The sequence below is a fragment of the Vombatus ursinus genome, unplaced genomic scaffold (assembly GCF_900497805.2).
Source record: "Vombatus ursinus unplaced genomic scaffold, bare-nosed wombat genome assembly UNPS02014813.1, whole genome shotgun sequence".
In the NCBI taxonomy this organism is placed as follows: Eukaryota; Metazoa; Chordata; class Mammalia; order Diprotodontia; family Vombatidae; genus Vombatus; species Vombatus ursinus.
Window position 1 is genome coordinate 34,959,730 of NW_020954591.1, and position 132,779 is coordinate 35,092,508.

General features: G+C 39.1%; 3 protein-coding genes across 6 annotated transcripts; all 3 read right to left on the minus strand.

Moving 5' to 3' along the window:
- Window positions 1-3,995: 3,995 nt before the first annotated feature.
- CHEK1 (checkpoint kinase 1) lies at window positions 3,996-23,075 on the minus strand. Of its 2 annotated transcripts, XM_027835127.1 has the most exons (14): window positions 22,986-23,070; window positions 22,179-22,336; window positions 21,930-22,016; window positions 19,847-20,070; window positions 17,294-17,358; window positions 17,129-17,198; window positions 9,597-9,785; window positions 8,874-8,978; window positions 8,297-8,392; window positions 6,786-6,894; window positions 6,419-6,596; window positions 6,011-6,142; window positions 5,693-5,794; window positions 3,996-5,182 (listed from the first exon to the last, which is right to left on the minus strand). In XM_027835127.1, exons 2-14 carry the CDS (start codon window positions 22,181-22,183, stop codon window positions 5,087-5,089), a joined length of 1,458 nt encoding a protein of 485 aa, XP_027690928.1. In that variant the 5' UTR covers window positions 22,184-22,336; window positions 22,986-23,070; the 3' UTR covers window positions 3,996-5,086. The 2 variants fall into 2 exon arrangements, with proteins under 2 accessions (XP_027690928.1, XP_027690929.1); XM_027835128.1 differs by lacking the exon at window positions 22,179-22,336 and having other exon boundaries at window positions 22,986-23,075.
- Window positions 23,076-41,846: 18,771 nt separating this feature from the next.
- On the minus strand, window positions 41,847-72,193 carry STT3A (STT3A, catalytic subunit of the oligosaccharyltransferase complex). The gene is made up of 18 exons (XM_027877682.1): window positions 72,089-72,193; window positions 69,285-69,410; window positions 67,758-67,818; window positions 65,562-65,683; window positions 65,068-65,213; window positions 63,749-63,839; window positions 63,130-63,236; window positions 62,159-62,323; window positions 61,317-61,497; window positions 60,105-60,260; window positions 59,458-59,549; window positions 52,828-52,983; window positions 51,301-51,489; window positions 49,745-49,861; window positions 49,527-49,629; window positions 44,721-44,909; window positions 44,060-44,175; window positions 41,847-42,127 (listed from the first exon to the last, which is right to left on the minus strand). Exons 2-18 carry the CDS (start codon window positions 69,370-69,372, stop codon window positions 42,089-42,091), a joined length of 2,118 nt encoding a protein of 705 aa, XP_027733483.1. The 5' UTR covers window positions 69,373-69,410; window positions 72,089-72,193; the 3' UTR covers window positions 41,847-42,088.
- Window positions 72,194-77,705: 5,512 nt separating this feature from the next.
- Window positions 77,706-97,437, minus strand: EI24 (EI24 autophagy associated transmembrane protein). Of its 3 annotated transcripts, none has more exons than XM_027835117.1 (11): window positions 97,301-97,437; window positions 92,246-92,391; window positions 91,330-91,475; window positions 86,421-86,481; window positions 85,515-85,581; window positions 85,035-85,159; window positions 84,066-84,185; window positions 83,714-83,825; window positions 80,544-80,655; window positions 80,209-80,283; window positions 77,706-79,806 (listed from the first exon to the last, which is right to left on the minus strand). In XM_027835117.1, the coding sequence occupies exons 2-11, from the start codon at window positions 92,285-92,287 to the stop codon at window positions 79,644-79,646; spliced, it is 1,023 nt and encodes a 340-aa protein (XP_027690918.1). In that variant the 5' UTR covers window positions 92,288-92,391; window positions 97,301-97,437; the 3' UTR covers window positions 77,706-79,643. The 3 variants fall into 3 exon arrangements, with proteins under 3 accessions (XP_027690918.1, XP_027690919.1, XP_027690917.1); XM_027835118.1 differs by lacking the exon at window positions 97,301-97,437 and adding an exon at window positions 95,970-96,067 and having other exon boundaries at window positions 85,035-85,156; XM_027835116.1 differs by lacking the exon at window positions 97,301-97,437 and adding an exon at window positions 95,970-96,066.
- Between the last annotated feature and the right edge of the window lie 35,342 nt (window positions 97,438-132,779).

The window sequence follows — 132,779 nt, forward strand, 5'->3', positions numbered from 1 at the left end:
CTCCTCCCCTCCTCTTATCCCCTTCCCCTCCTACTTTCCTGTAGGGTAAGACAGGTTTCTATACCTAAATGAGCATGTATGTTATTTCCTCTTTGAGTCAATTCCAATGAGAGTAAGGTTCATCAACTTCTTCTCACCTCCTCCATCTCCCCATCTACAGTAATTTTGTGTTTTTAGATATCATCCCTTCACATTCAACTCACACCTGTGCCTTCTGTCTACATACACTCCTAACAGCCCTAATAATGAGAAAATTCTTATGAGTTACAAGTATCATCTTCCCATGTAGGAATGAATATAAACAGTTTAACCTTACTGAGTCCCTTATGGTTTCTCTTTCCTGTTTCCCTTTTTATATTTCTCGAGTCTTGCGTTTGAAAGTCAAAATTTCTATTCAGTTCTTTTCATCAAGAATGCTTGAAAAACCTCTATTTTCATTGAATGTCAATTTTTTTCCCTGCAAGGGCTATACTGTTTTGCTGGGTAGGTGATTTTTGGTTGTAATTCTAGATCTTTTGCCCTCCAGAATATCATATTCAAAGCTCTCCAATCCTTTCATGTAAATGCTGCAAATCTTGTGTAATCCTGACTGTGGCTCCATGATACTTATGCTTGCAATATTTTCTCCTTGACCTGGGAGCTCTGGGATTTGGCTATAATATTCCTGGGAGTTTTCATTTTGGGATCTCCTTCAGGAGGTGATAGGTGGATTCTTTCAATTTCTATTTTACCCACTGGTTCTAGAATATCAAAAGTTTTCCTTGATAATTTCTTGAAAGATGATGTCTAGGCTCTTTTTTTGATCATGGCTTTCAGGCAGTTCAATAATTTTTAAATTATCTCTTCTTGATCTAGATCTATTTTCCAGGTCAGTTATTTTTCCAATGAGATATTTCACATTTTCTTTTATTTTTTCATTCTTTTGGTTTTTATTGTTTCTTGATTTCTCATAAAATCATTAGCTTCCATTTGCTCACTTCTAGTTTTTAAGGAATTGTTTTCTTTAATCAACTTTTGTAACTCCTTTTCCATTTGACCAATTCTATGTTTAAGGAGTTTTTTTCCTTCAGTGAATTTTCATGCCTCTTTTTCTGTTTGGCCAGTTCTGCTTTTCAATGCATTCTTCTCCTCATTGGTTTTTTGTACCTCTTTTACCATTTGGCCTAGTCTGTTTACCAAGCTGTTGACTTGTTTTCCATGATTTTGCATTACTCTTATTTCCTAATTTTTCCTCTGCTTCTTTTACTTGATTTTCAAAATCCTTTTTGAGCCCTTCCATGGCCTGAGACCAATTCTTGGTTTGTTTGTTTGTTTGTTTATTTTTAGGCTTTGGAAGTAGGAGTTTTAACTTTGACTTCTTCTGAGTGTGTTTTGATCTTCCTTGTCACCACAATAACTTTCTACGGTCAGAATTTTTTTCCAGTTTCCTCTCATTTTTCCAATCTATTTCTTGACTTTTAACTCTTTGCTAAAGTGAGGCTCTGCCTCCAGGGCAGAGGGCACACTGTCTCAAACTTCAGGGGTTTTGTGCAGCTATTTTCAAAGATACTTCTAGGGACCTATAAGTTTTCAGTTCTTCAAGGTAGTATGATCTAAGTAAAGGTGTTTACTACTCTCCTGGTCTATGCTCTGGTCTGTGAGCAACCACAAGCACTCTTTTTCTTTCCTAGAACTGTGATGAGGGTCCCTTGCTCCACTGCAGCACACAATCTATGGTGTGCTAGTGCTCCTCCTTGCCCTGGGACTGCTACCTGGGAGTGCAACCGAGATCTGAGTATGGACAAAGCAACAGAGTACTGCCCCCCGCCCAGCAGAGACCCCTGTAATCTCCTTTTGATCAGTTGTTCAACCCTCTTACCATCTGTGGGCTGAGAGTTCCAGAAGCAGCTGCTGCCACTGCAGATTCAATGGCTCCCAAAGTCCTGTTCTTGGCTTGCTAGGGCCTGATCTGCACTGGACTGTGCTCCACTTTCGCCCCAGTATGACAGACCTTTTCTGCTGACCTTCTAAGCTGTCTTTGGCTGGAAAATTATTTCACCCTGTCCTTTTGTGGGTTCTGCAGCTCCAGGAATTGTTCTATGGCATTATTTAAAGGTGTTCAGAGGGGTTTTAGGGAGAGGTCAGGAGAGTCATTGCTTTTTCCCTACCACCTTGGCTCCACTTTGATAATTTTTTGAAAGATGATGTCTAGGCCCTTTTTTGATCATAGCTTTCTGGCAGTCCAATAATTCTTAAATCATCTCTTCTTGATCTAGTCTCCAAATCATTTATTTTTCAAATGAAACAGTTCACACTTTTTACATTTTTTTCAATCTTTCCACATTGTTTTATTGTTTCTTGATGTCTCATGGAGTCATTGGCTTCAACATGCCTAATTCTCATTTGTAAGGAATTCTTTTCTTTTTTTAAATTTTATTAATTTATTTTTAGTTTTCAATAATCACTTCCATAAGCTTTTGAGTTTTAAATTTTTCTCCCCCTCCCTCCCTCCCAAGATGGTGTGCAATCTGATATAGGCTCTACATATACAAGGAATTATTTTCTTCAGTTAGCTTTTGTATTTCCTTTTCTATTTGGCCAATTCTACTTTTTAAGGAGTTCTTTTCTTCACTGAATTTTTGTACATCTTTTCCATTTGGCCAATTCTACTTTTTTTTTTTTTTTTTTGGCGTAGGCCATCGGGGTTAAGTGATTTGCCCAAGGTCACACAGCTAGTAAGTGTCAAGTGTCTGAGGCCAGATTTGAACTCAGGTCCTCCTGACTCCAAGGCTGGAGGCTCTATTCACTGCACCACCTAGCTGCCCTCCAATTCTACTTTTTAAGGAATTCTTTTCTTCAGTGAATTTTTGTACCTGTTTTCCCATTTGGCCTATTCTGCTTTTTAAGGTGTTATTTTCTCTAGTATTTTTTGTGCCTCCTTTACCAAGCTGTTTGACTCATGATTATCTTGCATCACCCTCATTTATCTTCCCAATTTTTCCTCTATGTCCCTTATTTGATTTTTTTAGAATCCTTTTTGAATTCTTCCAAGAATTCTTTTTGGGCCTGAGACCAATTCACATTTTCTTTGGGGCTTTGGATATAGCAATTTGACTTTGTTGTGTTCTTCTGAGTTTGTTTTTATCTTCCCTGTTACCAAAGGAATTTTCTATGTTCAGGTTCTTTTTTTTTTTGGTGTTCGTTCATTATTTCAGCCTATTTCTTGACTTTTAACTTCATGTTAAAGTTGGGCTCTGCTCCCAAGGCAGAGGGGGCACTGTCCCAAGTATCAGGTTTTTTGTGCAACTGTTTATAGAACTAGTTTTGGGGGTGTGATTTTAAAGTGGTTAGTAAAGGAATTTGAGAGGGCTCAGGCAAGGCCCTGCCTTTTCTCTGCCATTTTGGCTCCACCCCACCTACCTTTCTATTCTAATTTTCTATCACAGCCCCTTACATGTTCTGTTTCAAATTGGCCTGTCAACCATCCCCCTATACATGATATTCTATTTCCTGCTTCCCTGCTTTTGCATAGGCAATCTTCCAGGTATGGAATACACAATTTCCTCACCTTGAACCATAGAATCTGTAGCTTTCTTCAAGAATAATTCAGATGTCACATCTTACAGAAACTTTTTTGGATCCTGAGTTGTTAGTTTTTTCTATTTCTTGAAAGTACTTCATATAATTCTTTGTATTTATTTATCTATGTATATGCTGTGCTTCCCTATTTAGAATGGTTACTTCAAGGAATCATTTAATTTTTCATCTTTGTATCCCCAGCACTTAGCAGTGTCTTGTACATATAGGCAACTAATAAATGTTTGGAAATAAATAGCAATCAAAATATCTAAAAGCAAATATCTGCATAACAAAGAACGAATGAATCAAAATTGACTTAAAATGAAGGGCATCAGTATATGGATGACATTACCCAGATCATCACAGGGAAAGAATTCAATAAATAGGTCAAAGAACTTATATGAATTAAGTTTACTTTATTAAATTTACAAAGCAGTACAAGTTACTTCTAGTATTTTATTCACAATTGGCTGATTGGTCAGAAATAAACAATAATAACTGCATATAGACTTTTTTTTCCAAATAGAGAGAGAGCAAATTCAAAAAAATTGTGTTATGGTAAAAAATCCATAAAAGTCAGAGTTGTAATAAAAGTTCATTTTTATCAAAGTTCCATCCCTAGCTCTCCTAGTTTTAATCCTTCCCACCTACAAGGCTTGGTCAACACTGTGTTCTTTGGAGTACCAGAAAATTTGGCTTTCTGAAGATATTTTATAATTATAGTGATAGATAAAAATATGTTATAAACTAACCCAGAATATTTAGGATGTGCAAGAGCAAAATGAAGGTGAAAACTGCACTAGACTAGAGGCTTATGCTCAACCTTTACCTGAAAACATCAACCAATAGCTCCAAAATTATAATTTATATTGCTGAAAAACACAAGTCCTATGTTATTAAACTTTACCAGATAGTCCCAACCAGAACATTTTAATTGGCAGCATAATGAGGTTAAAACAGACAAACAGATTTATATATTCAGAGAGGCACTTTTGAAAATTTAAGTGTAAAAATGTGAATACATTTCACAAAACAAGATTTGCTTTACTTTACATACTGGTGAATTTATTGCCCCAACCACAGGAATAGAGTTCTTATTAATACATTCAGGAATTGCAGCATCCAGAAAAATCTCAAATTTTCTGACTAAACCAAATACCAAGCACATACTAGTATGACAAATGAACTTATTTATACTCAAAACTTGGTTTGTATATAGTGAATCTCAAATTCAACAAACTGTTTTCCTGAACAACTTCTGCCCAATCCCTTCCCAAAATTTTCCATACAAATTAAATATACATGCTCACTCTCTGATATTTTGAAAAAATGTGTTTTGATATGCTTCTATGCAAAAAAAATTTTTAAACAAAGTATTAGAAAAACTTGGTTGGGAAAAGGAATAGACAACTCCTCAGGAACTGTTGCGGTCTGTATTTGAGGTCTGTAAAGCAATGTCAGCTTCTCTAGGAAGAATAGTGTCAACATAGCAGCACTGTATTCACTGGGCCTACCCAGGATGTATGGATCATGTGGCAGGAAGCCATACCTTCTGGCTGCTCACCACATCACTAAGCTTCCCTTTAATCTTCAGAAAGTGCCTCTTGAACTCCAGCCCATCACCCTATATAAAGGATATTAAAAAAAAAAATGAATGTCAAAATAATAGCAGTAAGTTAAATCAGACTCTAACCTCCTTTGGAAGTAACAAGAAGCAAACATACTCAAGACAGGATATATCTGTTACACTTTTTCAGCTTCCATTAGGAAGACAAAAAGTACTGATAGATGATGCAGGAGGCAGCTATATTGTTAAACCTGTTATGGTCTCCAACTTCGTTACTTAGAAATATGTGAGTATATTGTCAGTTAATAAACACTGGCCAGATGTAGCACCAGTAGGGTATAAGTCTATTTTTCTTAGATTTACTCCAAAGAGATTTAGTTATTAGATATATCAGAAAGGTACAATGTTTGGTTTTATGGGTGATTTTGTCCCCCAACATAGATTTAAAGTATAGAATTATAGTGAGACTCTAAACTCCATAGTGCGACCAATCTGTTTCTTCCACCTTCTTTGAAACTGAATATACACATCTAGTAGATCAAAAACTGCAGCTGTTGTTCTACGTACCTTAGATAGCCGGAAGTCCACTAAGATCTTCTCATCCATTTCTACCAAGTTCACTTTGAAAATCAGTTTATTGTTTCTTCTATCTGTGGTTGATACTGTGACCTAAAATAATAAAGATGTCAACTCAGCTGTAAGTAGAATAATTGAAACCAAAAAAAATGTGTTTTCAGGTACATTTTGATCAAAGTCTTTAGGGTAAGGCCAAATTAATAAAGGAAGAAGTAATATCAAGAATAGTCTAACTGAGAAAAGAAAACTCTTAATTTAACCACTTAATATTTCCTTCAGGATAAAATGCAAGAGGAATCAAGATCATACCTGATTCATACAACTCTTCTTCCAATGATAGCCTAATTTCTCACAAGTTTCCTTCAGACAATGATAGGACTTGTCAGCATCCAATTTGGTAAAGAACCGTGTCATCCTCTTAACTAAACGCTGCCAAGGATTCTACATATGAGACAAAAAACATCTGAGCAAATCATGCTGAAACAAAATTCCTATCTCACAATTATTAAATCTCTAAGCTTACAATCACTACTTTTCTTTAATGATGGTTATACAATCTCTCTAAACTCCCCTAAACCTGCTGCAAAATCCAGAGATGTCAAAGCTGATACTTAAAATAGCTCAACACAAACTATGAGTTAGAAAACACAATTACTTTTCAAGGCAATGAAAAGTAGAGAGCTGTGACAAAATAATTGAAAAAATACATCTCTTTACCTGTGAAGAACCTGGGGTGCCAAGTAACTGACTGTTCAAAAGCATGTGGTCAGGACATGCAGGTTGGGAGAAACTGATCCCTTGTACCAGTTTGTCGATATAAGAAGGACTAGTGTCCCACAAAGAAAGACCAGTTCGAGGCTCTGGTTGAGAGCTGGAGTACTTCACTTTTTCTTCACTGAGGTGTTAAGGGAGAAAAAATTATATTCATAAGCAAAAGGCATTAATTCTTTCTTACACAACACCACTACTCTCCTGACTATTCATTAATGATATAACCATATGGTACAAAAACAGAAAAACTCTTTTCTGGACCAGAGACATTTTCACATGGAATATCACATTCAACAAAGCCTGTAATTCTTACCTGTGAGCACTATTAACTGGTGAGAAGTCTAAATTTGATTGTATGTGCTTAGAAAATCCACCTGGGGAGTCTGATACTCCTCCTGAAGAAGCTCGAGGCCTCTTTGCACCTATGAAAGAATAGTCAAGAAAAATAAAAAATTTCACAGGACTCCAAGGAATCACCAGTGCAGAAAAAATTTCAAATAACTTTTTATCTCTTGATTTTTTTTTCATCTATTGCTTAAGTGAGTTTAAGATAGCAATAATAAAAATCTGAAGACCTGAAGCAACAAATTGATGCTTAAACTACTTTATTTAAAACTGCACACACAGGAAATAAAAATTTGGTAGTGGTTCTTTCTATATAATTTTACTAATATGCTGAAGTCTTCAACTTACTTAAACTTTTTAGACCAGGCATCTCTGCTTCAAATATACACACACACACACACACACACATACACACACACACACACGTATATGTATTATATTGACATATGTCTATAAAATACTGTATAATGTTATATTAATATATAATACATATTAACATTATGTAATATATTGTGTTTATATAAGTCATATATCATGTGATAATAATATACATGTAACATATACACACAAGAGTCAATGGGTTACATATAAATACTAAGGATTTTAACTTCAAAATACAGACATCTCTGGTGACAGCAAAATAATATTTTGTGAAGCTAGCAACATATCTCAGGACTCCGAACTTAACAATGAAAAATTAGTTTATGCTACAAATATTTTGCAATGAAAGTAAAAATCTGCCTCATCCAACTTTCTTTGGCAGATATGACAACAGCCCTGGGAATGCTCAAGCAAGAATAACTGTTTCATTTCTAATACAATATTGAACAATAGTGGTGATAACAGACATCCTTACTTCTCCCCTGGTCTTATTCGAAAGGCTTATCTTTATTACAAATAAGGGTTGCTCTTGTTTTAGATAGATATTGCTTATAATTTTAAGGAAAGCTCTGTTTACTTCCATGTGTTCTAGTGTTTTTAACAGGAATGAGTATAGTATCTTGTCAAAAGCTTTTTCTGCAGCTAGTGATATAATCATAATTTTTGTTGTCATTAATATGGTTAATAACAATTTCCCCAGTATTGAATTAGCCTTGCATTCCTAGTCTTTATAATATGCTACTGTATTCTCCTTGCTAATATTTTATTTAAATTTTTTTGCATCAATATTTATTGGGGGAAAAAAGAATAACTGCTTCATAGAGAAAATGGAAAATCCAATTACCTACACGAAGGAATTTATTATTCATAAAAATAAGGCGAGTAATAGCCAGAGGTAGATATTGTAAATGCCGGTTAAGTCAATAAGCATTCTATTTCTACCCATCTAATTATCCAAAACATAGTAGATGTTAATTTAAGAAATGTATCAGTATTTACATTCTCTCCTAAAATTAAATACATTTCAAAACAACCAATTTACCACATAATAAAAATAAAAAAGGTTATATTGTTTTATGACTCTTTCAAGGACTTTACCTTTCTTAAGTACCTTAGTGTACCATCTGTCTTTTTTAATATCTGCTATTGTAATTCTTGATCCTGGATTCTCGATTAGAATTTTATGCAGCAAGGCTGAAAAAAAAAAAAAGAAGTCAAGACATAAATCATGCAGATCAAAGAAATCCATTTATTTGTAGCAATAACCACCTTCCCTATTTAGCTTCCTTCTTTTTGGAAGATCAGTTCTGGAAAAGGGACAGAGCTACTATATTACTGCAACTTTTTTTTGTGCTACCTTGTACCTTTGGGTTACTGACTCCTGGTTCTCAACTTTCAGCAGATAAGAAGAGTAAAAGCCAAACAGAAATTTTTTAAAAATTATCCATGTGACATTAACAACACTATAAAACTCACAAATCTATTTCCTATTCAAAATTTGTCCAGTATTTCTTAATTTTAACTTTATTTGGTTATAAAAGCAAAACAAGTCTTCAAATGATTTTACAGGATAATAATAAGGCCTATATTTTAATTAAAAGTTATCTTGGTAAGAATTCGCAAAGCAAAAGACTTTGTCTAGAATTCAGTCATTTAAACATGATAACTCAGTTACCTAATGGGGCAGAATCAATTTTCTTCCAAGGTGTGAGGTATGTTTTTTTTTCTTTCCAGTCACAATACTCCTGGCAACTGTCACTGGGTTGGTCCCATGGCAATTCTAAAACCAAAAGAAGTTACAGTTTTTAAAGTGGCCATGTTAAGTAAATATTACAGATATTAAGGGAGGAGTCAACAATTCTTAAAGTATCGAAGATTTCCTCACTAGTTTTTTTGACTAGTAAAAGAAAATTTCAAATTAAAGAAATAATAACAAAGTGTCACTTTCAGGGATCTACGTAACAGAAAATCCTGTCCTTTTTAATTATGTTACCATGATTCATCTAGATGTGGTTGCTGTGAATTTCAAAAGAAAAAAGAATTAAGTATAACATTGTTATCAATTCCTTAGCATTACAGTTTCCAAATACAGCTGTATGAGAAAGAGTAGCAGAGTAGGAACCAGGAGAGACCTAGTTTTTAAGTTAGCCACTAACTAAATGTCTGAGGTTGTAGAAGTTACATATATTTCTCCAGGATTCATTTGTAAAACAAAAGGGATAGACAAAAACATCTTGTTTTCTCTTTGGTCCCTTTTGGGGCTACTATTCTTTGTGTAAATAATTATTACTATCAGAATAATCAATAGCTCAATATAAATACACTGGCTTAACATCGTTTCTTCTAATTGACCTGATTTAGTATAAGGGAGCTTAATCACAAAATGAGCAGCACTTACCTCCAGCCAGCATTGCTGTAAGTACTATTCCACATGACCAAACATCAACTGGTTCTGCATGGAATTCTTTTCTCTTAAGCAGTTCTGGGGCAACATAGGGCAGAGTGCCACACATCTTATTCAATAAACGCTCACGATTATTATGCCGAAATACTGTTGCTAACCCAAAGTCTGAGATTTTGAGGTTATCTAAAATAGAAGGCAGGAAGGTCAGTTCTGAGTAAGGTCTTGTCATATGAAAAGACTAACATTTTTTATTATAAACTTGATGACTAACAACTAAATCAAATAGGCATCAAAAAAAGTGCAAAAAAATCTTACCTGAAACCTAACAAAGCAAAATCAAAATTAATAGGCTGACAAAGAAAATACTTTGACCCTATGTCTCCTAATTCTAGGCCTGCCAAAAGTTTCACTAAATTGGCTACTTTGTTTTTTAAAATATAATGGTAGTTAGCACCTTTTGGCTTTGCTGATTATACTTTGTATCATTTCTTATAGATCTTTTCACATTTTCTCATGTCAAAAGAATGTTCCCTTAAAGAGAGAGGTTATTTCATTTCTGTCTTTGTATTCACCAGCATCTAGCACACAGTCTGGTAAAAAGTAGATACTTAACAAATGCTTGTTGATGAATTCATTGCATATTTTTTTATAATGCTACATAATATTCCATTACACTAATATATCAAAATTTACTTGGCCATTTCCCAGTTTTTGTATCTAATTTTTTGCTATCACAAAGAGTAGCTATTAATATTTCTATACAGCTAGGTCCTTTTTTAATAATACTTCAGTAACCTCAGAAAATTAATTAAAACTCTCCCTTATTTTCTCTATGTTGTAAAACATTCTATGTATGAATTATTTTTTCTTTAAGTTTGATAGAATTGAGAGAGCAGAGCCAAGATGGTGGAGAAAAGGCAAGAAGCTCCCTGAGCTGTCCTTAGTTTCCCTCAAAACAACTTGAAATCAAGCCTCAAAATGATTCTGGAGCAGCAGAACCCACAAGGGAAAGGGTGAAACAATTTTGTAGTCCAAGACAACTTAGAAGCATTGCAAGAAATGACCATCTCACTTGGGTGAAAGGGGAATGCAGCAAAGTGCAGACAGTATCCTGACAAGCTAGCAGGAGGCTCCTAGTCCCAGGATATGTCAGCAACTGAGGCCCTTCAATCCTGGCTCAGCAAGCCAGCTTTGAGGGCTCTGGTCCCAGTACAGCAGGTGAACTGCCAGCTCCCAAACCCCCAGAAAAACAGGCATAACTAGGCCAGGCAAGCCCAGCTCAGTGGGCAAACCTGCCAGCCCTGCCTGTACAACAGGTGAGCCAGCAGCACTGGAGGCCCCATTGCAGAAAGCCAGTGACCAGGCCCCTGGCCCCAGCTCAAGAAGCTTGGGACAGTGCCTCCCGTACCCCAGGAGCAGAGCTTCACTTTAAAAGTCAGAAAATAGATTGGGAAGTGAGCAAAAAACAAAAAATAAGTCCTGACCATAGAAAGTTACTATAGCAACAGGGATGATCACAACACAAACTTGGAAGAGGACTACAATGTTAAAAGGCCTATATGCAAATCCTCAAAGAGAAATCTGAATTGGTCTCATGTGCAAAAAGTCCTCCTAGAAGAGCTCAAAAAGGATTTTAAAAATCCAATGAGAGAAGTAGAAGAAAATTAAGAAAAGAAATGAGAAAGAGACAAGAGAATCATGAAAAAAGAGGTTGGAAGAAGAAAACAACTCTTTAAAAAGTAGAATTGGCCAAACGGAAAAGGGGGTACAAAAGCTCACTGAAGAAAATAATGCTGTAAAAATCAAAATAGGGCAAGTGGAAGCTAATGACTTTATAAGATATCAAGAATCAATCAAACAAAATTAAAAAAAATGAAAAAAAAATAGAAGAAAACGTGAAATACCTCATTGGAAAAACAACTGACCTGGAAAATAGATCCAAGAGAGAAATTTAAGATTGGACTACCTGAAAGCCATGACCAAAAAAAAAAAGAGCCTAGAAAGCATCTTTCAAGAAATTATCAAGAAAAACTGCCCTGATAGACTAGAACCAGAGGGTAAAATAGTAATTGAAAGAATCCATTGATCACCTCCTGAAAGAGATCGCAAAATGAAAACTCCCAGGAATATTACAGCCAAATTCTAGAACTCCCAAGTCAAGGAGAAAATATTTTAAGCAGCCAGAAAGAAACAATTTAATGTCATGGATCTACAGTGAGGATTACATAAAATTTAGCAGTTTCTACATTAAAGGATCAGAGTGCTTAGAATATGATATCCCAGAAGGCAAAGGAACTTGGATTACAGCCAGAATCAACTACCCTGCAAAACTGAGCATAAACTTTCAGGGGAAAAAATGGACATTCAATGAAATAGGGGACTTTCTGACTTCCCTGATGAAAGGACCAGAACTGAAGAGAAAATTCCATTTTCAAATACAAGATTCAAGAGAAGAATAAAAAGGTAAACAGAAAAGAAAAAAACATGTTTTTCAATAAGTTAAACTGCCTACACCCCCACATGGGAAGATGATACTTGTAATTAAGAGCTGTATCTCTATTAGGGCAGTTAGAAGGAGTATACATAGACAAAGAGTGAAGGTATAAGTTGACTTTGATGGGATAATATAAAAAAATTAAAGGGTGAAAAAGAGGATTACACTGGGAAAAGAGGGAAAGGAGAAGTAGAATGGGATAAATTTCATCACGTGAAGTCTCAAAAGACCTATTACAGTAGAGGTAAAGAAGCTGGGGTGGGGCAGGGAAGGGAAAGGACAGGGACTGAGCATTATTTGAACCTTACTCTCTTCAGATTTGGCTCAAAGAGGCAATAACATATACACTCAGTTGTGTATAGAAATCCATCTTACCCTATAGGGAAGTAGGAGGAGAGAAAAATAAGAAAAGGGGGTAAAGGGGTTGAATAGATGGGAGGGCAGATTGAGGGAGATGGTGATCAGAAGCAAAACACTGGTGAGGAGGAACAGGGTGAAAGGATAGAGAAAGTATAAACAGGGGGGGAAAAAGGATAGAGGGAAGTATACAATCATAACTGTGAATGTGCATGCGATGAACTCTCCCCTAAAACGGAAGCAGGTAGCAGAGTGGATTAAAAACCAGAATACTACAATATGTTGTTTACAAGAAACACATCTGACACAGAGAGGCACACATAGAGTAGACAGATAAAGCTGGAGAAAAATATATTATACTTCAGCTGAAGTAAAAGAAAGGAGGTGCAGCAATCATGATCTCAGACAAAGCAAAAATAGATCTAATTAAAAGAGACAAGGAAGAAAACTACATCTTGCTAAAAGGTATCATAGACAATGAAGTGATATCAATACTAAAAATATATGCACCAAATGGTATTGCATCCAGATTTCTAAAGGAGAAGTTAAATGAGTTACAGGAGAATCTAGAGAGTAAAACTATGTTAGTGGGGGACCTCAACTTTCACCTCTCAGAACTAGATAAATCTAACCACAAAATGAATAAGAAAGAAGTTAGGGAGGTGAATAGAACTTTAGAAAAGTTAGATATGATACATCTCTGGAGAGATGAATAGGGATAGAAAGGAACATACTTTTTTCTTTTTTTCCTTTTTCTTTTTGCTAGGCAATGGGGTTATGTGACTTGCCCAGGGTCACACAGCTAGTAAATGTTACGTGTCTGAGGCCAGATTTGAACTCAGGTCTTCCTGAATCCAGGGCTGGTGTTCTATCCACTGTGCCACCTAGCTGCCCCTGGAATATACTTTTTTCTCATGGCACCTACACAGAAAGTGACCAGGTATCAGGGCATAAAAACCTCACAATCAAATTCAGAAAAGCAGAAATATTAAATGCATCCTTTTCATATCAGGATATGATAAAAATTACATTTAATAAAGGGCCATGGAAAGACAGATTAAAAATTAATTAGAAACTAAATAACCTAAACCTAAAGAATGAGTGGGTCAAAGAAAAAAATCATAGAAACAATCAATAATTTCATTAAAGAGAATGACAATAGTGATATAACATACCAAAATTTATGGGATGTAGCCAAAGTAGTACTTAGGGGAAAATTTATATCCCTAAACACTTACATCAATAAAATAGAGCAAGAGCAAATAAGTGAATTGAGCATAAAAATGCTAGAAAAAGAACAAATTAAAAATCCCCAATTAGGAGCAGCTAGGTGGCACAGAGGATAGAGCTCCGGCCTTGGAGTCAGGAAAATCTGAGTTCAAATCCGGCCTCAGACGCTTTGACACTTACTAGCTGTGTGACCCTGGGCAAGTCACTTAACCCAAATTGCCTCACCAAAAAGTAATTAAAAAAAGAGAAGAAAAAGAAATTGAAGGAACTAGAATAGACAAAGAGGAAACAAAGCTATCACTCTTTGCATATGATATGATGGTATACTAGAGGAATCCTAGACAATCAACTGAAAAACTACTTGAAATAATTAATAACTTTAGCAAAGTTGCAGGATATGATACAATAAACCCACACAAATCATCAGCATTTCTGTTTATTACCAACAAAGCCCAGCAGCAAGATACAGAAAAAGAAATCCCATTTAAAATAACTGTAGACAATATAAAAAACTTGGGAATCTACCTGCCAAGACAAATCTAGGAACTATATGAACACAATTAAAAAATACTTTTCACACAAATTAAGTCAGATCTAAACAACTGAAAAACTATCAATTGCTCATGAGTAGGCCAAGCCAATATAATAAAAATGACAATTCTATCTAAATTAATTTACTTATTCAGTGCCATACCAATCAAACTACTAAAAAATTATTTTATAGAGATAGAAAAGATAAGAAAATCCATCTTGAAGAACAAAGAGTCAAGAATATCAAAATTGTGAAAGGTGGCCTAGCAGTACTAGAACTCAAACTATATTATAAAGCAGTAATTATCAAAACTAGCTGGTACTGTCTAAGAAATAGAGTGGTAGATTAGTGAAAAAGATTAGGTACACAATCCATGGCAGTAAATGACCATAGTAATCTACTGTTTGATAAACCCAAAGAACCCAGCTTCTAGAATAAGAACTCACTATCTCAGAAAAACTGCTGGGAAAACAGGAAAACAGTATAGCAGAAACTTGTTGCTGTTTGTCCTTTGTTCTCAAAGAGGACCAATGACAACAGGAAGGTGATGTCTTGACTTAAGAGTGAACTGGACTTAAGTGAGACAGCTATGCAAAGTCATCAGCCTCACTCTGTCCTCCAGGATCATCTAAGCCCAGTGGCAAGACATAGTTCAGGATGACTGGAGATGACCTTAGACGCAGTGGGAGACCTTGACCTTTTAAAGCTAAGGTCTTTCCCAAGTCTCAGTTTGTCTGAGGCAACACCCATGCAGTGATTTAAGGCTAGGTAAGAAAGATGGCCAAGTTTCCCTGCTCAAAAAAAAAAAAAAAAAAAAAATCAAACTGGGAGGGGAAGATCCTGCGGGTTTCTGGCCAGAACAGAAACAATTGCTTTTCACACTCATTCTGAGCCATCAAAACCCAAGTAATGACCAAGTGAGGTTTGGGCTGGGGCCTATTATTGACCCAGCAGTGAGAACCAAAGTGATTTTAAGGCATGGTTAGGTAACTCCACTTGAATCTCAATGTGCTTTATCAAAGCTTGGTTTCCCAGTGCTCTATTTCAAAAAACTATAAATGAAACTACATGTGACAAAAAAGTTAACTGTTCCAGTTAAAAAAAATTATAAAATAAATAAGTAGGGAAGAGAAAAAAAAATCTAGCCCATAAACCCCAAGATATCTTGCGAGGTTTCAGCAATCAAAATTTATATTCCTTTGGGCAGAGCACCCACACATAATAGAGCAACATTATACACCGTATACCAAGGTAAGGTCAAAAAGGGTACATGATTTACACGATACCACAATCAAATTAGGAGAGAAAGGAAGATCTATGGGGAAGGGAAGAATTTATGACCAAACAAGAGATAGAGAGTATTACAAGATATAAAATGGAAAATTTTTATTACATTAAGTTAAAAAGTTTTTGCATAAAGAGAAGCAATACAGCTAAGATTAGAAGGGAAACTGGGAAACAATTTTCACAGCAAGTTTCTCTGATAAAGGCCTCACTTCTCAAATATATAGAGAACTGAGTCAAATTTAATACAATACAAGTCATTCCCCAATTGATAAATGGTCAAATGATATGAACAGGCAGTTTTCAGACAAAGAAATCAAAGTTACCTATAGTCATATGAAAAAATGTTCTAAATCACTACTGATTAGAGAAATGCAAATTAAAATGACTCCAAGGTACCACCTTACTATCAAATTGGCTATTATGACAGAAAATCAAAATGACAAATGTTAGAGATGTGGGAAAATTAGAACACTATTGCATTGTTGGTAGAGTTGTGAATTGATCCAACCATTCTGAAGAACAATTTGGAACTATGCCCAAAGGGCTATAAAACTGTGCGTATCTTGTGATCCAGCAATAGCACTCCTAAGTCTGTATCCCAAAGACACACAAAAAAGGAAAAAGGACCTATTTGTACGAAAATATTTATAGCACCTCTTTTTGTGGTGGCAAAGAATTGGAAATTGAAGGGATGCCCATCAGAAAATCTAGTAAGACTTACATGAATTCATACAAAATGAAATCAGGAGAACATTGTACATAATAACAAGAACACTGTGCGATGATCAACTCAGGATGATCAGCTCTTCTCAGGAATTCAATGATCCAAGACAATTCTAAAAGACTCATGATGGAAAATGCTACCTACATCCAGAGAAAGAACTAATGGAGTCTGAATGCAGACTGAAGCACACTATTTTCACTTTATTTTTTTCATATTTTTTGCCTTTTATTGTGTTTCTTCTTTCATAACATGACTAATATGATTGCATATATGTAACCTGTTTCAAATTGCTCACTGTCGTAGGAAAGAAGGGAAAAAATTTGGAACTCAACATTTTATAAAAAATGAATGTTAACAATTGTCTTTAAGGGGCAGCTAGGTGGCACAGTGGATAGAGCTCTGGCCTTACAGCAGGAGGACCTGAGTTCCAATCCAGCCTCAGACATATAACACTAACTAGCTGTGTGACTCTGGGCAAGTCACTTAACCCCAATTACCTCACCAAAAAAAAAAATTGTCTTTACATGTAATTGGAAAAAATAAAATACTATTTAAAAGAAAAAAAGTTTGATAGAATACTTATGAATCTGTCTCAGCTCAGCATCCTTTTTGACAAGATAAGTTTTTAAAAAATTACATTATTGCAGATGATAGTGTCTTCACCATTATTAAATACGGGATTTTCCTAATTCACCTTCAGGGTGGACTAAGAGTTCTTAACTGTAAAACAAGTATAGAGTTAAGAGAGAGGTTGGAATAAGGTTACTAAAGACATAGATTGCCATTTGTTAAATGAAAATAACAAATAATTATTCCAAAGATTCTCTTATTTAGTCATATTGTTTTCATGGTTGATAAGGAATATCAAAATGAAGAGACAAATTTTGTTGTAATGAGCTTACCTCTTTCATCAAGTAAAAGATTTTCTGGTTTAATATCCCTGTGGGTTATTCCAATACCATGAAGATACACCTGGGAGGAAAAAATAAGACTTATTTATTCGCTATTCTTTATTTGTACTATAAAGAATGAATTCAAATAAAAGAAATAAAGTTAAGTCTACCTACCACCCCTGCCATAAGCTGATGGAAGAACTTCTGAGCATCTTGTTCAGGCATACCTACATCAGGCTCTGAAAGAGTTAAATTTGAAGGTTTATTTATTAATCATCAATTGCAAGAACAACTCTCACGTTTAAGATTGAATGTTACCTACTTTCTAACTCATGGCAAAAAAGTGGGGAAATGCTAGGAAGGAACATGGTATATACATTTTCAGACATGGTCTTTGTGCCATGTTTTTATGTCTTCACAAGAAAAAGTTCAATCTGAGGGGTAGGAGAATGGAAACAACTGATATTAAGACAAAGGTTGCTACAAAGGTAGCAACAAAACACGCACATTCATGTGTACACACACACACACACACACACACACACACACACACACACACACATACACACACACATTCTTTAAAGATGAAGGGCTAACCAGTATCTTAATGGCTGGTATCCTACTAGAGGAACAAAAGACTCATGCTCCAGGACTGACTGACTGACTGACTTACTGACATTAACATGTTATGAGAAGCTGAGTAAGTTTTCTTTTCTAGTTTCACCATCTGTAAAATGAGGAGAAGGGGTTCAAAGACATCACAGAGAGGCTATGTAGAATAAGTAATTAAAAAAGTAATTGTCCAAGACAGAAATTCAGGCCACCAGACTAACTTTTCTTCTTGGTATTTGAAAAAGCCCTCTTAGTCCTATGTATCATAATAATCTGTGAGCCCTTTGTTCCTTGTTAACTTTAAATCCTTCCTCCTCTCGTAACTCTTCTACTCAAACATCTCACAATATTCATTTAACTCATAGATACCTTTCTTAGTCCTCCATTCCTGAGATATTCACATCAAGAAAGGGTTAAGGCAAATTTCAATTAAAATTTAACAAAGGACTTTAAATTTCACAGACATCCTCAAACTACATAGCCATGGATGTCTGAAAGAATAATGCAACTCTTGGGGGCAGCTAGGTGGCGCAGTGGATAGAGTACCGGCCCTGAAGTTAGGAGGACCTGAGTTCAAATCTGGCCTCAAACCAAACACTTCACACTTACTAGTTGTGTGACCCTGGGCAAGTCACTTAACCCCAATTGCCTCACTAAAAAAAAAAAAAAGCAACCTATAGGGAATCAGATTCTGAGAGGAAAAAAAATTGACCTCTGCCAACTTTCTGCATTTTGTCCATTTGTAAATTATTAAATCCTGATTTGATCTGGAAATTAGTAAAGTAGAAGTTCCTAATTTTTAATGCAGTAGGTTTAGATTTTAAATTTATATCCACAGTACAGATTTTGTTAAGCAATACTTGATCACAGAATTAGAGAATTTTAAGAGTTAAAAAGGGATTGTTCTGTTCTAACCTCTGACATAAAGCAGGAATCTCCTCTGTCATTGTTTTCAAGGACAGTCATCCAGACTGAATATTTCTAGAAACAGAAAGATCACTTCTCCTAAAGGTAGATTATTTCATTTTTTAGGTAGCTCTAATTAACTTAATTCCACTTTCCCTCAGCAGCTGTTTGGTTTAACTTAAGAGAACACTGGTGCCCCACCCAGGATGAGCTGATCACCTGAAATCTCATCATCATGCTGACTGACTCAGTTTTTGACACTAGATACCTTCTCAACTCCATCAGATGTTTCTCCTCTCTGACTGGAGAGCTGGAGCGTGGAACAGTAAACTCCTCCCAAAGCTTTCCTTTATGGAGAGCTGGTACCTGAATTTTCCAGGCAACACTACACTTTCTATCAGAGCTCTGCTTGCTTTTAACTCCACAAAGCATCATTCCCCTTGCCTGGTATCCTATGGTTCTCACCCCTTTTCTACTTTTTGTGTGTTGTCTTCCCCTATTAGATTGTAAGCTCCTTGAAGGCAGGAACTGTCTTCTTTTTTCTTATTTGTAACCCCAGTGCTTAGCACAGTGCCTGGTGCTTAATAAATCTTTATTGAACTGAACAGTTCTTTGTCATACTGAACAAAAATATTTCTCCTTTACTGAGTTTCAACTGCTGTTAGTCCTATCCTTTAGAGCTAAGAAGGATATTTAAGCCTAAAACACAAAGCTGATTAAAGTCCCCCCAAAAAATCTCTTTGAGAATTATAAACATTTTACATAAAAAGAAAAAGAGAGAGAACTACAAAATCAACTTAGGAATAATTATATATAGTTAATGTATCTTTACAATACAAACAACCATCCATTTAGGCAATAAGGATATCTGACTGGTTACTAAAGTGATATTTATAGTGATTTCCCATAACAACTACTTGTCATAAACTTTACAAACAATAGTGACATTATCCTCAATTAAGATGACATGCAATTTGTAATAGTATATTTTGGGGTACAACATTCTAGTAAACATAAATTTTTAAGATAACATAAAGCAAATATTAATGCTTATTTCCATATTTCATGACTGGAGGCCATATTCAATAGATAAAGAATGATCAAAAAATAAATCAAATATAAGCTCAAAGAGCAAGAAAATAAACACCTCTTATTAATTTAGTAGCTCCACTAATCTTTAGAATAAAAATTTGTCACCATTTTCCATACCTATTCGGTCAAAGAGCTCTCCCCCACTGCAGTACTCCAGAAACAGATACTGAATATTTCCTTCTCGCCGATGACCATAGAATTTCACTATGTTCTCGTGGTTTAACATTTTATTGATGCATATCTCTTTCTTAATGTTTTCTGGACAATCTATGGCGCGCTTCATGTCCACAATCTTCACTGCAACTGCTTCTTCTGTTCGTCTATTCACAGCAAGCTGAACTCTATAAATTAAGTGGAAAATCATTAACTTATTTTTTCATACATTTTAAACATTTAAATAATTTATTGATTTCACTGCTTTGGCACAGTGCCTGGCACATGGTAGGCATTTGACAAGGGCTAGCTGACTGAGTAATTTGGGATACTAATTCTTTAATTATCAGTAAATAAATGTACTCTGATAGGCATTTCTTCTGCAATTTCAAAATTAAACAGAAATCTAGGACAGTGACTAGCATATTGTAGGCACTTGGTAAATGGTTGCTGACTGTTTGAAAAAAATTAGTTCAAAAATTGCTTTACCCAGTCTAATTTCTTCCCCCCCCAAAAAAGTAAAAAGGGTTTTCTTATCAGCAGCAGATCTTTCTCACTTCTGATTACGTGGCACAGGATACCTAAATGGTCCACAAAGATAGCTGTGTTGGGCACACAATAGGTACCAAAAGCTTGTTGAATCTGAGTAGCAAGATTCCTATACCTTATTACCAATAGTCATACACTCTACAAGTTTAAAAGAAAAGAAACTAAACAAAAGAAAAATCATGATGGCTGAATTCCTTTCCAATCTTTTATAAGTAGAATGCTAAAAGAAGAAGGGGTAAGAAAAAGACTATGATACATAAAAGAAGCCACCATTTTGGCTTGCTTTTAGTTGAGAAAATAATTCACTTTTTTTTTTTTTGCCCATAATCCCCAAATCCTTGACTTTGACAAAGTACCTGGCACAAGGTAGATACTTGATAGTGGGTATTGATTGACTGATTGACCTGGAACTCCTAATTGCAGATGGTTAGTCAGTAATGACTGCCACAATAATGGCTTTGCCTCCCCTAAGCTAACAAAATAGTACCAACCTAATGGTGGTGCTGTAATAAGAAAAATGTTTCATTACTATTATACTTCACAATCTATACTGGATGGTATAACATATTTAAAATAAGAGATACAATGTCCCTTCCAACCTTAGGATTCTACAACAGAACCCAGAGACAAAATGGAATAGTGCAAGACAACGGCTTTATTGCTAAATAAAATACCACAATACTATACGTAGGGAAACCTCTACATAGGAAATATTTTTGTGATAATTGGAGAGGGGAGGAAGTAATAATTAAATTTATTCCAAATTAGTATTATATACCTTGACTTCCCCCAAACCTTAAAATCTGTCATCTAAATCAGTGGTGTCAAACAGAAATGGATCCTTGCAGACAACACATTTACTTAGAAACCATAAATGATCATCTATGTTGTATTGTATTTTTATTTATTTTGTTAAACATTTCCCAATTATATTTTAACCTGGTATAGGACACATTCAGGAGTTGCCTAGATGAGTTTGACACCCGCAATCTAAACTACTAATCTAAAATTCACTGATAGGTAGGCAAGCACCTATAAAAGTCAAACAGGTGACGTAAAGACACTAGTCTTGGGGGCACCTAGGTAGTAAAGTGGATAGAGCTTCAGCCTTGGAGTTGGGAGGGACCTGAGTTCAAGTCTGGCCTCAGACACTTGACACTTACTAGCTGAGTGACCCTAGGCAAGTCACTTAACCTCCATTGCCTCACCCTGCCCCCCACAAGAGCCAGAAGACTGTGAGGTTCTGTTATTTCTACAAAAATCACTTAACCTGTTTAGTCTCAATTTCCACTACCTACCACATCAAGTAGTTGTGAGGATCAAATACGATTAATTACATTGAGCACTTTGTAAACAGGCATGAAATTTAGGTGGGCTCTCTCAATGGAAATCCTATACAAGTCTAAGTCTGTATTATCTACAGTAACCATTGAGTACACAGAAAATTTATATCTTGTGCCTGTTCAAAGACAGAAGAACAAGAACAGCTCATACTTACTCTCCATAAGCACCTTCTCCCAAAGTTTGCACCAAATCCCAGTCTTCCACAAAAGGCACAGCCATGGCTCTACCAGTAAGACCCCTCCTGAAGCAGAGATATTGGACACAGACATGAAATAATTACAAACCTTCATTATGTTAAGTGTCACTAATCCACCTACTAGCTTCTCTACCTCCTGTCACATACCACCTTTAACCTCTCTCCCTCCCTCCCTTAATGTAAACTCTGACCCCAGCAGTAATTTACCCCATTAAATATATCCATCCTATGACTCGTATTTATTCATCAAGGAATGCTGATACAGTGCCAGCCTCCAGGGACAGAAAGACCTGGGTTCAAGTCCTGCCTCTGACACATTCTGACTGTCTGACTTTGGGCAAGACACTTAAACCTCTCGGACGACTCTGGAAAAAAAAAAGAGTGTAAATTGCAGAAGTGCAATTTCCTGATAGGATGAAATCACAGGTCACAAAAACAAATCCCTGGTTACAAAAGCTAACCCCGCCCCTCCCAAAGCCCTTAAAGGGCAAAACTGGGGCGAGGTGGGGAAGCAGAGGAGTGGGACCGGATTAAGAGTCAAAGGGATTCGGGTTCTAATCCCGAGATCCCGTCTCTTTGGGTTACCAGCTGTGTGACCTCAGGCGAGACCCTCCCCTCTCTGCGCCTCGGTTTCCTCACCCGTAAAAACAGGAAGGGGCTTAGATGAGCCCTAAAGTGCCTTCCAGCTCGGTCACGCCGGGAGAGGCCCGAGGCAGCGCCCCCCCGCCCCCCTCGCCAGGGGCGGGGCGGGGGGGAGGGGAGGACTGGGAAGAAGGGTTGCCCCTCCTCCTCCTCCCTGTGCGGCGCTCCCTCAGCTCGCCCTCGGTCCGCTCCCGCCCGCTCCCCGGCCTGGGGGCCTCCGGTCCGGCCCTGACGAGTGAGCGGAGACCCCGGCCGTGGGCCGGCTCCGGGCGGTCCTCTGCAGGCCCCTCTCACTCCCTGCCAGCCTCTGCCCGCGCCTCGCTGCTCCCCCTCCTCACGAACCCGGCCCGGCCCGGGCCAAGGGACGCTTACCGAGCCGCCGCCGCCTCCGGAGGAATCCGAACGCAGTGCCTTTCCCGCCAAAATTCTCCAGTCGCCTCACGACCGCAAGCGTGCGCTCCCCATGGCCGTAAAGCGAGGAGGCCGTGCGCGCTCCCGCGGCCGGGGAGGGCGCTGTGCGGTGACGGGCGGGGGCGGGAGTAGGGGGCGTTGGGTGGAGCCCTAGGAAATGTAGAGTTGAAAAGAATAGAAAGGAGAGGCTGCGGAAGGGGACTTTCGCCTTGACTAGACGTTCCGGATTATAAGGATTCACAAAGCATGTTGGAAGAGCGTGCGAGCTGCAGGGGAGCGAGGAGGTTTGCTTTCTTGTTCCAGTTGCTGGGCTGATAGAAGCGCGAGCGCTGAAGCCGTGGGCGTGGCGGCCGTGGAGGGGGCTGGCTAAGCAGAGGCTCAGTCAGCGTGGCCTGGGCGTCGTGAAGCCGGCGTGCTGATTGCTGGTGCCTTGAAAGCCTCGAGCCTAGGCTGTGCTTACAAAGGCAACGGAGCAAAGATGTTACCATTTTTCAATAAATGCGGTCAGCGCAGACAGCAGAGCTGTAAAAGTAAGCAGCTTAGTGCCTCCCATTCCTCACCAGAAGTTTTGTCCAAAAGGACCTCATCTCAGTCAGGAGTTAGAATCAGTGACACTGAGTTGGAAGAGACCTTAAAAATCCTCTCATTCAGCCACTCAACCTAAGAAGGATTATCCTCCACAAAATAATTTTAAAATCTTTATGATCTAGGGGCAGCTAGGGGGCGCAGTGGATAGAGCACTGGCCCTGAAGTCAGGAGGACCTGGGTTCAAATCCGTCCTCAGACCAAACACTTGACACTAGCTGTGTGACCCTGGGCAAGTCACTTAACCCCAATTGCCGAAAAAAAAAAAAAAGAAAAAACTTTATGATCCCATTTTACTAGTCTCGTTTCACTTAGAACTCTCACTTTACAACTCTCACTAGTCTCTGTCTTACTTTACAACTCTGTCTCACTTAAATCCAATTCACAAGCAAGATATCACCCTCCTGATGTCATTGGTCTCCTTCAAGAATGGAGAACCAACACCAACAGCCACAGTGGAGCCCAGGGGAGGCAGCCTGAGCCCCAGGGGACATGGGCAGAGGGCAGAGGGAGGCTCCTAGGCCAGCGAGCCCCAGCAACCTGAACACCCCACTATAGGCAGGTGTTGTGTTAGTCCCCTCCAGTGACCTTCCTCCCTCTGGGTGGACCCTGCCTCTTCTCCATAGCTGATTGTATTTGCTGACATCAAACCCAAATGTGACTGCAATTTCCACCCCTTGCCCAATGAGGAAGCAAGGGAGAGAGGAAAGAAAGAAGAAAAAAGGAAGCAGGGAGGGGGGAAAGGAAAGAAGGAAGCAGGGAGAGAAAGGAAGAAGGAAGGACTGGAAGGAAAAGAATGAAGGAAGAAAGCAGAAAGGAAAGAAAAGGGAGAAAAGCAGAAAGGAAAAGAAGGAAAGGTGAGCATTTATTGATCACTTATAATGTGCAAAGCAGTGTATAACACTTGGGATACAAATAGAAAAGGAAGGCAGTCCCTGCTGTGAAGGAGCTTATACTCTAATTGGGAGAGACAACACATAATAGGAGGTTCCAGCTGCAAGTCAGATGGAAAGGTCCACTGGTCCCAGGAGGAACATAGGCAAAGCAGATGGCAAGTCCTCATCTCTTAATTAATTTCCACAAATAAATCATATCATTTTCTTTTGTTGAACCACTTGACAATGTCAAAGACTTTGGTGGCAAGAACTTACTTTTCTGAGTCTTCAGGAGTTATAGCTGCAGCACCCATAGAAACAGTTGCCAGGCTGCATCTCCAAGAGAAATCCAGCTTTCCAAGATCATGGCTATCCCCATTCTTTAACCAACCTTTTTTTCCCAACTTAGATGCCCCTTTCTACTGAAAGGGTCTCCTTTGTCAGGCATGGAATGGTAACCACCTTCTTCCTTAGATATCTTAATAGCATTTTACTTTGTCATTTTCATGTAATACTGTGTAGAGTAGTTGTTCTTGTTTGTTTTGTTGTTTGGTCATGTTTAACTCTTCATGACCCCATTTGGCATTTTCTTGGCAAAGATACTGGAGTGGTTTACCATTTCCTTCTCCAGCTTATTTTACAGATAAGGAAACTGAGGCAAATAGGGCTAAGTGATTTGCCCAGGGTCACACAGCTAGTATTAAGTGTCTAAGGCCATATTTGAACTATCCACTTTGCCCCCTAGCTGCCCCTAGTTATGTATTCTTGTACTAAAACTAGACTGTAAATTCTATGAGGACAAGGACTTTATATATTTCCCAGGGCCTAGCAGAATGCTCTGCATATAGTCATTTATTCTAGTTCAATAAACATGCCTGCCATTAAACAGTAGGTGATATTGTAGTGGTAAAAATGAAGATTTGAAATATGAGGAATAGTTGTATTTCATCCTTATGTGACAGGGGGAACTCTTCACTCTTACTGGTCTCAAATTTCCCCAATCCTAAAATGAAGGGGTTGAACTAGATCCCTTCCAATTTTAAATCCTGTCTCTGTCACCATCAGTAAGCACTATTCCTAGTTCTGCTATCTAACAGCCCTGGACTGCCTTGCCTGCAAGTTGGTGACTAGAAATCAGAATCCAACCTATGAAAAAACACATTGGTTAAACTTCTTTGTTACCAACCCCTGAATAAATATAGTTTCTTGACTAATAGATGTCCAAAGGATAGATTGCTAGAGATGTACAGGACCATAACAATTAATTGGCCCAACTGTCTCATTTTATAGAGAAGGAAACTGAAGCAGAGCAATGAAATGTCTTTTGCAAAGTCACACAAGGAGTAAGTGGCAAGATTGAGTGAAATAAAAAGCATTTATTAAGCATTTACTGTGTGAACTATGCTAAGCACTGAGAGTACAAAAGTAAGATAATACCTGCCCCCTACAGAACTGACATTTTAGTCAGGGTGACTATACACATAAAGGAGTGGTAGCCAGGGAAAGACTTTTCCTCTGGGTAGTTTCAGAATTAATAACTAGTTAATTGCATTGAGTTACTGTTCCCAAGAGCAAAAAGTAGAAAGTGTATGTGTTTGGGAGTTGGGTGAAGAGGTGACATGTCCTCTTTGGCAGCAGGGCAGATGACAAGATGGTCTGCATGAGATGTGGAATATGGTCTGGTCTAGGGGGTAGCTACATATAGTGGGCTAGCTGAATCTGTCCTCATACATCAATCATTTCAACTCAGGTCCAGGATGGGAGTTACAAAGCCCAGTAGATTAAAACCTAAGTCTTTTGAACTCCAAAAGCAAGTACTTTTCCTACTGCATCACACTGTTTTCCCAACACAAGTTCTCTGAGCCCATTTTCTCACCTATATAGTGCAGACAAATAATATTTTCTTTATCCTCCTAAAGCACAGGTCTGATAATGACATCTCCCTATTCAAAAAACTCCATTGGCTCCCTATTAGCTCCAGAATAAAATATAAAGTTTTCTGGCTATTAAAGCCCTTTATAACCTGGCTTCTTCCTCATTTTCCAGTCTTCTTACACTTTACTCCCCTCCACATACTCTGTGATCCAGTGACAAAAAAACAAACAAACAAAAAAAAAAACCCACTTCATCCCCAACTCCATGTATTTTCACTGGCTGTTCCCCATGCCTGGATTTTTCTCCCTTGTCTCTTACTCCTGGCTTCCCTGGCTTCATTTATGTCTCAGCTAAAATCTTATCTTGTGTAAGAAGCCTTTCCCAGCCCTCTTTAATATTAGTGCCTTTCCTCTTTGATTATTTCCAACCTAATCCTGTGTAGATTTTGTTTGTGCATAATTGTTTGAATGTCTCCCCAATTAGATCATGAGCTCCTTAAAGATATTTTCTTTTGCTTTTCTTTGTATCCCCAGCATTTCACATACTACCATGCATACAGTAGATGCTTACTAATGCTTGTTGATTAAATTGCTGTCAGTCAATAAACATTTATTAGGAGAATAAAAGGGAAAAAGCATTTATGTAGCACCTACTATGTGCTGATCACTGTACTAAATGCTTCACAAATATTATCTCATGTGATCCTTACAACCCTGCAAAACTGAGGTAGAGATTAAGTGACTTGCACAGAGTTACATAGCTAATAAGTGTCTGAGGTCAGATATGAACTCCAGGCCCAACAATCTATCCATTGTGTCACCTAGCTGCCTATAAGCACTAGTGTGTGCCAGGTACTATGCTAATCACTGGGAATATGAAGAAAAGCAAAAGATAGTCCCTGTCCTCCCGGAGTTTAAAGGGGGAGAAAACATATAAACAACTAGGTACAAACAAGACATGTACATAATAAATTGGAGATAATCAACAGAGGAAAGGTCCTGGAATTCAGGGGAATCAGGAGAGTCTTCCAGTGAAAGACGGGATTTTGGATGAGATTTGAAGGAAGCTAGAGAAGCTAGGAGGTAAAAAGGAGGAGGGAGAGAATTCCAGGCATGGGAGACAGTTAATGGAAATTCATGATGGCAGGAAATTGAATTGTCTTTTTTGAGGAACAATAAGGAGGCCAGGGTCACTGGATTGCAAAGTACCTGGCAGATGTGAGATATAAGAAGACTGTAAAGTTGAGGTGGGGGAATCAGGTGGCCAAAGAGGTGTTATATTTGATCTTGGAAGTGATATGAAGCCACTTGAGTCACTGGAGGGGAAGGAGGAGGGATGGTATCACATGGTCAACCTGCACTTTAGAAAGATCATTTTGGCAGCTGAATGGTAGATGACCTGGAGTGTGGAGCGATTTGTGGCAAGGAAAACAATATGGGCTATTACAACAGGCAAGACTTGAGCTGATGAGGACTAACACCAAGATGGTGGCAGTGACATAGAGAAGGGGGTGAATATGAGAGATTTTGTGAAAGTAAAGTTGATAGGACTTGGCGACTGATTGGATAAGGGGCATTAGAGTGAGGTCATCAAAGATGACACCAAGATTACAAGCCTTGGTAACTGGAAGAATGATGTTACTCTTGACAAAAATAAGGAAGTAGGAAGAGAGAAGGGTTTGGGGGGCAGGGAAGATGATGAGTTCAGTTTTGGACATCTTGAAATGAAAATAGCTATGGGACACCCATTTAGAGATGCCAGTTTGGGGTAAGCAAAATTCTAATTTGAGAATCATTGGCATAGAGATAATTGAATTCACAGAAGCTGATGAGATCACCAAATGAAATCATATAAAGGGAGAAAAGAAGAGGGCCAAGGACAGAGCCCTGTGGGACACCTACGGATAGTAGCCGAGATCTGCACAAATATCTAGCAAAGGAGACTGAGAATGGTTAGTCAAATAAGAAGGAAGAGAACCAAGAGAGTCAGGAAAACCTAGAGAGAAAGAAGTATCAAGGAGAAGAGAAGAGGGTAATCAACAGTGTCAAAGGCTGCAGAGAAGTCAAGAAGAATAATAATTGAGAAAAGGTTATTAAATATGGCAGTTAAGAGTTCATGGGTAACTTTGGAGAGGACATAATGAGGTCAGAAACCAGACCATAGAGAATTAAGAAGATAGTAAATGGAAAGGAAGAGGAAGCACCTATTTTACATGGCTTTCTCAAGGAGTTTAGCCACAAAAGGGAGGAGATATTTGGTACAGTAACTATGAAAGATGGATGGATCAAGTATTTTTTGAGAATGGGAGAGAAATGGGTATGTTTGTAGGCATTAGGGAAGTAGGGAGAGAAATTAAAGATGTGAGAAAAGGGGAATGATAAAGGGAAAAAGGTACTGGAGAAGATGGGTTAGAATAGAATCATGTGTATGTGTAAAGGGGTTGCCTTGACAAGGAGAAGGTCCATCTCATTATAGGAGATAAGTAGAGGAGATAGCGACAGAAAGCATCTGAGAGATGTGAGTTGAGGAGGGGGAAAAAAACAAGCCTTCAGTAAATGGCCACAATTTTTTCAGTGAAATATGAGGCAAGGTTTTCAGCTCAGAGGATAAGACAAAGGGTAGTTATGGGAGGTTTGAGAAGGGATAAAAAGGTTTGGAAAAGTCACTGTGTTGAGTGGGAGAATGAGCTAATTAGGGAGGCACAAAAAGAGCCACCTTGAAGCATTTAGGAGTACATGATCCATTTCCTTTCTATTTTCACTGTGTTCAACAAATGTAAAAAAGTAGGAAAAGTACTGACTCTATAGTCAGAGGTTCTAGTTTAAATCTCTCCTCTGGTGACTTACTACCTGTATGACCTTGAACAAGTCATTTGACCATTCTAGGTCTAAAACGAGGCAGTTAAACTAGATGGTCTCTGAGGTCCCTTCTAATTCTAGGTCCTATGGGATCACAGTATGTTGGGTATCTAAATCCTATGGATGTGGGGGGTGGGGCAGGGAGTGTGGGGAGAGTCAATGCTCAAAGAAAAGAGAGTATAGAACTCGGATGAGGGCTCTAGAGTTATATACAGACCATAAACTCTGTAATTTTATGATTTAAGTAATATTTTGTTTCATCCCCTAGCTGAATTCCATACCTAGTCTTTTGAAGTCCTGGGTTTAGTAATGGGGGGGGAAGGGAGCGGTGCAGCATGGAAGAGGGAGAGTGGGCAATCTAGACATTGACAAGCTACGTTCCTTCTGGTGGCCAATGAAGGATGCTATAGCTTTTTGAGAAGGTTCTACCGTGCGTGCACCAGAGATTCAACTAAGACTACTATGTGGTGACTCAAGTAGAGCTCTACCTGGTGGGCAATTCATATATTGCACTCCTTCACTGGATAATTAGTTGCATTGCTATAGCCTTAAAGAAGGCAGCACTCAACCACGAGTTTAAATTGCCACAAGTATCACAAGTGTTAACAATAGATTTAAAAACATTCTTGTTTCCCCCTCACCAAACTGCATCTGTTATGACCATAGAGTTCTTAACAAAGAATAGAGCAAGAATTACTCTCTGAAGCCAGAATCCAACAATAAGTAGTTTTCTCGAAATACATTTGAAACAGAAAGACACACAGATTAACACACACACAGATAAAGGTAAAAGGCTGGAGCAGAATCTAGCAATCATGATCTGAACAAAGCAAAAGCAAAAATAAGCCTCATTCAAAGAGATAAGAAGGAATACTACATCTTGCTAAAAGTTACCATATGAAGTAATATCAATACAAAATATATATGCACCAAATGGTATAGCACTTTTTTTTTTTTTGCTTTTTGGTGAAGCAATCAGGGTTAAGTGATTTTCCCAGGTCATACAGCTGTCAAGTATCTGAGTCCAGATTTGAACTCAGGTCTTCCTGACTCCAAAGCCAGAGTTCTATCTACTGTGCCACCTAGCTGCCCCTTAGCATCCAAATTCTTAAAGCAAAAGTTAAATGAGTTACAGGAGGAAAACTATACTAGTGAGAGAGAGCTCAACTTTCCCCTCTAAGAATTAGATAAATCTAACCACAAAATAAATAAGAAATTAGGGAAGTAAATAGAATTTTTAAAAAGTTAGATATGAAAGACCTCTGGAAAAAATTGAATGGAAATAGAAAGGAGTATACATCTTTCTCATCATTACATGGAACCTTCACAAAAATTGACCATGTATTAGGGCATAAAACCCTCACAAACAAATGCAGAAAAGCAGAAATATTAAATGTATCCTTTTCAAACCATAATGCAATAAAAATTATATTCAATAAAGGGCTGCAGAAAAATAGATTAAAATTAACTGGAAACTAAATAATCTAATCATAAAGAACAAATAGAACAAAGAACAAATCATAGAAACAATAAATAACTTCATTAAAGAAAATGACAGTGGGACAACATAATAGAATTTATGGTATGCAGCCAAAGGAGTACTTAGGAGAAAATTTCTATCTCTAAACCCTTATGTCAATAAAAGAGAGAAAGAGCAGATCAATGAATCGGGCAGGCAACTTAAAAAAAAATAGAAAAAGAACTAATTAAAAATCCCTAATTAAACACCAAGTTGGAAATCCTGAAAATCAAAGAAGAGATTAGTAAAACTGAAACAAAATCTTTGAACTAATAAAACTACAAGCTGGTTTATGAGGGAAAAAGAACAGCGAAAGAAGTGTGAATTCACTGCCAATGAAGAGGATGTTAAAGCAGTTATTAGGTTGGCTACATCTTCCCCTTAGAGCTCTAGGTATGCCCCTGAAATATTTGGATAAATCTTCTCTAATATTATCAGCTCTAGCCCCCAAATTAGACATGTTTTCTGCACAAACAGTTAACAACTAGCCCTCCAGTTCCACTTAAGCAATTAACATTAAGCAAAAAACAATTAGTTTTCTCAAAGGGATATTTACTTCAAAGATAAGCAATAGCAAAAGTACAAACATTTCCCAGGATGGACACAATTCCTAGACTCTTGGATCTCCAATGGCTTACTCAATTGCCCTTTTGAAAGTTCACGATCCTTTTGAAACAAAAGGAGAAATGCTAAGGCAAGCAGAGGATCAAAATCAGTGTTCTGGAGGCTACATGTCAGCCTTGAGAGGAGAGTGACCCTTACAGCACTGTTGCTTAGATGATGCCAGTGAAGGAGTGAAACCAAGAACAGATATTCTGCTGAGAGACAGACAGACAGACAGACAGAGAGAAGGTGGGTGGGAGAGAGGAGAGGGAGAAAAGTTGGGGCAAAAGATCTTCAAAGGCGAAATCCAGTTTCACAGCTACAACTGAAAAGGCTGCTATCCAATACGTGGTTAACAGAGCAGAACCAGATACCAGACATAGAATAAAGAAAGTAGGCTCCCCAGCTTCTTCCACTTGGGCAATTGTATCAGAGGCACTTTGTGCATGCTCATAAGGACTGGGGTCATTGACTAGTATTCCACTAGATAAAAGGGCTATGGCTGCAAAGTAGGGGCCATATGTGAAATATAGAAGGGAAGTTGTAAAAGGCAGAATCAGTAGCTTGGTGACTGACTTGATGTGAGGGCATAGGAAAATCGAGTTGACTTGTGGGCAAGCATACTAAGGTCTTCCCCAGCCCACCCCTGCGCCTTATTTTCTCAGTGATATTTGAAGTCCTTGGGCTAATCTGAATGAGAAACTTCATTAACTTTTCCTTCACTGTCAAGTCCAAAGTACTATTATGCACTGAAATTTTTTTGTATCATTCTTAACAAAGACCTAATCAGTTTCTAAAGGTTGAGGCCTGAAGAGCTCAAGAAAAACTTCTCCCTGAAATTAGAGTAATGAGCATATTCAGTTAATAGCAATATCTCTTGTATTCACCTTTGACCAGATTATATCCTTAAAGTGGTTAGAGAGGGATTAAATAGTTTTAGGGAAATGATTATTTGGAGTGCACTGGAAGTTGTTCTTTTGGATGAATCAGAAACTAATTTTTCCTCCCATTTCATCTTGATTATGTAATTCTGTCTCCATTTTTTATCTCTATGAATTTCATGTGGAGAATAGCTTGGGCAGAAAGAGTTCCAAAAACTGTATGAATCTTTGTAGGATTTCTAAGATGCTTAGGGTAATTTAACCAATAAACCTGTCTCAGGCAGATTTGTCAAAAATGTGGAACGTTGAATTTTTAATCTATACCTGCAAATTTATAGATTGGGAGAATGATAGTGTTTTTAATAGATACAAATAGAGGTTAAAAGGGAGTAGAAAGGGAAGGAATGATTCAGTTGTAAGATGTTAGAATTTTGTTAGAATTAATTATTACATACTATTCAACACTACATAGTGCATAATAGACTTGTTTCTTACTACTCCCACCTCCACCCATTATGTTTGCAGCAAGGCTTTTGGGGCTAAGTCCTGGGGTTTTTTCTAGGTTTGTGAATGTACAACTTAAGAAACATTTCTGGCGATGGAACTTTTCAAGGTAAAGGACAGAAAAGTAGCAGACTCAAAGGGTCTGTTTCTCCATGCTCTTTGTGACCAGCATATAAACTTGCAGAGAAGCCACCAGTCATGAACAGGGTACAAGTGGAATCCTGTGCAGCCTGAGTGACTAGTGTGGGGAGAGGAAAGTAGAGTAGGGAGGTGGTGGAATTGCACATACTGTAGCCTTTTAAGAGCAGTGACTAAAAAGTCTAGTTTCCAGCAGGTGTTGTGTATGTCGGACATTTTTAATCAATCAAATATTTATTAAGCATATACTGTGTGCCAGGAAAGAGGCAATATGGTGTAACCTGGCTTCAAATCCTGCCTGAGATGCTTACTAGCTATATGTCTTAGCAAACCACTTACTCTAAACCTCAGTTTCCTCATCTGTAAAATGAGGGGAGTTTGATTCCATGTGCATATGTCCATTTTTCAGATGCTGTGGCCATTTGTTCCCTATGGATGCCCCATGAATAATTCCTATGAAGGTCAACTCTTCCTATAAAGTGTTTATTTGTGGGTGAGTGAGCTCAGTGTTAAATGATCTGTTACCTTATTTAGGATCTCATTAGAATGCTTTTGTTTTGAACTACACATGCCATTTAGATGTCTGGTAAAAGTACACATTTTGGCAGGTGATCAGCTAGGATTTGGAAAAGATTCTTGGCCCCCCCCCCCCAATTCCCAACACCTTGGATAGTTAACTGGATGGCTGACAGGGAACATGGTTTATGAGCTGCATTTTATTACATTGCTGTGGTCACTGTGTATATTGATCTTCGGGATCTGCTTACTTGACTCTGCATCAGTTCATGTTAAAGCTTCCCATGCATTTCTGGATTCTTTAAATTCCCAGCCTCTGACTGTATAATAATATTCTACTATATGCATATGTGACAGTTTGTTAATCATTTCATTTCTAGTACTTATGAATTCCTACTTCATTTATAGTTCTTTGCTACCACACACACATACAAAAGTGCTGCTCTAAACATTTTCATGAATATTGTACCTTTGTTTTGGTCTTTGGCTTCCCTGGGGCATAGCCCAGGAGTGGGATTGCTGGGTCAAAAAGTATAAATAATTTAGTCACTATTCTTGCAAAATTCCAAATTATCCAAAATAGCTGAAACAATTCACAGCTTTTGGAATTCTCTCAGCCTGGAAATCTCAGTGAGGCAGTTTAAATAAAGTCCTACATTAAGGCAGTAGGGTAGACTTAATAAATTAGAGCAGTCCTGTATACAACAGGAGTTCTAGAATATTTAATAATAGTACTTCTAATCTTCATTTCCATTTACATCAGCATCGTTGCTTAGACTCCAGAGAACATCATGTCTGACCCAAGACAGTTGATCACCTAAAATCTTGCCACCATGCTGATTAACTCAGTTTTTGATACTAAACATTTTTGCAACTCCCTCAGTTGCCTCTCCCCTCTAACTGGAAGGCTGAAGGGTGGAGCAGCAAACTCCTCCCAAAGTCTTCCTTTATAGAGGACTTTGAACTTTCAAAACTTTCAGGTAACTCTCCATTTTCCATCAGCAGCTCTACTAAGTTTCAGCTCCACAGATCATCTGCATGTACCCTTTGGTCCCCCCCCCACTTTCAAGTCCCTTTGATGTGTTATCTTCCCCCATTAGATTGTAAGATCCTTGAGGGCAAGGTCTGTCTTTCTTTTCCTTATTTGTATCCCTAGTGTTTAGCACAGTGCCTGGCATGTAGCAGAAGCTTAACAAATGAATTGAATTCACTAAACCAATACTTAAATCATTTCCAGCTTAGTAAGACTAATTAGACTTTATATTCACTGGCAAAGTCTTAGAAAGCATAGGGCTGCCCCTATGCTATGATGAGGCATCAGAATAAAACTTTACTGGAGTGGCAGAATCCAAGGACCAACCTACCCAGGTTCAAGAGAATCAACACTAGGGTAATTTAAAAAAAAACCCCATAAAGGGAATAATAAATTCTTTAAGTATGTAAATAAATATTCTTTCTACTTAATGCATCATTTCCTATTATTCACTGACACAGATGTAATTTCCTATTATCATGTCTCAGTCCTTTAGTGAAGAACACAATTTTAAGCATGTTGAAATAATGAAAAGGAGAGAACAAAGGAGAAGAGATAAAGCAACTCAAAACCTAAAAGAGAATGCATTCCTCTCTTAATGAAAGCATTTTCTGATGAATTGAATAATAGAACAAAATAACCAGTTCCAACCTACCTTCTATCACAAAGGTGATAGTGATACACAAATATAACTGAGAGATGTAGAGAACACTTCTCATTCAATATATTTTTTCCCTGGTGATAGTAAGATATGACTCTTGGTTCACATTCTTTAGCAACACTGTAAGAAACAACTATCTGCCTACACAATACTTGTTTATTCATCAAACATTTATTGGATGTCTAGTAGGTGTAAGGCCCTGCTCCTGTTTACAATTCAACAGGGGAGATGACAAGCATAAAAACAACCAAAGACAGCCAAGAACACTGGTTTAAACAAATGCAGACCCAGAAGTCTGGAGTCTGTCCAATGCTCTAACTACCTATGTAATATTGGGCAAGCATAGTCATAACACTCTGAGTTGTAATTGCCTCATTTCTTGAATGAATTTAAGATCCATTAATAAACTGCAAGGACATATGCTGTCACTAATAAAACATGACAGTCCTTTGATAGCAACCCAAATCATATATCTTTCCTTAGAAATGCAGTGCTACTCTAAGCAACAACTAAGGGAATGACACGTTAAGATGATGTTTATATAGCAACTTACAGTCTAGAAAGTTTATTCTGGGAGGAGGAAGCAGGTCCAGGGTTCCTATGGAGAATGTGTGTATCACCCCTGGAGGTGGAATGGCTCTAGGAAGGAAGTCTCAGTGGCCTTGTGCTAGTTCAGGTTCTAAATACAACATCCTTGTTACACAGAACAATATATAAACATATTAAATGAAGAAATGAAGTGTATGAATCTTGACATTCTCATTATAAATGAAATCAGGAGATAAAAGGAATTTGCAACTAAATGGAAAGATGGCTCACAGATATTCCTCAGTGAGGCAAATAAAGGAGCTGGCAAAGTTGACTTAATTATGTGTATAAAGGACACAAGAAACACCATTTCAACAGACACTTATTTGATTATCTCATACTGCAGAGCTCAAAATAAGCATCTACAAAAAGAACACCATGAAAATAGAGGTGACCCAGTACAGAATCAAAGACGAAGCTAGATTCTCTATAGATTGTAAAATCCATCACATTCTTTTGTTGGCCGATGCCAAAGTGGCTGATTCTAGGGCTAATTAAGCCCTAGAATATTGCATAGCCTCCAAAACAAGAATCAGAATCGTTCAAAAGACTCTGGCCTGCCTACACAGGAAAAACCAAGTAGATAAAGAATGCCTATTGTCTGTACCATGATATGCAATTCAAGGTACAAGAGCTGGTCTATCAGTGCACATAATTTGGATAGCCACTGCAGATATGGATAATAAACTAGGCCGAGAATTGACTAGGAAGAGGAAAATTAACTCAGTTGCACTTGGGAAATTGTAGTTTTTAATGCCACCAAGTTTCTCCCTAAAACAAAGGCCTTTCTTTTATAACATCAATACTCTTCTATATAGCCTTGAGATGTGGAACTATTCTAACTGTAGTTCGAGACCATAGTCTTGAAATTAAAAATGAGTATCAATTCAGAGGGCAATAGAGAGTATGTGAGCAGGATATAACACACAAGAGACCAAAAGAAATACAATTATAATAAAGGATATCAAAGAAATGTATGATCTAAAAAGATGGGTTGATCACATGGAGAGTGGGATAACCAGTAGATAGTTGTATGATCCATAAGCCCTTAACTTCATGCCAAAAATTGAAAGGTACCGTTGTGTTGGGTAGATCCCCTGTGGCAAACTTGTGCGAGGACATGAACAAGTGTAGCACAGGATAGGCACGGATGGGTTACAATCTGCATTGTTGGAGGGAACAGCCACATCAACGAAATCACAGATCTGGCTGAGTATTCTTCGTAGGGCTTCTATGGCCATGTCCAGTGCTTTCAGCTACACTACTCTCCCTTTACAAGCTTTTGTATTGCAATTGTGTATAAAGCAAGAATAACTAGATTCTGAGCTAGGGGCTTTCCTAAAACTCATGACACGTAGTGTATAGGATTTTTAACAACCTGGAGAAACAGGACCCCTTTTCAGAATATTTCCTGGTTCTTAATTTCAAATAAGTAAGGATGCTTACTTATAGTCAAGTTCCAATAGGTGAGGTATCACTGTATTGGCTTCAGGGTAGAGTGATTTTTAGGGTATTCTGGTCAAGAGATTCCTCAAAATGTTTCAGAAGTCATTCTAAAAATAGTAAATTTATTGTCTTTATTGGGTCATAATAGTTAATGGTTTAAAACCACACGGGCTTAAGGCAGATTGCCCTCCATCCTTAAATGGGGTCAAAGAGCCTCTGAGCATCTGGCTCAAAGCAAATATCTGTGATGCACATCTTTCTAAGCCCCTATTTAGTCCTTCCCTAATCCTATGAAATGCTCTTCTATCTTCACTTTCTCTATAATACTGGGGTTCTCCACACAGGAGATAGATATTAAGTAAATGTTTGAGTTGTTTTAATGTAACCTAGTAATTCACAACACTGTCAACAATTTGCAACAGCAGTCTACCATGAGTTTGCCACAAGAATTACCAACAAGAATAACACAGAACTATGGACCTTGTTTCCAAAAGACATACCAGGGCAGGGTGAATTTTACAGTAAGCTGTACAAGTATACAATGTCTTTCTGCCACAGCCAATTAACTACTATGTCTGCACAAAATGTAACTTGATCTCCCTTATGATGATAATAACTAGCATTTATATAGTACCTACTATGTGCCAGGTACCATGCTAAGCACTTTACAAATATTTCATTTGATCCTCACAACCCTGCAAGGTAAGTGCTATTATTACTTCCATTTTAGAGTTGAAGAAACCGAGGCAAACAGAAGTTAAGTGACCTGCCCAGGGTCACACAGCTTGTAATTATCTAAGGCCAGATAAATTTATCTATCTGACTCCAGAACCAGTACTCTATTGACTGTGCCACCTAGTTGCTTGAAGAGAAGGTAAAAGTACTAAAGAAACACCTTTCCACTTTCTAGGGCATCAGGGAAAAGAACATGTTTGTTTGTTTGTTTGCTTTTAAAGGATTGGTTTGCTGTGTATGGGACATGAAGGGGTACATTCAGAAATGAATGCAATATAAAAACAGACAGCATCAATTTAAAAACACACCACTTTATTACAAAGTAGAGAAAAATATCTGAACAGGCAGAAAGGAATTCTGAGTGGGTCAGAGGTAGGAAAAGTAGAACTTTAAATACAAGAGAAAGGGAAGCACTAAGTAAAATTTGAGACTTCTCCAGGGGATGGGCAGGGGGTGGAGCAGGACTCAGATGAAGCAGTTGTGTGCACTCCAAGGAACGATCCCATCAGGGGAATAGCTCAGGAAAGGTCAAAGGAAGAGATGAGTTGTGGCAGCTGGTAATCCCCTGCTAAGAAGCACTAATTTGCCGACTTGACATTAACAATAGTGGGGTATATTGTCTTCTGGGGAAGTGGATATTGGATGAGACCAAGAACTTATGACTTGTCAAACCAGATGATTACAACCAATTTCTGATGATTAGCATGAAATGAGGATTCATATAGTTAGGTGTAACCTAGGCAACATTACTATGCATTATTTAGCACTAGATAAAAAATTGAAGGGACAAAGGTGATTTTGTCATTCCTTTTGCCTCTTGAGGGTAGAAGAAGCCTTGCAAAAGAAAAGACGATTTAGGAAGTGAACAGTTAGTTAACAATATAGTGCCTGAGAACAGGATTATGGACCATGGCTAAAAATATAGGATTTTTGGGCTCTTGGCATGAAATGGAGTATAATGAATGGAAGCTGGTAAAAAGCATATTTGCCTAGAATCTTGCAATTCTAACCAAGAGGGTTTGGTACTGAAAAAAGAAAGGAAGAGAAAATTGCTTGTGTACTTATCCTTCAAATAGCTAAAACATAGGAATAACGGTAGAAATATCAAGTAATTTGGAGCAGATAAATACCAAAAAGAGTCAACCATAAAACTCATAACCTCAGGTTTTCATACACAAATGCACAAAGTGTGATTAACAAGCAAGATGAGACACTGTAATACAAGGCAAATTTGACCTCATAGGCATTACTGAGACATGGTATGATGGAACTCATGACTGGAACATGGCTAAAAGGGTATATTTTAATCTGAAGGAAGAAAGGAGATAAAAAGTAGGACTGGAATAACATTGTATACTAAGATAATCCAAAGGAAATATAGGAACAAAAGCAGGGTATGGTGGAGAACATTTAGATGAGGATCAATGCAAAATAATATTTATCATACGACTATACTAATAGGCCACCTGAATAAAGATGGAAATAGAAGGGAAATTTGGGAAAGAGATCACAAGTCCATACTAAGGCATGATAGAGGGATAGAAGATTTCAGTTATCTGGACTTCTGCTCTAGTTCTACACCAAAGTCTTGATTTGCTTTAATAATATTTTTCTTCTTTGAAAAGGTGGAGGAGAAATTAACTGGGGAACTTCTATCATGAACCTCATTCTGATCAACAAGGAAGAACTGGTTGTTGATGCAGAAACTATGAGAGGTGAATGGGAGGGGGAAAGGGAAGGAGAAGCATGGATAGAAGCCCCTACCTTAGAATCTGAGATAGAGAAGGGGAAAACTGGGCATAGTCTGACATGCATAGCAAGATTCACATGATTCAGAGAAAAAATAGGGAGGATCCCATAGCCTAAAATTTTATAAGCAAGATGAGACCAAGAAGGACAGGAAACTCTAGAGAATGAAAAATCCTGTAAAAATAGTGTCAGGGACACTAATAATCAAAATGGGCTTAGGCTGGCAATGAACATTAAAGGCAACAAAAAAGGGCTTTTTTAAAGCTACATTGGGGTCATGAGGAAGATCAAAGAAGGGATAGGAACACCATTATGAGGCATGACAAAAGGCAGAATTATTTAACTCTTATTTTGTTCCTGTTTTCTCTATCAAGGAGGATTTTTAAAAATTTTTAAGAAGTTGATTGTGAAGTTAATCAAAAATAGTTGAAAAGGAGTTGAATCCCAAGATAAATAAGAAAATGATAAGAAAGAATCCAGTTATTTTCAACGAGTTCAGGTTATCAAGCCCAAACAAACCATACTGCAGGATACTGCAGGATACTGCATGGGATAGTTGAGTTTGTCAGTGGATTTTTCAGTGGATAACAGGAGAAGTGTCACAGGCCTAGAGAAGACAGGCAAATATCTCTATTTCCAAGAGGATGGATTCTGCAATGCAGACTAGTAAATCTGACTTCAAATTTAGGCAAAAGTCAAGAACATAGTAAAGGTATAAGCATGAATATTTTAAAAAGGAAGCAATAGAGGCAGCTAGGTGGTCCTGGAGTCAGGAGGACCTGAGTTCAAATCTGGCCTCAGATACTTACTAGCTGTGTGACCCTGGGCAAGCCACTTAACCCTGATTGCCTCCATAAAAATATTAATTTTTAACAATAATAAAAAGAAAGCAATGATCACCAAGACCCAGCCTGGCTTCACTGACAAGTCATGCCAGAATAAGAACATTTCCATTTCTGACAGAGGTTGATGGATGAGGGGCTCCTATATCTTTTATCCAGATTTCAGCAATGGATTAGATAAAGTCTCATATGCTATCATTGTGAATGAGATGGAGAAATGTAAGCTAGACAATGGTATAATTAGGTACATTCAAAACTGGCTGAAACGACCAGACTCCAAAACTGTCCTTGCTATCTTTTTGTCAAGGACTTTTCCATTACCCTATGTTGTTAACCGTTTTTTCCATGACTTAAATGAAAGTACAGATGACATCAAATTCACAGATAACACAAAGCTAGTAGGGATAGCTAATGGATAAGAGATTCAGGATACAAAAAGATCTCAACAGACTAGAATGATGGACTGAACCAAATAAAATGAAATTCATTAGATATAAAACTAAAGTTTTATACCTGGGGTTTAAAAAAATCACCTTCACAAATACAGAATGTGAGTGGCAAGGCTAGCCAACAATTTGTGTGCAAAAGATCTGGGGATAAACTCAATATGAGTCAACAGTGTGACAAGGCAGCCACAAAGGCTAATTTGATCTTGGGCTGCCTTATAAGAGGCAAAGTATCCAGAACAGGAAAGAAAGGCAAGAGTCTCGCTGAACTCTGACCTAGTCCCATTAGAGCTACAATACTATACTCAATTCTGGGCAATAAAATTAAGGACTCTGGAGTCGGAGCTAGAGAACGTCCAGAAGCAGGGGAACCAGGATGATGAGTGACCATTATAGGATCAACTGAAGGAACTGTGAATGTTTAACCTGGAGAACAGATGACTTAGAAGGAACATGACAGTTCACTTCAAATACTTAAAGGCCTGTAATACGGAAGAGGGATTAGAATTATTTTTCTTGGCCCTAGAGAGCAGAACTTGGAAAAATGGGTTCCAGAAAAACCAATTTAGGCTCAAAGTGAAGAAAAACTTCCTAACAATTACAGCTAGTGAAAAGTAGAATGGGCTGGCTTAGGAGGTAGTATGGTTCCCCTTACTAATGGTCTTCAAGTGAAGGAAGGTCAGATGACAACTTGCTGGAGATTTAAGGAGGGAATTCTTGCACATGTGACACATTTTGGACTAGAGGGCCTCTGAGGTCTCTTCCAACTCCGAGATTCTGTGAAGTACCTGATCCAGTCCTTGGCAGTCTGGCTGACTTAAGGGAACAGGGAATGGCTTTACCATCAATTTATTTAGGAGAGGGATCTCTGTGCAGATATCAGGCCTACCATCTTCCATTCTCTCAAAGCAATGAGAATGTCTGCCTGCTATGGGTCAGTCACATTAAGTCAAACCAAATAAGACACATTTAAAAATTTTTCTTCCCCCTTTAATTGACCATGGTAAAGCCATGACATTTCATTTGGTAACCTGCTTAAAATTATAAAAATCATTCCACCTGGCCCGACCTATATTGCCCTGGGCAAAACTTCCAGGCAATTCCAATCCCATTCTGCCCTGTTCTTACAAACTGCGTATAAAAACAATGTCTGCGGCATCCTAGGTGAAGACGAATTCAGTGCGATGCATATTGGAGGTGAAGATGATGATTATGTCCTTGACAAGCCTCTATTGTCCAGGTCCTTTACCTGTAAGACAAATTAGCTACTTTAGCCTTCTTCAAGACCCTTTAAAACCAGGAAGCATCACTATTCAATAAAAACTGTTAGGAAAATTAGAAAGTAGTCTGGCACAAACTAGATACATTAACATTTTACACCATATATATCAAGATAAACTTCAAATGATATAGATATAAAGGGTGACATCATAAACAAATTAGAGGATGGAAGAAATTACCCATGGATAATGGATCAGATCTATGGATAAGGGAAGAGTTTATGACCAAACAAGAGATAGAGAGGTTCACAGCAGGTAAAAAAGACAATTGTGATTACATAAAATTAAAAAGTTTCTGTACAAACAAAACCAATGCAACTAAAATTTATAATAATAAGAGCCATTTCCCAATTGATAAATAGTCAAAGGATATGAATAGGTAGTTTTCAGAGGAAAAAATCCAAGCCCTTTGGAAAAAATGTTCTAAATCACTAATAATTAGATAAATGAAAATTAAAACAACTCTGGGGTACCACCTTGCATTCATCAGACTGGCAAAGCTGACTGAAAAAAAGGAAAGTGACAAATGCCGGTGGGGCTATTGTAGAGCTGTCTGGTCCAACCACTATGGAAAGCAATTTGGAACTATACCCAAAAAGCTATTAAACTGTGCATATCCTTTGACCCAGATGATACTACTAGTTCTATGCCCCAAAGCAACCAAAGAAAGAATAAAAAGACCCATGTGTTCAAAAATATTTCTAGCAGATTTTTTGGTGGTGGCAGAGAACTGGAAACTGAGGAAGTGTCCACATCAATTGGGAAATGGCTAAACAAGTTATGGTATATGAAGGTGATGGAATATTACTGTGATGTAAGAAATAATGAAGGGGATGGTTTCAGAAAAAACTGAGAAGACCTGTATGAATTAATGCAAAGTAAAGTGAGCAGAACCAGGAAAATCATTTATACAATAACAATAATACTGAAAAGACTAACAACTTTAAAAGACGTAGGAACTCTCATCAACACGAAGATTAATCATAATTCTAAAAGATTCATGACAAAGCATGCTAGAAACTCAACAGATTGAGGCATTGTTTTGGACATGGCTAATGCAAGAATTTATTTTACTTTACCATACATATTTATAACAAGATTTGTTTTTCTTGCTTTTTCAATGGGGTAAAGGGAAAGATGGTAGACAGTAAATTTGGAGCTGAAAATGAAATAATATTGATTTTTTTTATATTAAAATAAAATCAGGGAACACGTTCTTCCTTTGGTACTAGATGTGGTTCACCCAAAAGTAGAGTGAGTTGCATGTTGATGCCCAATGTGGCTTTGCAATTAAGCAAATTAAGCAAAAAGTTTATTTTCCTCTGAAAAACTGACTTCTCATTCCTTACTTTTGAGAATATCTAGGACAAAATTATAAAATCAATACCCTTTAACATATAATAGCCAACTCTCAAAATATATATAAACAAGCCTAATTAGAAAACTAATGCTACAAGAAATCCTTAAAGCATATATTTTCTTTCTACTCAGCCGCAACAACCCAAAATAAAATTATATACACACATATATAAAACACACAAATACACACACACACAGATTCTGATTCAGTTATAAGCTTTGCTGAGAGTTGTTTATAGAAATTCTCATAAATGAGAAAGGTAAAGCCCATCAAAATCAAGGATTAATCCAAAAAAACATAGGAGTTAGTACTGACAGAGAAGATTTAAAATTCAAAACTAGAAAAGACCTTAGGAATGATCTAATCCAACTTTTTCATTTTACAGATAAGGAAAGTGAAGCCTAGAAAAATATGTTAAGTCATCTGCCCCAAAATCACGTAAGTAGTAAGTACTGGTACCAGGATTCAAACTCAGGTCTTTCAAGCTTGAAGATAATTCCAGTGCTTTTCCCCATAATACAGCACTGCAGCATGTACTAACCTTGTATATCCTGACCAGCCAATGTTCTGTGGTATATGCTTCTTCTAGGACATCAAGCTCAAAATCTTTGTTACCAATCTCAGCATTTCTGACTCTGTCATAGCCTGGTGGACGCTCTAGGAAGGGGGGAAAAAGAGCCATGTGCTATTATTTGCATCTGAAAATATCTCCTGGAATGTATGTTAATAAAATTGTGATAGGCAAAGATAAGAAAGGGATATTATACAAAGCATTCTCTCTACAAAAGGATGCCCAGCAGAGTGCAGAGCTCATCCTTTCTCAAAAACACAGAATAGGCTGGCCTTCAGTCCCCTTGAGGAATTATGAAGATGATTAAAAGACCCAATTAACTAGGGAGAAAGAACAATTAACTAGGGAGAAAGAAACACTCCAAAAGAGTCCATGACAAACTCAGGTAAGGCTCTAAATGACATTCTTGGCACCAAAGGTTCCCGTGTGTCAAAGAAGTGATTTCAGATGTCAGGTCCCTAGGCCCAGTGCAGAAATCTTTGCTGATATAGCACTAAGATATGCAAAGTCAACAGGTGGTTTTATGGCTAAAGCAATGTTTCCCTTAAAGTAGCAGGCTTGAGAAATTAGGGCTCTTGTCCTATTCCAACCCATATCATTCCCATTCTTTACCACACTGTCCTTCACTCACTGGCTTCTGTGTAGACTTGTCCAAAGCGGTAGTAACACATCTTATACATGAGGCAGTTGAGGAGCACTGGGGAACCTTCCCGGTCAACACGGAACTCCCCAGTTGGGGTATAGTAGTCATGTTCCTTGATGTGCTTGCCTGTGTCTGTGCTCCCCCCAATCCGGACCATCCACAGAAACTTGTTAATGTCTACAAAACAAAAAGACATCAGTATTTTCAGACTGAGGTCAAAACTAGACAAATAAATTCTCACAAATGTCACTATTTCCAAGAAAATTTCCTCTTGAAATCAAAAGTTTTTCTCTTGTGGGAGAAGAAATATCTAATTCTAACCAGTATACCAAGCAGTAGAGGAGGGAAGGGGGAGATATGATGCCATGTTTAGTATTCTATCATAAGACCCCCTCCACAGCATTTGAGACAATAAATCCCAAACATAACATCTTTAAACTAGCATTGAGGAAGAATGCATAATGATTTTCGGCTGGGGACAGGAGATACTGAACAGGTAATAGTCCAACTTTGCCTTACCAGCCACAAAACCTGGAACTAGCCTCATAAATATACATGTATGATGACTATCGACAAAGTACATATATTAAAAACCATTCCCAACTTCTTATCCTATGTTAATAATCAAGTGAAGCCACCTCATCACCCTCAATGTTGTCCCTTTTGCCAAAAACACCAAACGCAGGATTTGGAGAGTTAGACAAATGAACTTTGGCCGGAAGATCAGTTTGAAAGTGCTCTACTGGCACATTAGAAGAATTGTGCTGCTTCCCAGCCACATGCTTTCACGGAGGCATTATAACATTCAAGTCTTTTAGGGCTGTATCCCAAAGAGATCATAAAAATGGGAAAAGGACCCACATGTACAAAAATATTTATAGAAGGTCTTATTGTGGTGGCAAAGAATTGGAAATTGAGGGCATGCTCATAAACTGGAGAATGGCTGAACAAGTTGTGGTATATGAATGTAAGGGAATATTACTGTGCTATAAGAAATGATGAGCAGGCAGACTTCAGAAAAACACTGTACACAGTAACAGCAACATTGTGCGATGACCAACTTTGATAGACTTAGCTCTATTCAGCAATGCTAGGATCTAAGACAACTCCAAAAGACTCATGATGGAAAATGCTATCCACATCCAGAGAAATAACTATGGAGCTGGAATGCAGATTGCTCTTTTTTCTTCTTCTGATTTGTTTTGTTTCTCCTTTCTTGAGGTTCCTCCTATTGGTTCTAATTCTTCTTTACAACATGACTAACATGAAAATATGTTTAATAGGAATATATATGTAGAGCCTATATGAGATTGCATACCATCTTGGAGAGGGAGGCAGGGAAAATTTAAAACTCAAAAGCTTATGGAAGTGATTGCTGAAAACTAAAATTAAATTACTTAAAAAAAACATTCAGGTCTACATTACCATCTCTATATTGCAGCTGGAAAAAGTGAGGTACGAAAAAAGTGAGGTACGAGATAAATAACTTGTCCAAATTGTACAGTCAGGAGCAAAACTAAATACAGAATCCTAGAGTCCTGAATCCCCCTCACTAGGTATTATTAGACTAGCTGTCCACAGAACACTGGGGTTGTGGCTACCTGTGTGGTAGTCCCCAGTGTAGAAGCCTGAGGTTATTTAGAGATGGGAGGGTGTAGATGATCAGGAACAATTTAGAGGATAGTCTACTACTCAAAGATGAACCTTCCAGTAGTCTACAAAAAAAGGAAAAGTGTGAAATGTCATGTGATATCACACTATCTCACATTGCTCAGAGAATCCAGACTCTGATCACATTTTTATTTTGTTTTGTGGCCTGCAGGACAGCTAGAAAATATGTATTTAATAAAAAATGAATAATAATTAAGTTGAGGGAGAATATGGCTTGCAGAAATTCAATATTTTTCATGAAAGACATTGAAAAAGACTGAAATTAAGGACATTTAGGAAACCTAATATCAAAATAAGAGGCATGACTATAAGGTAATTAGACAACCTATCAAGATTTAAACACCTGAATGATTATTATTCCCTTTAAAAAGAAGCCCCCCAGGATGCTATACATTTATTCCAATAGTGTGCCAATACTCAAAACATCTCTGGAACTCCTTTTGGAAGTGTCTACAGAGACTGTCACCTACTTGAAGAACTTCAGTAATATTAAATCTTAATCACAAAAGTGGATTTGATTTTCTAAGATAATAAAAAATCATGTGATGTTGAGTCTGATGAATAAGATGGATGGTCAAATAGGATAAAGATATATTTGGTCAAAAACTTTCACAGAACATACACTAAAATCCTGTCACTGAGCTATAAGTTCTTTTCTCATTCAAATCCTTTAGAATGTCTACATAATAAGCTTAACTGGCCACAAAAGACAAAATCTGAATGAACAATGCTAGTAAAATCAAAGAAACAAATCTATAATATCATCTCCTAGGATTTTGACGTAGACACTTTACTGAGTCTAATGGATGTTGGAATTTTCCACTGCAAACTTTGACACTACTTTTGGGTTATATTACAACATTATACTTCATCACCAGTTATTATTTTCCTCAAAAAAGCATTAAGCATATCAAACTTCCCTTGAAAGACAAGTGTTCACTGTTTCTGTTCATCAATTCAAATATATGGCACAATCTGCACACATTCTCTTGCAAAATCTGCTTCTTTAACTAAAGATAATTTTGTAGTCATCATTCTCACTGTTAATTACTTATTTGAAAACTAAACCTTTGACCTTTTCAACATTCTTGTCAGACCTATCAGAATGACTGCTTCACGTAGCACCACATTTTCCCCACCTTCTCTAAACTTTTTATGCCAGTCATAGGCACTTGGTTTTAACCTTCTATCTCCATAGTTTCTTTTACTATATTAAGTATCTTATTTGTGGATATTTTTATAGGCCTTGTACTAAAAAGAGACACTCCTTTTAAAGACATAAAAACATGTATTTCTGTTTGGAAACATAAGCCCAGCAATGATTTACTGAAAGTTCTTAAGTATTGCTGCTGCAAGTTGCAACATGTTGTTACATGTCCCTGCTGTGATGATCTTTCCTCTACTTCTACACACCCCACAAAGAAAATATCATTACTGTATAGTCACACCTAATACAGTACATGAGATCTGGAGGACAAACAGTTGATCTCTAAGACCCCTCCCAGGTTCTGCTTCCAGGAGCCAAGATGGCAGAGTAAAAAGTAAGTGGCTCTCACCCTCCCTTATAAAAAATATCGCCCCAGGAAAAACCTAAAACAGCTTAACTAGCAGAAAGATGGGGTCAGACAACGGTAAATTACATTACAGGAAAAAAGCACAAAAACCTATTACAGTAGAGGGAAAGAAGGGAGGGAGATGAGCATTATTTGAATCTTACTCTCATCGGATTTGGCTCAAGGAGGGAATAACAATTAGCTAGGTATAGAAATTTAACTTGCCCTATAGACAGTAGGAGGGGAAAGAAAAGGGAGGGGGGATAGAAGAAGTAGTAAGGGTAAAGGGGAAGAAAAGGGAGGGGGCTGATAGAAGGGAGGACACACTGAGGGAGACAGCGGTCAAAAGCAAAACACTAGTGAAGAGGGAAAAAGAGAAAAAAGAAAGAAAAGCATAAATGGTGGGGGTGGGGGGAATAGGATGGAGAAAAAGACACAGATAGTAATCATAATTGAGAATGTGAATGGAATGAACTCTCCCATAAAACATAAGCAGATAGCAGAATGGATTAAAAATCATAATCCTACAATATGTTGTTTACAAGAAACACATTTGAAACAGAGGGACACACAGGGTAAAGAAGGCTGAAGCAGAATATATTATGCTTCAGCTGAAGTAAAAAAAGCAGAGGTAGCAATCCTGATCTCAAAGCAAAAGCAAAAATACATCTTACTAAAAGAGATAAGAAAGGAAACTATATTCTAGTAAAAGGCACCATAGACAATGAAGTAATATCATTACTAAACATATATGCACCAAGTGCTATAGCATCCAAATTCTTAAAGTTCAGGGAGTTACAGGAAGAAATAAACAGAACTATACTAGTGGGGGACCTCAACCTCCCCCTCTCTGAACTAGATAAATCTAACCACAAAATAAACAAGAAAGAAGTTAAGGAGGTGAATAGAATTCTAGAAAAGTTACATATGGTAAGACCCCTCCCAGCACTAAGTCTGATCCTGTGTTTCTTGTCCGTGCCATGTGCATCAGGAAGCAGAGATGACCAATAAATAATCTGAACTATCTTAAGAAACAGCACATGGTCTGATAATGTGTATTTAAGTAAAATAGGATTATCCCAGTGGGTATGTAATCTCTTTGGCATCAAATATGAGGGACATACAAATATATATACCAGTTGTTGCCCGCTGGGAAAGATGTAACTCCCTCTAGGATGGCAAGAATCTGTGGTCAAGAATAGAGATTGTTATTTAGGGTACCACAAAAACTAATCATTTACTCTATTCCCATAAGGCATTTGAGTAATTTGGGAGTGTGGAGCAGTCACCAGTTATGTCGCCAGTTTCAGTATGACAATCCTAAAAATCACTGTTTCAGCACACACAGCACACAAATGGTTTCTAGTTTCACCATATGCTGGTTCTTAATTTTCTAGGCTCAGGCAAATACTAAGTTGTGAGCCTTTGGCTGCAAATGATCAGCCTTTTCTCTAAGAGAGGCATTACTGAGAAACAAAAGGACAGAAGTTTAAATTTTAAAAGTTCTCTTTAGGAGCTATTTACTGAGTCTGCCCAGTGAAATAATCCAGAAGAGAATCAAGGACATTACCATCAGAAGAATATCCAGTAAGGCCTCCAAATATGACTAGCACATAGCTGACATCAAGCTCCCTCATGATCTCATAGGCCTTCTCTTCTGTGGATGCCATAGCCTAGAAGAATAAAGAGACATTCCAGTTTCAGATCAAGGTCACACTAATCCCTTTAAAAAGAAGTATTTCCTACCAGGACTCATATTCAGAATGTGTGAAAAGTCCTTCCACCTACCTGCCCTACTCGAGAAATGTGAGTGTTATTCCAGGTATTGTTGTCTACTAGGATTGTCCTATTTGCCATCGCTGTGATCTGGTAGCCATAATCCCACCACGACATGATCTTTGCATCCTGGAAAGATGAGAAAAAGGAAGATTAGAAACCGGGTTCCTGCTTTCATGTATGCTGTCAGGTATATGGGGAAATTAAAGGGAAGAGGACATAAAAGTAAAAAGTTATCCAAAAATCTTGAACAACTAAGGGCATTTTCATGTAACCATGAATCAAATATCAGTATATAACATCCTATCTCTCACAACACTACACCCAAACTCACTTTCTGCAAGGGAGAACAGAGGGAAGTAAAACACTCAGGACAATGGCAGCATTGTTACAAAGAAAACGAAGCCCAGTCGAAAGGAAGCCAGGAGTTGAATGTCTGACATGATGAAACATTTATCAAGTGTTTCAAAGTGAAGCTAGGCACTGTGCTAGATGCTGAGATTACACAAAACTAGTAATAAAATATGATCCTGCATTCAAAAAGCTGATAACCCAGGGAGACAAAAGTCGAGGACATAAGTAACAACTGCTACTTTCAACATTTTCAAATTAGAAATAAGGCAGTTGAATAGAAAAGGTACAAAATATGTGTGTTAAAAAAAAAAAAAAAGAAAACCTGAGGAACTGGAGATATTTAGTCTGGAAAAGAGACCATGGAGGATGAGAATGCTGTTGTCAAACAGTGGAAAGACAGGCATATAGGAGAGACAAAACTTATTTTATATAATTACAAAGGATAAAATAAACTCTACATTCATTGGTATCTCATAGTATGACCAAGATCTCATAACTTAACTCAATTTTTTTTCATTTACAAAATAGAGAATTGGTTGGGGCAGCTAGGTGGCACAGTGGATAGAGCACCAGCCCTAAAGTGAGGAGGACCTGAGTTCAAATCCGGCCTCAGACCAAACACTTGATACGTACTAGCTGTGTGACCTTGGGCAAGTCACTTAACCCCAATTGCCTCACTTAAAAAAAAAATAGAGAATTGGGCTAGATCAGGGGTTCTTAACTTTTTATGTCTCATGGACCCCTTTGGCAATGTGATGAAGTCTACAGCCCCTTCTCAGAATTATATTTTTAAATGCATAAGATAAAATAAATAGGATTGCAAATGAAACCAATTATATTGAAATACAGTTATCAAAATATTCTTTAATAACAAATTCATGGGGGGAAGTTAGGTGGCACAGTGGATAGAGCACCGGCCCTGGAGTCAGGAGGACCTGAGTTCAAATCCGGTCTCAGACATATAACACTCACTAGCTGTGTGACCCTGGGAAAGTCACTTAACCCCCTTGCCTAGCAAAACAAAACAAAACAAAACAAACAAACAAACAAATTCACGGGTTCCTGATTAAGAATTATAGTAGCAGATGTCTTCTTAAGTCCTTCCAACTATAAGATTCTATGATTTTATTCAGTCAAGACTTAGTACAGCTGAAAATTGCTACCCTTACCATCATGACCCACTTTCCCATTCCTTTAACTCCCCAAGTCTTTACCTCTGGAGTGTTGTGCCTAAGCCAGTAGTATGCCTCTCTGAAGTCATCAAATATTATCCTGCTTCCATCTCCACCTCGTGCAGAAAGCACAATAGAAGGAGAAGAGTAGGCTTCACTGGTGACCCATGTTGAATGGAAAGTGTAAGTGATGAGGAAAAAAGCCATGACCAAGATCATCCCACTTGCCACCTGGGGAAGAAAGAAATCTCTTAAAAAGACATCACTTTAAGTTTCTCATTATTCATTTCTCAAATTTTGCTCTACTTCAGCAATCTCCAGGCTAGAAACTGTCTAGTTTCTTATACATTCAATCATGCATGCTAGATGAACTAAAACAAGAATTGAATTAAATTCCAAAGGATACAAAACAAAAATCTCTTTTGGGATGAAACAGAGAGGAAATTCCAAAGAGATGAATGCTACCATAGAAATACTCCAATTATAATTAGTATTTAAGAGGTTGTGAAAAGACAGGCACACAAATTCAGTGTTAGCAGAGATATAAACTGGTCCTACCATTCTGGAAAGTAATTTCAAATTGTACTAAGTCACTAAAATGTTCATACTCTTTAACTCTGAGATCCACCACTAGATATACATACTCAAGGGAAGGTGAGTGATAAAAAGAAAGTACTTTTTGTAGTACTGATATATTTTTGTATTTATAAGCCTTTTTGTAGTAGTGAAGCACCAGAAACAAAGTAGATCCTCATCAACTGGGGAATGGCTAAACAAAATGTGGTTCCGTGAATGTTATGAATTACATGATTGTAATGGAATATTATTGTGCTGTAAAAAATTAAGAATGTTAAGAATAGACAGAAGAATGGGAAAACCTATGTGAATTAATGCAAACTGAAGTAAGCAGCATCAGGAAAACAATATACACAATGACTATAACAATTTAAATAAATATCAACAACTAAACACTCAAAATTGAATGCTTTGAAATTATAGTAACAAAACTTAGCTCCAAAGAAGAGATATGAGAAAGCACCTCTCCTTCTTTGCAGAGGTAGGGGAATACGGGTATGGAACATTACATATAATATTAAACTTCTATGACATGATCATTGATTTTGTTAAATTTTTTTTTCATCTTTTTTATTTTTTTGTTATAAAGGATAGCTCACTGGGAATAGTGGAAAGCATATACTGGAAAAGGCAGATCATCTAAAAATAGCATTAAAAATGTTCTTAAATTTTTAAATAAATTCCATCTACATAAATCTGGAAGGCATAAATAGAAGCATCAGTTTCTTAATCCTAACCATGATAAAAATGATAGCAACTAAAATTTATATAGTGCTTTAATTGCCATGCCAGTAAGGAACCAAATTATGTAGGATTTTATAAATACACTTGGAACCAGACTGCTGGTAAAGACTGGAAAGCATCAGTTATATTAGTCTTCCTCTGATTCCTACAAGCTAGCAATTGTGCCATTGATAAGGCCATTCTCGGCTATCTTCAAACACACCCCACTTAACCTTCCCCAACATGCTTTACTCATTGGTTAATGCTCACCTCATTCTTAATAGGGTAGGTAGAGTCCTGTTGCTTCTTGCTCTTCTTATCTGGACGACTAATGTCCAGGTTTTTCATGTAGGTGGAGAGGACCTGAGAGACCCCAATGCCAGAAAGAATGCACATCACGGGAGCAAGGACCAGCATCAAACGTACCTGGAAAAGAGAAAGGAAGCACAATCGATAACACATCACCTCCACAGAGAAGTAAAATTCTTTTTTCTTCTTTTAATTCTGAGCCTATATACAATCTAGCACTAATCAACCAATCATCAACAATAATTTAAGTGCCTACTATATGCTAAATATTAATAAGAGCTGGGAATAGACAGACAAAAATGAAATAGTCTCTACCTTCAAGGAACTAACATTTCATTAGGGGAAACGATATACACATATAAATATATACAAATATTTACAAAGTAAATACAAGTTCACTTCTACCCAAGAGGCACTAGCAGCTGGGTGTGTGTTAGGAAGGTAGGGCAGAGGAAATCAGAAAGGTCTCATGTAAGAGGTGATACTTAACACCTTTGAAAGAAGCTAGAGATTCTTTTTTTTTTTTTAAGGCAATTGGGGTTAAGTGACTTGCCCAGGGTCCCACAGCTAGTAAGTGTCAAGTCAGATTTGAACTCAGGTCCTCCTGACCTCAGGGCCGGTGCTCTATCCACTGCACTACCTAGCTGCCCCAAAGCTAGAGATTCTAAGAGGCAGAGGTGAGAAAGAAGTAAATTCCAGCCTTGGGGGAAGTCAGTGAAAAAACACTGAGATGAGGAGACAGCAAGTGAAGAACAGCAAGGTCAGTTTAGCTGAACCAGCAAATACATGAAAGGGAGTAATGTTTAAGTTTGGAAAGGTACAATGAAGCCCAGTTGTGAAGGACTTTAGATGCCAAACAGAATTTATATTTGATCCTAGAAGCAAAAGGAAGCCACTGGAGCTTTTTGCTCAAGGGAGTGACATAGACCTGTACTTTAAGAATATCACTTTAGGGGGCAGCTAGGTGGTGCAGTGGATAGAGCACTGGCCCTGGAGTCAGGAGGACCTGACTTCAAATTCAGCCTCAGACACTTAACATTCACTAGTTGTGTGACTGTGGGCAAGTCACTTAGCCCCAATTGCCTCACCAAAAAAAAAAAAAAATCACTTTGGCAGTAGAGTTGTGGTAAGAAGGGAAGGAGAAGAGTATTGAAGCAAGAAGATCAATTAAGAGACTATTACATAGTCCAGGTGAGAGATAATGAAAACCTGAACTGGGGTACACGCCCATCTGAGTAGAAAGAAGCAGTCAGATGTGAAAGATGATGTAAAGGTAACAATAACAAGACTTGGCTAACTGTGCACATGGGGTGACAGAGAGTAAGGAATTGAGAACAATTCTGAGATAAGGGTTTAGTACTCAAAATATATAGTTAATTAGAAGAAATATTTAAGACCAAAAGCCATTTCCCAAAAGATAAGTGGTCAAAGGATGCAAATAAACAGTTGTCGAAAGAACTGCAAACTATTAACAACCATATGAAAGAATGCTCCAAATCACTAATAAGAGAAATACACATCAAAACAACCCCGAGGTTTTACTGCTCCCCCTAAGCCCCAGCTAACTGGCAAAGATGACCAAAAATGGATATGGTCAATGTTGGAGAAATAAGAAAAGATAGGCAAAATAATGTCCCATTGGTAGAGCTGTAACAAAGTGGCTAAAATGTTCATACTTTTTGATCTAGAGATTTCACTAATAGGTATATACCCCAAGAAGGTCAATGACAAAAAGACAGGCTCCATATACACCAAAATATTTATAACAGCATTTTTGTGATAGTAAAGAACTGGAAACAAAGTAGATGTATACTATCATTTGGGAGAATAGCTAAACAAAGTATGGTACATTAATGTAATGAAGTATAACTGTGCTGTAAGAAATGACAAATATGATGAATATAGAGAAGCATGGAAAAGGTTTACATGGACTGATATAAAGTGAAGTAAGCAGAACCAAGAAAACAACATATACAATAACATAAATAGAAAAACCACCACCACAAAATCGGTGAAAATGAATGTAGCAAAATCACAAAGAATAAAGTTGGCTCCAAAGAAGAAATAGGAAAAGATACTTCCCCCTATACCTTGGGGGTGGGGGGGGAGGGGGTCAAGGTCCATGGGTGCATATATAGATCCATTTTGCTGAGTTTCTTTTCTCTTTTAAAAAAAAAAGTATTTGTTATAAGAGACGGTTCTCTGGGAGATGGAAGGAATAGTGGGGGGAAACTAAGTGATATAAAAATAAAAGATATCGAATAATTTTTAAAAAAGATAGTGACTCCAAGGGTGCAAACCTGAGTGACTGGAAGGATGGTGCCCTTGACAGAAATAGGGTAAACCAAGGTGACTGGTTAATCTTCATGAATCCTTAGAAATATCATGTCCTGATTTCCAAGAGTGGAAAGGAAATGACTTGCTCTAAATCTCACAGGGAGGAAATATTTGGACAGAACCTCGTTCTTTGACACAAGGCTGTGTCAAAGGCTGGAGAGAAAAACCTATGATAGAAAGTAGGTAGCTAACATTAACTCACTGCACCACCCCATATCATGCTGCTGAGCTGCCTGAAGTAAACCTACTACAAGCAAAGACATCAAACCTCTCACCACTACAGTCAGTTCAGGTCCTGGCCTTGAACCAAGAAAAGGGTGATAAAAATAGCAATGCCACAGCCCTCCATTACCACTAACCTAGGTACTAGGGCAGAGCTGTTTTCACTTCTTAGGAATGTTGAGAAAACTGTCTTATGGCTAGCAAATTCCCACTTCCACTCTGAAATCCTTCAGCACTGAAAGCAGTATAGGCGAGAACTTCTGCCACTATTCCCCACTCCTTCAAGCCCATCCCTTCTTAAGCCCTATCCCACTTGAGTCCCTATTCTTCTGGAACCCCCACTCTATCATCACCAAACTTCCCTTCATATTACTTCTCACTCCTTCAGTTTTCTTACACTCACAGAAACCCACATCTTCCCACAACAGACACTGTACTGGCCGCACGCCGACTTTCTGCAAGCCGTGCGCCAGTACCTACTTCTCTTTTAAGAAGCACACTACCAGAGTCTTACCCACACCCGGGTCTTCGGTCCTCAGCCGGATCACCACACAGAGACGAGCCATCAGGAGGCACCAACACCAGAGCTTTATTCAGAGGCCAACACAGCAAGCCATCATAGCAAGCCCAAGCAGCAAGGCCAGAGCAACAGGGCAGGAGCCAGGGAGAGCGCGCGTGTGTTCTGACCACGCTTGTTCCTAAGTACCTACCTAGCCCCTCCTCCCCAGCCCGCTACTAGCCAATGACTGTAGGGTCAGATACCGGAAGGGGCTGTCTGAGTTTAGCACACCAAGGGGGAGGGAGTGACGTAGGAGGCTAGGATTGGATACAGGAAGGAGGCATCTGGGATTGACCCATAGACAAGAGTACGTGACCTAGGAAGTCAGGCTCAGACACTGGGAGGAGGGGTCTGAGTCAGTGCTGCACAAAGGGACTCAGGAAGTCAGGAAGGTCACAAGAGGCATCTGGGGATGATGTTGCATATAGGGAGGGGACTAAGCAGAGGGAACTCAGTCCTCTGCCATCCCACTCCCACGTGGCACCGCCCCTTGCCTCAGGAGCTCAAGCTCGGCTACTTCCTTGCACCCAGCTTATCTCATAGCACTGCCCAATTGCCTCAGGGCTTCTCCGATCCAGCCCATCCCAGTACACACGACTCTGCCTACCACAGCCCCTACCTCGACTTCCAAAATACCCAGATCTTACCCTACCCTTGCCACAGCACGCAACCTGGTAGCTGCCAACATCAGACAGTCCCTCACAAGACACTGCATCCAAGGGCCACCAGTAATGGATGTACTTTCTTTTCTCATGCTCCTCAATACACTACACCAGGAAGGAGTAGGTGTACATTCCTTGCTCATTTCCACTTACTGACCCCTCTCTGTGTCACCATCTAGCACCATTCCATCAATTGATGTCACCCCCTCTAAAGCTAGTTTGCTCTTATCAACTGGCTCCCAGGCATTCTACCTCCTCTCAAGGACTTTAGCAACTGGATCATAGTCTTCCTCTTCAGCACAGCTTTCACCCTCATACAGCATACATGTTGATGTCACCTCAAACACTCTGGCCTCCCAGTTCATCGACCATCCCAAATCCCATAACCCAGACCTTCGCTTTGCCTTCATCACACACAGGAACAGTTGTGCTCTTCATGTCAATTCCCATGATTCAGGAATCTGATATTCCTCTCCTTCCATCTCTCTCTCAATCACTCCTAAACCTGTTCTTCATCCTTATCACAAACTCTAGTTGTTCCACTACTCATTGCTCTCTCTCATCATCATCCCTGCTCTAGCCTCACTCTTCTCCTTTTGAAATATTAATTCTATAGACTAAGCAGTTCAGTTTTATGCTGTCCTCTACCCTCAAATCCCCTGTATCTTTCTATTACTACCACTCATGCTTTATCTAATACCAATTCTCAATCTCCTCCATCTTTAAAAAATCTTTACTTGACCCATCTTCATCTCTCATGCTCCTGTGGATCCCTCCTTTTATTGGTGAGTTCTTCTCAAAATCTCTATTTTGGGGAAGGGACCCAGACCAGTCATCCCTCATTCTTCAGCCTTAGCCATTGTACCCCTTGCCCAAGTATCCCTCTTACCTATACCTCTCTACTTCTTACTTTTTAGCTCCCCTTTTATGTGTTGCTTTACCCCATTAGAATGTAAGCTCCTTGAGGACAAGGACTGGGTTTTTTCTGGCTTTTATTTGTATCCCCAGCACCCAGCATAGTGCATGGCTTTTAGTAAGTGCTTAATAAATACTTTCTGACTGACTGACCCATCTATCCCCTCAACCTATCATCCTATAGCTTAACCAAATTCCTAATTGCCTCCACTTTCTCACCTCCACCCACTTTTCAACTCCTTGCAATCTGGCTTCTGATCCCCTAGTCAAATGAAACTGCTTTCTCCAAGGTTACCAACAATCTTAGTGGCTAAATCCAAAAGCCTTTCCTTAGTCCTCATCATTCTTGATGGTTTTGCAGCACTGTCACTATTAACCACCCTTACCTCCCACCTCAATACTTTCTCCCCACTCTCCTTTCATGACATTGTTCTTTCAAAGTTCTCTTCCTACCTATCTGATGACTCTCATTCTCGGTCTCTGTGAGATCTTCATCAACACTCTGACCCCTAAGCAAGAGTATGCTCCTGGATTCTGTACTGGGCCCTCTGCTCTCTCTACACTCTCTGTAATCTTATATATGTATTTGTTATCTCCTCCATTAGAACCTAAGTTCCTTGGGAATAGAAATTATTTCATTCTTTATTTTTACATTCCATGCACAGTGGCTGGCACATAGTAGGTGCTTAATAAATGCTTGTTGATTAATCGTTCAATTATTTCTATGCAGTTAACCCCCAAATCTAAATATCTAACACTCATCTCTCGAGCTCTAGTTCTTTATCACCAATTACCTGCTAGACATCTATATCTACATTAGGCGTCCCATAGGTATCTCAAATTCAGGACGTCTAAAACAAAAAGCATTCGTTTTCTCCCTAAACTTCCTCCTCCCTCCAAATTACCCTGCCAAGGGCACAAACATTGTTCCAATCACCCAGGTTTACCTCAGCCTCCTTCAACTCTTCACACTCCCTCATCCATTCATTTGCTTACATTTGTCCTCTTATCTCCAGTCACACAGCCACCACCCTAATATATGCCCACATCACTTCTAACCTGGACAAATGCAAGAGATTTCTAGGTGGTCTCCCTGCTTCCAGTTCACCAATTCATCTTTACAGTGCTGCCAAAACAGCCTTCCTAAGCACAAGTCTGAATACGTCATTCATCAACCCTACCTACTGCCTTTGTATGGCAATGAAAACCCTTCCGTCTGTCTCCAGTCCACCTTTCTAGACTTAATTCACCATACCCCACCCTCTCCCACGCACTTTATGTTCCAGCCAAAGTGGCCTTTTTGTTCTCCATGACATTCCCTCCCTCCCTTTGAACCTTAAACCAGGTTTTCTCCATGGATAGAATGCTCTCTGTCCTCAACTTTGTCTGTCAGTGTCCCCACCTTTTTTTAAGGCTCAGCTCAGGTACCACACAGACCATAGGATGTCTTCTCTGATCCTTGCAGTTATGAGTTCTCCATACAACCCCAAGCCCCCACTGCCAAAATTATTCAATCACTGTATTTTTTTATCTGTGGACGTGTTACATTCTGTCAAAAGAATATAAGCTCCCTGAGAGAAGGAAATCTTTTGTTCTTATACACTCAGTGCCCAACACAATGTCTTGCCGATAGGTGATTAATGAACACATGTTGATTTGAATCATGAACCCAAGAAAGCTAAATGAGACCACTGGGATGTGTCAGTGCCTGGGGGACAGGAGCAATACCAGTAGGACCTTACTCCAACTTCCCTAAAGAGCTTTAAATCTAAGGTCCTTATAAACTCAAAAAAAGCACTCTCACAACCTGCCAAAAATCTCTGAATATCTTGACCCTCACCAAGCAGAAGGGAAAACATCAAGGAAATGGGGAAAGGCACAGAAGATATTTCTCACCATGACAGCTGAGAAGTACATACTGGTCACACCATACATGATGATAAAGATCCGGGCATCAGACAAGTTGCTAAAGCAGTAATAGAGGCCAACTGCAAAAAAGGGAAGGAGAAAAATGTAGCTGAGTCTTCAAGAACTGGACAAGTAGTCACATTCACTATAAAAAAATAAATCTCAGAATGTACCTCTAGAGAGGAAAAGAATATTAAGCTCCAGCCTGAAGATATCATGCTAGGGTCTTCAAAGTTACTTCTATAGAAGGTAGCTTGGCAGGTAACCAAACTTCCTTGTGAAAACTCCTTTAGACAGGGGCATGGAATTGTGACAATGTCTCTGAACAAACTGAATGAGTTTTGAGAAACAGACAGAAAAGATAACTTCTGCAGGGCCTTTGTGGAACAAGAATAAAAGTCACATGTTCTGTTTTGGATACCTGTCCCAACAAATTTGCCGGTGTTGTTCCCACCCCTCCTTTTCTCTCTTTTCTTTAATTCTATTCTCCTGCAGGTATATAAGAAATATTTTCAGTCATCCTCCATGCAACGTTTGGAAAAGAAACAGTGTGTCACTTGGGAAATTTAGAGATTTTATTTCATGTAGTAACTTTTGCCAAGGAGGCTAAGTCAGAGATTTCAAGATAAACAGACCTGGGAACATGAAGACTAAGAGCTGCAGGTCAAAATAGTAAGAGGACCAGGTGGTAGGTTGATGTTCAGACACAGAGGCAATGATAGGGATGTTGTTTTTAGCATAAGAAGGATCCAGCAGAGAGTAGAAACGTCCCGTCCAGGGAGAAATTTTTCCTAGTAGGAAAGAGAAAAATTAGTATTTCATAACAACTCCCAAGACAGCAAATATCTAACTCACTCAACCATATCCATTTTCTCACCCAAGAAGATGATCTAAAGAGTTACCCAATACCTAAAATTAAGTTATCAGATCAAAGTGCTATCAGTTTCTCATATTTTGCTTTGAAGTTTTCACTTTCTCCTCTCTATTTAAGACCAGAATGAGAATGCTCCTGTCAGCATACACAGTAAACAGAGAAAGATTACATGAATAAAACGCTGAGGAAAATGGGAGTAAGGAAATTTGGAGGCCAGACTGATCTCTGAAGAAGAGGCAATACAGCAAACCTGACCACTGTGCTCTATTACTTTGAATAAGACAGGAGTACTAGGGCTAGGCCAGAGTCAACTTGTGGAGTGAGTGAGTGAGTGAGTGAGTGAGTGAGTGAGTGAGAGTGTGTGTGTGTGTGTGTGTGTGTGTGTGTGTGTGTGTGTTCTAAAACATATAAAGGGAATTGGGGATGCTGAGTGAAACAGCTTGACTATATCACATGGATCTATATGGAGGCCCCACCTAATCATGAATAAGAGGAAGATAACCCAGTGTGTAGGTAGGGGGTAACAGAGAGGTTAAGATTCATCCCTTTCCCCAAACCAATGAAAATGGACAGAGAAAAGACAGAGGGGAAATATTAACAAGGCAGACTGGATAGCTGTCACTCATTTAGCCAGGTATAAATTTCCTGATATCAGGAGTCAGCCTGACAGGACATTCTCAGGTATACTCAATCAATAGATAGGAAACAGGGATGGACTTAAAAAGAATTTAGTGTATTTGGAACCAAATCAGAGTAAGTACTCAAAATAATCCTACTTCCCATATAAAAGGTGAGCAGAGAATGGGGAAAGAGGGATGGGATGTGTGGAAAGAATCTTCCTTGGACAAGAAAGGGTCATTCTCCACATACCCAATCTCCGTGAAACTTATTACACTTATGTACCCAAAGAAGTAAATTCACCATTGAGTAAAACAGAGATCCTTGCCCGTTTTTGGCCAGAGGTCTTCCCTACCTGTCAGCATGAGGACAGCTCCCAAAGTGAGAAGGATGAAACCAACCAAGGAGATAACACTTCGGAAAAGGACTTCAAATTGCTGAGGATTCAGCTTGCTTCGCAGATAATCCACAAAGGCATGGATCTGGCACAGACCAAAGACCCCAAAGGCTGCCATGTGCTCTGATGATAGGACAGGCTGTGAGGGAGAAGCACTGTGAATAGTAACCAAGGCATAAAGGATAGATGGATATAGTCCCAGAGCTCCAGTTCATACCTACATCAAACTCAATCCAGAGGGCTAGGTGTAGGAGTAAAGACTAAGCAGTTACCTGGAGTGACCACTCCAGAACACTCTGAAATACCTTCTTACTCATATGGGAAACCAAACTCAGAAACAAAGTTTCTGTTTGCCTTAACAGTTGATCATTACCAAGAATGGGGTCTGTACATTTATTGGAGAACTTGGGCTTTGGTCTCTTAAAAACCTATATCTAAGTTTCAGGAGGTGATCAAGTCACTACTGTTAAGTGAAGCCATTAACAGCTAACAAAAGAGGAAGAATAACTTTTCTTATTCCCGTCAACTCCAGTCTCTTCAAAATCTATCCCCAAACCCTTCCCAAACCAAATTAAGCTAAACTAGCCCAAATAAAGGGGACAGAGAAAATACCCCATCAACAAACTGCCCTAACCAAACTTTAGTGTGTAAAGATAGTTTCCTGGGAGTTATGAAGCAGACACTACAACTCAGAATTATGCAACTATCACCTTACATAGAAACTGTTAGGTTATTAGTCTAATTAAAGCCACCTAGGAAAAGGTTAAAAGGCTGATATTCCCACATGGCCTAACGCTTACCTGGAAGCCCACAAAGGAGATCTGCATAGAAAGGATGGTCCCCAAGCAATACACAGTACAGTATGCCACATAGATCCGGTGGGAAAAACGCCCTGTCAGCATCAGCACCAGTACGTGAAGAGGGATCAAGTTGATCAGAAACACATAACCTCCCCATGAAGAGACCTGAGCAAGGACAGAAAAAGACAATTTCTTTAAGTTTCTTCCCTTGATTCACAATCCATATGCTCTTGAAAAGTGACTGCTACTGCCTTAGAAAAGAATTTCTCTTTGCAGCAGCTATTACCTTTCTTCCAAGGAGATTACTATAAATGATGCCTGAATTCACTGGTGGGGATTCTAACTTCTTATCTATTACTATTAGTCACCCCCATGCTCTTCTGAGGCTATTAAAGACAAGGCCATGCTCTTCAACTATCCCCACCCAACCCACAGAGCCCCAGGAAAAACAAAAGGTGAAAGGGAAAGGGGAGTCAACAACAATAGTAACTGTTCAATTCTATGGCCTGTACCTCACCCTCAGTGCCAGCCCAGATGCTGCCTACTCTCAGGTCACATGGAGGCCCTAGGGATGTAAGGGAAAGGTATAAGAGTGGAAGACAGAGTGCATGCATATATGCTTGAATAGAAAAAGTAGAGTGGGTAAGGAAAAATGTAAAAGAAAGGAGGAAAAGGAACAATCTAATCAAGCAAGGTATATAGTGTCCCCAAGGTATATAGTACAGTACCAAATGTGAAGGTATTAAAAAAAAAGGGGGGGGAACCTCCCACCCACTTGCTATTAGGCTTGGCAACCACCCCTCTATTAGACCATGATCTTAATGGGAACTAAAGAGACAGGTCAAATTGTCTGCCTTAGCACTAATGCATTTCACGGTCTAGGAGCAATATCTGATCTCTATTAGCATCAGCTCCCAGTATACTCACTTCCCACACCTGAACACAAGGCAGGAAGAAGAGAGGATAGTTACCATGTAGAAATAGGCAAGGGCACATTTGGCAGCCCAGTAGGTAGAGCCTGTCTTTACTGCCTTAATCCACATGTAGTAGGTGAGCAGCATGCAGAAGATGGCAATCCCTGCAAAGAAACACACCACAGTTCATTCAGGGAGGGACTGACATAGTTATTCACCTCACAAATTCTACTCTCTATCAGGAAAGTCCCTAAAACAAGAGATCCTCATTTAGGAAACCAGTGTCTAACCAGACACAGATCAGACTGGAACTCTGATGATATCCTTTCAAATGGAACTTCTAGCTAGTCCTTAGTTTCATATACTTCAAGCTAATTCCTTCAGGTTGAGGTTACAAAATCCTCTGAACATTATAATTGCTAGTCTTATTTCCCTAAGCAGGAGGAATGAGTAACAAATGTCTCCTGGGATGATATAACATCAAGGAAATTTAACAAATGATGAACTCTGAGTAGCCTCCCAGACCCCATCCGCTCTCTCATTTCCTCCCAATACCAGACACTACTTTGTTCTTACTGCAGTGTAATGGGCCTGGACCCCACATCTTACTGCTTTTACTGAAGATATGATTAGGAAGTAGGATGAACAGACTTCTTCAGCATTTTAAAAGATTTACCTTCATTGTCATAGGAACCTGCCACAGATCGGGATATATAACCAGGAACCACAGCAATCATGGCAGCAGCAAGGAGTCCAGCACCTGCATCCTAGCAGAACAGAACAGAACAGAAGCACCAAATTAACACCAACACATAACTGGCCAACAGGAGTATAGGAGCTAGGTCTCTAGGTCTCTCCCCATGCTGGGTCCAGAGACGGCCAGTAGGTATTCCGAGTACTTTCAAAAGCACATATCAGATAACCAGACATGTCCAAAGTTAAGAACTACATAACCACTTTCTAAGTCTGTGGCATGACTATGGGAACAATCGACACACATGCTGAGGACAAATAGGTCATATGATAACAAATACTGGGGTCACAAAACCATCAAAAAATGAGTTAGATGACCCACCTAGGATAAAAATATCAAATGATTCCTCTATGGAAAAACTTGTAAATCTTCTTAAAATTCCCCGAAAATACACTATGTAGGAAAAGCTGCATCCTTAAATGCAGTTGAGCTACTTTTCAAAAGGGGTGGGGGGATGGGGAGGATAAGGTTCAGCAGTAAGGGTAGGGAAGTAGAGGAGAGGTAGGGCGTGGGGCTTGGGATTATAATGTTGGGTCATTATTAGGCAAATTGGGACCTCAGAGCCCGATGAGCAGGACTTAGTTAACACTGCAAAGGATACAGGACAGGTGCTCCAAGAAGCTCAGAACTGATCTGGCCTGAGACAAGGACAACAAAGCAGGACAGAAGTTCACACCAACCTGTCCTCTTAATTTGGAAAAATGAAGGAGCTAGAATATACTATCCCTCAAGTATCGCCCCAAAACCATATTCTGCAGCAAGACAATGAGGCAGAAACGTCAAACAAATTATGAACAGAATCCAGGAAGCCACTACTGGTAGTGCTAAAATCTAGAAGGGAGGTTAAATAGCATGAGACTCAGTACAAAAAACAAATGGTTCATAAATAAAACCAATGAACCTACATACATTACAGTGTCTGCTATGTGACAAATACAGTTCTGAAGATCAACCAAATTAATCAGAAAGGGAAGGCCCTCACCCAGAGCTTCCAATACTGGTGAAATCATAGATTTAAAAAAATATGTATTTTTTTTTACCTATAAATGGCCAAATGTCCTCCATGTTTTACAGAAAAGAATACAGGATCACCAACGATGGGAAGCAGCATATCCAAGGGAATAATAGGAAAGAATTCACCAATCCCAGCCTCTAATTATTAGCCACCCTTCCTCCCTTTAACCATGACTAAACATACCCAATACTATTCCCAAGAACCCTGCCACATCCCAATCCTTCACCTTGAGCTCTTTGGTAAGGTGGTATGTGACGATGGTGGTGAAGGAAGAGAAGAGTGGGGCCAGGAAAACGCAGACATTCCGAATGTCAATAGTGATGTGGAAAAAATGTAGCACATGGTAGATTGTAGCAGAAGTGATCATTAAACCTGTGATGAGCAGAAGAAACCTAATTAGACAGTCCAAATTGGTTAGGGGGTTAGGAGGTAGACAAAGGGAGTTCAGTCAGTATCAACTGATTGGCTAGGGAGAGCTTGAGAATCAGAAATACTACTTTATTAAAGTCTAATAGGTTCATTTTCTCTCTTAAGGATTTAATCATACATTTCAAAAGCATGAAAGACCCTCCAATATCCTTTCTGTCTTTATGGAATCCACATTTAGGAATCTACAATCACAATAAAGTTAATGAAACCCATGAAATAAAGGTGTTAAAATTTAAAAGAGGAACTCTAAACTGAAACATGCAAATTCTGTATTTGATATTTCCTGTGCACCTGGATAAATTGTTCCTCCGATGATTCGCCCCAGAGGGTACCAGGCCCGGTCATCAAACCAGTTATGGAATTTATAAAATCCCTCCTCAGTCAGGAACCGGGTAGTTCGATAATTAAAATACCTATAGCAAGAAAGAGAAGCTTATTGTTTTTACTTCTTATACACAAATTCCTGTTACTCTATGAAAAACAAAACAATGGGCTTTGCCTTTTACATGACATTAATGAAGAATTAATCAGAACCACTGTTCCAATAAAAGTTGGTTTAATGCCACAAGATGAAGTCAATTATGAAAATCATGTTACATCTTATCATTCTTATTTTCCAGTTGCTCACATATAACTTAAGTACTGATTCTCCATGAAGGAAAAACATAAAACCTTAACACTACAACAACAAAGTAGTCATGCAGGCAGTCTTAAATATACCTATCTAACCAGACTCATGCTTTGCCTGGAAGCTACTAGAACCAGCCAGGGAAGTTCAGGAACTCACTGAATAACTGAACTGAGACAAGGATTGTCAATAACTTGTAGGAGCCACTATGGCATTTTTCCAATGGCAGGGTTCCACAAAATAGGTATCTTGCTAATACAGAATGCTGTCAATGGTGAGCAGACGGCTCTAGCGGGGTGGCTACCCCAAAGATAATTTACAATCTCAAAAGATATGTTTTGAAAATGTTAATCTTATTCACAAAAAACTTCCCACTATGCACTGAAACTTGAAACTGAGGTATATTCTCATATTTATTTTAAAGACTTCTGCATGCCATATACACCATCAATATCAACCAATGTTGATATATCAACATATATCTGGCCTTCTCCTAAACTCTCTTGGATACAAAGGATGTTCACGGATTACCCAACACAAAATGTTTCAAGTAACACAGGGGGAGAGTCTAAGGTCTTCAGTTCCAAGAAGAAACTCTGACCTTATCTACAAGCTGGCAACAAAGGCACCTCCAAATTCTCCCTTCTCTGCAACTTCTATTTAATTGTTACACTTCAAGGATCTATGATGTCCTCAGGGTGGCATGCCTTACAGTGACACAGAGTGCCTTAGTAGAAAATTTTCATGAGTTGCCCCATCTAAAAAGAAAAAGTCAGCATCCAGGGGCCGACCTTCTGATGAGGAGTGTCTCTGAACTTGGGCTGGTTCTTGTCCAACAGACAAGGGCTACAGGGCCCATATGTGAAGGTTCTTTAGCTTGATAGGGCCAGCCGGGGCTTGTATACAGCTAACATAATCTTAGGAAAACCCAGGGATACATTTATGCCACACTGAAGCACCAGGGCAGGACTTCAGACCTATTCTGCATCTCATAATGAGACAAAATGATGACTAACATTGTCCTTAAAAACTTAGTTTGGATCTAGGAGGGAAATCCAGAATTTAGAAGCCTACTGATATTTTGTATGTTTCAAGGAAAAAATAGCAATAGGTTGCCACCAAATTCTAAACTCAGGTTGATATCCAAATACAATACAACAAAGAATAAGTTTTGTAAATAAGTACACAGAAGAGTTATAATATGCTACTGAGAATTCATAAACATCATCAGGACTAACATACATAGTACTTGGGTTTACAATGCACTATATATTATCTTATTTGACCCTCACAGATGGGTGCTATTATTATCCTCATTTTACATATGGAGAAACTGAGGCTGGGAGACATCATGTGGCTTGCCAAAGGTCTCACAGCTGTTAAGAGTCTAAGACAGGATCCCAAGTCTAAGGTTCTGTCCACTATATCACCTTACTGCCTCTGAGTTCAGATCAGAAAGGCTTCATGGAAGATGAAACATTTGAGCTGGGCAAGATTTCCACAGGAAGAGATGAGAGGTAAAGGCATGGAGCCATTTAAAAAAAAAAAAAAGCCCGAGCAAAAGCATAAAAGTGGGAAAATGTAGAATCTGCTTGAAGAACAATGAAGAGGCCAGTTGGGTTGTTCCATTAGTTTGAAACATTGGCCAAACACAACAGGAATGCTTCCTGCACATCCTGAAAGACTTAAGTCTGCCAACATTGATACCAATGCTTAAAAGTTCTATGACACTCTGTTTCAAACTGACATGATTATTTTCTCCCCAAGCAAACAGTTCCTCATCAGTGAAAAGTAACTAGAATTTGGACATTAAGTCTGGGAGTCTATAAAAATGGCAACAAATAAGCAAGAGTACTTACGGGTCAAACTCATGGATGACACTTTCAAATCTCAGAACAGCAAACAGGCGTGTGGAAAAAGCTACAGGAAGCAGAGAATTGATGCATCAGTGGTTACATGTGGAGAGTATAGTTATAGATCAGTATTAAGCCCACAATTAACTACAAAATTACCCTTGAACAAAATATCATATATTCTGTTGACCAAACCAAATCAAAAAAAGAAGATAAACAAGCTACATCCCTCTGACAGCAGCCTTTCCAATTTCCCCCACATAAGTAGGATGCTTGATATAGATATATTATAGGTAGTATGAAAAGGTCACTGGATTTGTATTTAGAATATCTGGGTTCAAATCCCTGCACTACCACTTATTAAGTGTGTAACCTTATAAAATGATTTAAAATCTCTAAGTCTCAGTTTCCTCACCTGTCAAATGAGGGGATCAGATGAAGTAAATTCTAAGGTTCACTCTAATTCTAACTCTATGATCTCAACTCCTACTGTAAATAGTTAAACTGTTGAAGAGTTTGTTTCTTTACAAAGGGAATCTCAGATTCCCAAAATTTAGAACTGGAAAGGTTAGAGATTGTCTAGTTCAACCCGTCATTTTATAGACATGGAAACTGAAGCCCAGAAAAGTAGAGCAACTTGCCAAAAGTCATTCAGGTAGTAAATGGTAGGCATGGGATTAGAACACATATCTTCTAATTCCAAATCCACTGCTTTTTCCACTCTGCCATAGATATTTTTCTATGTAGTCCTAAACAAACTAACTGTAGAAAGAAATCAAGAGATAAGGAAAACAAAATTGTACTAATGCTTCCTGAGGAGCCAAGAAGTATATTCTGGAGGACAGTTAAAATAGGTACACAGATTGAAGATAATTGTCCTCTTCCCACTTCATGCATCTAGGGCTCATCAGTGGCCATTTCAGAATCAGTACAGGACAGATCTATCCCTGCATACCTCCTATTCTCTCCCAAATGACCACTAGCTTTGGCTTTTATCTGTCTCACCTCCCTTCCAATTCAAGTAGGGGGAATAAAAAGCAAACTTCTTTTTTATTTACATATATGCAGGTAAATTAATGAAGAAAAAGTGGAATAACAATTTTTTTCCTTTCTTTTGGAGGCAATCGGGGTCAAATGACTTGACCAGGGTCACACAGCTAGTAAGTGTATAAGGCTGTATTTGAATTCGGGTCCCCCTGATTCCAGGACTGGTACTCTACCCACTGTGCCACCTAGCTGCCCCTAGAATAATAATATTAATCATAGTAGTTTATTTTAAAATATTTTGAGATTTACAAAGTGCTTTACAACTATTATCTTACTCAATATTCACACAATAACCCTTTAAGGGTTATTGTCCCTGGTTTGTGTCTAACATGGAATTCAAACTTGTGTCTTACTGAGTCTAAGCCCAAGGTTCCATCTGATGAAAAGGACAGAGATGAGGGCAGCCTGCTCAAGGAAAGATAGAGTTTTTCTGTCTCACATACAAGGTTTCTCTGCAAACAAGAAAAGATCCAGATATACACTCACATAACACGGCAGCCATTGACAGGATAAGAAGCTTCAGAAGAGTATCTTGCTTCTCATAGGACAGCCGCAGAAACCCCAGCTTGGTCATCTTGGCATCAAAGATAATGACGGATGGCACTCAAACAGCTAAAAGGGGAAAAAAGAAGGCCAAAGACTCTTAAAATCAATTCTCCAAGAATTTACTGAAAATTACTATCAGCCAACCTTCTAACTTTGGCTTTGAGAGGAAGAGACCTCAGCAGAGAAAACAAACATTTAATACTCAAAAGAGATTCAGAATTAAACTATAGACCTCATGAGTCTTGCCTTTATAAAAAACAAACAAACAAACAAAAAAAAGCGACAGAGAAATGAGTGCAGGTCAGAAAGTATAACAGTATTCACATAAGAAGATTAAAGAGCTACACTATCTACTTATGGACGCACTGGTGGGTATACTGGCTGGGCCTTAGTGACCACAAAAATGTATCCCCAACAGTATTAATAAATACTTCTCGTGGGAAGAGTTGACCTTTACCAAAAAAGGATGTTTATTTGGTTGGCAGGCCTAACTTTCACCAAGAGCTGGTGAGAATCCTTCTTATCTTTATATTCCAACAGCATATTGAGAAAGTTGGCAATAGTTAGGATGCCATGAGTATCAGTAGGAGGCATAGGAATAGAAAAGAAAATAGGAAGGACAAGAAAAGGGTAAAATAAGCTCACAAGAAAAGTAATGATATGTAAAAGGAAACACAGAAGGAACATTACAAAAAGAAGTGAAACTACGAGGGAGAGAATTAGGCAGTGGCTGTCAAGTCAGCATCATTCTCAGCTCTAAATCCAAGCTCCAACTGATGTTACCACCAGTTTTTTCCACTTCTCAAGTTAAGTGGATCACAGAGTCATTTAAAGGCCATGACTGACCAATAATCTTAAAGACCCAAATGCTGAACACCCAATCCCCAAGCCCATCAAACAGAACTCCTTCAATCCTCTCATGAGCCCTGTTATTGCACTATTAGACCTACATTATAACTAATCCTCCTAGTTTAAGCATTTGATTCCATGACATTAAAGGTATTTATTAACCAGAGTAAAGAGAAGATACATTTTCTCATCTGAAGTGAAAGAAGGCTAAATTAGTCTCAGAGTAGCTCCTCCAGAAAGCATCAATCTATCTAGCTGCATTAATGTTCAAATTGCACAATAGATCTTCTCTTGTGAGAAAAGTGAGATGGGTATCTCTTTGCAAATGTAAAGCTGTTAGGAAGCAAGGCAGCCCCTTGTTGCTGCTTTTTATTATTAGGGTAATAGGGATTGGACCTGTTATTTCAAGGGTACAGGGAACCAATGTAGGTCAGCACCTTCTCTGCAATTTATAATCTAGAGAGCTGTCCAGGGCACTGAGAGGTTAAAGTGATTTGTCCCTGGTGACACAGCCACTATGTTAGAGGAAAGATTTGAACCCAGATCTTCCTGGCTCCAAGTCAAGCTTTCTAACCACTATGCCACATTGTCTCTCTAATTATTAGATGTATAGTGTTCATATACATAGAAACTGTCACTAAGGACCTTAAATACTTTGAGAAGTGAGCTACCTCTGTAGAAAATAACATTAAGCTTCTCTTTCCATGCCTTAAAACTGTAGAGTATTTAGAGCCAAACCCAAGCAATCTGTAGCATTTAATCAAGAAAGCAGAGAGACTAAAGTCCTGTATCATGTCACTGATCAGCCTGAAAGGAGGAAAGAAAAGGTTTCCCTAGACTATAGTTATGAACATAGAGAATGTTGCTGATTTCTACACCCAAAAATTTATAAATCTGAGCATTCTCAAATTTTGAACTATCCCTGTTTCTAAGGCCTCTGAGCAAGCTTTGACTGATGATCCCAAAGCATTACCACTCTGAGATCAGAAAGGCTAGATACTCCCTGATTCCAGCAGTTCCCACATTTCTGCCAGGACTATGGCAGCTTTGTACAAAACCTGGTGTAATTAAAAGTCAACATGCTGACAAGAGTGGTATGGCACATCTGGGAAAACAAGGTGATGGAGAAGGAAATGGGAAGAGCTGAGAAATACTACCTAGAATGTACAGCAGAGGGACTCGCCAGACAGACAAGTAGAGCCCTGAAAGAAGGCATTTGCAAACTGGGGACACAACCTACCACCTCCATCTCACCAAAGGGTAAAGTAAATAAACAAGGAAGTTGGCCCAACTTAACTTTAGTCCTCTTTAAACCACAGTGAGTCCTGCACGCCTCTACCACCTACTTTGCCCCCTGCAAGGCCTGCAGCCTCCTGATCCTTATATCCTTCTTTCTTGTCCCCTAATTTACAACTTCTCCATACATTTCCCCAGCACATCCTTCAGCTCCCCGTTCCCCTTGTCTCCAGCCTTTACATCTCCCGCAAGCTCAGACCTGCTCAGTCACCACTTCCTCCTCAGAAACCGCAAGCGCTTTCACCCAGGCCCCTTTCTCGGGTAGGGGTTCCCATCTCCCTTCCTCCCCTCTTGGGGGACTCCCATTCCCCTCCTCCTCTCGTAGCGGGGGAGGGGGAAAAGGGGACGCTCCCACGCCCTTGCCTCCGCAGTGCCACCTTGTACAACATTCCATTCAATCCCATCCCACTCTCCCATTCCCTCCCCTGCAGCATCCCCAGAGGCCCAGCTTCTCCATTCCCTTCGCCCAGCTTCTCCATTCCCTTCACCCCACTGTTGCCCCACTCTCCAGATCCATCCACCCCAGTACGCAACCCAGCCTGCGCTGCTCCCCGCTGCACCCGCCCCTACTCCTCGGGTTACCCCCTCGGGGCCCTCACCTGGGTTGGGTATTGCCGGGCTCTGCTCCTCTCCCTCTGCCATCCGTTTAGCGGCCGGTGCACCCAACCTTGACAGTCTCCTGCTCCGCCCCTCCATTGGCTGCCCGAGCACCCATCCGCCTCTTTCGGCAGTGGATTGGGTAAGAAAACTGTCCGTCAAATCTGGGGGCGGAGAGGCAGGGTCTATTCCACTATCCCATTAGCTGATGGTTGTGCCGCTTAGCAGAAATAAGGCGGGACTGTTCGCTCCCGCCGAGCTTTTATTGGCTCAAAGACGAGGGACCAAAAGAAGGCCAGAACACGCTCTAAGAAGTTTGGTTGAAGCACAAAGAGTGACGTGTCCGTCTGCGGACCGAGCTGGAACCGAGATTAGTGGGTGTGGCGAGCGTACGCCAATCACGTGACAGGAAACGGAACCGGTACCCGGAAGATGATGGAGACTGCCTATCCCAGCAAGCAGAGCGGTGCGAGGTTGTTGCAGGAAGGGGATCGTTTTCTCAACACCGCACTCAGTGTTCCGCGCCCAATGACTGCTAACGATAGAATTTAACTCTCACCCCTTTTGTTTACCTCTACCCCACCCACATTTAGGTCAGCAAATAAAGAACTGCTGCTGAGGAATACCTAGTTGGGGTATTTTCTAAACCATAAGAACTTCTGGGGCAGGGACCCTGGCTGATAACTTTTGTTCGCCCCAAACGCTGGGCGGGACTGTTGGGATGAGAGGCTGACAGAATTGGGAGGAAATTCCCACTTTCTTCTTATGCAAAGGAGGAGGCAAAAGTTGGCAGTCCCGTAGCACCTCTTACAAGCGGCAAAAGATCCTAACTCTCTCTTCAAATTACTGGGGTCAGTTTGGCCCCCTCATTTTTCAAATGGGAAAACTACAGGGTTTTCGGGATCTGGTCTGACTACAATCTTATTTGGGTTGCAGAATGACTTTAATCAATCGAGGTATTTATTAAGCACCTACAATGTTCAGGCAGCTAGGTGGCGCAGTGGATCGACTGCCATGCCTAGAGTCAGGAAGACCATTTTTCTGTCTTCAAATCAGGCCTCAAACACTACTAGCTGTAAGTCAAACCCTGTTGGCCTCAGTTTTCTCATCTGTAAAATGAGCTGGAGAAGGAAATGGCAAACCACTCCAGTATCTTTCGAAAGAAAATACCAAATGGAGTCACAAGGAGTTTGGACGCAACTGAAAACGACTTAACAAATTAATTTTTTTCAATTCACCTACAAGGAAATTATGAGAAACTCAAAATTTCTTGCTGAAATCCAGATATACTGGATTAATTTCTTGCCTAATTTACCTAACAGTTAACACTGACCAATTAAAAAAAGTATCATAAAAGCACAGAGTTGCAAAAGAACTTGGGTCATTTAATTCAACTTGCTTCTCAACAGGAATTTTCCATACTACATCACCTCAGAATCATCATCCATGCTTTATTTGAAGATCTTCTGTGAGGGGAAACGCACCACTATCTAGGTAGGCCCATTCCATTCTGGGACAATTCTAGTTATAAAGTTTTGTTCCTTTACAATGAACCTAAATAGGAGGTTTTGTCAAATTGAGTTCTTCGATATTTATCTCCACTGACTCCTACCCCTTTCTACAAAAAAAATGTTCAGATATCTTGAGCCCTTAAAAAAAAAAAAAACTTCCCTTAAATAGTTCGCAAAAGAATTGACTACTTCCTCACCATCTCAACCCCTTGCAATTTGGTTTGTCCTTAACCATTCTCCAGAAAATGCTCTTTCAAAGGTCACTAATGTTTCAGTTTGATCACTTCCTCCTGAATACTCTTTACTTCCTTTGTTTCAGACACCACTACCCTGATTCAGACTTTTGGGACACCCTGTATATAGAGTCTCCCTAAGCAATCCCATAAATTCCCATGGTTTCCAACTACTATCTTTATGCAAATGATTCTCAGATCTATATATCTCACCCTTTTGTTCAAATGGAGAATCTGATTGTCACACTGCACCTGAAACAAAACTTGGACAAAATTAAGCTTATCATCATTCCCCCTAAACCTGCTCCTTTCAAATTAAGTGGTACCAGTTTCCACTCATTCTACATTTGAAATTTGGGTGTCTTTTTAAAATCTTTCATACACCTCAAATCCAATTAGCCCTATCGATCCACTTCTGCAACACCTTTTGCATCTATCCCCCCTATTCTCACTACCATCACCCTAGCATAAGTTCATTACCACCTACCTGAAATATTTTAAGTGTCCTAACAAGTTTTCCTGCCCCTATTTTCTTTCCTCTAATATATCTGGATATAATTGCTTTGTTATATATGTACGGTTGGTTATATCATTCCTCTGCAATGGCTTTCTGTTGTCTTATCAAGCAAGGTTCAGGCTCATGTCTTGACTTTGAAGGCCCTCTACAATCTGATGCTACTCCATCTTTTCAGTCTTATATTCTCAGCTCCAGCCAAGGCTGACCACCCTCTAACTCTAGCATTCCCATTTCATGTCTTTCTTTGTTCATGTTGTTCCCTACATTGAGTACCCTACTTTCCCTTCTTTACTTTCACCTTTAAAACCTAAATCAAATGCCTCCCATAAAGTTTCCTTGATCTCCCTCAACAGTACCTTTTCCCTTTAGATCTAACACAACACAGAACCCCAGAATTTCAGAACTAGAATGGCTATCTAGTCCAACCCATACCTTAAAAATAATTCCCTGTAAAACATACTTAATAAATGGACATCGAGCCTTTGCTGGAAGATCTCAGATGAGAACTCACCACATCCTAAAGCTAACTGTGGGGTCTCAAATTGTATTATAAAGCAGTAATCATCAGAACAATCTTGTAGTGGCTAAGAAATACAGTGGTGGATCAGTGGAATAGATTAACTGCACAATACACAGTAGTAAATGACTATAGTAACCTAGTGTTTGACAAACGTAAAAATCCAAGATGATGGGACAAGAAATCACTATTTGACAAAAATTGCTGATAACTGGAAAGCAATTTGGCAGAAACTAGCTATCTCACTGTATACTGAGATAAGATCAAAATGGAAACATGACTTAAGAGATAAATGGTGATATCAGAAGCAAATTAGGGGAGCATGGAATATTTTACCTGCCAGATCTATAGATAAGGGAAGAATTTATGATCAGACAAAAGATAGAGAACATTACAGGATGTAAAAAAGATAATTTTGATCACATCAAATTAAAAAGGTTTTGCACAAACAAAACCAATGCAGTCAAGATTAGAAGGAAAGCAAAGCTGGGGGGGAAATTTTACAGCAAGTTTCTCTGATAAAGGCCTCATTTCTCAAACATATAGAGAACTGAGTCAAACCTAACAATACAAGTCATGACAAATGGTCAACGGATATGTGCACAGGCAGTTTTCAGACAAATCAAAGCTATAGTCATGAAAAAATGTTCTAAATCACTATTGGTTAGAAAAAAACAAATTCAAAAAAACTGAGATACCACCTCATACCCATCAGATTGGCTAATATGACAGAAAGGAAAATGGTAAATGTTGGAGGGATGTGGGGAAATTGGGGCACTAATGCACTGCTGGTGGAGTTGTGAACTGATTCAACTACTCTGGAGAGCAATTTGGAACTATGCCCAAAGGGCTATCAAACCGTGTATACTCTTTGATCCAGCAATGCTACTACTAGGTCTGTATCCCAAAGAGATCACAAAAAAGGGAAAAGTATCCACATGTACAAAAATATTTATAGCAGCTCTTTTTGTGATAGCAAAATTGGAAACTAAGGGGATGCCCATCAATTGGGAAGGGTTGAAGAAGTTGTATATGATTATAATGGGATACTATTGTGGTATAAGAAAATGATGAGTAGGCTAACTTACACAAACTGATGTACAGTGAGCAGAACCAGAACACTGTATACAATAACAGCAATATTGTACAATGATCAACTGTCAATGACATAGCTACTCTCAGCATTACAATGATCCAAGACAATTCTGAAGGACTTATGACGAAATATGCTATCCACCTCCAGAAAAAGAACTAATGGAGTCTGAATGCACTAACGCATACTTTTACTTTGAGTTTCATCTGTTTTCTGGCTAATATGGAAATGTTTTGTATAACTTCACATGTATAATCTCTACCAAATTGCTTACTATCTCAGGGAAGGGGGAAGGAATTTGTAACTCAAAATTTTAAAAAACAAATGATAAAAATTGTTTCTACATGTAACTGAGGGAAAAAATTTCTAAATTTAAAAAGAAAAAGACAGCGTGATGGTTAGGGAGTTCTCTTCCTTGACAACAAGCTTAAAATTGCCACTCTGTAACTTCCACACTTTGCTCCTGGTTCCACACTCCGGGTCCAGGCAAGACATATAATTTCTATTCCAGCTGATATCCCTTCAAATATTGGAGGACATCTATAGTATACTTCACCCACCTAAATCTCCTAATCTTCAAGATAAGGCATCTCCTTATTTTCCATATACTGGCCCTCAAAACAGAACGAAGCATGTTTCAATGTGAGGGGAACAAGTGAGTAAAACTTTTAATTCCTTTTCTGCATGTACTTAAGTAGCTGAGGAAAAATGAATGCATAATTTCTAGACAAAATCGTGGAGTTAACACCAACTTATTTCTACTTGTATACGGTCTTCATTTCACTACAAAGAGGAACCATGGCCTCTTGAAGAAAAGTCACCATTCTGCATTTAACTGTATTCACATGCTGCATTTCTATATTTTTATCTGTTGTGTAAAGTCTAATAATTAACCATGTTGTTGTGTTAAAAAAAAAAATCTCCAATCCTTTTAACTTTCTCTGGACACTTGTTTATCAGTATCTTTCCTAAATGCCCAGACCTATACATAATATTTTGTACATAGTCTGACCAAAATACAGTGAAACCGTCACCTCCATATTTCCGGAAGTAATGTCAATCTCACTGCAACCTTTCTGGCTGCCACATCAGATTGCAATCCATTAAAATCCTAAGATCTTTCATAGACTGTTAGGTAGCTATACCCTACCTCACCCTAACTATACCACTCCCCTAAAAAATCTGACTAGCTTGATTTTTTTTTAATCCTAAGTATAAGACTACATTCATTCCTATCAAATTTCATATTACTTGATATGACCCAATGTTCCAGTCTATCAGAATCAAGGTAGTATCCCCATTTCACAGATGGGAAAACTGAGGTTAGAAGGCCAAGAGGCTTGTCCATGGTTATACAACTAGTGTTGGAACAAGAATTCAGACGTCTTTTTGACTCTAAGCACAGCATTCTGTTCGCTACACCACATTGATCATATATTAAATTACGTATTTGTGTCATCCTTCTACTACACCACAAGCTCCATAAGGAAAAGGACTATTTTTCATGAACTCTTTTTTTCCAGTGCCTAGCATAATAGGGGCTTAATAAATATTTACTACAGAATAAATGGGTATTGATGGGTTATGTAGAAAAAAATGAGGAACAATAGTCCTGTTCCCATAATGCAGCCAAACCTACATGACAGATCAGTATAGGGCACTGAAGCTGGAGTTACATAGATTTAAGTAAGGCAAAAATAAGTTACTGAACAAATAGTGCAAGTTGAGAACAACACACTTTGAAGAACTGCTTCCAAAGGGGTTCATTTTATTGCGAAAAAAAAATTCCAAAAATTTATATTATGACTTTTCAAATTACCAAAATTCTTGACAGCTTAAACTATCTCTCCCAAACCACCATATACAGCAAGGAAAGTCTTCTAAGTGGTTCTTTGTAATGCTGCCTTAAAATGTTGTCAAAACCACAAATGATCTTATTGGAACACACCAGAGGTATTGAAATAGCCCAAGATGTCTTTAACCATACGCTTTACAAATAATTCTTGTGCACAAATTCTCATTGTATATTATTTCCAACTTGGTGCTTCCCCCAGTGAGACAAACTCACAATCACCCACCCACAACTGTGGACAATTCTAATATTTTACTTAACAGTTTCTTGTGAAAACACCAGAGAAGAGGTTCATCTGCTAACCAAGAGTAGTTACGTTACAGACAGCCCTCCTCAAAGGCTTTCTTAATGTTTCAAGCAAGCTGCTTATCTTTTTCCCTTGCCTTATGGGAATTTTTAATGCATGAGGAACACTGGAATCTAAATTGATCTTTCTCCCTTTATGAAACATATACAGCAGAAATGTACATACATAAAGACACTTTACACACACAAAAGTGAATTTACCAATTCCAAACTCATCAGTTTTTGAGAACCAACCACTAAATGAGTGGACATAAGCCAATCCCCCTCTATAAACTACATGAAAGAGATGAGACCTGAGTTTCAGATCAACACTTTGCAGAACCATCTCCCTATCAATTATGCTTAGTGCAATAAAATTCCCATTTACTCTCAATTCCCTTTTTCTGAACCCAAACAAGACCTTGTGTTCCTTAAATACCATTATAAACTTCATGATTTTCATCAATCAGTATGCCTGTTTCCATGAGAAACCAGAAGCTTCTACTTGTTTAATTTTTTTCTTCTTTTATATTGTACAATTTTTTGACATGTGCTGCACCCCCCAACCTTACTGTAAAAACGACAGAAAAACCCACCCAGCCACAGGTTTAATGTTTTCCATTAAGTTTTCTAACTGTAATTCCTGATCATGTGAAGCACCCAGCACCCCTTTGAAGTGCCGGATATAACTGGCAGTGGCCCTGACAAAGTGAATTTCAGACCTCCAGCTCTTTGAGTAACGGAGCTGTATCCAGTGCTTAGCAAAAGCCTGACTTTTCAGGGCATCCTGTGCTAATGGTGGCACTTGTCCAGAGCTGGTACATCTCCTCAAGATTAGGGAACCCTAACAGTATCAGTGAGAGAACTCTCCTACGTACACCCCTCCTACAAACAAAGGGATAGAGATACATAAGCTCTCCAAACCAACACGTGTGGTAGTGAGGTCTGTTCCCTACCTAGTCCCACCTCTTCAGGTTTTTTTTTCTTCTTTTTTTTTTTTTTTTTGCTGTGAAGTAGGAGGGATGAAAACCTAACCTGAGTCACAAGAACCAAAGACAGTGAAGGCCGCAGAAGGAAGTAACCAGGACTAGCTGGGAGACTCCCCCTCCCTCCACACCCAATGAGCAGGTTTCACCAGAAAACAAACTAACAAAACAACACACACACACACACACACACACACACACACACACACACGCAAACTGGATTTACAAAATCCATTCATCCAAGGGTGGCAGAGCAAAGGGGAGGGATGGCACGGGGAGAAAAGCAAAGTGTTCAAATCAGCACAGGCACAGGGCTGGCAAAGGCTAGAAAACATCTGCAGAAAAATCTGCGGTCACGCTGACAGCATTAAAAATCCACACCTGGCATCAAAAAGATTCTGGCCTACACTCACAAGATAGTAAAACTCCAGATCCCACAGAGAACAACGGGAATGTGCTGAGGGCCCTTGGCAGGGTGGGTCCTGCTTTCCCTGGGTTAGGGGAAACTGAGGAAGCCACCACCAGTGCCTCCCCCGAAAGCCATCCCTCCCCTTGGAGGCAGCTCAGTGGGCTGCAGCGGCCTTCAGTTTGGCAGGAGATGGATGAGGTGAGGGGAACTTTTCGGCAGAGGCTGAGCTGCTCAGGGCAGACTGCAGGTAGACCGTCTTGTGAAAGAGTCTGTTGCTTAGGAAGACCACCAAGGAGAAGAGGCGTAACTGGAAGAGGCTGAAAAGCAAGAAAACCATGTCAGACTTTGTATCTGGACTATACTGGCTCTGCTCTTCTCACATGCTCTTCTTAGCTGAGTCTGAACCTTTAATCTGTTGATAGGTACGTTCAGTTTGGCATCCCCAGGGGCAGGAGTCGTACTAGAAGCTTTCTTAAGAGCTGACTGACAGACTGCAAAGTTCTGAGACTATAAAGGCCTGTGTTCTGATTTATAGAGAGCTATTAGGTAAGCAGGATTTCTCCTTGGGAGAGTATCATGTGACCTCTCAACACAGGATAAGTCAAAAGAAACACCAAAAACTAAGCCCAGTTGTTTATGATTGCCAGTTCTTACTCTTACAGTTAATACCTCAGGTATGGTCTCTGACCCTAGTGACCAAGTACTGACTAAGAACTTACTACGCTTTCCCAGGGGTCTTTGCTTCATTGGCGCTGATGATGAACAGAGGGAAGAGGATAGAGAAGAGGCAGCCGCTGCAAAAAAAAAATGACAGAAAGTGAGATGGCTTCACAGAAACCCCAATGTCTAAGTGGGAAGATATAAGAAGCCAAAAGGACCCAAAAGGGCATGATTCTCACATCTTAAGAATTTAATGAATATATTACGGGACAGGTTAGCCAGATACTTTCTGGGAGAAGAGGGACAAATCTCAAATGATGCTACTGGATGTGTTCAGGGACAAACCTCAGCTTTTATCCTCACTACCTTCCCCAAATTCTTTAATTCAGATTACCTGATGATGTAAGAAGACTGCATTGCTGTAAGGAAGGCCAAGGGTAGACCAAATCCAAAGTAGTAAGGCCAATTCCTTTCAATGTTGGATAATCGCTGATGCATTTCAATTCCTGATGAAAGAGAAGTTTAAAATACAATATACTGAGACAAATCTTAAAGACCATTCTTGAAACATTTCTGTCATCTCTAAGTACACAAAACACTTAAGAAATTCAGCTGATTTTAGCAAAGGGATTGCTCCATTACAACTATCCTAAGTGAAATCTCATGACAGATATGATCACAAGCAGTAATCAAGTTTTATTTGTAACATGGTCTATTTGTTTAAAAAAGCAAATGGTACCAGCACAGCCTTAGTAATTTAAGATTTTCATTATAATGTTATTTGCCATAACAAATTTCTACTGAAAAACGACTATTAGGGAGAATGTGCCTACACAGATTAAATACAGTTAAAAGTGTGTCCTAAAAAAATATAATCTCTAGAAAGAGCCATATGGGAGAACAGAAGTCATTTTGATTCTCCCAGACCAAGATTTCTTGAGTATTTATCTACTCTCCTTTATTGGCTTTATCTCCTCAGATTCCTTGTGGGTGTTCCCTAAATTTCTGTTTAAAATTCTTTTCTAATTACTCATTCTCTTCTGACAACTTCATTTACTCCTAGGGCTAGAACTATTACATCTATACGCAAACTTCTTTCTCTATCCCTACTTTCTCTTTTAAACTCCAGCACTGCATTTCTAATTGCCTATAGGACATCTCTAAATGCCTGTACCACTGGCATATCAAACATGACATTTCCAAAAGTGAATTTATTATCTTTTCCTTTATCCTACCTCCAAAAGGTAGTTAGGATTAGAATTCAGAAAGAAGATAAGAGCTAGACATAGATATGGAACAGAGATGATAACTGAATTCATGGGAGTTGATGACATGAGCAAGTGAGACAGTATAGAGGGAAAAGGTGGCCCAAGGCAGATCCTTGGAAGGTCCACAGTAGGGGCATGTGTGACAAGGATGAAGTACCAGAAAAAAGTATGAAGAAGATCAGACATGCCAAGTGAATAGCATTTATTAAGCACTTAATATGTGTTAAGTAGTGTCCTAAGCACTGGGGACACAAAGGCAAAACATTTCCTGTTCTCAAGACAGGTACAAGAACCAATAGAAAGAACAGGGTCACTAAAACACAAGAGGACAGAGTATCCAGGGGGAGATGGTAGTTAATGGTGACAAATCCTCTAAAGAGGGTAAAAAAAAATGTGGACCAAGAAAAAGGCCATGAGACTTGGCAATTAAGAGATCACTGGAGTTGAACTGAACTTTGAGGTGGATGGGTTGACATGCTACCTGGAGGGCCAAACCAAGGCTGAAACAGACAGGGCAATGATGCCAAACAAGTTTCTTGGACTGTGCTACGAGAAGCTAGTCAAATCCTACTGGCTTCCCACAGAAAGACATGGAATGCTATTGGTGCTGTGAATCTAGTACAGACCATAACTAGTACTAGATTCTGGAAAATGTGTACCATACATACATGAATGGCAAATTGGGGAATGGAAGACTTGTGGGGGAACTGTTCTTCTTAGGGATCTGGTCATTCACAAATGTAAAATGCTCAGGTGGACTTCAAGGAACTTGGTATCTGGCACTGCGCACTTTTGATGCATCATTTGTATACGGATAATTAAATTCCCATATGTTAGTTGCTTATATAGTGAACACTGATATAACAATTACGACAAACTGCATTGTGCCAGATTTCACAGTGAAATCAATGTGAATTTTTTTTTTAAATGACCAAAACAAAAAGCAAGATCACAGTCACTTTGGAGAGCGGTTTCAGATAAATAACGAGGTCAGAAGTCAGACTGAAAAGGGTTAAGAAACTGAGAGGACAAAAGTAGAGGCACCTAATGTAGATGGCCTCTCCAATGAGTTTAATTGAGAAAGGGAGGACTTAGACAACTGCTAGCATGTAGAACTGACCTAAGCCTGTTAGTAGGAGGCGGGAAAGGAGCTCATAGATTAGGAGAAGTTAAATACTGAAGATGAGGGGTAGGGGAAAAAATGATAGTAAGGACAATCTGCTGGAAATACGGGAGAATGTGATCCAGAATACATGTACAGAGGTTGGACTTCAAAAAAAGGGCAACTTATTCATCAGAGATTGGTTTGATGTAGGAGATGGTGAGAGATGAACCAGAAGAGAACACTCATCAAATAGCCTCAATTTTTTTAAACTGGTTAAGTATGAGCTTGCAAGGTCCTCAGATGAGAGGGTAGGGTACTGTGAAAAACTGCAGGGGAAAAGAAGTTTGGAAAAGCCCCTGTGGCAAGTGACACAGAAAACTGTTAAGAGGATTTCCTAGCTGTAATGAGGACCCGGATGAGGAGAATAATAATAATAATTATTATTATTATTGTAGCCACCAACATTTATATAGCACTTAATCATGTACCAGGTACTGTGATAAGCCCTTTACAAATACTATTTCTTTTGATCCTTGGAATAAACGTGGGAAGTAGGTGCTATTAATCCTCATTTTACAGATGAAAAAAACTGAGGCAAACAGAAGTTAAGTGACTTGCTCAGCATCACACAGTTAAGAAGAGTCTGAGGCTAGATTTGAACTCAGGTCTTCCTGACTCCAGAACCAGGCCCTCCATCCACTGCACCATCAGCTGCCCCTAGATTAGATAATAAATTTGTAGTGGACCTGGTCAGCATGGCTTCATGACTATACTATACCATGCTAATTAACTTCTATCTTTTCTCCTTACTAAACTTTAAGTTCCATAAAGGTACTAACCATGCCTTATCTAAATTTTGCCTATCTCTAGCTCCTAGCAGTGTTTTTCATACAAAAAAATTAAGTTACTAAAAAATTTAATAAAGTTTTGTTGACATCGTTCATGCAAGACCATAGAACCTCATTACATCACCAAATTAAAGACAGTTGTAGGGTCAGCTCTAATCATTGGAAAGGCTCATAAATCCTCTATCATCCATGACTGAGCCCAAGTTCTAAGACCTGGAGGAAGGAGCCAGTCCACCTTTCTGACAATGTTTAGGAATCCTACTTGCAGAGTAAAAAGGAAAGACTTGTTAACTTCTTTAAAAAGAACCTACTTAAGATATGATCTCGAGTAGTAACCACTCACCTTTGTTGAACCAACGATACTCAAAACAATAAAGTGAGTAGAGAAGAGACATGTGCAGGAGACTGACCAACTGGCCAATGAGATGGATTGGGAACAGACTGACAAACATGCCCTGCAAAGGAATCACAACCAATTTGAGTTCTCTTCAAGATCCAATGGCAAGAATGCCATCTTCATCCATTCCCTCAATTATTCCATCTGTAAACAGACAGCCTTTCTCATTTTATTACTGAATCAGGCTTCCAGGGGAATATAATATATCCCATCCTACCTAATGCGTCTGGTAGCACTGATCAAAGACCCACTCCACTCTGCCACCCCTTCCTGTTTGTCACTAGAAGGCTAGTCTCACCTGGATCAGGAAAAGGGCCTGTAGTAAGAGATTAAAAAGCATGTCGGCGATGATCTTGCTGACACTCGGGAATGGTTGAGGTTTCCTCCCAGATACCTCGAACGCCAGGTCAGCAATATCCTGTAACACAGCAGGCAGTTCACCAGAACAGAAAAGATCGAGGCCATAAATCTTAATACAGGTGTTCTTAATCTGGGATCTGAGAACTTAGCTTTTTAATAAATATTTTGATTAACTGTATTTCAATATAATCAGTTTCCTTTTTAATCTCATGGTTTTAATTTTATTCACTTAAATACATTATTTTAAGAAAGGATCTACAGGGTTCACCAACTTGACAAAGGGATCCTTGTCATCCAAAAAAGGTTAAAAACCCCTGTTCTAAAGCAGGTCTGCACAACATATGACCTGAGGGCTGCTTATGGCCCAAATAGGGGCAGTATGTTGTGGAGGCCCAAGGGTATTAGGCGTCTTAATCACTTCTTCATAAAGGTCCAGTGAGCCCTATTAGCACTGTCTGAGAATAGTCTTGGGGCCTGAGGATGACCTGAGCAGTAGTTACATCCTTTACATTTTTCACGGGCTGTCCAAGATCCTTTGGCAGGCTGCAAGCAGTTCGAGAGCCTGTGGGTCCGAGGGCCACAAGTTTTACAGGCCTGTTCTAAAGCGTCAAGTCCACTGGCTATACCAGAATTGCTATCCTGGACAAGAATCCTAGCGAAATCTCTGTCCTGATTCAGGACACTATTCAGCAACGAGTTGTTCTACTCACATCTAAAATATCCAGTGATTCCATTTAAAAGGAACATTAAGAATTTCCTTGCCTATGAACACAAAATACCTAGCTATCATGCAGAAGTACATCTAAAGAAATGATTGCTACCAATAGTTCTTATTTCCAGGCTGCTTTGTAGGCTACCAAGTTACCATGTTTCAGGGCCAAGAGACTTAGTTCTGACCTAGACTTACCTGAAACCATATGGCATTCACCACTTTACTGAGCACAAACAGAGGGAGCACCCACAGAGCACTAAAGATAGAGGTGAGGATAAACTCCAGCCAGGACCAGACATCTCCATGCAGAGAGGGATCTCCTAAGAGATAAAGGAAAAAGTTACTATAAGAAACAGACCCTAGACAACCTACTAGGCTCTCCTGCTTTTCATGCTTTTCTACCTTGCCTCTCTTCCTATTTCTGGCTCAAAAACCATTGACGGTCAGTTGATCCCAGATTTAATCCTACTTTAATTTTTTTGATTTTCAATCAAAAGCAGAAAGGATTAGGAGCTCCCCTGGCAAAGCAGTGCTTACTTGGAAATGGGACGTGGCCTCCTTGGATGTTAGTGTAAGACTTGTAAAACTCATGACCACCCTCCTCACCCTAGTCCCAAATGAGGAAAGAAAAAGTATATACAGAAAAAGGCAACTGAGAACAATTTATGTACTTACCAATAATCTGAGCTGTTACTGACTGAAGCACAGGGATAAATACTCGGTAAAACAAGAGAAGACTCAGCTACAGAAGAAAGTCAATATGATAAATATGAAAAAAATTTTCATTAAAAACACAGGTTCAAATGTTCTAATCAATAGTCCACTCTCTGAAAAAGAAAAACTGTTGAGAACTTCCAACTATACAAACTCTTCTTTTTCCATCTTATCAAGATTAGCCTCTACAACCAGCCATCTTTATTTACGGTTTTCTCAGTTCATTTCCGCCTCCCAGGGTTCCAAATGAGTATGGCTGATAGAAAAGGCAAGTCCAATATTATCCACCTCACTACAAACTAGTGAGAAGTAAATTTTGAGATACAGAAATTTAGTGGTTCAGCTAATGGTCTGGCTGAAGAGCATCTTGCTAGTAGGCTGGGAGAGCCAGATCCACAAATAAAAATGCATGTTGTGAACTAAACCCTGAAACCAGGATCTAGCGGGAATAGAAGAATGTTTGTGTAGTTCCTCAAAGGACAAGATATCTAAGTGAGCAGACTGTCATCTACTATGCATTGCTTCCTAATTTACTATAAAAGAAATCCAAAGGAGAAATTCCAGTATCTACCATTAAGAAGTCTAAATTAATAGTCCTGTGTTCATCAATTTTTAGTTGACTGTGAGGTACTTGTTCTGCTAGAGGTTTTGATGGTCAGAAGCAGTGAAAACCTTTCCCCTCAGCAACCCAACAGATAGACATATTCAACAGCATGCATATCCCTTATGAAAAAACCAATACTCAAAGACTTAAAGAGCATTTCTACCCCCTAAAGATATAATAAAGTCAAAGAAGCAAGAAGCAAGAAATTTGGAATACGTGGTTTGGGTTCTGGTCAAGGGAAAGGGTGGCAAAAGCTTACTCACCCAGAATACTCCTCCATTCCAAGCACAGCACTGGAAAATTCTGCTCACTATCCTTGGTTCACTAAAAAAGATCCCACACACAGTCTGTGAAGCAAGCAGGCTGCTCCTTATTACTAAGCAGATCTGTTTTTCTCTTGTATTTCTATCATATTGATCTTTTAAAAGATTTTTAAAAACCAAATAGCTCACAATCAGCAAATTGGCAAAGATGACAAAAGATGAGAATAGTTTTAACATTGGAGAGTAGTAGAAAGATAGATATACTAGTACATTTTTGGTGAAGTTGTGAATTGGCACAGCCATTTGAAAAACAATTTGGACAATATACAAATAAAATGACCAAAATGTCCATACTTTTTTTAACCCAGAGATTCTATCACTAGGCATACACCAACAAGGACACTGATGTGGTGCTTGGGTGCTTGTACTCAGACCCCACTTCTAAGATCATATTTCTTTATAGCCTCAAGGCACTATCCCTGACAGTTTCCCTCCACCCCAAGGACCCTATCTCTGGCAAAAACTCGTGAGTGGGCCCAGTAAGGCAAACTATCTCTCCCTGTTACAAGAATAAGCTGACCTCTGTAGAATTTCCCTTGTACTATCTTCTATCAACAGAACTATCAAGTATTGATGCCCACAGTTACATATACAATCCAGAGGTCAAGCTATAGACATCGATTCCTGAAACTATTTTATTACAGACATGATAGACCAAAAATATACCTCTTAGGAGCCCTCTCTTCCCCTCCCCACAATTTCCCATAGTGAATGATGCTTGTGACCAAGATTGTATGTTATCACCTAATTAGCATACTTAGCACATAATTTACTGCTTTTCCTATATAGGCTTTAGGATCATTTCTGTTAGGTTGCAAGTTCCCTAACCAGCTCTACCCACCTCGGCAGAATTCATTAAGGACCTCTGCCTGCCACATTGCATAACAATAAATCTTTGCCACCTTGACTTTAAGAATGCTTGAGTCTGTGAATTCATTCCAGATGACCCCTTCCTATACTCCAGTCCTTGAGGGGTCTAAACCTCTCAGACTCCAACAGAGACCACTGATAAGAATCAAGCTCCCATACAAACCAAAAGATTTATAGCAACATTTTTTCAAAAGTACTTGATGGGAGAACAGTTAAATAGTGCTTTTTGAATGTATTAGACTATTACTATGCTATAAGAAATGATGAATATGAAGAATATACAGAGAAGCACAGGACAACTTACATGAACTGATGCAGAATGAAGTAAGCAAAGCCAAGAAAACAACATACACAATGATTACAACAATGCAAAGAGCCATCAACACAAGACAATCAAGAATGGATGCAGCAGAATTACAAACAAGCATGACTCCAAAGAAAAGATTATGAGAAGACACTTCTTCCCAACTCCTTTGCAGAAGTTGGAGGTCCATGAATGTCAAACATTGCATATATTTTCAGATTTTTGTCAATGAAGTTATTGTTTTCACAGATTTTTTTCTCCCCTTCTTCCTCTCTTTTATATAAAAAAAAATACACTGTTATTTGGAATGACTGGGGGTTAGGGGAGAAAGGGATGCAGGAGGAAATTTACGTGATGCAAAAACAGTATTTCGATTACAAGTTTACTAAGGACAGAGCATCAGACTGAGGAAGCCATTTATTGAATAGTTGTTAAAACTTTAAAAGTAAAAATGATCTGCCACTTTAATGATTCAGTAGTCACTATCCCAGAATCTCTTAGTCTTGGACCTTTGGAACTTCTGATCCACTTACTCTCAATCCCAGTTAACTCCTATCACCCAGCTCCCTTCTTCCAGCTGCTAGACTACTTGAGTGGGAAGGAAGGAACAGACATTTAATTAAGCACCTACTGTGCCAGGCACTATATTAAACACTTTACAAGTATCTCTTCTGATCCTCATCACAACCTTGTAAGGTAGATGCCTATTATTATGCTCATTTTTATAGTTGAGAAAACTGAGGCAGACAAAAATTAAGCAACTTATCCAGGGTCACTGGCATCAGAGACACACAGCTAGTAAATGTCTGAGGCTAGATCTGAACTCAGTTCTTCCTTCCAGGTCAGTCGCTCTATCTTATCCCTGAGGTAGTAACTTATCCCTGTAGTAACACTGGAATCAAACTGGTTTCATCCACTCACTCTCTAGCTATCTCCTCCATAGCCTTCTTCACGAACTGCCTTGCTGCAGACACCGCAGATCATGCCTTGAGGAACTTCTACCCTGCCCTGTCCAAACCACCCCTGCTCCACCTATGCCACCAAAGTGGTAACTGTCTCTCTGGGAATGCTATTTCAGGAAAGCCCCACCAGCAGGCTTCAGTTCATGTCCTCTTCTCTGACCTCCTCCACCAGACTCCATGCCCCACTGTGAACCTGTATGCCCTTTCCTTTCCTGCACCAGTTCTGGAACCCTGAACAATGATCAAAATCAGCTCTACTTGGATGGGGCATATCAATCAACTGCCCCATTTACCATCCCAGTAACTTTCAATACCAAAGTCCCCACCCTAGGCCATCATTATCTGTGTTGCTTTCTTCACAAGAATACAAGTTCCTTAAGGCAAAAGGAGGTCTTTTGTATTTGTAGTCCCAAAATTTAGCACTGTGTTTGGCACATTTTAAGCCCTTAATAAAATCATTCATTCACTATACATTTAAGGTATATCACCTCAACTTGACCTTCACTGCTACTTTTAGCAACTGCATTCAACGACTCTATCAACCCTCTACTTCATCTCTATCAGTTAATCCAAACTTTTTCTTACGTGCCTACTCCCCCAAACACTATCCCTTTACCCATCCCTATCCTTTGTAACATATGACTTAGTCTCCTATATAATTAGGACCACAGATCCAGAGCCAGACATCAGAAGCCTACATTTCCAACCCCTACATTGTATGGACAGGAAACCAAAACTCAGGTCAAGTGACCTTTCCAAGGACATATAGTTAACAAAGCTTATACCTGAGATTTCAACCGAGGTCTTCTTGATTCTAAACCTAACATTCTAACCACTATACCATGCTGTTTTCATAAGACTGAAGTTCCCTTAAACATCCTCCTGTACTACAACAAACTTACATATATCACCACTTATCCACTTGTAGAATAAATTTTCTTTACCTCCTATCTCAAAGGAACAAATATCTCAACTCACTGATAAGGCTCAATCTTCTATTTGTATCCCACACCCTCCTAGATACTCTGGGACCTAGTTTCAGCAATGACCCTCTTTCATGAATAGATGACTTTCTCCATCTTTATTGGCTCCTTCCCACCTATCTAAATCATGCTCATGAAATGGATGCTCATTGACTGGGAAAAGGTCCAAACAAACTGTGGTAAATGAATAGAAGAGTATTATGTAATAATAAATGACCAAAGGGGAATTCAGAGAAACATAGAAAGACATGCAAACTGATGAAAAGCAAAGTAAGCAGAATTGGTCTACTATACAACAACTAACTACAGTAACATAGATGAAAAACCTAAAAGGAAGTAATGATCAGTTTTGGTCCCAGACAACAGATCATGAAACAGGCTCTCCTTCCTCTTGTTAGAGGAGAGAATTTACAGGAGCAAGGCATTGCACCTACTATCAGACCAATCACTGTAACAGTTATTATTGCTGAATTCCTTTTTTTGTTACAAAGGAGTTTCTGCACAAGGAATCAATAGAGTGGATATAGCCAGAAATAATTATGATATAAAAATCAGTCACTGATAAAAGTTTAAAAATAAATAAAATCTTGCTCAGGACTTAACTAATTCTAAAAAAAAGGATACTCTGACCCTTCTATCACATTTAGCAACTGTCCTCTCTCTTCTTCCCTTCATAGGAAACCTTTGAAAATGTAATCCACATATTTCTTTCTCTTTCTCAGCACCTACTTTTTCATTAACTTCCTACACTATGGTTTTCATCCCCACTAATTTACTGAAACTGTTCAAAGATAGCCAGTGATCTACTAATTGCCAAATCCAAGGACATTTTCAGTCTGACCTCTCTGGATCATCTGATGCTGATTCTCCTCCATTTCTCACCCTTCCACACAACCTGGACTATATCCCTTGTATACTCCGAAATTTATAGTTCCATCCTTAAACTCTCTCCCCCGCCAAGTTCCAACTCTCATTTTTCAACACCTCTTTCCAACCTCATTCACCTAGGTTCAAATCTCCACTGATGTTTTTTAGCTATGTGACCACAATCAAGTTACTTTTAACTCTCTAAGTCTTGGTTATGGTGTTCTGATTTTATTATTTACAACTTTCACCTACTTATGATAGGAATCATGTCTTACTCAAACAGTGTACCCTTACCACTGTGCCGAGCATGCTATCCTACAAGCAATAGGTAATTTATTGAATTTGAGGATTTGATATTCTCTCCAAGGTGGTGATTTTCTGAAGAGTCTATAAAACTTGGTCTACATTCACAAAGATTTTTTCAGATAATCAGTGAATGGTAAAATTAAAACAAAGGTTTCTCAAATTTGGTGTTTCATCCACTAACTCATTTGTTTTTTCCCAATAAAAATATTTGCTAATCCATTTCCTAATATTTTATGTATGTAAAGCAGTAATTCCAAATCTTTACAAGACCATATTTATCTCAAGGAGTATTGCAGAAGTATCAAAAACATTCCAATCAAAGTTCAATTTAATTCATTTTATCTTAAAAATTAAATGGCTACACTGCATTGTGTTAGGGAAACAGAAAAATAAATTATAAAAGACTCTCAATGATAAGGTATTCCAACTCCAAAACCATGGGGAATCATTGATGGGGTTCTCAGTCCTCCTCCTCAAATATTCTCATCATATTCCTACTAGGAGCTACCAAATGAACTCCAAAAACTAATCTCACCACGATGATCTGCTCGCCTCACCTCTCCTGCTTCCGTTCCTCACTTTGGGCTCTTCTCTGTGCTAAAACACTGCTTGCCCTCCGTCGACGCTGCTCTTCTCTTTTCTGTTGGATCCGGGCATCCAATTTGGAGATGGTACAGATGCCCCAGATGGAGTCCTTGATTCCCTATAAGCAAAAGTGTTACCATCCTTTATTTCTAAAGCAGAGAGCATGCTGGCACAACAAGGAAGGCAAGTAAAAGCAGAGGTCAACCAATAAGAAGAAAACTGGACACAATTCTACTCACTTTGCTGAAATGCCAGTCCATAAGAGAAAAATAAACTTAAAAGCTAAGACAGAAGGTAATCTATATGGATGAGAGTCAATTCATAGTCAGATATCTGCTTAAGTTAATTTTCAACATTTTCTCTCCCTTTGGCCCTCTCAATGGAACCAGCTCCACATGGGTAGAATGGTGGTTCTGAGTGGGAAATGGCATAAAGATAGTTGGCCAAATTTCCTCCTGACTTCCCTGTTCTTGGCCTGATGGGGACATTTGCTAATCTTACCTAAAAAGTACCCGGCACAAGGAAGTTAAAGGGATCCTAGTTGAGTGAATTATCACAGGCTCTGTAAGCTTTGCTCCTCTCATCTAGGCCACTAAATGGACTAAGTAGTAATGTGGAGGCAGTGTGATAGAATCAACAGAACTAACTGGGAATCAGGAGGCCTGGGTTCCAGTCACATTCTTCATCTCTCTAGACCCCAATGTCTCACGTGTAAGAAAAGGGTATGGAATAGTTGAGTTCTGAGTAATCTCATAGCTCTAATATTCTGATTCTTAAAAAAAAAAATCAACCAACATGTGCAAGGTTTGCAGACTTCTAAAGTCAACTCCTTCAGCAAAAAAACCAGGAAAGATGAGTTCCTTTCTGAGGCATGATAGCATTACTTACCCTGACAAGATCATGAAGAAATGTTTTGACACCGTCAGCCATCTCTACTTCTGCATCACTTCCACCACCCAAACTATCAACTACAGGGAGAAGGGAAGAGAAGGAACCCCAAATCTCTCATCGTGAAGAGCCTGGAAAAACAGAGCCTAATGGAGAGAGAAAAAATATGATATTGTAAAATACAAAGCTAAATGCCTAGCTGAGGGGTGGAGAGAGGTATCAACATAAACCCTACAAGAAAAGAGAAATAGACTTTGATATGCTCTAGGCCACAAGTCAACTTTCAAGCTGCCTCTATAAAATCAACTGTTTTCTCAATTAATTTTTCAATTAATCTAACCTTGCTTGTTATTGTTGTTGAGTCGTTTTAGTCATGTCCAACTCTGTGTGACCCCATCTGGGGTGTTCTTGGCAAGGACACTGGAGTGGTTTGCCATTTCCCTCTCCAGCTCAATTTACAGATGAGGAAACTGAGGCAAACAGAGTTAAGTGACTTGCCCAGGATCACACAGCTAGTAAATGTCTGAGGTCATATTTGAACTCAGGTCCTCCTGACTCTAGGTCAGACACTCTATCCACTGAGCCACCTAGCTACCCCAAATCTAACCTATAGACCCCAAAGACACACAGATCCTCCTTATATTACTACCTTGAATTTATAAAGCACTTTCTTTCCAAAGAGTTCAAAGCATTTGTTTCAATTTTTTAAAGCTATTTTTATATGTCAGATAGGAAAAAGGCATCATTTGACCCTATTTTACATACAGATAAAATCAAAACCCACATAGTTTAAGTCACAGAGCCACTCACAAGCATTCCCCTGACTGCCATCCCAAGCAAAGGTCTTACACAAGCCTGATACCTACCATAATTCCAATGCCATATGTAAAGGTACATAAGGTAGGCACTCAGTTAACATTTGATAAACAGCAAATTGACAGGATTTTTTAAAAATGGCCATGAAATGACAAATTAACCAATGTGTGAAAAACTGTCATTGGATAGTATATTTAAAAGTCCAGACAAAGCTGAATTTCAATTCATACTGGAACACACTCACCTATGCAAATGGTAACTAACAGTTTTTTTTGCCTAAGAGGGCTTTGTTTGCGTCTCCAGGTTCTATTGAGGTAAGACAATGACGTGAGCTGTGTGTCTAGCTGCTAACAGCCAAAATCTTAACGGAACATGGATCTCTCTTTTCTCCCCTTATTAAGCACTAGGTCACCCTACAACCACTTAAATTTTCACTTGGAAAAAAATTCTAGTAGATGAAACACTGAATGGGGGAAAGGGAAAGACAGGTTACTCGATTTCCCTCTCTGGGCCTTGGTTTACCCATCTATAACCTGGTACAAACAGCTGCTTCTTTCTTTCCTCTTCATCCATGAAGAATTAGCCAGATAGTAGTATAATAAATCAGAGAAATTAAAATCATTACTATTGCCCTGAGAACTTGGGGAAGTACAGTCATGTATCAATAACATTGGGGTAGTATATATTGTTCAAAAGGGGGGGGGGTGTCTATTTCAACCTTCTTTTGTATAACCTCATTACATATAAGGTTGTTACTTCAGGATTTGAGCTTATGTGTAATCTGAGCTATGTTCTTATGAAACTACTAATTAACCATACTCCTGCCACAAATATACCTCTCCTAACAAACCACACAGTAGTAGACACACATGAAGCTGGTCATACAAATGATGTCATCTGCCCTTTAGGACCTTCTACATTTGAATTCTCACTTTGACATTTGTTGAGTATGTCCAAATTTAATAAGCATGCTAGATAAGATGTAATTTTCTGCAGAGAATTAACAAAGTTCTAATGTGAAGAATATAAACACATATTAATTTAAATTTGGAGGTGGGAAAAAGGACACCTACCAAAGAGGTGAAAAGTCAGACTACGTAGCTAAAAATATCCTTCACATTCAACTCCCAAATTCCTTGCCAACCAAAAATCCTTAATATAAAACATGTGACTGATTTTCTTGTGTGGCTTATTATGGAAGGAAACACCTCATGTTTCACAGCTGAAGAATAGGCGTATATCTGTGCTTGGTAACCTTTACCCATCTCAAAAACTGCAACTGAGTTTGACACAGCTGGATATATGCCCCTTGGAACTGGAAGAGCAGAGAACAAAGCCTGAGGAGGAAAACTTGCACAACCAAGCACATGCCTGCTCATGCTAATATGTATATATACATACATACATATTTTCTTCTAGGTAAAGAAATTTAAGAAAACCATAGTTCTAGCAACACTAATTCTGCTCACTACAGATTGTTCAATAAGTGTTCTAGTCATAATGGCAAAATCATACCACTACAATCTCACACCCTCTTCTTTCCTGGTTAGCCCATTTTCAGCGTCTAAGGTTTTGGCTACTATTCCTCCTCATATAATTATCCCCCCAACACCAATGCCCAGCATCTCACTCCCACAGGGTAGCATTAAGATGGGGACACTTTTCACTAAGATAATGAATGCACTGAGAATACTAGATCTGGAGTTAGGAAACATGGACTTGAACCTTGTCTCTAACAATAGCTAGATGACCATAGATTTAACCTCTCAAAGCCTCACCTGTCACACCCCTAAAACGGAAATGATCACACCTACATGACAGCACAATTGTTGTTAGACATAAGTGCTTGGCAAACTTTAAAGTGCTATATAAATGTGAGTTATTATTCACTCCAGTACCAGAGCAATTTTTTCAGGTACGAATTTTCTTAACCTCCTTGATTCCACATCGGCATCAGTAGAGTATGGAGGATATTCACAGGCCTCTAAAATACACAATGGGGACTGCCTGGGTAACTTCTAGAACCTAAAGATGGATGCCATTTCCTTTTAATTTGACAATAACATCTTAAAGACTTTAGTCTTTCCTCCCACACATCAATGAATGTTTTGTAGAGAATGCCCCTCAAACACCTCAAAATACAGTCTGATATAAAGGTGAAGGCATCAGAGAAAGCAATTTATTCACCCAGGTTTAAACCTAACTTCTTGAAAATCATGTTATCTTAGAGTAGGAAGGGACCAGAGAACTCAATGAAGTAATTCCTTTTACATAAGAGAAAAGGAAAGCCCTGAGAAATTAAATGACTGGTTCAAGGTCATTCAACTAGTTAGTGCCAGTCAAGACTGGGGCCCTTCTCTGGGGTCAGTGCTCGTCCCACTACACCTCCAAAGTGAACGATCACACACAACGCCTCCCCTTTTCTAACGACCTCTACCGCCTGGCCAAGAAAAGCCCTGGGAGGGGGCCGGCAGGTCGGGGGCCGCCAGGTCGGCAGCCACCGGGCGGCTATCCCCAGATGCTCCAGGTGGTGGGTCCTTCCTTGGGGGTTCCCGGCTAGCGAACCCGGCTAGTCTCCCTCCCCCCAACTCCCCTGCCCGAGGCCTGCCCTCCTCCTCGGGGCTGCCCAAAGGCGGGCGGGGCTGTGCCCTCCAAGTGCACTTCAACACATCAACAGGAGCCCGCCTGTGCCCCCCACCGCGCGCGCACACACACCACACGCACCCACCCACACTCTACACACGCACGCGCTTACGCAGCCAGCAGCCCAGGGCGTGCAAGCCGGGCCCCTCACTAAGCCCAAGCCCGAGCCCGAGCCCGAGCTCGCGCCCGCCCCGCTGCCCTCCGCCGCCCGGCCGGCCCCCGCGCACGCCCGTCTCATCCTCCCAGCCTGCACCCCGCAGCTGACCTGCCCGCGGCCCCGCTCCGCTCTTCTGGCCCCGGCTGCCGCCGTCGTCGCTCGCCGCCTTCCAGCCGGCGCCGCTCCCCAGGCCGGGGCCCGCACCTCCCGCACTGGGCATGCCCGGGCTGCACGGGGCAGGCTGGGAAGCTAGCGGGACCGGCGCTGCGCCGAGCGGCTGCAGGAGGAGGAGGAGGAAGGGGAGGAAGAGAGCGACGGCAGGGAGGGCAAGGAGGCGCATGCCTAGCTCTTGCCTGGGAAATGTAGTTCCAAGGCCTCCGCCCCGCCCCCGGCGGCAGCAGCTCTGCCCACCTGGGTGTATCCCCGCCCCCTCCCTCCATCCCCAACAGCAGGCTTTCTAATCACTCTTCCCTTTCTTTCCCCGCTTCCATTCTACTGAGTCAGTCAATCAATAAACTTCTATTAAGCGCCTACCATTTGCCAAGCACTGTGTTAAGCGCTGGGTGAGGCTCTCCTTACCTGCCCCAGCCTCAGTTTCCTCAAATGTCAATGGACTAGGTACCATCCTAGCACTTTCCAGCTCCAAATGGCCCTTCCCCCTTGTGGCTTTTTTCCCCCGTTCGGTTAATTTTGAGACCCACTTTCCTCTAGATTAGAAGGACAGGAAGAGGTATTGGTGATAAATAAAGACAAGACGGTTTGTGGGCCAAAATGGTCGGGAAAGCTGGTATGTGTGACCGTCGGTCACTGTAATGTGTTTACACCTTCCCGGAGGGCGGAAGAGAGAACACACTAAAAACATTCGGGGTAGTTAAAAGGAAGAACTGATATGTGTAAGGGGTCATTAATGGATCTGGGCCAGAGTGGGTGCAGGGCAGGAAATGAGCGATACAGAGATGACAGGGAGGAGAAAAGACCATCGTGGGCCCCAAAACAGGGGTTCTTAAAGTGGGGTGCAAACATATAAGGCAGCCAGTGAACCTGGATGAGAAAAGGGGGGAAATCACCTCTTTATTTTCACTAACCTCTAACTGAAAATTTGCATTTCCTTCAAATACTTAAAATCATTATTCCAAGAAGACGTGGTATTGGCAAACGGGTCAATCACACAAAACAGGGAAAACCTCTCAGCCTGAAGCATGAGTGAGTCCACTGCCCTGCTGGTCGTCAACATTGTACAGCTCTTTCCCCACCCGGCCAACGACCCAGGGCCCTGGTCACCCTGAGAGGTGTCTTTGCAGTTGTTCCCGGGATGCCACCACACCCTACCTGGCACCTGTACACTTTACATTTTCCCCCTTTTTTCCCCATTAGAAGATTGATTTTTTTTTTGTTGTTCCTAATCAATTTAACAATGAAAAGGAAACACACACACTTACCTTCTCTGCCTCCTTGTTCTTGCTCTTCTTTCTTTACTCTCTCACGACGATTTTGCCTCACTTTTCATTCACGTGGTGAGGAGAAATGAAATTTCTGAATGAAAAGAAATTCTGGAAGAAAACCAGTAGTTTAAATCTGAGCGTCCCCAGGAGGCGGAGCCAGGATGACAGTAGCAGGAAGCAGTAGAGTGAACTCCCCTCCCCTAAAAAATACTCTCTTCCAAATAGACCCAGAAAATGCACCAGACTGAATCCATGAGAAAACCCCAGAAAAAGTCACAGTGAGTTATTTTTCCAGCTCAGATTTGTAGCATGCAGGGAGAGGGAAAAGGTGACAACTGGCAGTTTTGTTGCCCGCTATGCAGTTGTAGGTAGGTCACAAATCCCAGGTGGACTGAGAAAGGGAACAGAGGAGAATGAGATGGTAGAGAAGGGAATAAGAATATATTAAACACCTCCTATGTGCCAGGCACTGTGCTAAGAACTTTGTAAATATCTCATTTGATCCCCACAACAACCTTGGGAAAGTAGGTGTTATTATTATCCCCATTTTAGAGTTAGGAAACTGAGGCAAACAGAGGGTAAGTGACTTACACAAGGTCACACAGCTAGGACAGCTACTAGGCTGGATTTCAGCTCATGTCTTCCAGACTCCAGGCCCCTGCTCTACCTACTGCACCACCCAGCTAGGGTGAAAGGTTCCTGGCAGTTTATAGGAAAGGAGCATCAGAAGCCAACAGCAACTGTATGGTTCAGACCCCAGGAGAAGAGCACATCTCAGTTCTAGCTTCTGGCCTAGTCTGAATCCTGTAAAAGGAAGAACCAGAAGAGGAGTTCTAGACCAAAGAGCTTGCAAATCCCTTGCCTGAGCTGTTCTTGAGATTTTGGAATAATACAACTCAATACCACAAGAAAGCAATAACAGAACCAGCGCAGACCTTCCCTAGAAAAGTGTGAAGAGCCCACCCCTAAAATTAAGTTCAAAGTCAGGAAGGAAGCTGAAAGAATGAGCAAACAAACAAAAATAAGAGTATCATCATTAAAAGTTATTATGTTGACAGGGATGTGCAACACTCAAACTTAGAAGAGTAGAACTTCAAAACCTCTACAAGCAAAACCTCAAAGCAAAACATAGCTTGGGCACAAATTCAATTAGAGTTCCTGGAAGAGATGAAGCAAGAGGTTGGTTCTTTTTTTAAGTTAAAAAAATTTTTATATATGAAATGAGAGCACTAGGGGAAATAATTGGAAAAGAAATGAAAGCCACGGAAGAAAGAATTGGAAAAGAAATTAACAAGTTGGCACAAAATCATACAAAACTTCGACTAAGTAACAAACTCCCTGAAAATTAGAATGGACCAAGTAGAAGCCAATGACTCCAAGAGGCAAAAAACAAATAAAACAAAGTCAAAAGGCTGGAGAAAAATAAAAGAAAATCTAAGGTATCTCATAGCAAAAACAACTGGCCTAGAAAATAGATCAAAAAGAAATAATTTAAAACTACCTTAAAGCTATGACAAAACAAACAAACAAGAAAAAAAGTCTTTCCTAGACATCATATTTCAAGAGAGAAGGGGAAATTAGAGGGAGGGTAGATTGAGGAAGGAATTAGTCCTAAGCATAAAAAACACTAAATAAGGATATACAAAAATATTTATAGCTCTTCTGACAGTGGCAAAAATGGGAATATGAGGGGGTGGCCCATAAACTGGGGAATGACTGAATAAGGTATAGTATATAAATGTGATGGAATACTTTTTGTAATGCACTTAGCAAAGTGCCTGGCACTTAGTAGGTGCTATATAAACGCTTATTTCCCCTTTCCTTGCCCCATCCCCTCATAGTCCCATTTTTTGCAACTACTTACTGAAGTTGGAGCTGGATACACATTTTTCCGGAGTGGTGCTGTGGTGAGGGCTACCTCGAAGCCGCTAAAGGTTTCAAAATCAGTCTAATCTAGTCAGCCAGCTTATATGTCTTCTAAAAGGAGTGAATGACAGATTCATGACAATGAGAATGCCACTTGTAGGAAGTGCCATTCCACCATCATCAGTGTATATGCTCCCACCATGATGAACCTTGATGAGGTCATAGAAAAGTGGGTTGTTTTTTTTGGCTAGGCAATGGGGTTAAGTGACTTGCTCAGGGTCACACAGCTAGTAAGTGTTATGTGTCTGAGGCTGGATTTGAACTCAGGTCCTCCTGAATCCAGGGCTGGTGCGCTATCCAACGCACCACCCAGCTGCCCCCAGAAAAGAGTTATGAAGATGTTTTCATCAGTGTGCCAAAAGAGGACAAGCTTGTGATTCTGGGTGACTTTAATGCCAGAGTAGGCACAGACTATTAGATATGGCAGGGAGTCCTTGGGAGAAATTGAGTCAGAAACAGAAACAGTCACTTACTATTGAAGACTCATGCATCCCATGACCTTCTCATTGCCAACACTGTCTTCCATTTACCTAAATGCAACAAAATGTCATGGATGCACCCTCACGGCAAGGCACTGGCATATAATAGACTACATCACTGTAAAGAGAAGAGACAGGCAGGATGTGAGAGTGACAAAGGCAATGTGTGGTGCAGAGTACTGGACTGATCATAGACTTATCCTCTCCAAACTAAACATTCACATTCAACAAAAGTGGCAAACCCAAAGCAAAGTGTCAGGAGACTCAACATCAACAGGTTAGAGTGCTTCCCTGTGCGGTAACAGTTTATTGCTGACCTTGTGGAAAGCTGAGTAAGTGCACAATTATCAACAGAGGAGCAGAAAAGGAGTGGGAAGTTGTCAGAGACTCGTTGTAGAGCACCATATTTGCTCATCTGGGCCAGAACACTCAAAAACATCAGGATTGGTTTCACAAAAATAATGGGGAAATTCAGAAGCTGCTAAACGAAAAACAAGAACTCCACAGGGTTTACCAGCAGGACCATTGTAAAGTGCAATAGCTGCATGACCCTGGGCAAGTCACTTAACCCTGATTGCCTCTCCAAACAAACAAACAAAAGCAAAGAGCAAGCAAAGTTTAGGGAGATGCAGGATTCTTGGCTTAGTAAGAAGGCAGATGAGAATCAGTTTTATACAGACAGCAACAACCCAAAGTGCTTCTCTGGTGCCCTAAGACTATCTATGGGCCAATGACCTCTGGTGCATCTCAACTACTCAGCAATGATGGAGACACGCCGATCAGTAACAAGGAGATGATCCTGAAGACGGGACTGAACATTTCCATAGTATTCTCAATAGACTGTCATCAGCTAATGCTAAAGCCATTGACCGTATACCTCAATTTGAAGTCAATTCCTTGCTAGCCAAACTTCAACTGAAGAAGATGTTTTGAATGACATTAAGCTTCTCTCAGGTAGCTCAGCCTGGTGCTGATTCCATCCCAGCAGAGATCTACAAGGAAGCGGTCCACTGCTCATATTGGCTGATTGAAATCTGGGTTATATGCAACCCCCAGGAGATCAAGGATGCCTCCATCATCCATCTCTATAAAAGAAAAGGAAATAAATTGTACTGTGAGAATTATGATGGGGGTGGGGGGGGTGTCTTTCTCTTAGTCACTGCTGTCAAGATTCTTGCCAGAGTCCTCTTTAATAGGTTTTTCTTCACCTGAAAGATGGTCATCCACCCAAGAGCCAGTGTGGCTCCAGAAAGGGCCAAGTAACAGCTGATATGGTGTCTCCTGCCTGTCAACTCCAGGAAAATGACAAGAGCAGAACAGAGGTCTGTACACAATGTTCGTTGACCTGACCAAGGCCTTTGATTCTGTTAGTCATGAAGGATCGTGGAAGATCATGGTGAAATTTGGTTGCCTGGAGATGTACTATTATACTCCAGTTTCATGATGGCATGCTTGCCCAGTTTCTGGATAAAGGATGATATTCTCACACTTTCCCAGTCACCAATAGAACAAAGCAGGGCTCTGTGCTTGATGTTTTTGGCAATGTTGTTGGATGCCTTCAACAAGGACAAAAATGGCATCAAGTCAGCTACCACATTGATGGCAAATTATTTAACTTGAAAAAGCTACAAGCCAACACTAAAGTGGAGGCAGAGTTGTTTTTGTTCCCAGATGATTGTACACACAATGCATTCTCTGAAGCTGAGATGCAACAGAGTATGGATCCATTCTCTGCCACTTGTGCTTATTTTGTCCTGACGATTAATACCAAGAAAACAAAGGTGCTCCACCAGCCAGCACCTCACCATCCATATGTGGAACCATTGTTACAGCAAATGGAGAAGTTTTGAATACTGTGGATAATACTGTGGATACCTTGGCAGTATCATTCCCAGGGATATATCCATAGATGATAAGGTTGATACACACATTACCAGAGCTAGCTCAGTGGTTGAGAGGCTCTGAAGGAAAGTGTGGGAGAAAAGAGGTATTAGGCTGTCTACCAAACTGAAAGTCTATAGAGCCATTGTGCTGATTTCACTGTTGTATACCTGTGAAACCTGGACAATGTACCAGTGCCATGCCAGAGAATTGAACCATTTCCATTTGAATTGCCCTGGGAAGATTCTGAGATCACCTGGCAAGATAAGGTACCTGACACTAAGGTCTTCTTTTGAGCTGAACTGCCAAGTATTCAAACTCTGCTTCAGAGAGCCCAACTCCAATGGAATGATCCCATTGTTTGAATGCCAAAATCATGTTTACCTAAAAGACTATTTTACACAGAATTTGCACAAGGCAAACACTCATGGGGAGGTCAAAAGAAGTGACGAGGACACTCTCAAGGTCTCTTTGAAGAACTTCATTATTAATTGTAAGACACAGGAGATGCTCGCCCAGGTCCTCCCAGCATGACATAACTGCATCAAAGAAGGTACTGTGCTTTATGAGCAAAGTAGAATCGAAGTAGTATAAAGGAAACATGAGATGTGCAAATCTAGAGACATATCCATCCAAAATGTTCAATGGATTATTTGCGCTCAACCTGGGGTAGAGCCTTTCAAACTCATATTGGGCTAATCAGCCACAGTCAAACACACTATATCTTGACCCCAACACCGTGATGTCATTGGTCCTCTTCCAGTACGAAGGATCACCAACATATATCTATGTTGTTGTTTATGTGCAGTCATTTTCAGTCATGTCCAACTCTTTGTGACCTCATTTGGGATCTTCTTGGCAAAGATACTGGAGCAATTTGCCATTTCCTTCTCCAATTCATTTTACAGATGAGAAAACTAAGGCAAGCAGGGTTGAATGACTTGCCCAGGGTCACACAGCTAGTGTCTGAGGCCAGATTTGAACTCAGGATGATAAGTCTTCCTGATTTCAGACCCATTACTCTGTCCACTGCGCCACCTAGCTGTGGCAATATATACATGCTGCCATATAGAAACATGACTTGTATCTATATGGCCATATATATGTACATATCTTGTATGTACATAATTGTTTGCATGTTGTTTCCTCATTGCACAGCTAGGTGGCCCAGTGGATCAAGTGCTGGGCCTGGAATCAGGAAGACTTATCTTCCTGAGTTCAAATCTGGTCTCAGACACTTACTAGCTGTGTGACCCTGTTTACCTCAATTCTTCATCTGAAAAATGAGCTGGAGAAGGAAATAGCAAACTATTCTAGTATCTTTGCCAAGAAAACCCCAAGTGGGGTCATGAAGAGTCAGACATAACTAAACAACTCCAACTTACTGTCTGACTCATTAGAAGGTGAGTTCTTTGAAGGCAAGGACCATGTTGTTGCCTTTTTGCATCTCCAACACTTAGTACAGTCCCTGGTACATTGTAATTGTGTAATAAGTATCCATTGAGGAGGAGGAGGAAGAGGAAGAAGAAGAAGAGGAAGAGGAGGAAATAAGGAGGGAGTTCATTCCAGGCATATAGGGATACTGCTAGTCAAGTATGGAAAAGTAGGTTATGAACCAGATTATGGAAAGCCTTAAATACTAGGCTGAGGAGTTTTTACTCTATTTTTAAAGCAATATGCAGCCTTGATAAGGAGCAAGAGATTGACATGGTTAGACCTATGCCTTAAGAAGATATTTTTAAAATTATTCTTAATTTAAGCACACAACCCCCCAGAATTTTCACAAACATAGCACAACACAAAAAAAAGATTCTATATGAAACCTCAAATATCCATTTCATACAGCTTGGTTTTTTTAAAGTATTTGATAAATTCTACATGTTACTTTCAAAACTGTCCTGCCTATCTGTGCTTCTTTCAGAACTTCCTTCTGCCCTCTTCTCTGCTTTTTTTTTTTTTTTTAAAGGAAGCTAGGTAGTTCAGTGGATAGAATGCCAGGTCTGAAGTCAGGAAAACTCATTTTCCTGAGTTCAAATCCAGCCTCAGTTACTTATTAGCTGTGTCACCCTGGGCAAGTCGCTTAACCCTGTTTGCCTCAGTTTCCTCATCAATCATCAATGAATTGGAGAATTATCTTTGCCAAGAAAACCCCAAATGGAAGTCACAAAGAGGTGGACATAACATGGTTTTTAAAAAGGGAGGTTACTTTGCAATTGTAGTGAGCATAGATTGGTAAGAGAAGAGACTGGAAGCAAGAGACTAATTAAGGGCCTATTACATTTGATTAGTTATAAGTTGATTATGGGCTGAATTAAAGTGGTAGCCCTGAGAAATGAGAGAAGAGGAGGAAAGCAATTGATGTGAAGGTAGATTTAGAATGACTCCAAAGGGACAAACCTGGGTAATTGGAAGGATGGTGTTCTCAACAAAAATAGCAAAGTTTGGAGGAGAGGAAAGTTTAGGAGTTTGGAAGCATACTCCTAAGGGTCTGATCCCCTTTTCTCTTTTTAAGCTACGTATCACAAAATAATATTATGATAGTACTTTAGTCTGAAGTCCTTGGTCTAATCTGAATGTGAAATTCTTATCAATCTTTAACTGTCAAGTCACAAACAATGCTCTACAATTAAATCTTTTAAAATTATTCTGACTAAAGACCTAGTTTGATTTCTAAAGGAAAAGGACTAATCATCTCAGGATAGGATTCATTTCTGAAATCATTAGAATAATGAACACACTAAGAGAAGGAAGAAATCTTTTCCTAAATCTCTAAGTGCAGCTAGGTGGTACAGTGGATAGAGCACCAGGCCTGGAGTAAAAAAGATCGGGTTCAATTTTGGCCTCAGACACTTACTAGCTGTGTAACACTATTTGTCTCAGTTTCTTCATCTATAAAACGAATTGTAGAAGGAAATGGCAAACCACTTTAATATATTTGCCAAGAAAACCCCAAATAGGGTTACAGAAGCAGACAAAACTTAAAACGACTCAAGTCTGTTAAGAGAGGTATTTCTTGAGCTAACTTTTGACCAAGTGGAAAGGAGAATCCTTAAAATATAGGTTCTTAAACCTAAGGTCTGTAAACTTATATTTAAAATCTTTTCACAACTATATTTCAATATTACTGGTCTTGTTGTAATTTGCTAAATTTTTTTATGCATCCCTATCTATTAACAGTGTCTGGCGCATAGTAAATACTTAATACACACTGATTGATTGACTGACTGAAAAGGAAACCATAGGTTTCACCAAACTGCCAAAGTGGTCTTTAATACCAAAAAGTTTAAGAACTCCTATCTTAGAAAGAGTGGTTAAAGACCGATCCAATGGTTTGGGGGCCCACCAAAAGTTAAATGATTATTGTTTTGTTTGATGAATCAAAACTGTTAACTGAACTTTCACCTGAACTCCTACAGTAGCTCTGTTTAATTTTATTGTAAAAATTTGTCTTTGTTTACAAATACTATAATTTAAATTTGTCTCTAATAGGCTTGTGCCCAAAATACAAAGTACTGATTTTTTTTTCTTCAGAAGAAAAGATAGTTTCACTTCCAGTTTGTGGAATTAACATACCTGTGGGTATTCTGGAAATATGTGTCCAGAAGGTAGTTGATTAATGTGGCAGTAGAGTCCAGAAGCTAGGAATGAATATACAGATTTGTAAGTCATCTACACAGAGATAGTACTTAAAACCATGGGAAGCCAGAGAACATACAGAGAGAGAAGAGAAGAGGGCCCATGACAAAACCTTGTAGAATAGGAAAAGGGGGTGGATAATGATTTAATAAAGGAGATAGAGAAGAAACAGACAGTAGGAGGACCGCGAGAGAGCAATGTCTCAGAAGACAAGGGAAGAAAATGTATATAGTGGTCATCAGAGTAAAAAGCTACAAAAAAAAAAATCAAGTAGGATGAAGCCTTTGCATTTGGCAATTAAGAAATCTCAAGAGTATTTTTTAATAGGGTGAATGTTTAACAATTTGGTCTGTCAGGGGAAAAACAATGTGTGCACAAACTTTTAAGTTAAATTGGTCTTATCATTTTCTCTTTTACTTTCTTTAAGTCTAAAAATCAACAAAACTATAAATCAAGCCATGATGTGTATCCATTGTAAATGCTCACATTGAAAATTTAACAGTTGTCTTAGAGTCAGTAAGAACTGACGACAACATGCCCTTGGGTGATGGAGTCAGAAGTCAGATAACAACGGACTCAGAAATGAGTGGGTATCTCCTGAATTGGAAGGGAAGAAAGTTTTCTTCTATCATATTTCCTTCGCTTTCCCTCAGTACAATCTGTATTGTCCTAGACACAACCCTCCCCACTTATTCCCTTTAAAAAAAAAAATCTTTGGATAAGGCAGTGAGAAGAGGTCAACAACTTTTCTTATCACCTCCAAAGAACTGGGAGGGCAAATGGAATGATTTTGGGAGCTGCTTAAAGCTGGATGGCTCCATGAAAGAGCACTTGGCCTTTTTCCTTTTGTTTTTGAAATGTTTAATAAATTGTGTAGCCCTAGCTTGTTGAAGACCTCTGCCTTGTGACTGTGGGGTATCGTTATGTGAGAGAGGATATTCTGCCTAGCACAGTGCCTGGCAAATAGTAAGCGCTTAATAAATGCTTTTTTCCTTCCTTCCTTCCTTCCTTCCTTCCTTCCTTCCTTCCACAGGGTTAGGTCTCAAGAGTCATAGATTTCAACTTTTTAATATTTTGAGTAATATTCCATATCATCTCCCCAGCTAAATTCTAAAGTTAGTGTGGCTTTAATATGATTAATACCATCCATGAAGCCATTTGGCTTAGCATTTGTAGGATAGATAAGTACCTTCTTGTGGCCATCAGGCATACTGCAGCCCTTTGGGAGGCTCTCTCACCCATGTGCCAAAGAGACTCCAACAATACCACTTGGCTAGTGGCTTGAGTAGAATGCCATCTGGTGGAGAATTCATACTATTACACTCCCTAACTGGATAATTAAACCAATGACTTTCTTTTTGGTTAAGGAAAGCTACAAACTGCTACTGCTTCAGTACCCCAAATATTAATCACATGGTGTACAAAAAAGTGTCATAGATGTATGATGAGAGTCAGCAATATATAAATAACAGAAAACCAGATTTGGAGACAAGAAGATTTGGGTTCAAATCCTGTCTGTGGAACATACTAGCTGTGTGACCTCTGGCAAGTCATTTCTTCTAAGTGAGCTAGTCAGCTCTCTAAAATCTCAAGTTATAGAATGTTGCTAACCTGCATTAGTGAAGGAAATTCCTTATACCAGTGAAGTCACAGGTCAATACACACACATATGAATCATTTAATGTTTTCCCTTGCATGCAACCCTAAATCTGCTACTCTACCCATTGCTCCTAGTTTTGCCTTTGGGGGCAAAGAAGAACAAGTCTAATCCCTCTTTCCATATAGCAGTCCTTCAAATGATTCTGTTGTTGCTGATGACAGCTGACGTTAATTTGAGCGTGAAGGGTTTCAAAGCACTATGAAGATGAGGAAACTACATCTATGGAAGGCATTTGTATTCTGGGAGCTCCCTATACTGATGTAATCAGAGTTATGGTCCCAGAGAAGGCTTTCTAGAGTTAATGACATTTGAGTTGAACTTCAAAAGAGTATAGGAATTTGGGTTTGGAGTTGGGGTAGTTGACAGAGGAATGAGGGTAAATGTGTATGGCCAGAAGGATATTCTAAGAACAGGGAACAGCATAGGCAAAATTATGAAGCCAGGAAAGGATAGAACATGCACCAAAGATGGTAAGTAGCCCAGTTTGCTTAAAACTTGGAGAATATGAAGGGAAATAAATGCAAGATAAGACTAGAAAGATAGGCTGGTACCAGATTGGGGGGGCGGTCCTTGAATATTAGGTTGGGCAGTTAGCATTTCATTACATAGGCAGTGAGTAACTATTAATGGGATGTAGTATCATTCTTTAGGGCTCTCAGTTTATGATCCTAGGAACCTAGGCATTTTGAGAAGAGAAGTAATGTGGGCATAAGGAAGGAAGTAACTATAAGGAAGACAAGTTTTACTTACAAATGTGAGAAGAATAGTTTGGAGGAGAGGGAGATGAGACCATGTAATAAGGCTGGAAAAATAGTTTGAAATTACAAGACTTTGTAAGCAAAGATGGTGATTGATAGGTTATTTAGTGGACAATGGAGATTCCCTTGAAGTTTTTGAGCAGAGTTTCAGGATCAGAGCTATTCATTTCAGCAGTTATGCCCAGGATTAATTGTAGCAGAGAGAAACAGGAGGTAAGGGGACCAGTTACAAGCCCCCTACAATATTCCAGTTGAGACATAATAGGAGCCTAAACCATGATTGTGACAGTGCAAGTGGACAAGATTCCAAATATATATATATATATATGTGTGTGTGTGTGTGTGTGTGTATATATATATATATATATATACATATATATATGGCGGTATAATTGACAACTGATTAGATGAGATGAGGAGAGGGCAAAGGAGAGGGAAGAGTTAAAGCTGATGCTAAGATTTTAAATTGAGTGACTGGGAGAATGGCAATGTCTTTAACAGAAAGTGAGAAGTTATAAGAAGGTGCAGGTTTAGAGGGCAAGATAGAGAAGAATTCATTTTAGAAATTTTGATCTTAAGGTGCTGACAAGACATTCAGCAAGACAGGGAGAAAGTGACTGGAAATGGAGGAACAGAGGTTTGAGTGTCATCTGTATAGAGGTCATAGGTGAAGCCTTGGGAGTAGGTAAGACCATTAAAAGAGATTTCAAGGAGAATGAAAGCTAAGAAAAATCCACTGTATTTTTTTGTCAGTCAGTAGGTCATTGGTGACCTTTAAGAGATTGCTTTCAGGCTAGTGGTGGAGGTGGAAGCCAAAGTGTAAGGAGCTGAGGAATGAATGAGTGGGTAGTACGGAGGTGGAGCCAGCAAGCACAGACTATACTTTCTAGAAAGCTCTCATGGATGGAAAGGAATGAAATGCAATGGTAGCATAAAAGTGAAGTTTTTTTTAAAGGATAGTTATTATATAAGTATACTTTAGCTGTGTGTTACATAATCCTAAGGAGAAGTCAGTTTAGAAAGGAAGATTGAAGGGCAGGAGAGGGAAAATGATGAATGGAGCAAACCTCTTAGGAGGTAGGAAGGGATGGAATTAAGGTGACAAGTGGAAAGATTAGTTTAGGCAAAAAAAAAGGGGACCATCTCTTCCAGAACTCTTTATTAGTTCTATTTAGCTCATGCCCCAAATCTTGTCTCAGGGTGACTGAGCTCTGTATTGCAACAGTGGTTCTAGAGGTGGGCAAGAAAATATTAGAATAGTTGGGGGGACAGCCCTAGACTTGGAGTCAGGAGACCTGGTTTCAAATCCTGGACCTGACAGTTCCTAGTCATATAAACATTGGCAAATCAGTCCAGCTCTCTGAATTTCAGTTTCTCTATCTATAGAATGGGTATAGTAATATCTATTTTACCTACCTTGAGAGGTTGTGAATAAAGTGCTTGGTAAGCATTATAATTCTATAAAATGTGATCTTTTCAAAAATCATTTTATTGGCTCGTTGGATCATAGATAGTCTAAGGTCCCTTAGAGGTCATCTAGTCCAACTGCCTTTTTTATATATGAGGAAACTGAAATAACGAGACCTGCCTATTAATATACGCTAGCTGTGCCACTATGGGCAAGTCACTTAAACTCTCACGATCCCTTGAGAGTTCCCAGTACAACTCTCTAAGATGAAATTTAGATATGTGTTTGTGATTGTGTTGGTAGAAAGTTTCCGTTCAGCAGTTCCTTACACTGATGAAATCATAGGTCTGGACAAAACTAAATAAAATTCCTATTCCTATGTGAAGAAACTGAGCCTCAGAGGTGCTAGTGGTGGTCTAGAAAAGGCAGTCTATACAAACATGAGCTTCAAGTAACAAATGGAGAAAGGGAAGTATATCATATGGTATAGGGAATTAATAGCAGACTAATGATCTTTCCTCCTCTTCAACTGAATTAGGGAAATATGGAAGAAAGTAAAGCCTCCACAGGCAAAGAGATGGAGGGAAAGGGTAGGGGGGAGGATGGAAGATGGTATCTTCTGGGAAGAGTCATGTTTTAGTTAAGGTTAGGAGGCTGAACATAAAGATCAATTTGATGGATTCCTATGATGGAAAGAGGATTTGTAGCGACATAGAAGGGGGAAAACAACATTGGAGTGAAATACTAGTGATCTGGTAGAAAAGTCTAAGTTTGAAATGGATAAGAGGACCCTGTGAAAATTAGACCAGTAATAATCATATCTTATATTTACATAGAACATTCACATACATGAACTTATTTATAGTACCCCCTTTGAGGTAAATAGAAGGTATTATTTTTTCCATTTTAAAGATTAGAAAACTAAGGCACAGAGGAGAAAATGTAGTATAATGATCACAATACTAGCCTAGGCATCAGGAAACCTTGCTTTTAAGCCCAGTTCCACCACTAACTTTCTATATGAGTTTGAACAAAATGTTTAAGCCCTCTTAGCTTCCGTTTCATAATCTAGAACGTAGGGAAGTTGGACAAGATGATTTCTAATGTCCTTTCCAGCTCTGATTCTGTGATATATCTAAGAGCACAAAGAAAGTTAATGATACAGTCAGGACCAGAACCTAGCTTCCCTTACTTCCAATCCTGACATCTTTTTTGTAGACCTTTATGACTTTTAGTGAAATTTGCTTTGATACTTTTCTAGTCACATACATTTTCAATAAAGTCTTCTACCCCAGACCTAGAACACTAATCATCATCATTTTCCAAATGTTTTTCCATTCCTCAGTACCACCATTCTTCTAGTCCCCCAGGTTCACATCTTTGGCATTATGCTCAACAGCTCACTCTCCTTCACCCTACTTACCTAATCAGTTCCTAAATCTTGCCATTTCTGTCTTCACAAGATGTCCCTCATCATCTGCTCCTATCTACTCACATGACCACTACCCTACTTCATACCTTTATCACCTCTTGCCTTGATTATTGTAATATCCTCCTAATTGGTCTCCCTGCTTCAGGTCTCTCCCTTCTAATCATCCTCTACATAGCTGCCAAAGTAATTTCCCCGAATTATTGGTCTGACCATGCCATTCCCTACTCAGTAAACTCCCAAAGTTCCCTATTACTCCTAGGATCATATATAAACTCTTCTGTATGGCATTTAAGCCCTTTACAACCTGATCCCAACTTATCTTTCCAGTCTTCTCATACACCTTTTCCTTTCCTGAATGTTATTATCTAATCAATTGGCTTTCTTTCTGTTCCTTCCACATGACATTCTTTTCCTATCTGTGTTTCTTTGCATAGTCTGTCCTCCATCCATACTTGGAATGTGCTCCCTCTTCATCTCTTCCTCTAATAATCTGGAGACTTTTCAGCCAACTGAAAATCTTATGCAAACAGTGGATTGTAATATATACCAGGCTCACTGTGGACACTTGATCAGCTTTAGCCCTACTGAAGCTCACAATTCCTGAACTTAATTTATAACAGACTCAGCCTTTCGGGCAGCAAGGATTAAAGGGTATGGTCCCACCATGCTCAGTCCTTAAAAAAAAAAAGTTAGTTTGGGGATTTTTTTTTTGGTCAGTCAACTAGCATTTATTAAGTGTTTCCTATGTACCAATGTACTATGGTACAATACCACATCTACTATGTGCTAAGCTCTGGGAACACAAAGATAGGTTAAAAAAAATAGTCCCTGCCCTCAGGGAGCTCACATTGTAATGGGGGAGACAACATACAAACAATTATGTACAAGCAAGATATAAAAAGGATAACTTGGAGATGATCTTGGAGACAGAGGGAAGGCATTGACTTTAAGGGGGACCAGAAAAGTAGGATTTGATCTGAGAACTGACGGAAGCCAGGAAGCAGAGATAAGAAGGGAGAACATTTCAAACACTGAGGAACCAGAGCACAGACACAAGAGTCAAGAGATAGGGTTAGGGCCCAGGCTAAACAACCAGTCAGTGGCTTCAAGTGGCTTCAGGGCCCCAGGGACCAAGAATAGTCCAACAGCTGCTCTGACTGTCTGCCGGGCACTGCAGGGAAGGGAATTGGTCTCCCTCAATATTAAGGAAGTACCTTTGGCATGAAGAACTCAAGTTGGCGTGTGTCTCATTTATGTATTTTAGTCCATATAGTCCAGCCGGAAGGTAGTTTACAGGACACTGAGCCGGGACCTTTCATTTTACATATAAAGAAACTGAGGATGAGAAGTTGTACAACCCTGCCTGATGACAATATCACAACCCTATTATTTGCCTAAGACTTTCCAGTTGAAATGCCTATGGTGGCTTTTACGTAGCAAGACTTGACCACATAGATAGAGGCTCCAGTGCTTTGACTCGCTGGCAAAACCATTCAGCAGGCACAGAAAGGAGGGCTCTTGTTCCACAGGTGGCCATAGAGGAGAGACAAAGAAAGAGTTAAAAGGTAGTATTAACAGGTAGATAAATAACATGGGTTAAAAAATAGTGTTTGTAGGCTTTCAGTCTCACTTATACCTCCGGTCATGGTCATGATTCAGAATGTTTGATTAAACAGATGTAGGCTAAATTTATACAGCATAAATTTTTCCTGCTATTGTGAAATCTGTGTCATTGAGGCTTTGCTGCTACTCTTCCTATCTCAGGAACAGAGAAGATAGGCAAGCTGATGAACAGCATTCTGATTTCCAAATACAGGATTCGTATTTCCATGACAAAGGACTTGTCTGGGGCCATGCATGTGCAGAGAAAGCCAGCCTTTTTCTTGCTTTCCCTATAGATCTGTCCCGCTTTCCCTTTCCCTTTGGCTCTACATGTGTGGCCTTGGAAAAGTCATTTAAGCTTCTGTGAGACTCAGTTTCCTAATATGTAAAATGAAGTAGGTGGTTACTGAGGAGTAACATGTATAGTGGTATAGTGGATAGATTATTGGACCTACCATTAGGAAGACCTGGGTCCAAATGCCTTAGTCATTTTGTGACTTTGGGCACATCCCTACACCTCTCTCTCTGAGTTTCAGTTTGCTCAACTGTAAAATGAGGGGGTTAGGCTAAGTAGCCTCTAGGGGTCCCTTCCACCTCTACATTTGTTATTTTAAAGCTCATCATTAATGCCCCTTCTAGTTCCAAACCCTATAATCTTAAGAAATGAGTGAAATAAAATCTCAGTTACAGGTAAAAATTAGAAATTTAGATCTGAAGTAGCTTAGCCCCAAGAACTGAAACAGAACTAAAATGGCTTCTCAAAAATTAGCTAGAGGTTGAAAACAAAGGGTCAAGTCTGATTGTTTTTGTTTTTGCTTTCACTTTTCACTTTAAGCAGCCAGAAGCTTGTTCAGGCCTAATACCCTAATATTTTGTATAGCCACTTAGGCATCTGAAACAAGCAGGGGGGATGTTTAGCCCATCAGGAGCTCTGAATAAAGTGAAATGTGGCTTCCAAATTTATTGTGTGATCTAAGATGGACTAAGTTGGGGGTCAGACATTTGAAGGAAAAACAGATGCTTCAACATGATATCTTAGAGAGGGGAGGGTGGGGGAGCATGTTTGGTACTTTGCAATTTTCTTTGTGAGACAAAGAGACTGGATACATTAACATATTTACATATTAACATTATCCTCACAATGAGATGCCTATTTGGACCCCACATCAGGCCAAACAATAGACTTGGTTGGGCAAGTGCCAGACCTCTCTGTATCTCAAATTTGGATGAAGGGAAACTGGAATGGGCAGGGTTTTGCTTCAGATTCTTCCAGCAAAATGAGATCAATAACCCAAGATTCACCCTCCCATCCCTCTTGTGTCCCCTTCTACCTCTGGGGGGGGCTAGAACCAATTGGTCCCTTTTTCTCTTTGGTAGGCATGATTCTACCCTTGGGAATGCTGCAGCCCTTGCTCAGTTACTATGGGAACCCTATTGGCATGGCAACGAGGCTGCCATGTGAGAGGCAGCAGCAGTGTGAGCAGTGAGGTGGGGGGGTTGGGAGAGCAGCAGAGTGGAGGAGGGAAGCTGCCATCCAGCTGAGGGAAAAGGAAGAAGAGAGATGGCCAGCTGGTCCCTTATCTCTCTGGATGGCCCCTATGAGGAGCCCTGGTGAGTTCAACCCTGTGAAAATCTCTCCCAGCTTTTTTCCCCAGGATGGAAGCAGCCCAGGGCAGGAATATAGACCATTAGTCATTTGTTTTTGGTTCCCCCCCCCCCCCCGATCCTGAGCCACTGGGAAGGGCACACAACAGTGGGAAAGCTTTGTTAGGCTTGGGGCTATGAGTGAAAAAGAACTGAAGAAATGTGGGTGAATTTTGACATTAAGTTTGAATTATCATCAAAACCAGATAGCTTAATGCTTTTTGTTTGATTGTCAGTAGCCTATACTTTTTGAAACCAATGTGTAGGACTCAGAATGAAGTGCCCTGACAAAAACTGGTAAACACCTGAAACCAAAAAAAGCAAATCTTTAAAGCAGGATTGAGTGAGGCTGAAGGAGTGGCCAGAGATTCTGAGGAGAAAGCCAGCCAGGGCAGCTGATGAAGAAATGTGAGTGATTAGCAAAGCAGGTAGCAGCATCCTCCTTCATGTCTGCTAGCATCCTCAGATTTAACTCCTGACTCAACTCCTCTGGGAGACAGGAAGGTGAGGAAGCTCACACTACCTCTGGATCCAAAGTTCTTGCCCTGATATGCCTCATTTGGAAGGCTGAGTTGGAAATTAATAGCCTTACAATATCATAGAATGTGAGAACTAGAAAAGAGCTTATAGATCATCTTGACTTACAGATGAAAAGAATGAGGCTTAGAAAGGTTGGTATGTCCAAGATCATACAGGAGCAGAAAAGATACTTGAGCCTTCCTGTCCTGACCCCCAGTTCATTGATTTTTCCATTTTGCCATTCTTTCTTGGGGGTATACCAAATTTTACTGTAGAGATAGATTTTGGAAGTGTACAACCCAGAGTAAGGGGTTGCCTGCCAAGTCACAGGTTTCTTTATAATGCAGTTGGTTAAGGGGATGCAGCATGACAAAGTTAAAATTGGACTAGGTTTGGCATCAAAGGCCCTAGGCTTAAGTCCTATCTCTGCCACTTAATATCTGCATGATTTGGGTGAAGTCATTGACCACTCTAGGCCTCAGATTCCTCAGTTTTAAAATGATAGCACTGTCTAGGAGACTTCTTAAGGTCCCTTCCAGCTCTAAATCTATGATTCCAAGGAAATGACAAATACGAAAAATATTCTAGGTTCAAATATAAGCAGGTTCTAGGTTCTCAGTCAGAGAGTACACCAGACAGATTATAGTAAGTTCTTGAGAATCTTTTTATGGAAATGTATTGTCACTTTGATGTGTGTGATGCAATCTGCTGAATGAGTAAAGATATGCTGGCTTTTTGGATAGAATTGCTTTTTGATTCTCATAATAGCTGTGTGTGTGTGTGTGTGTGTGTGTGTGTATGCATGTGTATGTGAGTGTATATATCTCTGTGTGTGTGTATATATATTAATGTTTTAGACGAGACCTATAATTTCATTGGTTTAGGAAACTCCCTCTACCATTGTAGATAAGCATTTGCTCTGCAACTTAAAGTCTTAGAGAATTACGTAAGGCACAGAGGTTAATTGACTTACACATACTGATACACAGTCAGTATATGTTAGAGGCAGGACTGAGCCCTATCCACTATCCCACGCTTCCCTTCCATGCTTATTTTTAAAATTACTTTATTTTTTAATTAATAAGCATTTATTGTCTCTTCCTTACATTGTCCTCCATCCCTATATCCTCATGGGGGAAAACAAAAACAAAAACTTTGTAACCAGTATATATAGTCAAATAAAACAAATTCCCACATTGGCTGTATCTAAAAATGTATATTTCATTACGCATCTGGAGTATGTAACCTCTCTGTCAGGAAGCAGGAAGTTTGCTTCATTATCAGTACTCTGAATTTATTAGTTATTGTGTTGATTAGAGTTCTTAACTCTTTCAAAGTTGTCTTTACAATTTTGTTCTTATTGCATAAATTCTCCTGGTTCCACTCACTTCACTCTGCATCAGTTCATATAGGTCTTCCAGGTTTCACTAAACCCATTCTTTTTATCATTTCTAATGGTATAATAGCACTCCATCACATTCATATATCATAATTTCTTCATCCTTTTCTAAATTGATGGATACTCCCTTACTTTCCAGTTCTTTGCCAATACAAAAAGATCTTTTGTAAATATTTTTGTATATGTGGGTCCTTTTCTTCTTTCTTTGGTCTTTTTGAGGTATAAACCTAGTACTGGGTCAAAGGTACACAGTTTAGTGATTTTGGGGACATAGTTCCAAATTGATTTCCAAAATGGCTAGACAATTCATAGTTTTATCAATAGTGCATTAATTTACCTACTTTCTTGCAGCCCCTCCAACATTTATCATTTTCCTCTTTTGTCATCTTTGCCAATTAAGTGGGTGTGTGGTAGAACCTCAGAGTTGTTTTAATTTGCATTTCTCTAATTATTAATAATTTGGAGCATTTTTTAATGTAACTGTGGATAACTTGGATTTCTTCCTTCAAAAACTGTTTGTATCCTCTATCAATTAGGAAATGGTTCTCATTCTATAAATCTGAAATAATTCCTCATATATCTTGTGTCTTTATCAGAGAGACTTGCTGCATATGCCTATCTTTCCACAATCCCTTCAACACTGATCATTCTCATCTTTTGTCATCTTTGCCAATTGATTGAAAACTCAGTTATTTTGATTTGCATTTCCCTTTTTATTAGTGAATCGGAGTATTCTATCATATGGTGAAGTAGCTTTCAATTCTTCTTTTGAAAACTGTTTGTTCATATCCTTTGAACATGTGTATTGAGGGATGGCTTTTAGTCATATATTTTTGTTACTTGCCTATATATGGTGGATATCAGACCCTTATCAGAGGTATTTGATTATAAAGATTTTCTCAGTCTACCTCTTTCCTTCTTATCCTTGGTGCATTAATTTTGTTCATGAAAAAGCTTTATACTTAGTTCAGATTAAAAGCAAGCAAACTTTTTCCTTCAAATCTACAAATGATTAGACCTTCTTCGAAATATTCATTCACACAAGTATATTTTGAATTAAGTTTCTCTCCAAACCTATTGTATAACACACCATCTTCTATTCAGTGAAGAACTTAGAATTACTTCTAAGAGACAATTGATTCTTGATTAAAAAACAAACAAACAAACAAAAAACCAACTGGTCACTCTCCTGAGGACCCATAAAAGGCTGAGTTTGCCTGTTAAGAGTCAGTCTTGGTTATTAGCAGCCATGTTGGGGAGACCCCTTTGACTTTGTAGCATACATGCTCTGAGTTCACTCTCCCAACTCCTCACTCAGAGCTCAGCTGGTTACATTTTTCCTCAGGGTTCTAGGGATACCCCTTGACAGGTTGGGGATAGTTGTCTAGGACTATTGTTCCTCCTTCCATTTATTTTTCCCCCAACATGTTTCATCAGTTAATATCTCCAATGTCATCTAACTAGATGATTTCTCTTCAATATCAATTAACCAATTAGCATCACTTAGATTTTACAAAGGGATATTTACTAAGAATGGTAGTTATCAATCATTCCTGCTACCATGTTTACTTCTGGGTGAGGCATAGATAGGGGAGAGGTTGGTACCTTCCTAGTATGATTCATGTCTCAGCTGCTGCATTGATCTACTATTGGACTGTGTCAAGCAGGTTGTTCCTCAGGGGTGTCTCATCATTTGGCTTGGCTGCTGTGGCTACTGGCAGACTTCCCTATAGACCCCAGTTGCTGGACATCTGGTGATTCTTCTGATCTTTTAGAAGATCTTAGAAAATCACAATCTGGTCCATCTGTCTCGAATACTCATTCACCTAAGATCAAGAAAGAACACAACAATCAATCAATAAACATTTATTAAGCAATTACTTTGTGCCAAGCACTGTGATAAGTACTGGACAGAGACAGAAACAGAGGTGGCACCTTGTACTCATGGCTATATGGTGCCAGGGATGGGAAATCAGACAGCTATTGGTAGCAGGCCACTGTTGTCACTGCTATTATCTCCCCACCCTCCTAGAGGCTTATAGTATTTCTTCCTCCTCACTAGAAGGAAGATAATCCTTCTCTTTGTTTAAGTATTTTTTCACTATGCACAGTCAGTTCCACTACCCATACTCAGTTAAAAGGCCTTCCATCACAATGCAGTAAATGAGCAAGAAGCAGTCAGAGGAGATGCTCTCAGTGGGGGCAGGATGAGCCTCTCCATCATGCACTTGTGGAAGTAAACTCATCCAGCTTCCAGGTGGATGTGCAGAACAAAGAGATTATTGTATGTGCTCCTAAGAACTGGGCTCTTCATTGGCCAATCCCTCCATTACACCTGTAACCAGAGGTGATGAGAGAGGATCTTCTCTCCTCTCTCACCCTCATTAGCATTGGTGTGTTGGTGGAGCTATTCACACAGTAGGAGACATTGCATCCCTCAAGGAACAGTCAATCTCCAATTAGACACAGATATCGAGAAGCAGTATTTAAGTAGCTTTAAGGAGCAGGACCTCTGACAACCAAGAGAACTCTATGGACTCAAGAGAAAATGAGCTATGGCATTTGAAAGTGGAGCTGCAGAGAGGTACAAAATATGGAAACCCGGCTGGGCAAATTTCTCAGCAGAGACTTCAGGACAAGAGAAAGGATGTTGAGATCCTGCAGTGCCAGAGACTTAGATTGCCTTGGTCCCATAAGTCTCCTGTATATGTACCTAACCATCATTGAGTCTATCATTGGACTCAAAATATCTTCCACTCTTCCCACTGATGCTTTTGTGAGAAAATACAACCCAGATTTATGGGGAAAATCTTTTATAGCTATTTTTCATACTATACTATCTCCATAAATGCCTTTGTTTTGAGCTATTCATGTCCACTTGATGACTGGTTAAAGGAGGCACACCAGAGGGGGCTTGTGAACTATAGTGTTAGTAGTACAAGAGTTCCCTGTGAGTGTGGGAGTAGTAGTTGCCGTCTGGAGGCCCACCCAGTGAGTATGAGTGTAAGTTGAATGAGTGGCCCAGAAATGGTACTATACCAGTTTATGTGAGGCAAAATTAAAAGACGTTGGAGTTTTAGAAATTTCCAAGCCTTCCAAATCTTCTAATTTTAGCTGTATTCTTTGACTTTTTTCACTATGGCTATTTCTAAAACAGTTATTGGTGTCATATGAAGCCTCATCTTTCCCTCACATGTTCCAGAGATCTGATTAATCTTTCATCTCTAATAGTTTCCATTCTCCCAGCTCTCAGAAACAGCAACAAAATAGCAACAGCAAAAATAACAACAGCAACTACAACAATAATAGCTCATATATATGTAACTTTGTACTTTCTAAAGCACTTCCATTACTCTCAGTGGAGAGTGGTAGAAAAAGTCCTGGGCAGGGATTCTTGACTTGTTTGTCTTTGATCTCTTTGGTATCCTGGTAAAACCATGGACCCTTTCTCAGAATAATGTTTTGGAATGTATAAAATTAAATATATAGGATTACAAAGGAAAACTATTCTAGTGAAATACAATTATCAAAATATTTTTTAAAAAAAAGTTCCTAGACCGAAGGTTAGGAATCTGTATAAAGACCTAGGTTCATACTCTGGTTTGATGTTTACTAGTAGTATGACCCTAGGTAAGTCACTCTAATCTCTGAGGCTCAGTTTCCTCAATTGTAAAATGAGAATAATAATACTTTCATTACTTACTTCTCAGGACTGATATGAAGAAATTTCAGCAGAGTGAAGGGGCACAGAATTAAACATCATAACAGAAAGGAATTTTTGATCCATATGCCACACCCAGAGCAAGCTGCATAAAAGGTACCCTCACTTGATAGAAAGACATACAGGATACCTCTCAGTAAACCAATATAAAGACACTGCTCAGGAGACTGTGGTGGAGGAGGAGGTAATCGCAGAGCAGTGAAGGATTTCAAGTGCTAAATTCCACAACATCTAAATTTAGTGCCCAGAGGAAAAGTTCTGATCTTCCTGCCCAGGTTATGGCTCTGTTCAACATTTTTAATTTGCAGGGTAGAAAGGCTGCAATGATTTAGGATGTCTTCCTTGAAGAGAATGAAGAGAACAGCTTTAGTTCAAATGCCCCATTGTCAATGGATTTAGGAATGGCTTTTTACAAGCTAGAATAGCATAAAGAAATGAAATTAAAACTAATCTTAGCATTTTCTTCTTCCCATTTCTGACTCACCAAATCTATTTTTTTTTTTTGGCAAGGCAATGGGGTTAAGTGACTTGCCAAGGGTCACACAGCTGGTAGGTATCATGTATCAGATTTGAACTCAGATCCTCCTGACTCCAAGACCTGTGCTCTATCCACTGTGCCATCTAGCTGGCCCTCACCAAATCTAATTAAATGAGTCCCCAAAAGGGTTAAAAAGTAAGGGGTTTGGAGAAAAGGATCAGCAGTTTCAATGGTAAATAGTGTAGCCATGTGAACTGAACGTTCTAAGAATAACAAAAACACAACCTAGAAATGGACGTAACTTTAAATATGTGTCATATGTGCTCCCTTCTCCACTTAGCTACTGCTATTCCTCCCTTTGAAAGCACTGATCCAGTCACTCTGGAGACTCTTTGGAATGTCAGCAGGTTGAAAGAAATGGGAATGACAAGACATGACAACTACCTCTTCATGTTAGTCTTCCTCTTGCCAACACCCATACTCTGAATCCATCCATGTAGGACAGTACAGGTTGACAAATCACTTGATACTACATTCTAACCTCTCAATTCTTCCATATTTATTTCCCATAACCTACTCCTACAACCCCACCTCAGCAACACACAGAATGATTATACACTTGATCTTTCCATCAACTCTGTTTAACTCCCACGCTCATGAACACTGAAATCTCTTTATTTGCTCGTAATCTGTTATCATTCCACCTCTCTCTCTGACTTGCACCCTCTAAACCTGTCCTTCTTCTCCACTATGACCTCCATTCCCTCCACCCTTGAAATTTTTCCCCAGCCATCATCCCTGCATAGGCTACACTCTCTTCCCTTATTCCTTTTGACCCCTTGGTGAACCAGTTCAATTCTACACTGTCCTCTTCTTGAGTATCTTGCCCCCTTATCCTATTGCTCTTGCCCTACCAAGCTTCACACTTGGATTACTCTTGCCATCTACCTTTTCTTCTGGGCCACCTCTAGTCATCCTGATCTGTGTTTTGCAACTGGACCAGATGGCTCCAAAGGAGAGAATGAGTTTGGTGACTGCACAGCCGTCCCTCACTTAAATCCAATTCACTTGCAAGTCATGGCATCACTTTCCTGATGTCATGGTCCTCTTCAAGAATGAAGGAAAAACAACCACTTGTGAGTAGTAGTAGCTGCCCCACTGGGGACCCAACTGGCCAGTTCCAGTTGGGCAATGTAGCTTCTTCCTTCTTTCTTTCCTTCCTTCCTTCCTTCCTTCCTTCCTTCCTTCCTTCCTTCCTTCCTTCCTTCCTTCCTTCCTTCCTTTCCTTCCTTCCTTCCTTTCCTTCCTTTCCTTCCTTCTTTCCCTTCCTTTCCTTCCTTCCTTCTTTCCTTCCTTCCTTCCTTCCTTTTCTCCCTCTCTCCTTCTTCTTTCCCTCTGTCCATATAGGGTATCATACTCATACCTGTAAGTGTCCTGCCCAAAGGAATATAAATTTTGATCGCTGAAACCTCACAAGATATCTTGGGGTTTACTGGCACTCTTGGTTCATAAGTTCTCTATCTGGAGGTAGATAGCATGTTTTATCATTGAGTCCTCTGGAATTGTGGTTGGTCATTGTACTGATCAAGTTCTTAAGTCTTTCAAAGTTGATTATCTTTACAATATTGTTGTTGCTGTACAAATATTTCTCCTGGTTCTGTATACCTCACTTAGCATCCATTCATACAGGTTTTTCTGAAAACATCCCCTTCATCATTTCTTATAGCAAAATAGTATGCCATCTAGTTTATTTGCCATAATTTATTCAGCCATTCTCCAATGGATGGACATTCCCTCAGTTTCCAATTCTTTGCCACCACCAAAAGAACTGCTTATATATATGTATGTATGTATTATATATATATGTATATATACATTTTAAACATATACATACATACATACATTATATATTCGTGTGTGTGTGTGTGTGTGTGTATACACACATATGGCTCCTTTCCCTCTTTTTTTAAATCTCTTTGGAATATAGATCTAGTAGTGGTCGAAGGTCCTGGGTCAAAGGATTTGCAGTTTAATTGCTTTTGGGGCATAGTTCCAATTGTTTTCCAGAATGGTTGGACTAGTTCACAGCTCCAACAACAGTGCATTAGTGTGCCTGTTTTCCCACAACCCCTCCAGCATTCCTCATTTAAAAAATTTTTGTCATTCTAGCCAATATGATGGGTGTGAGGTGGTACTGCAGAGTTGTTTTAATATGTATTTCTCTAATTATTAGGATTCAGAGCATTTTTTTTTCATATGGCTATTGACAGGTTGGATTTCTCCTTCTGAGAACTGCCTATTCACATCTTTGAGCATTTATCAATTGGAGAATGGCTCTTACTCTTGTAAAATTGATAATTTCCCTATGAGGTGAGCATTACAGACTTTACAATTACTTCTGGCTATGAGGGACTGATTTATGGTCAACTCTTATGAAATTGCCTGTTCCTGCTGTGGCAACAGAAATTCATTCACATTCCTGCTGGAAGTGCTCTCAGGTATAAAATAATTACCTACAATCTAGTTAGATGATGGCAAAGAAGTTTCAAATCTCATGGAATTTGCTATTTCCCCTGTGGAAAGAAATCAGTGAGGTTAATCAACCCTGGAGATTAGAGATGGAAAGGAATATAGATCTGACTTAAATGTTGGTAGTTTGAAGAGGACTAATGACAGAAAAAAATCCACAGCAGTCTTTACCTCTTATATGGCAGAGTCTGGGTATTTAAGTACTGCAAAGGGCATAACAGACAAGGTTGCTCAAGTCCACATTGGAATCTAAAGACTAAGGTTTTTTGTTAAAGTTTTATTGAAGCTTTTAAGTCTTTATAGCAGTCATTTCTTGATATGTACCTCTCCCTTTCTCTCCTGCTGAACCCTCTTTTTATAACCAAGAACAAACCAATCAAATACCACAATAGCCATTCCTCATTGATGAACATCGCCTCAATTTCCAATTCTTACCCACCACAAAAAGAGTTGCTATAAATATATTTGTACAAATAGGTCAACATCCCACTCCTCTTTTTTTTAACTCTTTGGGATACAAAGCTAGTATTAGTATTGCTGGGTCAAGGGGTATGCACAATTTTTTAGCCCTTTGGACATAGATCCAGATTGCTTTCCAGAATGGTTGGATCAGTTCACAACTCAACTAATAATGCATTAGTGTCCCATTTTTCCACATCCCCTCCAACATTTATCATTTTCTGTCATATTAGCCAATCTGATAGGTGTGAGGTGGTACCTCAGAGTTGTTTTAATTTGCATTTCTCTAATCAATAGTGATTTAGAGCATTTTTTCATATGACTATAAATAGCTTTGATTACTTTGTCTGAAAACTGCCTGTTCATATCATTTGACAATTTATCAATTGGGAAATGACTTGTATTCTTATAAATTTGACTCAGTTCTTGATGTATTTGAGGAAAGAGGCCTTTATCAGAGACATTTGGTATAAAAATCTTTCCCCAGCTTTCTACTTTCCTTTTAATCTTGGTTGCATTGGTTTTATTTATGCAAAACCATTTTAATTTAATATAATCAAAATTATCCACTTTACATCCTGTAATGTATGTACTCCTGTTTGCTCATATATTCTTCCCTTATCCATAGATCTAACAGAGAAACTATTCCAGGCTCCCTTAATTTGTTTGTGGGATCACCCTTTATGTCTAAATCATGTAACTATTTTGGCTTTATCTTGGTATGTGGTATAAAAAGTTGGTCTATACTTAGTTTCTGCCATATGGTTTTCAAGTTTTCCAGCAGTTTTTGTCAAATAGTGAATTCTTGTCTCAAAAGCTTATGTCTGTGGATTTATCAAACACTAGATTACTCTGGTCATTTACTACTATGGATTATATACCTAATCTATTCCACTGATCCACCACTCTATTTCTTAGTCAGTACCAGATAGTTTTGATGATTATTGCTTTATAATGTAGTTTGAGATCTGGTACTGCTAGGCTACCTTCTTTCACTTTTTTCCCCATTAATTCCCTAGTTATTCTTGACATTTTGCTCTTCCAGATGAATTTTGTTCTTATTTTTTCTAGCTCTGTAAAATAATTTTTGGAGGTTTGATTGGCATGGCACTGAATAAGTAAATTAATTTAGGTAGAATTATCACATCGAGGATGAGTACACATGAACAATTGATATTTTTCCAATTATTTAAAACTGACTTTAATTGTAAAGTTTTGTAGTTGTGTTCATAAAAACTGGATTTGCCTTGGCAGATACACGCTCAAGTATTTTATACTGTCTGTAACTATTTTAAATGGAATTTCTCTATCTCTTGCTGCTGGATTTTATTGGTAATATAGAGAAATGCTAATGATTTATATGGGTTTATTTTATATCCTGCAACTTTTCTAAAGTTAATTGTTTCAACTAGTTTTTTTTTAATTGATTCCCTAGGATTCTCTAAGTATTATATATTCCCTAAATATTCATCATATTATCTGCAAAGAGTGATAGTTTTGATTCCTCATATTCTATTCTATTTCTTATTCTAATTCCTTTAATTTCTTTTTCTTCTCTTATTTTTATAGCTAACAATTCTGGTATAATATTGAATAATAGTGGTGATAATATGCATTCTTGCTTCACCCCTGATCTTACTGGAAAGGCTACTGGCTTATCCCCATTACAGTTAAAGCTTATTAATGGTTTTAGATAAATACTACTTATCATTTTAGGGAAAGCTCCATTTGTTCCTGTGTTCTATGGTGTTTTTAATAGGAATGGGTATTATATTTTGTCAAAAGCTTTTTCTGCATCTATTGAGATAATCATATGATTTCTGTTGGTATTGTTACTGATATGGTCAATTATGCTGATACTGTCCCTAATATTGAACCAGTCCTGCATTCCTGGTATAAATCCCACCTGGTCATAGCGTATGATCTTTGTGATATAGTGCTATAATCTCCTTGCTAGTATTTTATTTAAATTATTTGCATCAATATTCATTAGGGAAATTGGTCTATAGCTTTCTTTCTCTATTTTTATTCTTCTTGGTTTAAGTATCAGCACCATGTTTGTGTCATAAAAGGAATTTGGTAGGACTCTTTCATTGCTTATTTTTCCAAATAGTTATTATAGTATTAGAATTAATTATTCTTTGAATGTTTGGTAGAATTCACTTGTGAATCCATCTGGCTCTGGGATTTTTTTCTTAGGGAGTTCATTGATGGCTTGTTCAATTTCTTTTTCTAAGATAGGGACATTTAAGTATTCTATTTCCTGTTCCATTAATCTGGGCAATTAATTTTTTTTGTAAATATTTGTCCATTTTATTTAGATTATCAGATTTATTGGCATATAATTGGGCAAAATAACTTCTAATAATTGCTTTAATTTCTTCTTAATTGATGGTGGATTCACCCTTTTCATTTTTTATGCTGGCAATTTGGTTTTCTTTTTTTTTTAAATCAAATTAACCAATGATTTATCTTTTTTTTTTCATAAAATCATCTCCTACTTGTATTTATTAGTTCAATGGTTTTCTTACTTTCAATTGTATTAATTTCTCCTTTGATTTTCAGGATTCCAATTTGGTGTTTAATTGGGGATTTTTAATTTGTTCTTTTTCTAGCTTTTCTTTTACTTGCTTGTCCATTTCATTGATCTGCTCTTTTTCTATTTTATTGATACAAGTGTTTAGAGATATAAAATTTCCCCTAAGTACTCCTTTGGCTACATCTTATAAATGCATCTTGTAAATATGTTTTCTCATTGTTGTCATTCTCCTTAATGAAATTATTTTTTTGTTTCTGTGATTTCTTCATTGACCCATTCGTTCTTTAGGGTAAGATTATTTAGTTTCCAATGAATTTTTAATCTATCTTTCCACTGCCCTTTATGGAATGTAATTTTTTATTGCCTTATGATCTGAAAATGTTATGAAAGAAAACACAGACCCCCAAAAAATAGAAAAAGTTTTTTTAAAAAGTGTACTTTGATCTTCATTGATTCCATCAGCTCCTTTGCTGGAGCTGGATAGCATTTTTCATCTTAAGTCCTTATGTATTGTCTTGGATTCTTGTATTGCTGAGAATAGCTAAGTCATTTGCAGCTCATCATTGTACAATATTGCTATTACTGTGTACACTGTTCTCCTTGTTCTGCTCACTTCACTTTGCACCAGTTCATTTCTTTCCAGGTTTTCTGAGAGCATCCTGCTCATCATTTCTTATAACACAATAGTATTCCATCACAGTATGTACCACAACTTGTTCAGCCATTCCCCAATTGATGGGCATCCCCTCAATGTCCAATTCTTTGCCCCCACTAAGAGAGCTGTTAAAAATATTTTTGTACATATAGATCCTTTTCCTTTTTTTTTTTTAATCTCTTTAGGATGCATACCTAGTAGTAGCATTACTGGATCAAAGGGTATATACAGTTTTATCGCCCTTTGGGCATAGTTCCAAATTACAGAATGGTTGGAGTAATTCACAACTCCACCAACATTGCATTGGTGTCCCAGTTTTCCCACATACCCTCCAACATTTATAATTTTTCTTTTCTGTCATATTAGCCAATCTGATAGGTGTGAAGTGGTACCTCAGAGTTGTTTCAATTTGTATTTCTTTAATCAATAGTGATTTAGAGCACTTTTTCATATGAATTTAGATAGCTTTGATTCCTTGTTTAAAAACTGCCTGTTTATGTCATTTGACCATTTATCAATTGAGGAATGGTTCTTATTTTTATAAATCTGATTGAATTCTCTATATATTTGAGCAATGAGGCCTTTATCAGAGATTGCTATAAATTTTTTTCACAGTTTTGATTACTGTGTATTTTTTCCCTCCTATATTTCCTTCTGTTTATCCTACTGTCTCTCTCCTTTCACCTTGTCCCTCCTCTAAATTGTTTTGCTTCTGACTACTCCTACCTCCATTCTGCCCTCTCTTCTATCAGTTCCCCCTTCTCTTGTCCCCTTCCCCTCCTACTTTTCTGTAGTGTAAGACAGATTTCTATACCCAATTGAGTTTGCATGTTATTCCCTCTTTGAGCCAATTCTGATGACAGTAAGGTTCAAGTACTCCCTCCTCCTTCCCCAATTTTCCCCTCCATTATAAAAGCTCTTTTGTGCCTCTTTTCTGTGAGGTAATTTACCCCATTCTACCTCTTCCTTCCCCATTTCTCCTAATGTATTCCTCTTTCTCACTCTTTAATTTTTTTTTAGATATCATCCCATCATATTCAACTTACACCTATGAACTCTGTCTATATATACTCCTTCTCACTGCCCTAAAAATGAGAAAGTTCTTAGGAGTTACAAGTATCTTCTTCTCACGTAGGAATGTAAATAGTTTAACTTTATTGAATTCCTTATTATTTCTCTTTCCTTTTTACCTGTTTATACGTCTCTTGAGTATTGTACTTAAAAGTCAGATTTTCTATTCAGCTCTGGTCTTTTCATCAGGAATGCTTGAAAGTCTTCTGTTTCATTGGATGTCCATTTTTTCCCCTAATGGATTATACTCAGTTTTGCTGGGTAGGTGATTCTTGGTTGTAATCTTAACTCCTTTTCCCTTCAGAATATCATATTCCAAGCCTTCTGATCCTTTAATGTAGAAACTGCTAGATCTTTTTAGCAAGTGGCTCCATATGCTCCAACTATGGCTCCACAGAATTTGAATTGTGTCTTTCTGGTCACTCGCAATATTTTCTCCTTGCCCTGGGAGCTCTGGAATTTGGCTATAATATTCCTGGGAGTTTTCATTTTGGGACCTCTTTCAAGAGGTGGCTGGTACATTCTTTCAATTTCTATTTTACCCTTTGGTTATGGAAGATCAGGGTAGTTTTCCTTGATAATTTCTTGAAATATGATGTCTAAGCTCTTTTTTCGATCATATTTTCAGATAATCCAATAATTCTTAAGTTATCTCTTCTTGATCTGTTTTACAGGTCAGTTGTTTTTCTAACAGTTTCTTCTATTCATTCTTTTGTTTCTGTTTCATTGCTTCTTAATGTCTCATGGAGTCATTAGCTTCCACTTGCCCAATTCTCATTTTTAAAGAATTATTTTCTTCATCAAGCTTTTATACATCTTTTTTCATTTGGCCAATTCTTCTTTTTAAAAAGAAGTGAATTTTTTCAGTGAATTTTTGTGCCTCTTTTACCATTTGCTCTATTCTGTTTGTTAAGGTGTTATTTTCTCCAGTATTTCTTTTTTGTGCCTTCTTTACCAATTTGTTGACTCTTTTTCATGATTTTCTTGCATTACTGTCATTTTTTTAAACCAATTTTCCCTCTACCTCTCTAATGTGATTTTTAAAATCCTTTTTGAGTTCTTCCAGGAATTCTTTTTAACCCTGAAACCAAGTCACTTTCTTCTTTGAGGCTTTGGATATAATAGTTTTGACTTTGTTGTCTTCTTCTGAGTTTGTGTTGATCTTCCCTTTCATAGAAACTTTCTATGGTCAGGATCTTTTTTTTTTGCTCATTTTTCAGCCTATTTCTTGACTTTTAGCTTTATATTAAAGTTGGGCTCTGCTACCAGGGTGGAGGGGGTACTGTCCTAAGTTTCAGATTTTTTCTGAAGCTGTTTTCAGAGCTAGTTCTGGAGGTCTATAAGCTTTCAGTTCTTTCAGTTCTTACAAGGTGGCATGATATGAGAAGTGTGTTTACTCTTCTCATGGCCTGTTCTCTGGTCTGTGAGCAACCACCAACACTCTTTTCTGCCCTGGAATTGTGACCAGGGTCCCCTGTGGCTGCAAGTTCTGGTGTACTAGTGCTCCTCTTCACCCTGGGGCTGCCACCCAGGACTGTCACCTGGATCTGAGTATAGGTAATACAACAGAGTCTTGCAACCAGTTCCAGCAAAAGGACCCTTGCAATCTCTTTCTGATCACTTGTCCAACCTTCTTTCTATCTATGAGCTGAAAGTTCTGGAGGCAGCTGCTACAGCCACGGATTCAGTTGCCCCAAAGGCCTGCAGCTGGTTTCTTGTGGTGAAGTCAGTACTGGTGCAGCCTGTGCTGGGCACTCTTACCCTGGTGTGACAGACCTTTCCTGCTAACCTTCTAAGTTGCCTTGGGCTGGAAAATTATTTTACACTGTCCTTCTGTGGGTTCTGCCACTCTTTAATTTGTTTTGAGGCATTATTTAAAGTTGTTTGGAGGGGAATTTGGGAGAGCTCAGGTGAGTCCCTGCCTTTTCTCTGCCATCTTGGCTCCATCCCCATGGTTTATTGCTTCTTAATTTTTCATGGAAAGATTTATATGAACTGATGCAGAGTAGAGGGGGGTGGAATGGTAGAGAAATCAAAGAAAGTCAAAATGAGTATAGCCAGAGAAGTCAAAATACCCTATATAAAGTGCAGAAATATAAGATTCTATAACTCTGATTCTCAACCAATTCACCTAGGGAAAAAAAACTAACTGAGGCAATAAGACACAGGACAATCATGAATGGATGAACAAATTTTGATAAATTAATCTGATTGAATATTATTATTCTGCATGAGAAATGATGACTAGGAGCAATTCGTAGAAATAGAAATATGATGCACAGCAAAGAAATCAAAACCAATAAAACAATGACAACAACTATATCAATGAAGACAACCTTAAGTGACCCAAAATTCGGGCACAAAAAAAAAGCAATGGACAAAGTTGATACTAATTTATTAAAGTTAAAGCACATGTAGTCATATGAAAAAATGCTCTAAATCACTATTGATTATAGGAATGCTAATTAAAACAACTATGAGATACCACCTCATACCTCTCAGATTGGTTGACATGACAGAAAAGAAAAATGATAAATGTTGGAGAAGATGTGGGAAAACTGGAACACGAATACATTGTTGGTGGAGTTCTGAACTAATCCAATCATTCTGGAGAGCAATTAGGAACTATGCCCAAAGGGCTATCAAACTATGTATATACCCTTTGACCCACCAATACCATTACTAGGTCTGTATCCCAACAAGACCATAGAAAAAGGGTAAAGGACCCACATATACAAAAATATTTATAGCAGCTCTTTTCATGATAGCAAGGAATTGGAAATTTAGGAGACGTTCATCAATTGAGGAATGGCTGAACAAGTTGTGGTACATGAATGTAATGGAATATTATTGTGCTATAAGAAATGATGAGTAGACAGATTCCAAAAAAACCTGAAAAGACTTACATGAACTGATGCAAACTGAACTTAATACAGCTAGGAGAACATTGTACACAGTAGCAACAACATTGTGTGATGGTAAACTATGACAGACTTAGCTCTTCTCAGCGATGCAATGATCCAAGACAATTCCAAAAGACTCATGATGGAAAATGCTATCCACATCCAGAGAAAAAATTATGGAGTCTGAATGTAGATTGAAGCATACTATTTTCACTTTTTTGTTGTTATTTCTTTCTCGTGTCTTTTCCTTTTTGTTCTGATTCTTCTTTTACAGCATGACTAATGTGGAAATATGTTTCACATGATTGTACATGTATAACCTGTATCAGATGGCTTGCTGTCTTGGGGAGAGAAGGGAAAGAAGGAGAAAAATTTGGAACTACTTTAAGTAGAAAAAAATAAAGTTAAAGCACATACACTTCCTTTTATTTTTTAACAAATAATAAACTATATTTGTTCGATATGAAGTATTAATCACAATCACTTCTTTATGATGTTTTCCTTAACTATTTTCAAATAGAAGGGGGAGGGGAAGCTAGTTACAGTGGATAGAGCACCAGCCCTGGAGTCAGGAGTATCTGAGTTCAAATCCAGCCTTAGACACTTGACACTTACTAACTGTGTGACCCTGGGCAAGTCACTTAACCCCATTGCCTAGAAAAACAAAACAAAACAAATAGAAGGGGGATTATCAGTGCATATTGTGTGTATGTGTGGTCCTAGCAGTCTTCTCATGTAAGGCAAGGCATTCTCAATAGACTGCCATCAACCAATGCTGAAGACATTGACAATTCAAGTTGAAGTCAATGCCTCTCTAGCTGAACTTCTAACTAAAGAAGAGATTTTGAATGCCATCAGGCTCCTCTTGTGGGGCAAAACATCTGATGCTCATTCTATTCCAGCTAAGATTTATAAGGCCAGGAGTCCACTGCTCATACAAAAGCTGATTGAAATCTTCTGGGTTATATGGCAAGAGCAGGCTAGCCCTCAGGAGTTCAAGGATGTTTCCATTGTCCCTTGCTATAAAGGTAAAGGAAATACATTATCCTGTGACAATCACAGTGAGCTCTCTCTGTCTCTCTCCCTCTCTCTCTCTCCCTTCCTCTTTCTCTCTCCCTCTCTCTCTCTCTCCCTTTCTCTCTCTCCCTTTCCTTCCCTCTCTCTCTCCCTCCTTCTCTCTCTCCCTCTCTCTCTCTCTCCCTCCTTCTCTCACTCCCTCTTTCTCTCCCTCCCCCTCCCCCTCTCCCCCCCCCCTCAGTCATTGCTAGCAAGATTCTTGCTGGAGTCCTCTTTAATATGCTGATCCTTCACCTGGAAGATGGTCATCTACTCAAGAGCCAGTGTGGCTTCAGAAAGGACTGAAGAACAGTTCATTAGGTTTTTGCTGCCTGTCAACTGAAGGAAAAATGCCAGGAGCAGAACAAAGGTCTATGTACATTTGTTGATCTGATCAAGGTCTTTGATACCGTCAGTCGTGGAAGATCATGGCAAAATTTGGTTGCTTAGAGAAGTTCATGAATATTGTATGCAAGTTCCATGATAGCATGCTTGCACAGGTTCTAGATGGTGCTCTCTCATTTTCCCAGTCACCAATGGAGTGAAGCAGGGCTATGTGCTTGTTCCCATGCTTTTTAGCATGATGTTTTTGGCAATGTTTTCAGACACTTTTAACGAGGATGAAAATGGCATCAAGGTCAGCTACCTCATTAACGGTGGATTATTTAACTTGAAAAGGCTACAAGCCAAGACTCAAGTGCAGAGAGAGTTGTTATGTGATTTTTTTGTTCACAGATATTACACTCAGTGATGCACTCAATGCAGCTTCTGAGGCTGAGATGCAAAAGAGTATGGATCCATTCTCTGCTGCTTGTGCTAATTTTGGTCTGACAATTAACACCAAGAAAACAGAGGTTCTCTAGTAGCCAGTACCACACCATCCATATGTGGACCCTTCGGTTACAGCAAATGGAGAGATTTTGAAAGCTGCAGATAAATTCACTTATCTTGGCTGTATACTTTCCAGGGATGTACACATAGATGATGAGGTTGATGTACACATTGTTGGAGCTAGCTCAGTGTTTGGGAGGCTCCAAAGGAAAGTGTGGAAAAAAAGAGGTATTAGGCTGCCTACAAAACAGAGCTATTGTGCTGACCTCATTGTTGTTTGCCTATGAAACCTGGATAGTATACCAGCACCATGCCAGAAAACGGAATCTCTTCCATTTGAATTCTTAGAAATGTTCTGAAGATTACCTGGCAAAATAAGGTACTGGATACTAAGGTCCTTTCTCAAACTGAACTGTCAAGCATTTAAACTCTACTTCAGAGACTACAACTCTGGTGGACTGGCCATATTGTTCAGATGCCAAACATATATTTGGCTAAAAGACTATTTTATGGAGAACCCACACAAGGTAAGTGCTCACACTGAGATCAGAAGAATCAGTACAAGGACACTTTCAAGGTGTCTTTGAAGAACTTTGGGATCAATTGTGAGACATCAGAGATATTGGCACAGGATCACTCAGCATGGTGTGCCCACATCAAAGAAGGTGCTATGCTCTATAAGCAAATCATAATTGCAGTAGCACAAAGGAAACATGAGATGTGCAAATTTAGAGACATCGCCTCTCCAAATGCTCATATGGCGCCCAATCTGCGGTAGAGCCTTCCAAGCTCATAATGGTCTGCTTAGCCACAGTTAGACATCACTGTACCTTGAAGTCATTTTGATCCTCTTTGAGCAAGAAGGACAACAACCAATCAACCACTGTAAG

Excerpts from the sequence above, each read along its gene's own strand:
- CHEK1 (XM_027835127.1), bottom strand. Across the intron at positions 20,071-21,929 it reads GGAGAAGGTGCTTATGGAGA|AGTTCAGCTTGCTGTGAATA; the intron begins GTAAGTATGAGC and ends CTTAATTTATAG. Across the intron at positions 8,393-8,873 it reads AATTGATTCTGCCCCATTAG|CCTTGCTGCATAAAATTCTA; the intron begins GTAACTGAGTTA and ends TTTTTTTTTCAG.
- EI24 (XM_027835117.1), bottom strand. The coding sequence starts at position 92,287 with ATGGCTGACGGTGTCAAAACATTTCTTCATGATCTTGTCAGG. Across the intron at positions 91,476-92,245 it reads TTCTTCATGATCTTGTCAGG|GGAATCAAGGACTCCATCTG; the intron begins GTAAGTAATGCT and ends TTTTGCTTATAG. Across the intron at positions 79,807-80,208 it reads AAGACCCCTGGGAAAGCGTA|CCTCTTCCAGTTACGCCTCT; the intron begins GTAAGTTCTTAG and ends CTTGCTTTTCAG.
- STT3A (XM_027877682.1), bottom strand. The coding sequence starts at position 69,372 with ATGACCAAGCTGGGGTTTCTGCGGCTGTCCTATGAGAAGCAAGATACT. Across the intron at positions 62,324-63,129 it reads CCCTTGCCTATTTCTACATG|GTCTCTTCATGGGGAGGTTA; the intron begins GTAACTATCCTC and ends GTCCTTGCTCAG. Across the intron at positions 49,862-51,300 it reads TTAGGCACAACACTCCAGAG|GATGCAAAGATCATGTCGTG; the intron begins GTAAAGACTTGG and ends TCATCTTTCCAG.